The 129324-nt window shown below is 45.5% G+C and overlaps 2 protein-coding genes across 6 annotated transcripts; both read left to right on the forward strand.

Moving 5' to 3' along the window:
• Positions 1-46029: 46029 nt before the first annotated feature.
• Positions 46030-65263, forward strand: GFPT2 (glutamine-fructose-6-phosphate transaminase 2). The gene is made up of 19 exons (XM_068162743.1): positions 46030-46051; positions 50969-51076; positions 51724-51822; positions 52516-52641; positions 53335-53393; positions 54123-54257; positions 55745-55806; positions 58211-58290; positions 58566-58683; positions 59350-59513; positions 60182-60277; positions 60387-60484; positions 60792-60912; positions 61219-61376; positions 61510-61624; positions 62229-62356; positions 63052-63219; positions 63620-63781; positions 64399-65263. The coding sequence occupies exons 1-19, from the start codon at positions 46045-46047 to the stop codon at positions 64441-64443; spliced, it is 2049 nt and encodes a 682-aa protein (XP_068018844.1). The 5' UTR covers positions 46030-46044; the 3' UTR covers positions 64444-65263.
• A 1870-nt stretch (positions 65264-67133) lies between these two features.
• MAPK9 (mitogen-activated protein kinase 9) lies at positions 67134-98341 on the forward strand. 5 transcript variants are annotated; one of them, XM_068162779.1, is made up of 13 exons: positions 67134-67238; positions 70412-70488; positions 71756-71930; positions 76400-76529; positions 77717-77775; positions 78783-78921; positions 79477-79642; positions 80558-80629; positions 85309-85491; positions 86489-86613; positions 88055-88118; positions 89628-89699; positions 90444-98341. In XM_068162779.1, exons 3-13 carry the CDS (start codon positions 71809-71811, stop codon positions 90584-90586), a joined length of 1275 nt encoding a protein of 424 aa, XP_068018880.1. In that variant the 5' UTR covers positions 67134-67238; positions 70412-70488; positions 71756-71808; the 3' UTR covers positions 90587-98341. The 5 variants fall into 5 exon arrangements, with proteins under 5 accessions (XP_068018880.1, XP_068018859.1, XP_068018889.1 ...); XM_068162758.1 differs by lacking the exon at positions 80558-80629 and adding an exon at positions 80861-80932; XM_068162788.1 differs by lacking the exon at positions 80558-80629 and adding an exon at positions 80861-80932 and having other exon boundaries at positions 90516-98341.
• Positions 98342-129324: the final 30983 nt, after the last annotated feature.

Below are 129324 nucleotides of genomic sequence, written 5' to 3' on the forward strand. Positions count from 1 at the left end.
CAAACTCTGTTTGAGGTTTCATGTCTTCATTCTGACGAGCCAGAACTTTGGGGGGGTTGGTTTTTTTCTGCAGCAGCAGGCTGCCTTTCTGTTCCCAGCTTACATGTAGGAAAAAAGCAGCAGTTCTCCAAGGAAAGGGCTAGACTTCCAAGTCCTCCAGAATTTAGTTCTGTGTGGTTTTAATTAGTTCCCAGCACCCTGTAGTCATCGTGCCATCTGGTTTTTTTCGCTGCAAACCTGTCTCAGGCAGGTGTTTATTACAAGATGTGGCAACTCCACCTTTTCTCTCATGAAACCTTTTACCACTAAACCCTCATTAATTCTCATCTGGCTAATCTAGAAGGATGAATTATTACTGCAGGCCTCCTCTTTTCCAGAGTTGTAGTTGAGCCAAACCTCAAGCTTTCCAGAAAAGTGGATCTGAATGCTGTGTCCCAGTCAGCTGGGGTAAGTTACTGGCAGGAATGGATCCTCAATGAGGTTGCAGGTTTCTAAGTTATTTCTTTTAAAGTTTAGAAGGGGAAAAATATGAAAATAAAAAGAGCAGCTAGTAAACTATCCTATGCAAGACACACCTTAAGTGGAGGAGAAGGGTGGCTGCTAGTGGTGGCTTATTTGTTCTTGAGAAAGTGAATGTAGTAGTAGCAACTACTGGGCAAACTTTGCCAGACTCTGACGTGTGATTGCAACATGCTGCTTGTGAAGGGTGGTGCTTGCAGCAATGTCAGTGCTTAGAAGTAAAATTCCCTTCAGGACAGGATGATAGGAAAGCTCTGGGAACAAGTCCTAATGTAGACTGGGTGTCCTGCCAGCAACCTTCACTGCAGTGACGTGGGAGGAACCACCCGTTGTAGAAGTGCAGATGGCTCACACTACTAGAGATGTCCCCGACAGGCTGCTCAGCTCTCTCTTACTTCATTTCAGTACAACAGGGGCCATGCCATTAGTTGTAGCAGGCGTGTGGATGTGTAGGGTGGTGCCCAGCCCTGCAAACAGGACCTAAAGCCTGAATCTCCCCCCATCTTCTCATACTTGGGGCTGATGACACCGGGGGCTGGACCAGGGTCTACTAAACGAATCCCTTCTCTTGGAAGGCATCTGTATGGGTGACAGCAGAAAAACACAAGTTGAGAATAAACACTAGCATGAAGGTAGGACTGGGGCAGTCCTCCTGGTCTTGCTTAGTGGTGTAAATGATTTTGTTTCTAAGCTGTGCAGAGGCAAGTCACAGAGCCTCATCCAGGAAAGATGGCACTTCAGTCTGAAGGTCCATCTGAGCTCATATGTTTTTCCCTGGTTTGGGAAGCTCTGCCATTCAACTCCCCTTGGTGGTGGTTCACATGGGGCAATGTTTACACATATCCTTTGCTTGCCATTTGCCATTGTTTTCTAGCTAAAGTGAGGAAGAATGTGTGTCTAGAGACTAAAGGGATGCTTCACTTAACTTTGGCAGTGACCACACTGCTCAGCTCTTTACTGCTGGGTGAGCAGGTTAAAGGCTGGCTGCTTCCCTAGCTTAGCAAAGCCGTACATCAGCTCTGGCTGCTGCGGCGCCAGCTTTGTGCTGGGGGTGTCATGGGTTCAGCTCTCTGGCTCTCGGCCAAGGCAAGCCAATATCTCACACTCAATGTCCTGCTATTAGATATAGATGGAGGCTAAGGAGAACATTAGTAATGAGAGCAGCTCCACCCTATATGGTGGAGATACACTGCCCTGCTAGGAGATTCCCATGGAAAAACTCCAGTAAACCTGATAAGGATCCATCAAGTGACCTTTGATGTCTGACAGTTTCAGCCAAAGGACCTAATAGAACCTAAGGAAGCTGTAAATCTGCTGCGTTCTCAAGGGGAGCTGAACAAGGGCAAACTGAAAATCTGTTCAGAGCTTTTACTGTAGATTTGTGGGGTTGGTGTGGACCATACAGAAGGAAAAGGTTTTACTTTCTCTGAGAGGATTCTGTTGCCAGTTACCCTACAGGGGCCAGGTCCTGTAAGTCTTGTTTTGTTGGAAAAAAAGCCTCTCAGCCAGGGAATTCAGGTCATGTCTGTCATCTTCTCTTATTAAATAGCTTTCATTTGAGTGTTTGTAGTGCTTAGGTGATGCTTGTGAAGGTCAGTGTGGGTCAGGGGATTTTATTCTGTGCATTTTCCTCGTGTGCACCCCTGGAGACTTGTGCAGCCCTAAGGAGCACCCTGGCCCTGCTGCAAACTGTATCTCACCAGCACAGAACCCAATGAAGAGAAACAGAATACAGTGCAGCAGGTGAAGCAGCCTTCTGGCTCAACGGCATGAAAGAGTTGGAAGAGGAGGAGGAGGAGGAGCATCCCAGGCTGCAGAAGTCAAGGGGGAGCAGGGGGGATTAGCATGCAGGAATGTAGAGGGGAGGTCTGCTCCAGACCCCAGCAGTAATAAAGTCAAGCTGCAAAAATACCCTTCTTTTTTTGTTTTTTGGTGGGAGATTTCAGGAATTCTGTCACTTATCACTGCAAACCAGACTGCAGCCTCCCTCCTGCTTTTTCCAGGGACGAGGATGTGTGTGTAGGTTCAGATCAAAGGTTCTGGTTTAGACTCACTTTGTAGCTGCTCCTCATGGCCCTACGAAGCCTTTCGGCGCTTCTGCAGTGGAGGTGAATAATTTCATTGATCTGCTTGAAGCTGCTGCTGTATTTAAAGGTGTATTCAAAATTAGGTGTCAGAGTGCTCTGTGTGGTTATAAAAGCCTCTAGGAAAAAGAAAAAAAAAAAGACTAAAAAAAGAAAGGGTGGGGGGGGAGAAGAGTGATTTAATGGAAACCTCCAAGTGCTTCTGAAAATGAACTCCCTCCTTCTTGCTGGGCTGGCTGAATTCAAATGAGAGCTATCAGAGCACCTCTCCAGGTCAGATTTTTTTAAAAGGGAGGGTAAAAGAAGGCATTTTAAAAAGAAATTACTTCTTTAAGTGTTGCTTGCAGTCAGTTTGTTAGCGAGGCAGCACTGCTTGATGTGCCATCGGGCGTGTTGGGTACGTTACACTGTGTTACATGGTGTAAAACAGTTCTCATTTGGAAGGAAAAAAAGCAACAAAGAAGTTTGACAGCGTTTTGAAGCTTGTCCACCAGAGACAATTCAGTTGCTGTACTGCCATGCACAGGACAAGTGATGTTTTATACAACCAAGCTGTGAAAATAAGAGGCATGTCTGCACTTAGCTCTAATTGATTACCAGTATAGGCAGAGGTAAAAGACTTGCTTTTGTCTGTTGTTTGGTTTTCTTTTTTCTTCTGAAATATTAATGATTAAAGAGATTGCTCCATATTTTTAAACACACCAGAAGATAAAAAAGATTCTATAAGATATGGCCTAATCCTCAGATTCTTAATGTAAGTTCTGCCTGCTCTCTAAGTGTCTGATCTACGCTGTTGTTGCCCACAGAGGTGACTGAATTGATGCAGATGTTTTCCTTCCTACATCACAAGTTAACAGCTGAACACACAAATCCTACCCAGCCTATCCCAGTCAGAACTGATCAGTTGCCTTGTATGGAGCTTAGTAATGTATAGAAAGTAGATAAGAAAATGTTACTGGGAACTGAGCAACTGCCATCCTTGCCTGCTTTGTAATCCGAATCACAGAATTCAATCAGGAGTTCTCTGCATCGGCCCAGCTCTAGTCCAGCCACAAGATGTGGGGTACAGATATGTGAGCTTCAAGCAGGAGTAACTGCACCCAGAAAACAGAGGGAGTGCATGGTGCTCCCAGGAGTACTGGATTTTTTGGACTCCACTACTACCTGGCGTAGCAGGAGTTTGAACAAAGACCTGCACTGAATGCCAGCTCAAAGTCATCATGGGTTTTGCCTTTGTTCATTTAAACCTGTTTCTTCCCTCTAATCAATAGCTGCCCTCATAGCATCATTTCAATTGATTAAAATGATGATAACTCTGTTACAAGTGGCACTTATGCACTTAACAATATTAGCTAGGGCACTGTAAGGTGCTGTCTCTCTGGCACCATTCCCTGAGACAGCTACAGGGACTCCAAGGGACTGCTCCTCACTTCCAAGCATCTACTAGAAAGTACCTTGGACATTGATCTCTGGAAGACAGTGGAGAAACTGACTCAGAGAGGCAGCAGTTCAAAAAGAATGGTATGAAACTATTTGCACCGTTTGCCTTTTAGAAACCAGGTTGCCTGTGCACAGGATAGATGCCCAGTGTCATGTTTCATGTGGTGCCCCAACGATGCTGGAGTCTCCTTTCCCACAACCACCAGCAGCAGGAACGAGGCTGCCGTGCCCTGCGGTTTGGCTCTGCTCGCCCTGAGGCTCTGCAGAGCTTCCCCGCAGAGGACATCACGCTCCTTGAAAAGCTCAGCTCGACTGTGCCAACCACAAAGCTGAGCATTACACAGAGCCCTTGGTTTTCTGCAGTCCTTCAGTCACTTGTAAGAAATGGAAAGGCAAAGCAGCTCTGTTATCACAGCTGCCTTTGTAGGGAAACTGGGTGGATTTTATGCCCCTGATACATTACTGAATAGCAATTCCTCAACTCTTCTTTTGTTTCTCATTTGAAAGTAAGATGATTTGGGGTTAAATACCTACTTTTCAGCCAACAGTCTTTCCTTGGGCTCTTAATAAATCTTTGGAGGTGTTTTGATGCACATACATGCTTTCAGAAGCCAGCACCTCCCTCTTCTGTCACTGTCCTCTTGTACCTCCTTCCTGCCCTGCAATGTGCCTCCTCCAAAAGCTCAGGAGAGGTCCTTTCCTGTCAACGTGGCAGCTCCTTCCCCTGCCCCTCTCCTGACTTTAGGATCTTGATCCCCTGCCCTACTTCCCTCAGAAGAGCATGTCTCCTTGCCCTCAGAAGAGCATGTCTCCTTGCCCTCAGATCCTGTTCTGATTTTGGGGTTTGCTGCAGTGTCACTTCCCTGACCAGCTAGTGGTCACCTAGCAAAGAGCCGAAGAAGGAGGGTTAGTGTTGATCTGGGGAAACAAACAACCCAGAAGTGCTAGATGTTTTTAAAAGCTATTTTGTTGTACCTCTCCATCCTCCTGGCTCTCTTCATTTGTAAATCTGCAGCTCTCCAGAAAACACAACTCCTCAGCACAGTGGGATCCTGATCTGATGCTAATTGAGACTGCTGGGCTGTTTATGAGCTACCCTACACGTGGAGGCAGTGGCCAGGGTGAGGGAGCCTAAGACCAATAACTGGATTATCTGGCAGCCTTTACATCATGCAAGCCCCTGACTGACCCACAAAGGGAGGGCAGGGACCTGCAGGCACCGCACCGGCTTGTGCACAAAACTGAGAGCTGGGGAGGAGCTTTTGCAGCATGGCTTGGAGAAACTCGGGACTAAGCGAAGAGCAGCTCTGCAGGGCTCCAGCAGTGCCACTAGAGGCTGCCAGGCTGTCCCTGGCACTGCAAACCCAGTTCTGTATTAGGCAAATCCTCACCGTGGACACAAGTGGGCAAGGGGCCCTTGGTGACCCTGGAGATCATAGAATCACAGAATGCACTGGGTTGGAAAGGAACTTTAAAGGTCATCTAGTCCAACCCCCCTGCAGTAAGTAGGGAAATTGTTAACTAGGTCAGGTTGTTCAGGACCTGACCTCGAATGTCTCCAGGGATGCAGCCTCCATCACCTCTCCCTGAGCAATCTGTCCAGTGTTCCACCACTTTCATTTTTCCTAATGCCCACCCTAAATCTACCCTTCTCTAGTTTAAAACCATTGCCCCGGTCCCATTGCTACCTGCCCCTGCAAACAGTCCCTCCCCACCTTTCTCACAGGCCCCTTTCAGATACTGGAAGGCTGCTGTAAGGTCTCTCTAAAGCCTTCTCTTCTCCAAGTTGAACAGCTCCAGCTCTCTCAGGCTGTCTTTGTATTAAAGGTGCTCCATCCTTCTGATTATTTTTGTGGCCTTCCTGTGGACCCTCTCCACCAGGACCATGTCCTTCTTGCGTTGAGGGCCCCAGAGCTGGTCACAGTACTCCAGGTGAGATGTGCCACAGTGACCAGCTCATGCACCACCAGCAGCCTGGCCAGAGCCATGTGGGGCTTGGCAAGACTGAGCTGCCCCTTCATGCTGCCCCTGAGGGCTTGTCTTCTTTCTGCTACTTCTTGAGAACCTTGGAAAGCAAAGCCAAGGCATGAAAATGTTCACATATTGTTCTAAAAGCAAATGACTTGATGCTTTCCTGCAGTCTCTGCCAGGACCTTACAAGAATAAAGGCTCATCTATGTTATAAATAGCTTGAAACCTTGTGTGTAAGGGCAGTTCTGGAGGAATTCAGGTGTTTCTCTACTGTAAGAATCCTGTTGGGATTGACCTAACACTCCCTCATGCACAGATCCCTCGTTTGGCTGCAGTCATCTTTCCATGGCAGGTTACTTGGCATAGCTGCAGACAGGCTAAAGTCCACAACCTCCTTTGCTTTGTGCAAAGGCACTGAGAGGTAGGTTTCAACCCTTTAGTGACCCTCCCCTTAAGATTTTCCTAGTGGAAACACAGCCCCTTATATGAATTTTGCATACATAGATTGCAAAAGAGAATACAAACGTTTCATAGGAATGGGTAGGGGTTGGAAAGGACCTCAGGAGATCAGCTAGTCCAACCCCAACAGCTTTGTCTTCCAGGCCACTTAGTAGTTGTAGTCTAGATAACTTTAACAATTTGTGAGTTGTTGGTTGAACTCCACTAGAGGATATTGTTTTGCATGTTGGAAGGCCTCTAAAACCTTTCTGCTCACCCTCCCAGGAGAACAGAGAAGTTATCTCATGGACTTATGCAATTCTCCTTCTGCATTGCCACTGAGGGCCTTAATGAGCTCAGCTGGCAATGCCCCCAGCAGAGGCTGCCAGAGGAAGAGCTCATGCTGTGCAAACCCCACTGTGTCCAAGTGCACTTCTCCCGATGGATACTGCAGTGGGATAACTTCACTTCATATCAGCTGGAATTCCTGTAATGTGTGGTTTCATTCTGGTAACATCAGCCAGTCTCAAAGCCTTTCCAACAGTGCTTCACCCAGTGGTGTGAAGGTGTAGGAGAGTGCAATTCCCACTCACTCACCCACACATAGAGCAAGGGAGCTCAGCACACAAAGGTCAGTGCTTGCTGAGATCCTGCAGAAAGAAAACCTGAATGAGATTTCATCGAATCGTTTTGGCTGCATTTGGATTGTTTGGTGGATTGTGACAGTTTCAGGCTGTGCCTTTAAGAAAGGGAACACTCTGGAACACTCTGGCTGAATGTTTTGGTGTAGAATGAAAACAGAGAGAAGTCTAAACGAATTTCATTGGTAGGTTGGCAGAATGCAACTTTAATTTTTTAGCTTTAGTTCAGTTTGAATCTCAGTCAGTTCAGTCTGTCTGTTGCAGTCTGTCTGTTTCAGTCTCTCTGAGCAACAGCTGTGATGGACAGAGTTGGCCTTGAATTAACTGAGCTAACCAGATAAGAAACTAATTCTTGCATATGCTTTGAGCTAACAGAATTTCCTCCTTCAAAATTACCTTTTTCTCTCTCTCTAGCCCTTTGTGGGAAAAAAGGGAGGTAGGGGGAGAAGGGGGGTACAGCTGGGGGGGGGAACCCCTCTTCTTGGAGGAGGGAAAGGTGTTTTGTATTAAGTTCTTTGCTGTGTATTTCTGTATATATTGTAAATATTGTATATGGTGTATATATTAATCTGCAGTTCATCCTGCTTGTAAATATAGCTCTCATCCATTTCTGCTTCTCCAGCTGAGTTAGCTGTGGTTTTCTCTGGGGGGGGGAGAACTGAACTTTCTCTCACCACCACAGCTAGAAAAGAACTTTAAGATCACTGAGTCCAATCATCAACCCAGTGTCACCATGCCCACTAAACCCTGTCCCAAAGTGCCACCTCTACACATTTTGGAGCACCCCCAGGGATGGTGCCTCCCCTGCCTCCCTGGGCAGCCTGTTCCAGTGCCTGACCACTCTTGCAGCAAAGAATTTTTTTCCTAATATCCAACCTAAACCTCCCCTGCTGCAACTTGAAGTCCTTTTGTCTACTTGGGAGAAAAGCCCACCCCCCTGCAAGAGATTGACCCCCCTACAAGAGACTAATGTCACCACAGTGTCCTTTGAGGCAGTTGTAGAGAGTTATTTATGAAAATACATTCTTCTACTCTTCTTCCATTAGTCCTGTAGGCAAGTCCCTTGTCTATAGGGTGACCCATTTTGGTACCATGGAGTATAGCAGTGCCAGGGATTATGGAAGATGTGCTAAGTGGTGGATGCACAGAAAACTACACATCACCTCTTGCAGAGCCCCCAGTGACAGCCTCCGTTCTCTATCGAGCTGGCTGGGTTTAAGCAAGTGATGAAGTGCAGGATTTGTCTCCAGCCTCTGAGCAACCTTCCATTTGTTCTGATTGTGTTTGTATCTGTAGGTGGCATCTGATCCATAAGACAAGTTAATTGAAAGCCTACTTTAATCATAAAATGTGGGAAATAGCTGGAGGGTGAAATATCAGGCTGGGATTATGAGACTAAAGCTATGATTTGTAAAGGAAAACCTTGTGCCTGGCAATTGTCCTTGTAATGCTGCAGGACCCAGAGGCGTTGAATTAATTCCCAATACAGCTGAGTTCTAATTATCCAAATAGATCAGGAGACCCAGCAGCAAGGCATCCCCCACTAAAGCTTGCAAAACCACTTCAGAGCACTGTGTCCATGTGCTGGAATGTGTCCAGAGAAGGGCCATGAGGATGATCAGCGGGCTGGAGCTCCTCTCCTATGATGACACAGAGAGAGAGAGTTGGGGCTGTTCAGTCTGGAGAGGAGAAGGCTCTGAGGAGACCTTCTTGGGGCCTTCCAGTACCTAAAGGGGGCTTACAAGAAAGCTGGAGAAGGACTTTTTAGGGTTTCCCTGTCACTTGCTGCTGGTGTGTCAGTTTTCCTATGAGCTTCTTTCATAGAATCATGGAATCATAGAATTGTTTTGGTTGGAAAAGACCTCCAAGATCATCAAGTCCCACTGTCAACCTAAGATCACCATGGCCACAAGTTTCTTGAACACCTCCAGGGACAGTGACTCCACTGCCTTCCAGGGCAGCCCGTTCCAATGCCTGACCACTCTTGCAAGAAAGCAATTTTCCCTAATACCCAGCCTAAACCTCCTCTGGCACAATTTCAGGCCATTTCCTCTCGTTCTGTCTTGCTCTTTCACTACTTTGTGCTCCTTCTGTCCATGGGAGAAGGCAGAGCACAGCTGTCAGCCGGATTTGCAGGCTTATTGGTGTTGGATGCAGCACAGGTGTCAGAGGGACCAATACTCCTGCCAGCAGGGCAGGGGGAAAATGCAAAGAGGTGTTTCTGGTAGGTAGATGGAAAGGAAAAGGAAAGGGTAGACCACAGGATGAGCAGGTCTGTGCTCGGGCTGCCCACTGGCTGCACTTTGGGGCTAAATCCCAGGGCTTCTGGTATTTAACATGACATTATTGCTAAAATAATCAGTCAAGAGCAGACTGGAAAGATTTAATGCAGGGTAGAGCCTAGAGGCTGGCTCCTATAACCACATGTATTTTGTTCCATTAGCAGCTTTCTGCTTGGAGAGCAATCATAATGGTCTTGTCTTCTTCCTTGAAACTCATGAATTGTCTCCCAGACAGGTTGTCCAAGAAGAGTCACGGTCTGGTGGGTCTCTCTGCAAACAGCTGATATCTGAAATTCAGGCAGAGAAATGCTTTCTGCCAGGATGAGCATTGCTCCTGCAGCCAGGCTGCCCATGCAAATCCTTTCACCACTCAGAGAGAGGCTGTGGCAGCCACAGAGATCTGCAGGCAAGCTGCCCTGCCAGCGTGCTCAGGGCAGGACCCAGCCAGACTGAGCCTAAGTTTATCACAGGCATTTATTTAAATTGACAGAATAGGGTGTGGTGGTTTGGGTCCTGGGTGGATCGTGGATTTTTGGGTGTTCTCCTCATCTGTGATTGGAAATACTTTAAAAGCAACTTCTGTTTTGCAGAAGAATGGCTATGTCATCTTCCTGTGAATAACACAGGGTGTTCACATCTCCATGGCGATTGGATGTGATAAAACAAACAGATGTTGTGAGCTTTCTTCTACTGGGAAAGTCCTAGGAAGGCTTGAAGTTTAGTATTCCTACTGCAGATGCACCCCTTTGCCTTCACATTTCTCAAAACCAAGGTGCACACCATGGGGCACCTTGCAACCCATGGGAGAAGCAAACCCAGATCTGAGAGAATTATGCCTGGGAAAAATGTTGATGAAGTTTGGCTTTTTTAAATATCAGAGGAGATTTTAGGAGCAAGGAACTTGACTCAACATACCTACCCTTTATTTCCATCTGCCCTAATTCTATGTTCAGCCTTCATTTTGTGCCCTAATTCCTTTCTTCTTTCAGAAATGGGTAGAGGTATCTCTTAAATTCCTCTGTCTCCATCTCTTGCTCTCCACAGGCTGCAGTGCAGCAGCCCCTCGAGGAGGAACACTTATGCTAAATACCTTCCTGCCCAACACAAGCACTTGCATGGCTTTTGTTGGCGTGTTTTCCTGGACATGCACACACACACACACACACCTCCATACCAACCCCCTCAACTTCAGGAAGCCATAAGAGACCACAGCAGTCAAAAGAATTTGGGCCTTTATTTGAACAAATGTCAGAATGTGTTGACCTTCCCAGCACAGCTGCGGAGCCTCTGCCCGAGCCAGCCCCGGTGGGGCTCAGGGGGGACTCTTGGGCCTGGGAAGGTGCTGCAGAGGTTTTTGGGTTGTGTCTGCTATGAGGCTAATGGCAATGAAGAGGAGGGGAATGCTGCTGTCTAAGCCAATTTATTCTTGTTGGTGTTTCACTGATGCCTGAAAGCCTGACATGAGAGTGTAGCTGCTTAGTGCTGCGTACGGCCTCACACACTCCCTGCTTCCCCAATAGGCTGCATGCTCACAGCAGATGCAGCAAAGAGCAGAGGGCTTGGTTGGGGCAGTGGGGCAGTGCTTCCCCACCCCACCTGGCAGGTTTCTGGCTGTGCTGGAGCGGCACCAAAGCCTCCCAGCTCCCAGCACAGCACCTTGTCCGCAGCAGCATTTCTTATCTCTTTTCTGCCTTCTCCAATGCATTTGATGGACTGCAGTTGCTGGAACAGCCCAGACCTAGTGAGAGGCTCTCCGACGTGCAGCTGAGGATTAAAGTGTAAATAGCATATTTTCTGGAGAGCTAGCCCAGCTCCAGTGATAAGCCTGGGGGAAGAATGGTTCAGAGTCTGTTCTGCACGTCCCAGCCAAAGTGACTGCTGACATACGAGGTGTCCAGCGGTTTGGGGAGTTGTCACATTGGCTCTCACCTCATTTTCATTGTAGAGAAGAGAGAACTTTATCCTCAAGGAACAACAGAGAGAGGTATTGAAAGTACATTCACCACACTTTCCATCTTCTTGGTACCCTCTAATTTCAGATGCATTGTTCCAAGTTGGTTTTGCTGAAATAATTATAAGGTGTTGGAGTTTATCATCTCTCTGGATGACAACTGTACCTGGGGGAAAAAAAAAAGCAATGAATAAAAAGCACATTAGCAGCGAGCCCTGGGCTGGCTCCCACCGCGAGCCAAGCCCCCCCACCCCGCTCCAGAGCTGAGCTGTTTGCAGTTGGCAGCCCATTTATTTACAAGCTGTTAAAATACCCAAATAGGTTCTTCCCCAGGAATTTGATGAAGTCGAATGTAACTAATTCCTTGCATTTCTAGCAAGCAGGGGAATGACTTTTGTTGCACATTAGCTAATAAAGCTCCCCAGGCGGGGAGCTGTGTTCCCCGCCACAAGGCAGCAGTAACGTTTCCCTCTTAGAGCATCAACGTTCACCCGAGGGTCACAAAAGATAGAGCAAAGGTGGACAAGTGTAAGGAAGGGCTGGTGTGTGTACATGCAGACAGATATTTATATATAGAGAGAGAGATACTTATATATATAGACAGAGATACATATATATATATATGCCATCTGTCGTGGGCATTTCTGTCACGATCAGTTGTCTCCGACTGCAGTCACAGCTGGTTCCGGCTGGGGTGAAAGCTGACCCTCACCAAGGAAATGTGTTCACTTCCAGACCTCTGAATTCTTTGGAGGTGGGTAAAAAAGTTAGAACCCACTTCCACAGTTTGAAGGGGGAACTTGAGCCTGGATCCTGACTGCAAAGACTGAAACAAGAGGACACAGTCTCAGGCTGCGCCAGGGGAGGTTTAGGTTGGATGTTAGGAAGAAGTTCTATACAGAAAGAGAGATTGCCCATTGGAATGGGCTGCCCGGGGAGGTGGTGGAGTCGCCGTCATTGAGGGTGTTCAGGAGGAGACTTGATGGGGTGCTTGGTGCCATGGTTTAGTTGTTGAGGTGGGTTGGATTGGTTGATGGGTTGGACACAATGATCTTGAAGGTCTCTTCCAACCTGGTTTATTCTCTGTATGAAATGTTTCTATTCTATGAAAGCAATATAATAATGTAAAAGAAAAATAATGCTGAGGTCTATAGAATTCATTGGATTGCCAATGGGATGTAGGGCAGAGGCATAAAGAGATCTTTGTCCTCTCTTTTCTTCTTCTGTCACTTCTGCATGCAACTTTTCTCTCTGTCTCTTCCGTGGCTTTGCCAGGGGATCTCTGTTTTGACTACTGTGTGAGAATGGAATGGAATGGAATGGAATGGAATGGAATGGAATGGAATGGAATGGAATGGAATGGAATGGAATGGAATGGAATGGAATTAGCCAGGTTGGAGGTAATGGGAAGGAGGGAGGGAGTGGGGGGAGAAGGTGAATGGATGCATCCAGGGGGGTCTGAGGAGTTTCTGTGTTGTTGATTTATATATATATATATGTATGTATATATATGTATATATATATATATAAAATAAACATATATTTTATGTATATAAAATAAAGTATATGTACAATAGTCTATATATACACTGCAATATATAGTAGACATGTTGTATATTTTATACATATTCATTGCACTTCATGTTTCTAGATCATAGTTTGCTTGTCAATAGGCTGAGGGAGCTGGGGTTGCTTAGCCTGGAGAAGAGGAGACTCAGGGGTGATCTTATTGCTCTCTCCAACTACCTGAAGGGAGGTTGTAGACAGGCAGAGGTTGGTCTCTTCTCCCAGGCAGCCAGCACCAGAACAAGAGGAGACAGTCTCAGGCTGCACCAGGGGAGGTTCTGGCTGGAGGTGAGGAGGAAGTTTTACACAGAGAGAGTGATTGCCCATTGGAATGGGCTGCCCGGGGAGGTGGTGGAGTCACCATCATTGGAGGTGTTCAGGAGGAGACTTGACAGGGTGCTTGGTGCCACGGTTTAGTTGGTTGGGTGGTGTTGGATGATAGGTTGGACACGATGATCTTGAAGGTCTCTTCCAACCTGGTCTGGTCTATTCTATCCTCTCCTCTCCTCTTCCCCTTCCCTTCCCTTCCCTTCCCTTCCCTTCCCTTCCCTTCCCTTCCCTTCCCTTCCCTTCCCTTCCCTTCCCTTCCCTTCCCTTCCCTTCCCTTCCCTTCCCTTCCCTTCCCTTCCCTTCCCTTCCCTTCCCTTCCCTTCCCTTCCCTTCCCTTCCCTTCCCTTCCCTTCCCTTCCCTTCCCTTCCCTTCCCTTCCCTTCCCTTCCCTTCCCTTCCCTTCCCTTCCCTTCCCTTCCCTTCCCTTCCCTTCCCTTCCCTTCTCTTCTCTTCTCTTCTCTTCTCTTCCCTCCCAAACTGAGCTGGTCTCTCCATTCATTTTGAGGTTTAGTTTCTCCAAATTAGTTGGGGGTTAATTTCGACCCACCACACCCACCCCTTTAGCCTCTTGTCTGCTCTACCTCCATAACAGGAAAAAAAACCAAACCACCAAAGGGCACTGGATTTTATTTTCTTTAATATGTTTTTTGCAAAAAAAAAGAAGAGAAAGAAGCAGCTCCAACTGAGCAGACAAAATCCCTCAGCTCAAGCTGGCTGGAAGGTTTAGTAGGGTGGGGTAAAGGGGGAGCTGATTTTGTTGAACGGTTTCAATTTCACTTCTAAGCCAAAAGAAAATAAATTGTGAAGCCTCCTTTTTTAATTATTATTATGATTATTAAAAGCAATGCTGCTTCCTAGCCAGCCCTAAGTCTAAAAGACAAAAAAAAAAGAGAGGAAAAAAGACCAAACAGACAAGAACTATCGTAATCCAGTCCTGAGTGCCAAGGAAAATCCTTTCTGACCTGAGGAAGAGACCAGTGTGCTCTGGGCAGCCACAGGAGCATGGTGAAAGGTCAGGGCAGGGCTTCTGGAGGGATATTGTTTTCCTCTTCAGGAAAACCTGATGGGAGGTCCAGCAGCCTTGGATCTCTTCCCTCTATCCAACAAATAATTCAGGCTCTCAGTCCCTGGCCAGGTGCCTGTGCCTTCAGCAAGCCCTTCAGCCCCTGTCCTTGATGTCAAGGGACCAGTTCCTCCTTGGTTGTCTGGGCAGTTAATGGCCAAGTCTCCTCACACAGGCTTGGGAGATCTACCTTCTCCTACGTTTAGCCTCACACCCCTCACCGCTCTCTCCTCTCCCCCCGCCCCCACTGCCCAAGCCTGGCTTGCCCTCTCTTTTTTCAAACTTCTGAGATGCTCCTGCTGCCCCAGCACATGAGAAATGTGACCACACACATTGAGGAACCATCTGCCTCACCTCCTTCCCATGGAGACAGATTTGCTGGGGAAGGGGCAGTGAATGGCCTCTTTCAGTCCCAAGCCGGAGAGCTTCGGTCTCCTTTGCTCTATGCGGCATGATTCCGCCCCACGTCAGATGACAAAGCCTAGCACTCTGGCAGAAAATTGTTTCCAGTTGCTTTCCAGCAAGTGAAATGAATCCACCCCAAACCAGCCTGCATCACCCACAGTCACCCATCCGTCAGCAGATGAAGTTGCATAACGGAGTGCAGCCTGCCGGGGGATCTCCAGAGCGAGAAGATAAGGGAGGTAGCGTAGTTAATTACCACAGCAGCAGGGTCACTGTGGAGATTTAGACTTGGGAGTGGCTGTGAGGGTGGAAATAAACCAGACCTCTTTCAAAATGCACTTTGAGATCCTGTGCCAAACATCTATTCTTGTTCACCTTTCAGCCAACACCAGCCTTTTTAATTAAAAAGGGAGCAAATTCCATTATTATGAACTGCTGGCTGTCAGGAGGAGAAGAAACATCTGTCCTGTGCGAACTAAACTTTCAGCAGGGTTTCCTTTCCCCAGAACAACTCCTTTTTATAACCTTTAGCTTTGTTAATGCTATAAATGCAATAAAATGTATTGATTTACATACCCACCACGTTTCAGCCAAAATGAGCAGCACACCTGGCTTTTGATAGCCAGGGATGGAAGCCACAGAAGAGAAATCTCAATGGAATTTCCACGAAATGCAGAGCAGTCACTGGAAGTTTTGCCATCGACTATGCTGGCATCAACTTTTCCCTTCTGTTCATTGTCAAGTCTCATTTTTCACCTCCAAACACAGGGGGCAATATCTGTCCCCTGCTGCAACTAAACCAGCCTGGCCAGCCCATCCCTTTCTTTCCATCCACAGATGATCAGCTTCCCCAGACCTGCACCACCACCATACATTTCCCTTCCTGTTGCTTTGCTGAAGGCAAAACAGTCTCCAGGCCACCTGCCTGGGATGCAGCCAGACTAAATGCAGGCAAGTCTCAAGTCTGAGGCTACACCTGCACCTTGCAGAGATCAGCTTCACCATTTCAGTGTTTAAGCAACATAAATTAGGCTGCCTGGAGCTCAGCAGTACCACAGCCACTGATTTACTGGGGGGTGCAGGAGGATCTCGAGCTGTACCACAGTATCAGATGGTGCAGGATGTGTTTCTCCATCCTTTGGCAGAATCATGGCCCCCAACTCTCCCTCCCTCAGTTCCTTCCTCCCATCCTTCTGCCCTGCAGCCAACTGGTTCTAGGACAAGAGCTGACTCACCCTGAGCTGCTCTAAGTCTCTATAGTGGATACTGTATGGTATAAACTTGACAGATATTAACTAACCTTGGACTTACTCACAGCTTCCAGAAATGCTGGCTTTATCAGACTGCAGTAGCTAAGCAGAGCTTTTTTTCCCCTCTCCAGGAACTCAGCAGCTATCACTTTCCAGGTAATGTCCTAAAATGGAGAAAAACACCTGCACCATCACTGAGAAAACAAGCTGTAACCACTGATCAGGTTGGAAAACAAGTGGTTCATTTGTCTTTGATGCCCATTCTTCAGTGCTGGGTGCAGCAACAGAAAATGACCCAAAAGACTCAGGTCATCAATAGCTGCTCATCATCTAGAGCCTGAGAGAGGCCTCAGACCCTCTGGATGTCAACACATTGCTACATAGGCACAAAATGCCTGGCTTGACTAATTTGTTTAGCTTGGTTTGTTTTCCAGTTTCCAAGCCAGTTCCATGGAGCTGGCTTGTTTTTCACACCTGAGGCTCACAAAAGGTCTGTAGATCAGTGCTAGACGTGAAGGAAGGAGGCAGGAGATGGCTGGCAGGGAAAGCGATGCCTCCAGAGTCCAAAAGGTAATTATTTATGTACCCAGAATGTCACTGGCAGGAGCAGTGATTGGAGCAACAGACCAGAGCACTGAGAGCTGTTTCATATTGAGGGAGCTGGACTCCTCCACCAAGCTTTGCACTCACAGGTGGAATTTCTAAAGTAAATGGAGCTGCTGCTCTGCCTCTTGTCCCAGAGCCCTGACTCAGAGCCCGCCGCAGCTAGTGGGAGTCTTTCCTTCAGCTTAAGCACACTTGGGAAGGGATTTGAGGTACAGAAAGATGAGGTCTTGTGTTCAGGAAAATAATGAGAAAAATTCTGTTGGCTGCAGTTGTTACCAACTTGCATGTTTGTGGATTTGTCTGGCCGGACACAGGGTTAGAAGAAAGAATTAGGACTACAGGCAGATTCCCCTAGAGAATTAACTTCCCTTACTCCCATCTGACCTAACCACCAACCCCAACAAACATCTTGACACCAGACTCTTTTCTAAGATGTTTACTAATCTGCAGTGGAAATGAGACTGACAGAGGCAGATGCCATTGCTAAACTGGGGAGGGAGGACTGTGCTTTTATCAGGGGCAAAAATCTGAGCAACTCTAGATAAATCCATCTTGCTCACAGAAATCTTGTATCAGGAGATGCACTCAGCCAGCTGGGGCTTAGGGGGCTGAGATACTCCAGTTTGGCCACTGGGTGATCTAGACAAGTCACCTTTGTTCTGTGTGGCTCACTGGAGGCACTTGAGTTACACCAATTAGATGTTCCTGGCAGTCCAGATGCTTGACAGCTATTGAGGTTTTTTTTTCCCTTCACACTCCTGGGCACTCAGCAGAGAAATCTTGCATAACAGAGGCTCTGGAGGCACAGCCAAGTCAGAAGTGAATCCTGATGTCGGAGTGTCTCCAAGCCTTTCCTGTGAACCTGATCCTGCTGCTGACAGATCTTTCACTCATGCCCAGTTTTTCCACCCACTTAACCCTATTTGATGCATTGATTGGGAGATATGGTTTCTAGCTAAAAAAAAATAATACCAAAAAGCTTCATGTGTGATGCAATAATGACAGCAGGGGTGAAGCAGCCCTTAGTCATGGACCTGAGCTGCTCATGACTCACAGTGAGCACAGGCGACGAACTTCCTTGCTTAGGATCAAGCTACGCACCCAGAGTGTCCTCGCTGCCACCCGTGGAGGTTCACCTGTGTGTGCTGGACTTGGCTTTGTCCCAGTCTTTAAGTCCTGGTAAAGATCCAGTTGCCTTTTGGCTTGGCTTTGTGGTTTTGTTTTGACTATTGTTTTGCTCTGGCAAACGACCGTCAGGAGAAATATTGATCCGAAATGTGGGTTCTCAACCTTCGATCGCCTTGAGCCAATGGGAAGCTGTGATTAATTTCAGTCTTCTAAGTGTTCAAATGCAAAGCCAGAAATTGGGATGAATACATTTTGCTGGCATCACTAAAGGGTTGTGAAACAGGAAATTAAGAGCACACAACTTAAACAAAAGCTTATGAGGAAATAATGGCAGCGAGATGGGCAGTGAGTCAGAGTGAAGGTTGGGCTGTTCAGAGACGCCTGTGAGAGCTGAGTACCAGCTTGGTGGCACTCAGGGACCTATTGCCCCTTGAAGTTTCTGGAAAATCCCAGCCTAGAGCAGTTGCTAGCATTTTATTGCAAGTTTAAATCTTCATAGTGAAAATCCTTAATAAAATTAGCTTTCCTCTGACCTTGTGCTGGGTCCCAGCTAGAGCCTTTGCCTGTGGGTATTCCTGGAGTCTATTGTCTGCAGCAGAGGCTCTGAGCTGCGATGCAGGGGAGGAGTGGAGATGGTCTCCCTCATTATGCCAGAGACATGCTACAGTTTAATTGCTTCTTGTTACTGATACTGGCCAGTAGCCTTGCAAAATGCAAGATGTATTCTTTTGGGGGGGGGTGGGGGGTGTCTGATCCTGTAAATTTTGGTTCTGCGCTGTCAATTGGTCTTTAGTGGCATTCATCACATTAAAAAGTGGCATAAGTATTATTTATCCATGACAGTTACCCTACTAAATGACTTAATAGGTGATAGATGTTTCCATGAGGAACAGGTGTCACGAGTGAGCACAGTCATGTGAGCAATAAATAAGGAGCCACAGAAGACTAACTCTGTAACAACAGATTAATCATCATTAGCCCTCTCCGGAATATTTGCAATTGGAATCACATCATTAATTTTCTCCCTGCAACCAGCAACAGGTTAACCAGTCACTTTTATCACTGAGCTACACCTCTGGAGGCCTGATCCTGATCCCTTTTGCAATCCCATGGGGCTTGAAATGACGCTGCTCCAACCTCGGTGAACTCCTGGTGCAATGTGCTGGGCTCCTTCGCGGCTGCCTGAGCCGGGGGACGTCATCCTGCCGAGGCACTCCTCAAAACACCCCAAACATTTACTAGCCTGTGTGCTAGTCAGGTCCAGGGGGAATGAGTTTGGGAGCTTGTAATGTCTCTCCTCCTCATGCTGCCAGTCTCCACTGTCTGTAGTAGTCTGGGATTATGTCTCAGCCTGCGGAGCTGAGGAATTGTGTGAGTGCGTGTCAGCCATTGCCGGAAATTCAGCATCTGGAATCGATTGTGCCACAGTCATCCTGAGCTGAGCTGGAAGCCAGAAGACTTTCAGACTGCATGGGTGCATTTTTTTTCCCCCCTCCTCCATGCCTGTGGGATTTTTAAAGCACATAGCAAACTCAAAAAAATCCACATCCCAACATCTCTAATCCTGTCCCAAGTTGACTTGGCATTCCTCGGTTTGAAGGGTCAAATTGTAACACTTGCACAGGGGCTGGGTAAATCTCCTTCCTCCTGCCCCTTATGGCTGCAGCCACCCTTCCCAAGCACAGTGTGCCCACAAAAATCCAGCCTGGGGGGGTGACGACCCTCCCTCCACACTGCCCAGGAAGGAAGTGCAGCTGCATTTCTCCTCTTTGCACCACTCACGTTGTGGTGAAAGAACCACAAAAGAGGCTGCAAACAGCCCCTCTGCAATCCCATGTGTACCTCTGTGATGGGAATCATCCCTGTGCACTCTGCCTCCTTATCCCCCTGGGTGAATACGTGCCAGGAAGAAAGATGGAAAGCAGAGGGAGGAGGAAGGTAGAAAGGGTGGGCAGTGGGCTGCTCTTGTACAGATCCTCATGAAGCAGCCATGGGACTGCTCTGTGTTACCTTTGGGACCATGGCAGCCCTCCACTGCTTCCAGAGTGCCTGCAGCATGTGGACATTTTTATCCCTTTGGCATTCCTGAGCTCAGTTTTGCTGCTTTGGAGAGAAATTTCTCTCTGAGGTTTTTCGAGGTTGCAACACGATACCTCTTGTGCTGAGGAGGCAGGAGCCAGAGAGAGCATTCTGTGGCCATGCCCAGAGGCTGGTGCACACAACAGGCTGAGGAGATGGAGCATCACCCCTCTGTGGCTCAGCCTGTGATACCTGCAGGGCTAAAGAGGAGATGCCACCTTTGTGGAGCATGCTGCAAGGGTTTTCAGTGGCAAAACCCTGGGAATAAATGATTCACCCCATGGCATGGCCTTCTGCTGGGGCATGCCACAATACATGGTGCACTTTGTTGGGATTTTTGCCTGCTGGAGGCTGTTCCAGAACCACACTGCTCAGATGGTGAGAAAGCCCCTGATTCCCAGCCTGAACTGGTCTGTGGTCAGTTAACCTCATCTCTTCCTCTGCCAAAACAGCTCTGAAACAGCTCTTCTCTCTCACAGGCATTATCTCTCCAAGTATTTATAGAAAGCAATCAGTGTCCATTCTCACTTGTGAAGACTGGAGATGAAATATCTCAAAATCTGGTCTTGAGGAACTCCCCACGTGTGGAGGGCAGTCACTGCTTCCTTTTTTTCTGCTGCTCATTTGGAATTTCCCTTTTCACTGCAAAATCAGTGGCTTTTCATCGGCTAGGGAAGTTACTTAATCAACAGTCCCTCATTAGTACCTGCTTTATTTTCCTGGTGATACCTAACCAAAGGCCTTGCTGAACTCTTGATAGCTGAGATCTGCCACGCTCCTGTTGTTTAGGAAACCCCATATCAAGTCTGGCAGTGTTGCCTTAATAACCTGACATATGGATTTATCTTGATTTTCTACATCTCAGCATGGGATGAGGCTTCAGGCACACTTGGGTGCTCTAATGGTAATACCATGTAGGAAAGGCAGTGATTAAAGTTAAAGGAGGGATTTGAAGGAGATGGATATGGTCATCTTCCAGAAGATAGATAAAACATCCAGAAATTAGAGCTGGAGCAAAACAAAAGTGCTTAAAGAAAATCCTTCATTCTGCTGGGACTTGAGGCAAACCAACAAAACAAATCTGTGTGTCTCCCCCGAGGTTTCTTTTTGGTGTATGACAACCAAAAGACTTTTAGTTTTGGGGGTCTTGACAGGGTAAATGAGACTGTAGCTCTAGTGAAGGAGAGCCTCCTCTAAAATCCATTATTTCTGCCTTCCTCATACTTTCTGTTCGCCTTTCCTTCCCCTCTCTCAGGAGCTGCCAAGCTGGTGGGTTTGGTGCCAGCTGGTGAAGAGCAGCTTGCTCTTGAAGAGCAAGAAGACTTCTGCAATCAAATCCATGAATGCTCTTATCCCAAAACAAAACTAATAAGCAGTAGGAGGCAATGAGCCTTTTGGGGATAGAAGAAACTTAATCTGCCCATCCCTGATCAGAGCTGCTTCGTGCCAGAGAGAGGGGAGGGATTCAGAGCCAAGCTCCCAGGAACCACTCTGGGTTCAGTGTGGGCCTTCAAGAGCTTGGCACAGTTTTGCCTACGTGAATACCCAAGCTCATAGTGGATCAAGGTGTAGGAGGCACATGAATCTTCTGTCTCTCTTGTGTGTGGCTTTCTGTGCCAGGCACTTTGGACATCCTCTAAAGCAAGTCCCCTGGAGCTCAGCATGCTGGTCTCGAGGAGGGTGACTGGCACAGGAAACCAAATCAGCTTTTGACCTGCAGACATAAACCAGGGTTTGCTGACATGTCCTCTTGCATACAGCTCTTCTGTACAACCTCACATGAATAATGAAGAGCAGGGACTGTCCAGGTGTGAAGGTGAGTGTTGCTCTTTCTCAGAGAAGTAGAGGAAGGCAGACCTCATCTGAATCCAGCTGGATGTCCTGCGGCTTTGCCATATGAGTGTATCCAAACCCCTGGTTTAGGGCTAGAACTGTGCTGCAGTTTACCAGGACAGATTAGCAAACCCAAACATTCTAAGTGTCCTAAGAACCCAAATAGCAGCCTTTTTACTGTATGGCCTTAAATAAGTACAATTTGAAGGGGTAAACCACCGCCTCCGACCCCCAAAGTGACTTAACGACTCGAGTATTCCCAAGCTATCAGCTCCCTTGATCTTGCCACAGAATTTGTGCCAAATTCCATCCAGCAAGTGATCACAGAGGGATGTTTAAACTGTGAAAACAAATAAACCCTGGTGCATTCTGAAGGGATGCAGATTTCCACTGTGTGTGAGTCTTGACAACGTACATTATGCCTACATTCAGCAACAAATCTGTTATCTCCTGGCCTCCTTCTGCAAGTTACAGAAAAGCAGCTGCTACAAAAAAAAGAGGATGTGTAAGTAGTTATCATCAAAAAAAAATAATCCACAAACCTAAACAAATGTGAACTACTATAGTGTCTCACTGCTTACCACAACAGAGAGAGCAAATCTGGTTTAGAAGGGAAATGCTGCACAGCACCGGTCTCCAAATCAGGAACATCCCAGCAAGACCTCCCACAGCAACAAAGGAACTAAAAATAACAGAGGGGAAAAGGACAGGGCAGGCAGCATTTACCTGAGCTGCACAATCAGCCCTAGAGTCCCTCCTTGTTGTGATGAAAACAGTTGCTTGCTAAATCACTTCCATCTGAACCTGTCCCTGGTGGTACTGCAGTGTGGTACTTCCAGCATCACTGCTGACAGCTTGCGCTTGCCATAAGGCTGAGAACACCATCCAGAGGGTGGTCTCCTAGGTATGCTCAGCAGCACACTGCCCCAGCTACTAAACCCCAGATTTCTAATCAACCATATATTTATTGTTTAGGAGAAGGAGCTAGATCTGGAATTTAAAAGTCCATGGCTTATAATTTGGTTGCTGAGAACATTGCCTGCTGCAGATCTGGGCAGGGGCTCCTGCTGCAGCCTCAGGCAGGGGCTGTTAGGCTGCATGAACTGCCATGTGAATAGGTGACTAGAAATGAAGTGGGCACACAGAAATTGGCCATCTCTCAATTACAGGATCACTCTGTGAGAGACTTGAGTGGATGTGGTCCTTGTGAAGTTAATGGAAACCAAATGAGCTCTGTGACACAGTGCCTGGTAAATGATAGCTCTTCAGAGTGGGATAAGAACTGGACTCTACAGAAATTGATTATGGAGCCTTATCCCACAGATGATGTACTCTGAGTCTGGGGCCTTAAGACCTCCAAACATAGCCAGTTATTTGTATTCTTGGCTTTCATAGTGTCTTTAATTACTTCAGCAGTTGCCTCTCAATAGACATTTCTGCTACAGGGACTGCCCAGCTCCACTCTTGTGACAGCAGAGTCTCAGACTGTCTGTGTTTGGATATTGGAGTCTCAGGGTTGGAACTACTCACTAATGATGATTTTGGCCACTGCAGTGGCAGTATCAGGCTTTAGCATCTTGGCTTCCTCCACTTTTAAAATCAAAGGGCATCTGCCTGCCAGGCACCTAACAGTTATAGGCTGAGCAATTTTCTGCCCAAGTCTCTGAGGGCACATGAAGTTTAAAACTATGTGAAAAAGCAAGTTCCATGGTAGCATTTTCTCCTGCCTAAGTATCTAACACTGTAATTGCTGAGCTCTTTGCAATATGAAAAGAAGAGTTTATGAAAATTCAGAGGCAAAGCTCCCCAACTCCCCAAAGAACCAAAAATGGGAACAACATCTTCTGAAAGTTCAGCCTCGGCAGCCAAAATCTGATCCAACACAGATGTAGCTGAATATTGTAGATGGAGAAGATTACAGTTTTATCTGTTGCTTCTCTTGCTTTATCAGTCTCTACATTTTTATGAGCTGGCCACATCTTGCTTCATGTATGGACACAAATGCAGATGCAAATGACTGCTGTCGTGCAAAGACTCTTTCTGATAACAAGGAGGGGATGTTTTCATCCCAGGGTTAGAGGTACAGCATGCTAAACTGCACACTTTTGACTTTGGAGTATTAGATTGTTTCCTGATAATAAAAATATGCAAACTCACCTCCCCCCTTCCCCCCCAACTTTATTGCTCTCCATTTACCAAAGGAAATCAATGTTTGTTTTGTATGTCTGAAAAGTACAAACTCAATTAAAGGCCTGACCGGCGAAATACTGACTCAGGAGCTTGCACACAGACTTAATCACACATGTGGGAGAAACCCCACTGGAAGATTGATTATGCTGCCATTGAGGACAATGCCAAAATCTATTAACTTACACAGGATCAAGAACTAGACAAATTTGCAAGGGCTCAGGTGGCCTCTGCAGGCTAAAGGTTGTTAAGAACCTTCCAGTGTCTTCTGCAGAGTCTTGTCTCCAGAACTGCCCCTTCCACAGCAGCCCCTCCTGTAAAGGGCAGCCCCTTGGACCTGGGTATCCAGTGGGGCATAGCTTGGAACCCTCAAAGACTTCATCTTTTCTCTTTTGGTATTCATTTTATTGTCTTTGAGCAAGATACAAGAGCAGGCAAAGGTCACCACTGCAAGTGGCCAGCCTTGCCCTGTAGCACTGAAAGGTGATGACAGTCTGCAGAGAGCTGGTTGTGTATTTCCCATTCGGAACAACAGCAAGCTTCCAAAATCCCTGATGTTGGTCATTTGAATATAACTGACAAGTTTTAACAGCTCTCACTTCAGCAGTCTGATGTCTGATATTTCACACGTGGAAAACAGAAGCCTTTCTTGCTGGGACAAAGTGCACCTTGAACAGAGTCATTGTTACAGCTGAAATCAATGGACACAATATTTCAGTTGTGACACTTTCACTGTGATTTAGACACAGCCACTTCAAGATGAGGAGGACAGCTGATAGGACAAAAAAGCCACAGCAGGACATCATAACCCCTGAGAGTGGCCTGTTTCACTTCCCTGCTGCCCATGGCTTGTGTAATGTGATGGTCAAACCTATTGAAACTACACATCATACTCTGTTTTTCAACTTCATAGACAGTGATGTAACTCTAAAACAAGCAATGATTAATGAAATATCTGTCCCACCCAGCACAAGAAATGTCACACTGCTGCTCCAGGCTTTGCTGTTAAGGCTGCAAATGTGTCTCTAAGAGCTTCTGCAGTGCTGTTTCCATCAGAGGCATGGCAACTGGTCTACTCTGCCCCAGAAGCTTTCATGTAACACAGTGGGGATGCTCTAGGTACAGCTGGAGAATGACTCAAGTGGTTAGGATTGGGTAAATGGCTCCTTGCTCAACATCCTAGGTCATTATAGCTGCTAGGTTTTGTGTTGTCTCTAAAACCCAGCAGAATTAGGTTATCTCATGCAAGGCTGCAGCTGAAAAGGAAGTACCAGAAGAGAAAAATATGGGAATTTGAGGATGTCTTGTTTAGTGAAAAGGTGACTCTCTCATGTCTCATGCATCAAAGACTGACTGCTGTGGGAGGGCTGCCTTAACCCTGGACCAGGAATTCTCATTGAAACCTCAAAAGTTTCAGCTAAGGCTTGTTCACTGCTCGGCTTCATCACCTCTCATTAAAGCAAAAAAAAGCCCCACAACATATAAAGCAGGCTCATTAAAGCTTCCTCTGAATTAACTCCCACTGAAGGAGTGAGAGATGAAAAAGAAAAGGAGAAAGCTGAAGAGAGGCTGAAGCCAATGCACAAAAGCAAAGCTGCTGTGTGAAACGTGGCTGCTTCCAGGGTCACACAAATCAAGAGCGGATGTGTTAGATAACCTCCCGTGGCTGTAACTTGATGTGTCAAAGAGCAGCTCTGCCCTACAGCCCTTCACTTTTTCTCCCCTTAAGAGAGTAGCAGGAGACCTTTCTGTCATTCATTGACATTTCTCCTCTACCAAGATGCTAACATTACTAATTTGATATATATCTGCCTCCAAAACAGATAGATATCAAGGGGTGGTGGAGGCAGAAATCCCTCCAAGCTTTGATACTATTTTGGGAGTTTATTAGGGCATTTCCATGAGGCAAATGACAATGCTGAAATGCTCACAGCAACCCACAGCCCCAGGGGCCTCCTTTGGATGGCTGCTGTTGTGCCAAGCACAGGTGAGAACTGGGGCTGACATGAGATGGAGCTTGCTGCTGGTGTCACAGCTTTTTTGCAGGTAATACAACTACATGAATGGTTTGCTGAGGAGGCAGCTGAGTTCTAATCCCTCATGGCATGGCAAATGCAACATGAATGAAGCTGGCAGAAAAGCTTTGTGAAAGCACAGTCACTCAGCAAGTTACTGGGCTGAATGTTTTTGCCATGAAAAAGTGACAATTATTCCTTCACCCATGGGATCTCTGTCTTCTCCCTCAGAAGTCACGTTCTGATATTCCTCCAGCGTGCATGACAGTGACATGAGGGAAGCGAGAGAGGTACCCTGGGTTTGATCAGCCCTCAGGTACTGAAGCTATGAAAAAAATAAAAGCCAAGAAAAGCTGAAAGTGAAGAGGAGTTTCTTCAGTGTCTTAATCTTTCTAGAAGCAGTCGATCATTTTCTCTCAGCTGGCCCAGCATGGGGCAGCACCAAGGTGGTGAGCTGGCAAGCAGAAGCATTCCTTGCTAGGGCTGCCACTGAAGGAATGAAACTGAATAAATATGCCTGAACTGCAGGCAAAGGCTGGGCACACCAAAGAGCCAAACTGAGTCTTCAGGTCCATTCTCAATTAATCCTTATTATAGCACATTGCTGAACTATAGAGACAGGGTGAGGCTCCTCTCACCTTCCATCATCCCATCTTTTAACACAACCACACATACACGAGTCTAAAAGCACTTTCGTCCCCTGTAACAGAGGCTGATTTTCCCAGTTGTTCTGCCTGGATAATGAAAAATACTGTAGTAAGGAAGAAAATGCTGCAGCAGCTCCTGCTCCTAATGAAAACCACATTGTGGCAGAGCCCTGAGGACTGGCTGGGGGAGGTGGAGGCAAGGGGGCTCCCTGGCTCTGCTCACAAGTATGATTCAATAAGTCATTTCCAGGGTAAACATATAAATCTGTCCTTCTTGAGCTGTATCCAAACAATCAGAAGTATCCCCCCGCCCTGCTTTATTCAAAATGACTCTGCTGCTACTGAGGAAATAAAAGGAGTGGATGAAAACAAACACCCTTTGGTGGAAACAGAATAAAAGGAAAACATTCAGTGTACATGCTCAGATGGCCATGGAGTAACTTTGCTCAGAGGCTCAAGTTCTGGCTGCTGCTGATGTTCCTGATAAGCACCCGACATCACCAGTGGCGTCATGCACGCACTGATGTTGTTGCTCAGAGTGTTAGGATTAGATGCCCTGGAGTAAAGACAAAACAGATGGTAAAGAAGAAGAAGGGAAAAAAAAATTCAACAATTCTTCCCCTGCAGCAAATATGGTTAACTAATGTGCAAGGCTGGATTTGTACAGAGAGCAGAACCTACCATCGCATCCTGTTTTCATCAGGGTGCCCTGCTGGGAAAGGTTAAGACAGGCTCAGTCAAATGGTGAAGATCAAGGAGAAAAATCTCTCTCTGAGGGGCAAAACTGCTGTAGTCTGCACTGTCAGATTAAAAAAAAACAACCAACCAACTCTGGTGGATTTTGCACTGCAGATGAAGTCTGTTGAGCTGTCACGAGGCGAGCTCTCCCAGCCACAAAATCTAGCTCTGCTTTTCATGTCATTGAAGAAGTCATTATCTACTACAGCTAGTGTCTGGTATGGCTCAACCTGATGTTAACCTGGTGTCTGTACGAGAAGCTTTTCAGCCCTAGTGCTATTGTCTGCTATCTTGCTTTAGAAGTTGTTGTTCATTGCTATCTTGCAGAGCATTTTCTGCAACAGCAGGGAGGATCTTAGAGAGCTGGCTCACAGCAAAACACCAGATGTTACAGAGGTGTTTTCCTCTGGACAGCTATTTAAACTGAGCATTTAAAAATAGTGACCCTTGAAATCACCTCTCTGGCTATCTTCTAGGATCCATGGTGGCTGCAGAAGGCTAAAACTTCCCATCGTTTCCTACTGAGATGCTACAAAACAATTCTAAGTCCTCTGTTACTAGGAACGCCCAGAACAAACCACTGTGTGTAGCTTTAGCTCTTTCCCTAGTTGTGCTGCTCAATGATTTCCCTTGCAGACCCTTCCTTTAAATAGAAGGCTCAACCTGTGCTGCTAGATTAGCCCAGCTACACTTCTAGTCTGTCTGTTTAGACAGGTTTATTACCCAGTAAAAGGAGGACTCAGAACGTTAGCCAGGTTCCCCGAAGCAGACAGCGCAAAGCAAATCAAGTCACAGCCAGTGTAAGTCAGGAAGATGCCACCAGGCAGCTCACCCTCTCTGCATTCAGCTGGATTCTGCCCTGAGAATCTATAAGCAGTCCAGCAACACAACTGAAAGTAGTATTGCAGCAAATGCCCAGAGAAGGCTGCATATCTCTGTGGTTCTTTCACAAGGTCTTTGCCAGCTGCTTACTTGTGTTTCCATCTGGTTGACGCTACTCATCAGTTCAAATCCTCCATTTTTAATGCAAATTGGTTAGCTGGAAGATGGTTTTGACTTTCTGTCTTCTTTTCCCTACGTCTCACTTAGCTGACTCCACTCTTGATCTCATATTTATTGCAGAAGATGACGAGATGCAATTCCCAGCAGTGCAAGACCTGACGCTACAACTTCAGCAGGTCATTTCCACCCTGAGTCCGACCTCTTCCGGCATTAGCTCAGTTGGATGTGTCACCAAGACACACAGGATGCCATCGCTCCGCTGCGTTTCTACGCACAAGGGGAGAGGCAGACAGCAGAGTGAGTAGTTAGGAAGGAATTAAACTTTTTCTGTCAGTCCTTTCACTACAGAGAATGTTTGGAGACATTGCTGGCAGCGTTTTCCAGACTAGATTTCATCAAAAGACTGCAAAAAAAAAGAGAGTTTAAGGACAGAGATTTAATATTTAGATCATTTTGTGAGGAACAGATGAACCCAGCCTTGCCTTGGAGCTGAAGTAACTCCTAGAGCAGAGTAAAACCCAACATGTTTTGTGCAGACAGATCCTCATTACCAGAACTCGTCCGACTCATGCAGAGGGTGTCAGGGAACCAGCCACTGGTGAGCACCAGAAAGCTGAATCTCTTCTACATCTAGAAGGGATCATAGAATCACAGAATCATGGAGTCAGTTAGGTTGGAAAAGACCTCAGAGATCATCGGGTCCAACCTATCACTCAACACCTCATGACAACTAAACCATGGCTTCAAGTGTCACATCCACTCCCCTCTTGAACACCTCCAGGGATGGTGACTCCACCACCTCCCTGGGCAGCACATCCCAATGGCCAATTCCTCTTTCTGGGAAGAACATTCTCCTCACCTAGAGCCTAAACCTCCCCTGGCTCAGCTTGAGGCTGTGTCCTCTTGTTCTGGTGCTGGTTGCCTGGGAGAAGAGCCCAACCCCCACCTGGCTACAACCTCCCTTCAGGTAGCTGTAGACAGCAATAAGGTCTCCCCTGAGCCTCCTCTTCTCCAGGCTAAACAACCTCAGCTCCCTCAAGCCTCTCCTCACAGGGCTTGGGCTCGAGTATAATGCAGGATACCCACACAAGGAAGAGCTGGAGGCATACTGGGGGCACTCCAGGAGTGCATGAGCATGAGGCGGGTTTGGCTGGTAGGGGATGGATTATGGAATGTACATGCAGGCAGCTGGGAGAGGGGTCCAAGCTCTTCTGGCAGAGGAAGCTGCCTCTGCCTTATGTCAGACACACATCAGCTCAGACAGATGTATTGGGCACCTGCTTCAGCACCTGAACATTTTGCATGTCAGGTAGCTTTGCTGCTTCAGTGGGGTGGGGTTTATTTCCCAGTTCCCCACAGACATCCTTCCCTCCTCAACTGCTCTGTTCCCAAATGTGATTGGAAAGCACAGCTACCTCTAGGGCTGAAAGTGCTGCTGAATTGCTTTTAGAGGCTCAGGACCTAAATTCCCAAGCTGCCTTGGCACAAGGTGTGATGATACCAAGCCAAGTGGTACCCAGGTACTTTTAATGATCTGGATTTAAGTGACTTTCTTACATTTAGACTGAAAAATAATATCAGTGGTGGAGCACAAAGTTGAAGTAGGATCTCCTAAAGCCCATTTAACCTCTTGTCAAACCAGTGCTTTAGAGCTAAAGGAAAATGCCAGAAGCTTAGTTCTAGGGTTCACCTTGGAGTCATCTCTGAGTAGGAAGCACACTTGGTAGATATTTCATGTCCTTTGAGGGGCACATTCTGCTTTCATAGCACTTTCTGAAGGTCAGGAAATGAGCTGCTCAGAGGCTGTTCTGAAGGGCTTGTGGACTGGGAGCTTCAGCAGCTTGGCTAGTGGGATTGTGCTTCAAAGGGAGGCCAGGCAGGGGGGTGTTTATATTGTAAAATTAGGTTACTAGTCTACATCCATGGGTACTTACTGTCTGTTATTGCAAATTGCTGTTATATTTCCTACAAGAGTGACTGCTGAAGCACTGCATCCAGCTGCTAACAGCTGGGGTGCTGGGGAATACAATCCATGTGCTCAGTCATTTTCTTACATATCTAAGTACAGCCTGAAGAAGGAAATCATTTCCACTGAAGATACCTTCCTTTTGTTAGCTTCCTCTCCCAAGAGCCTTCTTCTGATGTCTCACTTTGTGGAAGGAAGCAGCAAGGCTTGTTGCAAGCAGTGAGGATACTGCTTCACCACAAAAGATCTGGCAAGATGTTCTGTGGGTTTAGTTTCATCCTGAGCCATACAGGATCAAAAGACCAGCTTCCTTTTTTCTCTCTTTTTTCCCCCCCTCCCTGAATCAAAAATATGGAAAGCAGAGGAATCTAACTATTTCCATACCCATGAGGCTAGAGTTAAAGGAACACAACAACATCTTATCAAACAGGAAAGATTAATTCCCTCAGTTGCTATTAGACCATCAATTGGCCGAGTTCTGGAAGGGCTGAACATTGATTTCTGGAGAAGCTGACGTCTCTTCAAAGGGGTACAAACAACATCTCCTCAGAGAATTCACACAGGGGGGAAAGCAGATTCTACTTCACTGTTTCTGTATTCCAGCACTCAGAAATTTATTCCCTAGAATCTGTTTGTCCCAGATATTGTGCAGCAAACAGTGGAAATGAACATTTCCCAAAGCTTATAGGCTGAGCTTTGCCTTATAAGTATGATCATGTAATAACAATGATGTCTCTACAAACCCCAGGTCAAGTGGCAAGCAATACATTGAGGGACAAGGGAAAATCCAGCTGATATTGGTGGATCATTTGGTTTGTATCTCACTGTCCCAGCAGCACCATTAAAGCCTGGTGAGCTTAAGATGGCTAATTTGTTTTTGAAAGAATCTCCATCTGTGTAACATGTTTTCTTAAATCTAAGCCAAATTGGGTCGGAAGGAATTGTGATTTTTGCATCCCAGAAAAGGAGGATTTTCCTGTTCATGCTGCAGATAATGCCTTTTCATTTTCTGCTCAGTGAATTGAGCTCAGATCTGCTCAAAAGCAGTCAGTACTGAAACCTCCTCAAAGCTGCCACAAGAAGTTATTTACTGGAGGTGGTCCTCTAGTAAATGGGGAATGAGAACTGGATGTAGCTTACTCAGGAGATACTTCTTAGTCCAAGAGGCTACCAAAGAAGGAAACTTTTTTGTTGTATTTTATGCATATCACAGGACTGCAAGAACAGGTAGAGAGTACTGGAATTGTTCCTTTATCTTTGTTGCAGCCCTGGAGATGTTTTCTCGAGTGCAAACTAGCACACCACTAAGTTAAAATTGTAAAGTAGGAAGGGTTGGAGTCTTCAGAAGCCAAATCTTTTTAAAGGGCAAGTCCTACCTGTCTGGATCATCTGGGAGACCTCATCTATGGAAAACTGAAATATTTAATCACCTTTGGTTTCCAAGAGTGAGCTGAGAGATGGGCTTGTGGTTGGGACAGAGGGACTCTATCACACACTGCTTCTGGCCTTTTTGGGGACATTTGGCAAGTCCTTTACCCCAAAAGCAGCAATAAGAATATTTAGTTACAACTTACTTTATCTTCTCTGCAGATGCTTTGTCTCATTAAAACCAAACATAGATGCTGAAGGGTGAATAATCTGCCCTACATGCATCTCTGCTCACTCAAAGCTGTGGGTACGTCTGAGATCAGAGCCTGTAAGAGGCACCCCACTGCCCAGCACACAAACTGTGCTCACTGCCCCCCAGCACTATACCTCTGTGCTTAGAAACTCCCACCAACAAAGACATGCTTTCTTAGGAATTTTCCTAGCAGCTGATTGCCTATCTAAGGAAAAGAGGCAGATAAAAGTACAAGCAGGCACATAGGTATGGATGCACATGACCAGGAGGAAGGGATCCCCCGAGGCCAGCTGTTAGGCTTGGGTAAAGTAAGTGGCCACCTAGCCCAGAGCTGATAAGAAGCAATAAAACCCAAGAAACCACCAATCTGAACAAGAAAGGAAGAAATAGGCTTCAGTTTCATTCTCACTTACTTTAATTCAAGAGATGATGCCCAGGATAACCCTTGGGAACAGGACCCTGCTGGCTGCAAGGCAAAGCCAGATAGTTGGTGCAGTGCTGTCCAGTGAATGCCACTGCTCATTCTTCAACATTTCTATGAGAACTGCTCCATTTTGAGTCAGAAAAGTGGGGTTTGGAAGAGTCTGATGGATGCAGCATTCACAAATGTAACTCATGCTTCTCAAAATTCAGATCTCATCCTAACTCATTAAACCATCTCTATGGAAAATGGAACTAAGGTTCCCATAGAAGCTGTGTCTCTGGGATTTTTCCTGGAAAAGCTGATAGTGTGCAGCTGTGAATCAACTCAGCTGCTCTCAGCTGGTGCAGATCAGGTAAATCACTCTCTTGTGTGGCCAAACTCTTACTCCTGGGTGACTCTTGGCTATACTTAAGGGCTGTAGTCGGTGCTCTCCCTGTCAGTTATGTCTGGTTATGCCTATGAAGGAAAAGTGATTTCTTTTTTGCTTTGGTACATTTAGATCCATCAGTTTAAAGGATAAGGAAGCAGCTTAAGCTAGTTCAATATTAGCAGCCAAATGTGGAGGTACCAAATTCAAGGTAATGAGTAAGTTGTGGTTTCCACCATCAGAAGAGTAGGGAGAGGAAGACTAGGGCTGGGGTTTGCATTTTGTTAGGCTGTGAAATAACTGAACTAGTATTTATTCCTGTCCATGGAAATTTATAGGAGCTCTGTCCCTAGGAGGAGAGGTGAATTCTATTCTCAATTGCACTTTCCCCCTCCCCAGCCTATCTGGAAAGAGACTAGATAGGCTGTAAAGATTGAACAATTGAAGCACAAGTTATTTATGCATTGCTGGGTATTTCTGACTTGAAACATTTCACAGCCTCCAGGGTAACTATGGAGGGTTTAGTTTCTAAAGGTCTGTCTCAAAGCCTCCCTTTCCCCTGTGCCTTACTAAAAGAAAGGGTTTAAGAAAAGGAGGAAACTTTAACGTTAAAAGCACTCCAGGGGTTTACCCAGGAAACAGGAGAGCATGTGGGAAGTCTACCAGCTGATACCAGAGATCAGCTCTCTTTGCCCTCTTATTAGTGCGTTGGAATTGTTGTGTTAATTCTATTGCTTTATTAGTTTTGCTTTGATTTTTAAACAACCCCCCTGTAAACACATCCAGGACGTTTTAAAGAAGAAGTTGCACACAAAGCTCTCAAAAATACCAGAATTAGACTGAGCTTAAACTTTTGTCTCACAGCATTCACCTCTGCAGCTGATGGGGCTGTGTTTGTCAGGCTGAAGGTAAGAAGCAGCCACCTCAAACTGTTTGTGTCTGAAGAAAGTTTACTTAGAAACCACTTCCCAGACGCAAAAGGTAAGCCCCCACTGCCCTGTTCAAGAAGAACATCAGGCTGCCTTGTGTGAGTTGAAGCCAACTGTTACTGGCAGAGAATAGCTCAGGCTGGTGCCTTTGCTCGAGTCTCAGTGACGATGTCCTTGCCTTGAAACAACACCCAAGGTGTGACTAGGAAAGCTGTGCTGCTGGAGCTGGTGCCTGCAGGTAAGGCATGGAAAGGTGGTCCTGAGCCTCTTGGAGTCACTCAAGATCCTACAGGATTTTTCAGAGGGGGAGAGGGCTTAGTGCTAATGCTTTAATTAGGCTCTTCCCATCAAATGGGTGCGGTGGATGGTGATGGTTGCTATTCTTGTAGGGGATGCTTCATGGGATCAGCAGCATATTCAGGTAGCAGACCATGCTATTACCCTTACACTGCACACAATCATTAGCAGACTTGTAGATGGATGTCACTGATAGCCTCGGAGCTGGACAAAAGGGTTTGTTTGGTTGTTTGTAATGTTAATGAGATTATTTGCTTTGAGTGTCACCATAGCCTAATGGACCCCCCTTGTTTACGTGCATCCTGGCTCCCTGAGAGCTGCTGAGCTGCTCAGGTGTAACAGGAGAAACTCTGAGCCGTTGAACATCCTCATAAAGTACAGCATGCCAACTCCTGCCTTCCAGGTTCGATGCTAAAAGCCTTGGGCTTGTGCTTTGCCATCCCCCGGCTCTTTTTTACCCCAAATCTTATCTAATGAAGACGGGCCACCTATGCAACCTGTCTCCCCAGGGTGATGCTACTGGCCTGTGCAAAGGTAAAGGGTGCAATAAAGCCTTGCATCAGACGTGGTGTGGGTTTCTCTACTGGACTTCATGAAGCCTGCAGATTTGGGGGTGTAGAAACACAAGTAACTGTATAATATTTTGTTGCCTCTCATGCAGCTGCGCTCAGTTGTTGACAACATGAGCTGGGAGAAAGCAGATGGTTTTGCAGTCCAGAAATCTGGAATTCATTAGTGGAAATTTTCAGACGTGGGTTGGTTGTGGTTTTGTTGTGTGTGTTTTTGGGGTTTTTTTTCCTCTCTCTCTCTCTCTCTCTCTTTTTATGCCTTGGCTTAGCTACAAGAAGTCAAAGCAAACAGAGCTGAAAATTCATAGTGAGGAGTGTAAAGAGTTTCTTTGCTCTCTTTCACTGAAAAGGTGACTGGACAGAAAAATCAAACACCTGGGAATTTCTTTTTCCTGGTTTGTGGCAGCAAACCTTTACTGAGAAGAGCTCTTAAGAGCTTCTCTGGAATTCAGGTTTATTTGGAGAGCAGCAACTCGGATACTTGCTACCAAAGACTGCAGTTGTACTAACCTTGTAAAGGAAAGGGGAGGAGACAGAAGGGGTGATGTTAATTTATTCACTGAAGAGTTCAAACTCTGTAGTTCTTCTTACAAGGCTCTTTTTCTCCTGCACAGGAGCCCTGCACAGAAGTAAAATCTGCCCAGCAAATGTTAACCTGTGACATCCTGACCTGAGGCAGGAGCAAAGAACTTTGACAATGAGGTGCTGTGTCTTGGGAAGGTGGAGTTTTGTGCTCACGCTTTTTATTGGGTGAGTTTGTTTTCTAGGCACTCAGTGACAGCAGAATTCAGCATTTCAATAGCACAACTGCCTGGAAAAAGCTGGAGGTGGAATTATTTTGGAAGGAGTCAACATTTTTTCACGAGTAGAATTCCTGCAGTACTGCAGCCCAATGTGCCAGGGCAGCAGTGGGGCTGGTGCCTGATTCAAGATCTTTTTAGCCAGGTTCTGCTTTAAGCTCTCCCTTCTCAGAGTCTCATTTCTGTTTCTTCACCTAGTCAATTTTTCTTCCATTCCCACCACTTAGTTCTGTTACTCCAGACTTTTCCTATTTAGGGGGCAGTGGGAGGTAATAGTTTTGTCCCAGCTCCTGGCAATTCATTTCTAGAGCTTTTTCCTTCCTTCAGGTCCTGTACCAAAAGCCTGCCCCAGGAGACATCCCTGCCATGTTATTTCCCAGTACCCTTTAGACAACAAATATTTCTTATCTTACACTCCTCTGATGCTAAGCCCTGGGGAGGGGGGAGGCTGGGCTCTGCTCCAGGGCCAACAGCTTTCTGACAAGCACAAGCCACACAATAACAAATAATAAGGTTTTGGAAAGCTGCCCTTTCATTAAGTAAAAGGGAGGTGAAGAGAGACAGTAAGGCATGTGGAACCTCTCCTGCTAAAATCCTTCAGCACACGTTGTGGATCTGCTACAAAGGATATTTTGACGTGAGCTTCTGGAAGCTGCGCTGCTTGTGAGTGCCACTGTGGTTTGCACACACCTACAGCCTGGGAAATCCTTTAAGCCTTAGGTAAACACAAGCTAACAAAACCACTTTGCCTGGGGGACTGTTAAAAGTGTTAGGTAGACTTCTTTGGAATTGGGAAAGTCGATTGTTTAATAAAAAAAAATTAAATAGAAATCCCAGTTTCTGCTTCTTGTTCTTGGTCAGATTTCCAAGCTGAGTTCGCTGTTATCCTCCTGTGCAGACATAGGGCAGCAGATTCAACGTGCCACAGCAGCCTGGAAGCAGAAAGCGTGACATCAGAAAGCTTTGCTGGAACAAGTCCAGAGAAGAGCAACGAAGTTGGTGAGGGGTTTGGAACACAAGCCCTATGAGGAGAGGCTGAGGGAGCTGGGGCTGCTTAGCCTGGAGAAGAGGAGGCTCAGGGGTGACCTTATTGCTGTCTACAACTACCTTAAGGGAGGTTGTAGACAGGCAGAGGTTGGTCTCTTCTCCCAGGCAACCAGTACCAGAACAAGAGGACACAGACTCAGGCTGCACCAGGGGAGGTTTAGGTTGGATGTTAGGAAGAAGTTCTATACAGAGAGAGAGATTGCCCATTGGAATGGGCTGCCTGGGATGGTGGTGGAGTCACCATCATTGGAGGTGTTCAGGAGGAGACTTGATGGGGTGCTTGGTGCCATGGGTTAGTTGTTTAGGTGGCTGGATTGGTTGATGGGTTGGACACGACGATCTTGAAGGTCTCTTCGGTTCTACTCTGTTCTACTCTGTTCTACTCTGTTCTTTGCCCATATCCAGACAGGATGATGGCTCTTGCCAGTTGGAGCTATGGCCTAGGGAAGCCCACAGCAGCTCTCCTCTCTAACCTACAGCACAGAGAACGCTCGGAGGCTTGTTACTTCACTTAACATCTGTGCTCCTCGCCGTGAGGCAGCCAGTGAACATTGTGACTAAGAGGAAATGAAATGGGATTTTATTTTATATATATATATATTTTTTTTTTTCTGTAAACTGGAATGTGTAATTATGGTGGATGATAATCCTGTGCTTCTTGGAAAAGGTAAAGACTCTTAGCTGGGATTTCCTTAGCGTGACCCAGCTCAGAAAGCAAATGACACTTCACAGCAATCACTGAAGTGGTGAGTTTCTGCCCTTTGTTGCCAAGGGTGCTGGTGCTTGCTTGAGAGCTGAGGCTCTTCCCTTTGGTTCCCAGCATGGGAATTTGTGTTCCAGCTCCAGTGGCAGATGCAAGACAGACTGTGAAGCTGTTCCTTCTGCCTTCTTTTAGTGCTGCTTCCTGTAAATGAACTCAGAAGATAAGTGATGCAAAATAAATTCTTCCTCCTTAGATGATTTATCAGGAATTTGCTTTTGGCTGCTTCATTTTTTTTCTTCCTTTCTTCCCCCTCCCTTCTTATGTTTCAGTTAAAATTGCATTTATTTAGGTTGCTCAGAAGTCATTTCAATTTTTCATGCCAGGTGGCTTTAGAAATGCACATATTCCTGTTAAAGGTTGGTTACTTCATACCTTTAATCCGACACCTATCTGTGTTTTAGTTAATTGGAACTCAGACTGTATTACAGCAGCAGATCTGAGGCCAGGCTCTGAACCTGAACTGGCTGTACTGCATGCAGTTGCTCTTAGGCTCCGGCAGTGCCACGTGTAGCTGTACAAACACCAGTTGGAATGCTGCAATGCTTGGTAGACTTTAGCACTGCTGCTTTCAAAACATGGACAAAACCTTAATGAAGCCAGAGAAGACTTGTGGCCATCCCATCTGCTTGCTGCAGGACCTGGTGGGGGCTGCCTTGATGTAGAGTTGATGTCCTTGCAGCACAGTCTTTTATGGGGGGTGGAGGAGCCTCTGGTGCACGCAGCTGTACAAATAAAGGATTTAGCTGTTTTGGTTTCAAATTTGCCAGCCAGATTTGGTCAATTGAATTGAAAGCTGCCTGCCTCTGCTGTCAAAATGCAGAGCATATAAAAAAATAATATTAATACTAATAATAATAATAAAAAGATTTCTGATCCAACTTGAAATGAAATGTTCTGACTGGGGGAGAATAGTTAAGAGTAAAACCAGTTTAAGGTGTACCTATAAACTAAAGAAATATTTACTCCTCTTTGGTTCTCTGGTAGACTTTATCTTCCTCTTACCTCCCCCCCTAAAAAAAAAATTCGCCTCTGAATTTTACCTGGGTTGTAGTGACTTAGTCTTTTTTTCCCTTTTCTTTGAGTTGCAGAAGCAGGAGGAAGCACTTAAGAACTGTATGCTCAGTTTCAGCACACAAGTCAAAGAAGCATAGTTGAAATACTACTTTTACAGTCAAAAAGCAGTGCCTGGGAAGGGAAACAAAAAAACCCAAGTGTTTCAGGAAAAATCAAACCCCCTCACCTTGTCTCCCACTTGCCTGGATACAATGATGGGGTAAGTTGAGGACAACGTTTTGCTTAAACTGAATTTCTTACTTTCAGTCAACCTACAGCTTACCTCAGCTGGTAAGTTCACACCAAAGTAACCCTAGCCCACCGACACTACCACAGGCAATTTGGGTTGCCAAAGGCAACTTTGCGGGGCAGCAGTGTAAACATCCCCGCTGGGATGTTAGCCTTGCCTTTCCTGCATCTCATAGGACACCCTGAGCATGAGGCTCTAAACCCATTTAGTAAGTGGAACTGTTAGGAGCAGACAGTCCATCTGAGTGAATGGACCCCAAAGGGGATTTTTTAATTTCACTGTAACACACACATCCTACAGGGAAAATGATCTTTCAATAAGTAAATAAAGGCAAAGAGGAAGGAATTTTTGCTGGCAATAAAACTGCAACTCGTAGCTTGGTCACAAGAGCGTTTCAACCCTGTGTTTTGTAGCAGGGCTTGGATTTACAGCTGGATGTGAGCCTGGCTGAGGGCAGGGTTGGTGTGGGGCATCCACTCTTAGGTGACACAGTGCTGCACAACTTTTTGTCCATTCCATGCTAACTCAAGTTTAGCATCCTGCCCACTCTTCAGGGGTTGTAGAGCAATTTGACCTCATTGCCCTCTACAACTACCTGAAAGGTGGTTGTAGCCGGGAAGGGGTTGGTCTCTTCTCCCAGGCAACCAGCACCAGAACAAGGGGACACAGTCTCAAGCTGCACCAGGGGAGGTTTAGACTCGAGGTGAGGAGGAAGTTCTTCACCAAGCGAGTCATTCGGCATTGGAACGGGTTGCCCAGGGAGGTGGTGGAGTCACTGTCCCTGGAGGTGTTCCAGAGGGGATTGGATGTGGCACTTGGTGCCATGGTCTAGTCATGGGATCTGTGTTGATAGGTTGGACTCGATGATCCTTGAGGTCCTTTCCAACCTAAGTGATACTGTGATACTGTGATAATTCTGTTCATGTGCCAGCATTTAAGTTCTACTCAGCAGTCTCCCTCACTCTGTTCTATAGCAATCCTGTGTTTGTGGTAAACAAATCAATGCCCCTAGGTGCTTCCTAATCCCTACTACAGAGGAACTGCACAAGAACTGGGCTGGTTTTGCATATGGCTGGTGACAGAAAAGTTATCTTGAAATCTCCTCTGTGCAGTATCATTATCTCTACCAATGCAAATGTGCCCAAACCTGATTTTGACACCTGGTAGATTATGGTAAATCTAAAGACTCCAAGACTCTAGAAATGGAGATATAGAAGGGTCTTTAACTGGCAGGGCAAGAAAATGAATGCTTCTATTTAAGCATAGTTTATGCTGCTTTTCCTTGAATAAGCTGCCAAAGGAACAGCATCATAAGCTGTTAGAAAAACAACTTGAAACTGTAGCTGTGATTTGTGTCAAGCCTTCAAAAAGGGAAAATAAAGAGACTGGAGGCAAGAGCCAGACAGCAGCGCAATAGCTGTGATTCCAGGACTGGAGATAACCTGCCTGTGAGCTGGGTTTCCTTCAATCACTTATCAGTTGCTGAACAATAGCATCACACATCTATTGTAGGTGTTCATGTAGTTGGTAAAGCTGGGGAAATTGTGGTATATCTGTGGGTGTTTAGTGGTCTTGGGGCACGAGGTACTTGACTCTCAGTGTCTTTTAAAATAAACAGCAACACTGCAGCGGCAATGTGAAACACACCAGTCCTACAAACTACTGCTCTCTCTCGAACCTGGCTTCCCCCATCTATTTATTTTAATCACAAATGGGAGTACAATGGGAAGAGGGGGTAGTGTTAAAGGTCTTTTGGTGCCTGACTTGATTGCAGAAGGAAGTGATAGGGCCAGCAGACCTGAATGTGTGAGGCAAAGCCAGATGGATCTTGTTATATGGGCTGCTTTTAGAAATGTGGATTTGTTTTCCTCTAGTTTAGAACTCCTGATAACTGGAGCTGTATGGGAGCAGCTTGTACTCCCAGCAGCACCTTGCTGTAGCAGCTTCTTGCTGGGCAGTGGGTGGGATGATGGGAAAACTGGACTGTTATTTAGCATCCCCTTGCCTTGCTCTGCAGAGAGCACAGGTATCTGCTCTGCAAAACAGCAGGTTTTGATTTGCAAAGTCAGAAGCTTCTTGCCAGACAACTGTCTAAAGGGCAAACCCGAGGGCAGCCAGCAGTGAAGCTATTTTCTAGCTTCAAAGGTGTTCCTTTCAAAGGCCAGTTTAAATCCTTGAAGTATTAAAGCTGTGAAAACAAATCACGAGAAGGATGGAATGAAATTGTTCTTACCAAAATAGCAAGCTGGGTTCATATAATTAGAAATAAAATTAGCCAGAGCAGTGCAGAAGGCACAGCTCACCCTGCTCTGGGGTGCTGAGTGAGCCCGTGCAGCTTGGCAGTGCCTACCCCTTGCACTGGGAGGGTGGCTGCTGCCAGGGCAGCTCTGCAGGAACTGGGGAAGGAGTGTGAGGCTTTCTTTTAGTGGGGAAGAAAGAGGTGAAGCTGTGGCTCTTCCTGTGGTGTGATGTAGCTGTATGAGCCATATGGAGTAGCTGTGAAACCTTTCTGATTCCACAGTCAGCCCCTTGTTCAAACACTTGGAGTGAAGCTGCAATTCGATGTACACTGGAAAGATCTCTTTCAGTGTTTGTGGGTTGGGGTTTTATTTGTTTGGGTTTTTTGTTTGTTGTGGTGATGGTTTTGGTTTTGGGGTTTTTTTTGTGTTTGTTTTCCCTCTGGAATGTAAGCTTTTTGACTTCCTACATGGGCATGTTTCCCCCAGCTACTGTAAGGAGCTAGCTTTGCTCCCTACAACCTCACATAGACTGTGAGAATCCTATACTTACAAGAAATACTGAGTGGATGGTCCTGATCCTGAGAAATGGGGCAGGGGAGGGCAAGCATGCAGATTTCCTTATTGCTCTGCCAGCATTGCTCACCCTTGACCTGAGCGACCACGCAGCAGGCTGAGAAAATTAATCCAGCACCAAAAGCCTGGAGAATGCACAGACATTCCCAAACATTTCTTTCTCTCCCTGACACTTCCCGTGAACTTATTTGCAGCCACTGTTACGAGGAATTCACATCAAAAAGTCAGGAACCCTCTTAATGCTGTTCTAAACCCCAGTGTTCTGGATGAATTATTCCTAAATGTGCCTTTGTGGTGGTTGGGGTTGGGTTTTTTAAGTATTTCAATTCCAGGTAGCCAGCCAGGTGGGTTTTACATCACACATGCTCCTCGCCACGATTCAGGTGAAAAGCTGTCATTGAATTAAATCATGGTTACTTAATCTGCAGTCATAGGTATGATGTTGATTCACATTTACTTGTAACCCCTCCTAACACACATCATTTTTTTGTTAGCATTTCAAAGCCCGCTGTCTGACAGTGAGGAATGATGATTGCCTCTCCCCTGCTCTCAAATGAAAACCTGTTAATTACTATTATGTGCCTTCCAACTGAAAATACCAGCTCCAGAGTCCTAGACAGATCCTAGGTGAACAACCAGCTGACACCTCCACTGACAAAGCCATCACTATAACAGACTTGTTTTCCTCTCCTTCGAACTTTGCAGCAGAAGATAAGTGTTGCTCTCTTCACTTTAAAGGCACTTGCCAATTATCCTCAAAACTCTCCGTGGAGCTGAGATGGATACAGGGCTGCCCTATGGAGCTGTGTCCTCTCCTGAAGCAAGCAGGTACTCTGCCATGCATAGCCCAACCTCCCCCAAATGCCAGCAAGGTCAGCCGCTTCTGTTTGCTTTATTCTGTTGGTGAAATACCAGCAGTCACCGTTCTCAGACAGGCAAGAAATCAGAATGAAATCTGGATCAAGCTGGCAGCCCAAATATTCTTGAGAGCCTTGGTAGGAAGCCACTTTGTCCCATTTTGTTAAAGTGAGGGTGATGGGAGTGCTCAGCTGTCCTCAAAATAGTTTCAAATATTTTTATTGGGAGCAGTAACTGAAAACTCACACCAGTGCAGGACTTGAGTTGGGGAGGATGGTGCTCTCTAATCTACAATGGCTGCTTTTGGTCTCCCAGCTTTCACTTTGAGAAGCAAGAAAAAAGCTCTTCAAGGGAGTCCTTCCCAGTTCCTTTCCTCCAGTTTGTTCATTCTCATATATAACATATATATAAAGCTAAAATAATGAGTTGTCATTGTTACTGTAAGAGCTTGTGCTGTGTGTTCTAGTATGAATCTAGCACCAGGCTATTAGCCTCAGAAAACCTGGTAGCCACCAAACCAGCAGCCCAGAAAGGGTAACTTCAAAGGAGTTTTAGAGTCTCAGGAATACTGTGTCCAGTTCTGGGCCACTCAGTTTAGGAAAGATGTTGAGTTGCTGGAAGGTGTCCAGAGAAGGGCAGCAAAGCTGGGGAGGGGTTTGGAGCACAGCCCTATGAGGAGAGGCTGAGGGAGCTGGGGTTGCTTAGCCTGGAGAAGAGGAGGCTCAGGGATGACCTTATTGCTGTCTAAAACTACCTGAAGGGAGGTTGTAGCCAGGTGGGGGTTGGTCTCTTCTCCCAGGCAACCACCAACAGAACAAGAGGACACAGTCTCAAGCTGCACCAGGGGAGGTTTAGGCTGGATGTTAGGAAGAAATTCTTCCCAGAAAGAGAGATTGGCCATTGGAATGTGCTGCCCAGGGAGGTGGTGGAATCACCATCACTGAAGGTGTTTAAGAAGAGACTGGATGGGGCACTTGGTGCCATGGTTTAGTTGATTAGATGGTGTTGTGTGATAGGTTGGACTTGATGATCTCAAAGGTCTTTTCCAACCTGGTTTATTCTGTAACCCCAGTGCTGGGGTTGGAAGGGACTTCCACTTGGTGATCCATGATCCTTGCACCATACACACATCACTCCTAATTCTTTCCTTTAACTGCTTTAAAGCTGTTCTTCCTTTTTTGCAGTTCACATCCACTGCTGCTTTCTTCCTGCCCTCTTTACTAATAAAAGTATTTTGGTCCCTTTACTCCTTAAGACAACTGAATTTACTGGAAATCCTCAGTAGGAAATTTGATTCCCTTTGGTGCCTAGGATGGAGCAGAACAAGGCAGAATCATAGAATGCTTCAGCTTGGCAGGCATTTTGAAAGGTCATCTAGTCCAATTACAGTTCATCTAGTCCATAAGGTATTTAGATATGTATCTGAATCTCTTCAATATGCAAATGAAGCATGAAATATCTGTCCTTAAAGTGCTGCTGGCTGCTTTCCAGGGCAGATCATAAACGCTGCAAGAATCACCACTTGCATTAGGCTCAGAGAGGGCCTAAGCATAAATTCCTCTTTTTTTTTTTCCCAACCACATCCTGAAGGATTTTCATTGCTCCTTGCCTTCGCCTAATGGTGCCCCAGGCAACTTCCTTGTTACCTGACACTAAAGCAGTGATACAGTAGTTTCCATACTGCACCCTACTATTTCCTACTTCTGGTTTTGATCACTTCTGCAAAGACAGAAAAAAGGACAGACATAGCTGGCCAAAACTTCCTGTTCCTTAAGAGTGTCACCTCAGATTTGTGTTTAGAATTTGGTAGGAAGCTGCATCTGTTGACCTCCTTTGTTACAGCATGAACATGGCAACCTTCAATATACAGATTCTGGCTCAACCCTGATGTTTTGTTGGGTTTTTAATGATCTCCTGAGAAGAGCACTTTTCTAGAGTGCAGCTGAATATCCTGACTGTGTTGAGTGTGCTAGATGATACTTTTAGTGTTTTGGCTTTTAGACTTGAACAAGTTTTAAGGCAAGATGGGATCAATTTGATCATCTCCTCTGAGTGCTGTAAAATCTGTCTCTTCAAGATGAAATCCTTACCCGTAAGTACAAGTCATACTCCCAAAAAAGTCATGGAAAAGCCAGATGGCATCAGGCAGATGAGTCTGGGAATTGTTGACTGCTAAGTGACTGAAGTGACACGTTAACCACCAATTCCTGCAGTTCATACTTGATGTTGAGCCTCATTTTTTGTCCAGTTCTCTCCCTGGGAATGTCACATGGAAATATGTAATGTCTTGCACGAGTGAAATTTTGGGCTCTGACTCGTGGTCTCTGGCAATGACTGTTGCAGTGATGTTAACAAGTGCTTTTCCCCCACCATCTCTACTCCTCCTTAGTTAAAATGTGTGTTGCACAGGGACTGGAAAGAATCTCTCTGCATATAATTTAACATAAATATCAATGCTGCTTAACAGGCGTAGCTGGGAATAGGAACCTCCTCCTTTGCTGGGGCTGAACTAGGGGAAACGAGATCAGAGATTGCTTCAGAGCAGGAGCACAGTAACTAAAACAGACAAGACAGACTGGAATGATGTGTCAAAATGACTTGCCTGATGTCACATCGCAGCTCAGTGACAGAGCTGGGACCGCAGCTGTGACAAGCCATGGGCCTATTTGGCCTTATCTGGGGAATAAGGGGAAGGAAAACAAACCTGGTTTTTATGGAGCATGGTGTGCAAGGGGAAAGGAAACAAAACTGGTTTTTATGGAGCTGTTTCATACAGTCAGTGAAAAACACAATTTATTCCTTCTAATAAACTCAAGCAGTATTCCTAACACTGTTTTAATTTTACAACTTGAAAATATTTTAAATCTAGATTTTTTTTGCCTTAAAACTGAGCCAGTTTCCCTTTCTTAGAGTGGCACCAAAATTTAGGGGATTTTGTTGTTGTTGAAATGTTGATGTTTTAATCTTTATCTTGTATTCAACTTCTCCATGGAAAAAAAAACCAACAACAGTTCCAAAAATGCAGAGGAAAACAAGCCCTTAAGTTCTAGCTGTAAGACCTCTTGCACTCGAGTTTCAGTAACTGTGAGATGAGTAGAATCATCTCTACCAGATATATTGGTGCTTTTTAATAAGGAAGAAGAAACTGCAAGTGGGCTGAATCCTCATGAAACTTGCAGGCACCTTTAAAGAATCACGTTTATTTGAATGAAGGAGCTTGAGCTACTGCTGAGCTTAGACTGCAGGTGTTCACACTGCGAGGCACTTGCTCGAACGTTCATCCTTACCTCTGCTGGGAGGAAGCAGAGATAAGAGCTAAGTTTCTTTAGAGGAGGATGACGCTTGAGCCCGCTGTGCGAGGGTCACAGCCGCAGCCCTGGACTTGTGCGGAGCTGCGTGCCCTGTGGACTGTACCAATGGGCTAGAGCCTGTGGACGTCCTCGCTCTCATGTCCTACTCCAGAGGAGAGCCCAGCTGGGGAAGAAGAGGCTGGAGGAGGGTCCTGAGGCACACCTGCAGATTTTTCTCTTGCTAAGAAAATTGAACAGACCATGCAGACTGGCCAGGCAAGGCTGTCCATCAGATGAGGCTGACGGCCCTCGTCTGGCTGAGCACACAGGCGGCTGCTTGCTATCCCGCTTGTGCCCACGAAGTTGGCTGCCGAGCCTGTGTTTCTAAAGACTTGCGGCCGTACATCCTGGAAGAGCGGAGGCCACCTATTCCCAGCCAAGCTCGGAGAGGGGCTTCCTTCTGCCTCAGCCCCGGACACGTTGCCTCGACAGGACGAACCGCTTCGCCTCCAGTCCGGGCTCGCCGTCTGCGGAGCGCGGTAAGCCTGCCCTCGGCGGCCCCTAGCAGGGTCGGGCAGCCAGGAGGGCAGGGCCTGGCCTGGGGCAGGGCGCGAACCGCTGTGGCCACCCCCCGCCCCTGCGCCGGCTCCGTGCCGCGGGCCCCGGGCGGAGCGGCCCCTGCTCCTGCTCCGCGGCCAATGAGCAGGGAGGCAGGGGCCGAGCCGGCCTAGCTATAAGAGCCGTGGAGGCGGCAGTTCCCCAGCCGGGCCGTCGGGCGGGAGCTGCGTTTCCTCCTCGCGGGAAGGACTGTGTGGCGCGACCATGTGCGGTGAGTGAGGGAGCCGCGGCTGCCACCGAGCCCGCCGCAGACCTTCGCCTTCCGGGCAGGTCGGAGCGGGGGGGAAGCTCCCCCGGCCGCGGCGGTGGTCGCTGGTAGGAGCGAAGCGCTGGCGGAGAAACCCGGCTCCCTCCGCCCCTTCCGTCGGGGTGCGGGAGAAGGGCTGCTTTGTCCCTGGGGCTGTCCTGCTGTGACAGCCGGTCCTGGGCTTGCGCTGCCCCCTGCAGCGGGTTCCTTCGGGACTGGCCCTTCTGCATCCATTTTGTGGGATGGGGAGAGAGAACGGCAGGCTCTTGCCGGGGGTGGCAGGTAAAGATAGAGCTCCGTCTGCCTTCTCCTCCTCCCAGGAAGAGGAGAGTGCCTTTCTGTGCCCCACAGCCGTGTCCGACGGCTGGTACCTCAGTCTTGTGGTCGGAAAACGTCCCGTTCCCAGCTCCCGGCTGCTCTGGGGGCATCTTGACTGCTCTGTTAACCTTGCTACTCCTGGTCCAGGCGCCTCCGTGCATCGCACTGGGTGATGCACCGGCTTCTGGATGCGCTTGGCTCTTTCCTAATCCGGGACTAGCGATTAGCTGTGACTCACTTCCTAGCTGTGATAGGAAGAGTGTGTGGTTTTCAAACAAAGGCTGTGAAGGAGCCTAATTCTTATTTGATGTGAGTTTAATCACCTTTCTTTAATAAAGGTGATGCGGTGAAGATAATGCCTCCATCGGGTGTACAATTGCTTAGATTAGTTTTGGATCAGATTAAAATCAAAGTGTGCGTTCAGAAGCGGCTAATAAAATGTGGTTTATTTATGGAGGAAATTTTAGTGACACTTTAGCTATCCCTTTGCTGAAACCTCCTCTCAGGTCTGGAAGGATATTTTCGTTGAAACTAGGAAAATTCACACTTGTACTTCTTAGCCATCGTGAACAAAACCTCTTTTGTAAGATGCAGACTGGAAGTGAGTTGAGCTGCAGCTCCCGAAAGCGTGCTTTCTGAGCTAGGTTATCTTTTTCCCTGCCTCCACATCGTCTTTAATTGTCACCTTGGGAAGAGCACAGAGTCCGGTAAGCGTCTGTCATTTGAATGGAAACATGAGGCAATACAGTTTGGAGCTACTACGTGACACAGGTCACTATCAATGAGGCAACCCCGGTGTCTTCTTAACACAGCCCCTTCAGGTGACAGACTTGACTCAGTGCCTAAGCAAACCAAAGGTACTGGTGGCAAGCACTGAACAGTGAGACGTGTAATGTTAATAGAGAGCCTTAGCATATCTGGGCTGTATATTGATTGGGAAATGAGGGTGTTAACAGTGTTACATGAGTTTGGTAGAACAGCTAGCTTGGGGTGGAGTAACTGACTCAGTATGGAATGGCACAGAGCAGCAATTCATGAAGTGCAGCGAGAGTAGTGCTGGTTTCCTTCCTATCAACACTTTGGAGGCCTTTTATAGAATAAAATAGAAGACATTCATTACCGTGAAAAGGCATCACATATCTTCCTCACTGTACTGATCTGCTCTAGGAAGTGCAGGAGCTCTTCAGGTTGCAACCAATGGTTTCCAAATTATTTTCTATATATTTTTTTAATATTATTTTTTGCATATTTTTCCAGCTCTAAGTGTTGAACACATGTCCTGTTATGTTTTCTCTGAGTTCAGGTAGCACATGAAGGTTTAAACCCATTGTTGTCTGGTTTTGCAAATACAGAGGTCATTAAATACTGCTTGAAACATGCTCTTTGGGAGTTGAGATGTTACCACTTACATATAAGGAGATAGCATAGCAAAAGTGTGCAGGTTTAAAAACCAGGCAAGGAGGCAGTAGAGCAAAAGTATGCTGGCTTAAAAACCGGGCAAGATGCTCTTAAACGGCTCACCTACTTAATTTAAATCAAAATTAGTCTCACAGGATGTGAAGTTAAGACTGACTTTTGTGAAGCTTCGTTTCTGGCATCAGCAATGCACTTACCCCAGCAGAGGCATCCTTGTAGTGACAATAAGAAATGCTTAATTTTGTGCAAAGTTCAAGCATAGGCTGCCCCCTTCTTGATTTTGGTGAAGTCTTGCAATTACAAGAGTCCTTGTGGATTTTTTTTTTTTCCCCCCCAAACCCAAAAATGCTCAAAGAGCTTTCCCTGGGTTTGGTCTGCTTGCAATCCTGAAAATGCAAGGGGAAAGTCTGACTTCATCTGCATGTGAAGGGAGAGCCTTGCTTCCAGTCTCTGCACCTGACTGAAATTGCTTTAGTAATTAACCACTTTCTGTTTGAGCACCTGACTCTAAAAATAAGCCATGTAGATTGACCTGCCTTATGCTTTTTTATGCTAACTCTGTAATTATGGAAAATTATCAACTAGATTCAGCATTTGGCTCAAGAGAGCAATGCCCTGCTATAACACTTTAAATACTTTCACTGGATTCTATGTTCGTATGACTTAGGGAGGTATGTCACTGGTTATGTTGTATTGGTAAATAAAGTTTGCCATCCCCAGCACAACACATACCACATCAGTATTACATTAGCTTAGAGAGCACTTGGAGTCTTCATTGGGCAGGAGAGATGCAAGCTCTGGAATCAGGATCTGATGGCTTGGGGAGGCCATTGTAACGTAACATGTGAACGCCACACAACCCTCTTATCACGAGTGTGATTCAACTAAGATTCAGTCATACTGGGTTGCTTCCAGAAGGAGTGAAGCCACAAGTAGTCATTATCAAAAGTTGTTTCTGCAGGAGTTGAGCAATGTGCTTTAAGTCCAGCCAGGATAATGACTGAGTAGGAAAGAAAATATGTAAGTAGGTAAAACATGAAACAGAAGAGTACTAAGAGAAAGGGTTTAGAATATATTCCTTGACAAATCAGCTGCAGCTATTGCTTTCTAAATGGCCTCTGGTGACTTCTCTGCCTTCTAATCCACGCGTGGAGGCACAGCTACAGTTCCCTAGAAACAAGAAGCTTTTGAACAATTGCAGCACACTAGCAGCATTGTAAGGATGGTCCCGAAGGAGTCTGCATAGTCAAAGATGGAACATAAAGGCTGATGTGTCCTAAATACATTGTGAAATCTGGCCCAGAAAGTAGAGCTGGATCTCAAATGAGGTGTGTAGCAATGTTTTGGAATGATGTTGAGAAATTTGTATTGAAGAAATTGAAGAATGCTGCTTTGGAGGTTCGTGGTTAGTGCCAGGGAACGGTAAGTATCTGTCTGGAAAAATGATCAGCGAGCACCCAGTCTAAAGTGACTGACTGTATACAACCAGAGGCATTATTTTTCAAAGCTCCCATGAAAAACAGCATTTAGCTGTTCAAATTCCCAAATACCTCTTCAAATGCAACCATTGTCTTAATATCTCCGTTAATGTTGGACACTCTAGATATAATTAGGCTGGGCTCCTCGTAAATCTCCCTTCTGTAGCTGAAAAGCATTTTCCACCCTTTAATCCTTCCAAGACAAATTCAGAGAGCAGTGCAATAGCCTGCAGTAGTCTCTTGTCTCACTGACGAATCAACAGTATTAATGGCTTAAAACCCGCGGAGTGACTGAATTCACAGCAATATTTATAGAGGAGATTTATTAGTGTGTCATTATAACAGCCTCTTCACTACAGCCATTTACAGTTCACAAGCCTTAATTGAAGGGGAAGAGGGTGTTAAATTTCAAACAAAGGCTTTCTCTGACTTACTTGTCTGAACTGCTTATCTCTTGAGTTCTTAAAGTGTGGTGGTTTTGTTGGGTTTTTGGGTTTGGGTTTTTTTTTGCTAACTGTTGTCTCCAGTCCTGACTTTCTGCTTGGGTTGCAACAGTGAAATGAGATATTTCCATTTTATTGGGGTACAGATTTGCCAAGATTTAATGTTTTGGTTGAAGGCAAGGGCTAAACTCTCCTCATAAATACAGAAGTCCCAGGAAGAGCAAGATCAGAGAAAAGAAATGGTTGTGGCTTTCTTCTGTAAGTGGCCTTTTTATTCTACCTTTTCTAAAGATAAAACACCTCCTCCCAAACTCCTAATGAAAAAAATGCTTGTGTGCCTTCAAAAAATGGTGTGAGGTTGGCTGGGGGGGAAACCAACCCCCAAACTGAAAAAGCCAGTTCTTGGTTAATGACTGGCCTATTCAAGAGAAGAGGTATCAGACTTGCAGACTCTTCCAGGCTCTGTTTGCTGAGTGGGCAAGGAATGAGTTCATGTCTTTCCTTGTGATGCCTCTGTAAGAGTTGACCCGAGTAACCCAGGGCAAGCAAACGGATCTTATGTCCCTGTTGAGTTGGATTTGGCAGGCAGCATTGTGTTGAGGCAGTGCAAAGGGATGATTGCTTGGTTTTTGGGTGACCCTGCTTTTGTATCTTCTGTTTCTTTCCTTTGTTGTCCCATCCTTTTGACTTCTGCCCTTTCTTTATGTGTTCTTCTCTGTTCCCTTCCTGCTGAAGTGACTGTTGTATACAGGATTAAGCTGGAGCCTTTCAGAAATAGATGTTGTGCCTAGTACCTACCCATGGGTATTTAAGGCCGTGACTTTGATTACAAAAGTCTCCTTGTGTTAGTACTGGTGAATATATTCCTTCTTTGAATGTCTGGATGTGAAATAGATCACAGTGTTCCAGTTTTCAGCTGTGGTTTTCATGAAAAGTAGAAATTTTTTAACCTCTCTCAACTGTTTAACTGTTGGTGGGTAACATGAGGAGAGGAAAACTGGCCAGGAAGGTGGCTGTGTTACACGGTGAAAATGAAGGTCCTGATTCCTTTATTATTGGAACTCTTTCCATTTCAAAAACTTATTAGAAATTAATGGGAGGTTGGATTCTCCTGGGACCTCTCTGTCATCCTTGTTTTAAAGGGTTTTAAATTAAGCCTAAAGGGATCCAAACTCTGAAAACAAACTTTGTTTCTTTTTTTTTCCCCCCCTTCTCTCTTTAAACAGGAATTTTTGCTTATCTAAACTACAGAGTGCCTCGGACTCGGAAGGAAATATTTGAGACCCTGATAAAAGGATTGCAGAGACTGGAATACAGAGGATATGACTCTGCAGGTATGTAAACTAACCCAGCAAATTCATTTTAGCAACCAATGGCTACTTATGTGACTCTCTTTTTTTTGGGGTGCTTTCAAGTTCTTTGTGTTGGATTTACTTTTTTAATCCTGCATATTAAAAGATCAGGACTAATTACCTTGCTTCTTGGAGTTTCTTCTTCAGCTTTCCTCAGGACTCTGAATTGGGTGTTTACCTCTGTAATCAGATGGTGGTTGAGGTTCAGCACACATAAGCAAAGCAAACTGGGTGTGAGGAAGAAGACCTCCCCACAGGGTTGTGTAGTTTGTGCCTCAGCCTTTTTTAAGTATGGGAGTCCCAGGGAAAGTTTGGGGAGGCTTAAACCTGCCTTTCAATTTGAGTTGGCTTATTTCATTGGGAAAAAAATATATCAGTCTGTCATGACAGCTGAATTTGAGACAGCTTGTGTGTATTTTCATCTGTGCAGTGTGTACAGACTTCATCCAGTCTGATTTGAACACAGGTTTAGCAACAGACTTTAAGTATATCCTTTTGAAGGATAATGTACAAATAATAGTTTCCCTGGTGTGTGCTTGTCTGGTGTTTTTTTTTTCTTAGCCTTTTTTTTCCCCCCTCCAGTGTATTTCATGTTTTAAATAACATTGTGACTGTGTCCTGCCCTGTAGGAGTGGCAATCGACGGAAATAATAATGAGGATAAAGAAAGGTTCATCAAACTAGTTAAGAAAAGAGGAAAAGTAAAGGCCCTGGAAGAAGAGTTGTACAGTAAGTGTCTTAAAAATTACCATTTTACTTTGGTCTCCCAGTCAGACATCATTTGCATCTCAGCAGGAAGTGAAATCATGAAGTTACAGTTATGGTTTTGTACCAGAAATGCCTGCATTGTGTATTCCAAAGGCAGTCAAATTGTTTGTGGCCCCTCCAAAACTGCACTTGAGAAGCAAGCTGGCCTTTAGTTATAGTGTTGCGAGGCTATCACTCTACTCTCTCCTCTTCTGACTGCTGCTTTGTTCAGGACCTGGCCTGCCTTGGTGTTTCAGGCAGATGATTTCTGTTTGGTAGCTGAAACATTGAAGCATGGACTCTGCCAGAATTTACGACCATTTCAGCAGCTGGCTGTCATCACAGTCTGCTTTATGCAGTGCTTCCATCTGTGAAGAATTGAAGCTATGGTTTAATACTTTTACATTATAATCTGTAGTAACATGGGCTGTTATCCTTGCTGTTAGTATTGGCTGAAAATGGTCAGCTCTTGGCAAACAAAGTTTTAATCACAGCGGCTTGAACTATCTGAAGTGTAATGTCAAGAAAGCAAATGGTTTAAAAGCAAGCCAGAGGAGAACTTAGGGTTTTTTTTTCCCCTTTAGGAATTCTCTTAGTGTTTTACTAGTTGTGTGTGTGTGAGAGAGAGAGGAACTCAGCTTTAAATATTCAGTAAACTGAATTTCTTATGTGTAGAACAAGATGACCTGGATTCAAAAGCAGATTTTGAAACGCACTTTGGAATTGCTCATACACGCTGGGCGACCCATGGAGTTCCAAGTGCCATCAACAGTCACCCTCAGAGGTCTGATAAAAGTAATGGTATGTAATGGGCTGCCCAGGGAGGTGTTGGAGTCACCATCACTGGAAGTGTTTAAAAAGAGGCTGGATGGGGCACTTAGTACCGTGGTGTAGTTGATTAGATGGTGTCGGGTGATAGGTTGGGCTCGGTGATCTCCAAGGTCTTTTCCAACCTGGTTAATTCTGTATATATTCTGTATCATATGTATTCTGTAATCTCTGGAGCTGCAGGTGTTTGAAATGGTTCAATCCACACAGCACATGTGTTCTCTGCCCTTTCTGGTGTTTCAGTGTCTGTTGTATGTATCAGGGCTGAGCTGTTGCCTTTCTACTAAGGTTAGGCACTGCTGCAATTAAATAGCCTCTTCTGAGGCTAAAGTGACACCGCAAAAGGTTAATGAGTTCTGTGCATCAATATTGTCTGGGCTGGAAAAGAGACTTCATATTGCTTTTCACTTGAGATAGCTTGGTGCAATTCTACTGGGTGTAGTTTAAAACTGGCTTAATGATTTGGAATAACCTTTGTATGCCTTCAGAATTTGTAAGCTTCTGCTTTCAGCTGACCCCCTGTTGTGATAAGCCACTGTTCTGAAAGCTATAGCAGGTAGTTTCTAGTGTACTTTAAGCCTTTTCCCCCTCTACTTATGTGTTTTGAGTTAAATATCTTAATTTTTCATTGCTGACAGATATATTTGGGTTTTGTTTTCTTTTCAGAATTCGTTGTTATCCATAATGGAATCATCACAAATTATAAGGACCTGAGGAAATTTCTGGTGAGTCTTTGGCAACTTGATTCTCCAGCTAGAAAGTAAATGCTCCACTAGCTACCACCAGATCTTTCATGACTTTGTTGGAATCAGAATTTGAGTTTCTTGATGTCATCTGTAATGTAGTGGTGTGAAGGACTCTGGAGCTGGTGAAATGCAATTTGTGCTTGTAACCCTACATGCACAGTACTTACAAGTACAGTAGCAATTTGCACTCAGACTCTTTGAGAGGCTCTGTGGAATGGGCTCCATCCTGCCTCTCTTTGCTTGACATGCTTAGCAAGACTTACTACCTGACTTACTACAGCATTTCATAGTATCAGTCAGGGTTGGAAGGGACCACAAGGATCATCTAGGTCCAAACCCCTGCCATGGGCAGGGACACCCCACACTAGATCAGGCTGGACAGATCCTCGTCCAGCCTGGTCTTAAACACCTCCAGGGACGGGGCCTCAACCACCTCCCTGGACAACCCATTCCAGGGCTCTCATGGTGAAGAACCTCCTCCTCACATCCAGCCTGAATCTCCCCACCTCCAACTTCATTTCCCAAGGAGTAGCTATGCCAGCATAAGTCTTTATACATTGTCCATCGAGGTCTATAGCCACTAGCCCACTGCAGTGCTTTCAAGCAGCCTCTTACTGTGCAGTTTCTGGTGGGAGGCAGCTGAGAGGCTCTTCAGTGTTTCTTGCCTGAGGATGAAAACACTTTTTTCTCTTTGATATGACATTTCAGGAGAGCAAAGGCTATGAGTTTGAATCTGAAACAGATACAGAAACCATCCCCAAGCTGATCAAATACATGTATGACAACAGAGAGAGTGAGGACACCAGTTTTTCAGCCCTGGTAGAAAGAGTTATCCAACAGTTGGTAAGTGGGAAGTTCTTTTTTATGTTCCACAGAATAAGCTGTTTGTGGAATTCCTGAGTATTTTGCATTTATGCTTTTAGATCCTCTGCAGGAGTCCTTAGAAGGTGCTGCAAGTAATGCTTTTTGGCTTCTAAACAATGCTTAGTAGACCAAGAAATGAGATTAAAATTTTGAGAGCTTCAAAGGCTTTTCAATGGTAAATCTTCAAATTGCATTAGCAGAGGGGTTGGTTTGGTTTTCCTGCCGGTTTGGGGTTTGGTTTTCATGTTGGTTTGGTTTTTAGCAAGAGGTTATCACAAATTTTAAATGAAGCAGCTTAATCCAAAAATAAATAACAATAGGAGCCTCTTGCAGCTGAAATCTCTCATAAAGGCCAGAGTGTTCTTAAGGGCTATTCTGATCATGTTAAAACACTGCTGTGATTCAAGTGTGTCTCCTAATATGCCTCCAGTCCCCAGTTTGGAGATAGCTCTTACAAGCTGTACTGCTTCATGGCGTAGCTGGCTTCCAAACTGGGAAGTGGGAATCTGCTGTTACTTAGTATGTGAATGCTTAAAAATGTTGATAGATGCCTTGCAAACTTGGAGAAAGCTTGCTTTGTTTCCTCCCCCAGTCTCCAGGCAGATGTTTTCCCTCCCCTTCCTGCTGTTTCTTACACTCTTTTCACCTCCCCTTTCTCCTCTCTAAAGCAGCTTTATAGGATTCCCCTAGAGCAGGGCTGACAGTAAAGGCCTGTGTGGGTCAAGAGGGAATAGTGGTGTGGCCACCTAGAGATCAAGGGTGACTTCACCTGGCTTCAGAACCAGGGCAGAGTAGTCTGACTAGTGTCCCTGCCAGGGGAGTCAATGCTACCATCTCTCTTCTGTTTCCAAGGTGGGGGAGCTTTTGTTTCTGCTCTTGGAGTATTCAGCTTTTTACAAGCTGTGTTACTACTACAGAGCGGTTGGTTGTGTCTGCCTGGTTTTGTTCTTGCATTGTGGATTTGTGGGGAGTTTTTTTTTGGTGGAGAGTTTTGGTTTTGTTTGGTTGCTTGCTTGTCTTTTTTTTTTCCTAAATACATCAGAAAGACTTTGCTGCTCAAACTAGAATTAGTAACACCAAAACTTTAGCTGAAAATGCAACTCTGTGCGCAACTTTTATTAAAAGCCTTACTAAAAGTGAAGGTCTTCATCTTTATGTTGAGTAAGCTCTCAGAGAGAGATCTTTTTTAACCCTTGCATTGTTGCTTTTATAAATAAAGAGAGGCTGAGTGCTGACTTCCTGAGCTTTCAGCTGTTGCACTGTTACATGCATGTTAGCTAGTTCTGCCTCATGGCCAATTCCTTTAAAGGTGCAGTCTGCCCTCCAGGAAGAGATTCCTGATAGTAGTAAAGTGCTTTCCTTCACAGCCTCCTCAGGAAGAGGGGCCCCAGTTTAATGAGATGCAACTCATTGAGATAAGTCCTTTAGGATTTCTTTCTTTTCTCTTCTGTTTGCATGGTTCCCAGGAAGGTGCTTTTGCATTGGTTTTCAAGAGCATCCATTACCCAGGTGAAGCTGTTGCTACCAGGTTAGTAAAAGTCTGTTTTATATATAATTCATTCTTTTCTAAGTTGGGGGGAAAAAAAAAGGCAGCTAAAATCTGTAGTAGCAACTCTTCCCCTACAAATATCTCTTAAAAAGATAGTAGAATACTGATGTTCAAAGTGCTTAATTAACCACAGCTCAGAAGGTAGATAGCTGCACTAGTGGAGTCCTTTGTGAAGTGCAGTAAAGCTCCACAAATGTAGTTTGAGCTGTACTGACTGCAGGTCCTGTAATTTCCAGAGGCTTGTGTTGTTTCTCCATGATCCTTAGCTTGAATCAATTTCCTGTGACTTACTCACTTTTTGAGGATGCAAAAGCAGCAGTGAAAAGTAATCAGATGATGTTTGCTTGCTTCATGCAAATACACTTCTGGTTGGAGATCATCCGTATACCTTGAGAAGAAGGTACCACTGACAAACTCATAACTTGTCCTTGTAGAATAGAGTTGCTAGGGTTGGAAGGGACCTCAAGGATCATCCAGTTCCAACCCCCCTGCCATGGGCAGGGACAGTTCACACTAGATCAGGTTGCTCAGAGCCACATCCAGCTTGGCCTTAAAATCCCCCAGGGATGAAGCTTCCACCACCTCCCTGGGCAGCCTGTGCCAGTGTCTCACCAACCTCACATCCAATCTGAATCTACCCACTTCGAGTTTTGCTCCATTCCCCTCAGCCCTATCACTCCCTGAAACCCTAAAATGTCTGTCACAGGGTGTCAACAAAAAAGCTCAGTGTATCTCCTGCTTCTAAAATTGTATTAAGTGTGTGCTAACACTGCTCCTGTATCAAAAAGGGGAGGGGAAAAATGGTTCAGTTTTACTTCACATCAAATAAAGACTGAGCTGAGTGTGTTCAGGCTGGCTAAAATGGCATCACATCAGTAGGTTCTACAAATAGTGTTCTATAGCTGTCATGGCATTTATGAGTTTCTCCTGTAAAGTTCTGCTTTTATTTATGACTTGGAAAACAACTTTCAGGAAATGCAAAGATATTAAAGCAGCAAGTGAAGTCACAGTGGGAATAAAGAATGTTTTATACTGCAACCAAAGAGCCCATTGCTTCTGAGGTCTAAGATGGGACTATATTAAAACTGTGAACAAGCCAGCTGTACTGTCACTAACTAGAGAACATCATCTGAAATGTGCTGTTCTATATGTGGTTCAGGTTTGGGTTTTTAGGAGTGAGAGGATTAAGAGAAGCTAAATTTGTAATCTGAGATGTTTGGGGGCTGTGAATGAGTCTTTTTTTTTTCCCCCCCCCCTTCTCTCATTTTTTCACCTGTGATATATATATTTAATAAGCTCTTCAGTGTTGCATGTAATACATCTAATTAAAAATGCTTGAAATACTGGACAATTTCAGAGGTGCAGTAGTGCTGGTTGACATTTCTGAATTCAAAAATGCTAAAGGTGGAACAGCATTTCAGTAGTAAAGAGCACTTGTAGTTTTCTAGCAGGGCAGCCCAGAACTGGCCACAGCACTCCAGATGTGGCCACTCCAGGGGTGCAGAGTAGAGGAGGGAGCAGGACCAGTTCTGAGCCCCTAAGTTTAAGAAGGACATTGAGACACTTGAACGTGTCCAGAGAAGGGCAACAAAACTGGGGAGGGGTCTGGAGCACAGCCCTGTGAGGAGAGGCTGAGGGAGCTGGGGTTGCTTAGCCTGGAGGAGAGGAGGCTCAGGGGAGGCCTTATTGCTGTCTAAAACTACCTGAAGGGAGGTTGTAGCCAGGTGGGGGTTGGTCTCTTCTTCCAGGCAACCAGCACCAGAACAAGAGGACACAGTCTAAAGCTGTGCCAGGGGAAGTTTAGGCTGGAGGTGAGGAGAAAGTTCTTCCCAGAGAGAGTTGTTAGCCATTGGAATGTGCTGCCCAGGGAGGTGGTGGAGTCCCCATCCCTGGAGGGGTTCAAGAGGGGATTGGATGTGGCAGTTGGTGCCATGGTTTAGTCAGGAGGTCTGTGGTGACAGGTTGGACTCGATGATCCTTGAGGTCTCTTCCAGCCTTGGTGATACTGTGATACTGCTGGCCCAGTTCAGAGGCAGACAAAGCTTTATTTAGAAACAATATTCACATTAATGCTTGTGCTAAGCTCTCTTGTGATTACTGGAAGGAAAACAACTAGTCCATGTATGTTTTCTTCTACCAGGGGTGTAGTTCAGGAGGAAAGAATCCCCAAGGCCTGTATTATCATATAATAATCTTTGTGAATCTTACAGAAACAAACCAGGCTTACATAACTCTTCCCATGTAATGGCTTTAGGATCAGGGCTGAGAAGGATCTTTCAGTTTGGGAAGCTAGACGGGGTATTGTCTCTTAATTTCACAGATGATTTCTGACTTCTTTGACTGTACCTTTTTCTTTATGCACTTGGATGTTTTCCCTTTGTAGGAGAGGGAGCCCTTTGCTCATTGGGGTTAGAAGCAAGTACAAGCTCTCCACTGACCAGATTCCTGTTTTATACAGAACATGTAAGTTGATAAATCCAGTTACATTCTTTTTAAGGACTAAAATGATTTGTTACTTCATGATTAGGTTAATTGCTCTTTTGTGCTATGAATCTACCAACTGGTGCCTCAAACAGCTACTTAGCTGGGGATATTTCTACTGTTGAATGCACACATCATGTAAAAGTCCCATCCCTCAAAATACTGCTGTGACTGGGATATCTTGAACCTGTAGAGGTCATAATATCTAACTTAAACAGATTTAGTTCTGCATTTTAAGTGTCTTATTGTTTTCATAGGCAACATTGAGAGTGTGAAGAACATGTGCAATTCACGAATGAAAAGGCTGGACAGCTCTACCTGCCTTCATGCTGTTGGGGATAAGGCAGTAGAATTCTTCTTTGCTTCAGATGCAAGGTGGTAAAAGTACTGAAATACTTCTCAAAACACTGGTTTTGTTTAGAAGGGAGGTAGTTCTGAAAATCTTATGCTGTCTTGCTGCTGTACAACTGGTTTGTTATAGAACAGCTTTGAATCCAGTTGGCTTCATAAAGCCCCCAGGCCAAGGTACTTGAAAAATCTGAAGGCTTGATATCAGTAGTTGAGCTGCACACAAGTGCAGTATCTGCCAGTTGCTAACCTCTGTGTAAAATACTTCCAGTGCAGATGGGTACAGACACACACTATCAGCCAAGGCTGATAGCCTATCGGTTAGTCTGGATTTTTATCTTCCAATTCATTTATTGGAGGAGAAATATTGGGGTTGGTCCAAACTTAGGAGGAATCTGGACATCAGAGATGCATTTACCTCAAAGATAATAGTTACCTTAGGAGTCCTGCCACTGGCAGGCAGGATTGGACCAGCAGGAGCTCGCTGATGAGAGGTGCTGTGGTTCCTGAGCCTTCTGCTTCAGGTTGCTGTGAGAATGCAAGAGGAGCAGCAGATGGAGCCATTTCCTTTAAGATGGCTCTGCCTGTCTTTATGTCCAAAAGGAAGATAGAAGTGGGGCTAGAAGTGTTTTTATGAATGCTGCTACCAATTCTTCCTGGCTCATGTTTGTGTTGTTTCTCCTTTTTCTGCAGTGCTATCATTGAGCACACCAACAGAGTGATTTTCTTAGAAGATGATGACATTGCAGCAGTAACTGATGGGAAGCTTTCGATTCACCGCCTCGAGCGTTCAGCCAGTGATGATCCTTCCCGGGCCATCCAAACCTTGCAGATGGAGTTGCAGCAAATCATGAAGGGTGGGTTGAAACGTCTGTAAACAAGTATCAACAAAGATGGATAGTTACTGACTGACTGACTGTGTAGCAGATAAGGCAGAAAACTGAATTTGTTGTAAAAATGACTTAATATTTTTAGGCTGTTTGTACTGGGAGCTTACAATTCCAAGCCTTAAGACCAAGGGAGGATGGGCAGTATGGGACCTTACCCAATTTTAGCCTTGGAAAAGTCCTAGATGCTTCTATTCATCTCAATGTTTAGTGGAAATACAACCAATGTTAACATGTTATTGTAGCTGTTGGCAAACTGACTAGAAACTAAGAAAGCTCAGGCTTGATGGAGCTCTAAGCAACTTGATGGAGCTGGAGATGTCCCTGGTTACTGCAGGACGAGATAACCTCGATATGTTCCTTCAAACCAGTGCATTCTATGAGTCTGTGGACTGAGATGGAATAGAGAAGTTTCCTTAAAAAGAATTCAGTTACCTTGTCAGTGTTGGGAAGTGAAACCAAACAAGTAGGGAGAGCTCCCAGTCCCTCCTTCCTTCTCACCAATTGCTAAGCTTTTGTTTAAGCTAACGCTAACACTAGCTTGCTAGCATGGGTCATCTTAGAAATCATCTCTCTGTAACTGTAATGGGCTTCAAGTAACAAACCTCAGCCTTACCATGTGGTGTTTTTCTAAACAGGTAACTTCAGTGCATTCATGCAAAAGGAAATTTTTGAACAACCAGAATCTGTTGTCAATACGATGAGGGGCAGGGTGAACTTTGAGAGCAGCACAGGTAACTCAGAAGAGGCATTCAAGCTGCACTAAGCCTGCAGAGGTTGAACATATTATTAGAAAATAAAATGCACCCCTGATACATGCTTCTGTTGCTTGCTTGTTTACAGTTTTGCTGGGGGGGCTGAAGGATCACCTGAAGGAAATCCGAAGATGCCGAAGACTGATCATTATTGGCTGCGGGACCAGTTACCACGCTGCAGTTGCTGTAGGTTCAGGCTTGGCTGAAATGCAAATACAGCTCTTAGTTGCTGAGGTTTTTAGTCAACAGCTCTCCATCTGCTTTTTCTTCCATATCTCAACCTTTTATTTAGTTCTGGTTCATGTCAGGTTCTTTATTAATGCTCCAATGCTAAATATTAACTTTATTCACCTTGGATTTTAAAACTGTTCAGCTGTAATTATCCATTTCTCTCTTTTTTGGTAATAAGGATCCATTTAGATTGATTTCTTAAAATGTCAAGGCTTTTTATGGGTGATGATGTTAACAGCTATTGTGTGCTGCTTGAATACAGACTCGACAAGTACTGGAAGAATTAACTGAGCTCCCAGTGATGGTGGAACTCGCTAGTGACTTCCTGGACAGAAACACACCTGTGTTCAGAGACGATGTGTGCTTCTTCATAAGTCAGTCAGGTGAGCTGCATTTGCTGTTTGTCTTCAGCTGAGTGAACACTGTAGGGAAATTTTTAAGAAGCCAATGTTTTATTACTTGGCAACATGCACAAAGGAGGATGATGGCTGCTGGACCAGATTTATCCTCAACTGAAATTTCTTTCAGACTTGATTCAGATGTATAAGACAACAAATGAGTGCTGAGAGCTTGTTTTCAGTTGCATTTTGCCCTGAGTGGTGATGCGGTTCTCGTGTGGAATGTTAACGCTTTTCAGCAATCATTACTCTCCTCTGTCATCCTCAAATCAAGGTGGAAATGTTTTCCAGGTGAAACTGCAGATACACTCATGGCCTTGAGGTACTGTAAAGAGCGTCGTGCTCTGACGGTTGGCATCACAAACACGGTGGGAAGCTCAATATCCAGGGAGACTGACTGCGGGGTACATATCAATGCAGGACCCGAGATAGGTGTGGCAAGCACAAAGGTAATTTGCCCTTCAGTGTTTGACTTTTGTACTTCAGCCTTGTGGAATCCAATTACAATTTTAATTGTAGCACTTCAAACTGAGATCATCCTCGGTGCAGACTTAACTGCTAAATGTTTTGGTTTGTCTGCAGGCTTATACCAGCCAATTTGTGTCTCTTGTGATGTTTGGCCTAATGATGTCTGAAGACCGAATTTCCTTGCAGAAGAGGAGACAGGAAATCATTAGTGGACTAAAATCATTGCCAGGTAGATTGATATTTTGGGTGTGAGGAGGGACAGGGGATGTTAGTTAATGGGCAATATAAAATACTACTGGGGGATGTCTCTTTCTCATTTAAATCTCACTCTTTTCCTCCTCCTGAAAGGTACACAATCAAATAAAAAGGGACTATTAGTTTCTGCACTAATTGCCAATTTTACAAACACCCTTCCAAGAAACTTGGCAGGAAGACCAGAATTTTCCTGGGTTGGGTTTTCTAATTACAATAAGGTGTTTTTTATGAGAAATATTACTTGCTCTCCTAAGCTGATGGGTTGCAATTTTTAAAGCTTGAAATTTTAGGTAGAAGGAAACTAATTCAAGGTGACTTCAAAACAGATGTTCACATCTTCCTTTAGAAGTATAAATGGGATTTATGAGCACTTCTTAAGCCAATAGTTGCTTTAAGTTTGTTGCTGTAAATAAGGCTGGAGAGAAAATAACCTAAAACTGCAAAGATGCAAAGTCATAGTTGAATTATACTAAGTGTATTTGTTTAAATAGATCATTAGAACATCCTACTACAATTAAACAGTTCTTTCCAACTAAATTTTCTTTTCTAATCTGTGCTTTTTTTATGTGCCTCAATAGAGATGATTAAAGAAGTCTTGTCCTTGGATGAGAAGATACATGATTTGGCTCTTGAGCTGTACAAGCAAAGATCACTGCTGGTTATGGGACGTGGGTATAATTATGCCACTTGTCTGGAAGGAGCTCTGGTAGGAACCTTTCAAGATTGCTGGCTGTTATTTAAGATGAGCTGCTGGGGCTTTTCAAACATAGCTTGTTTCTAACATTTCATTACAGCTTAATTCTGCTGCAGCAAAACTGCTATCTATAACCAAGTGTTTAGTCGAGTTGGATTGAATGCATACATGAAGTGAGCATGGATATGATGTGGGCTTCCTGTTTCTTTCACATAATAAATGGATCACTTAATGGCTGTTTTTAAAAAAGATAATAAAATCCTGATCCATTTGAAAATGTCAGAAAAACACAGTGGTGCTGATGTTCAGATGAGATGCTTACATGGGAAAGCCACAAATCAGTGTTAGAAACGTTCTGCTGGAATGGAGACATCCTTTCCTCACAGAAGTTTGCACTATTAAGGGTACACTCCATTAGCCAAGGTGGTGTTGAGTGTTCAGTTCTTAAAGTTCCTGTTGATTACTCCACTTCTTGATCTGCAAATGTATGTGCAGAGGTAGCTCTGCTTCTGTCAGAAGCCTGTTAGAAATCCCAGCAGGCAAGCCTGTCTGTTTTCACTATTAACTGATCTTTGAAAATACCAACTTGATGCCATATGTCTGTTTTTAAGTGGCAGATGTACAGCCTTGGTGTTTTTCTTCTTGTGGCTTTTATTTCTCATCTGATTTACTAGTAACTTGATGATACTTGCTTTTTTTCCCCCCAGAAAATAAAAGAAATCACTTATATGCACTCTGAAGGTATCCTGGCTGGTGAGCTGAAACACGGGCCATTAGCCTTAATAGATAAACAAATGCCTGTTATCATGGTGATAATGAAGGATCCTTGCTTCACCAAGTGCCAGAATGCTCTGCAACAGGTCACTGCTCGACAGGTAAACTCTTTAAGCCATGCAGTGTCACAGGAGAAGAGATTGGGCATACTGTATTGCTGCTGCTTGTGCACCAGAAAAAGGATGTGTTGATGGTTGTTGATGGTTATACATAAGATGCTCTATCTGCATTGTAGGTTGTCAGTGCAGGTTAACACCAGTATTGAAAACTGGTTGCATGTGGGTCATTTGTTTGTGGTTTAGTTTGTTGTAAAGGAAATGAATTATGTTAAACTGGAAGGTGAAAATCTTAGTCTTATGAAGTGAATGATAAAAGTCATTACACAAGACTGGTACTGCCTTTGTTAGCTACCTGGGTGTCTTCAAACATGCCATGAAGCCATATTTCAGAGCAGTTCTAAACCAGCTCTTCATGTAACACTGCAACATCTTTATTTTTCAGGGTCGTCCAATCATTCTGTGTTCTAAAGAAGACACAGAAAGCTCAAAATTTGCCTACAAAACCATTGAGCTGCCTCATACAGTTGACTGCCTTCAAGGAGTCTTGAGTGTTATTCCTCTCCAGTTGCTCTCGTTCCACCTGGCTGTTCTCAGAGGATATGATGTAAGTGCTTGCTTTATTTAGCACTCCCAATTAGTGCAATTTTGAACTTCCCCCTGCCAGTATGGAGCATGGTACCCAGTTGTGGCATACCTAACAATGAACTGTTGATAATAGTGGAGTTTACAGTGACTGTGGAAGTAAAGGTGGCACTTCAGTGCCAATTCTTCATCTGCTTTTTTGTGTTTGTTTGGGGTATTTTATTAGCCTTCTAAAAAGTTACGACAATCATTTGCTTAGTTCAGTTGCTGAGGAGTGCAGCTAGGACTTTGAAAAAGAGAACTAAACATAATAATGTGATATTGCTCTTTAACCTAAACTAGCTGAGTGCTTTGCACAGCTCACTTTGCTTACGCTGGCTCGGTGTGTTCACTTTGATAATGATGACTGCTTTGGGAAGGGATCTTGTGCAAAACAAATAGGTATTTGTCAGGAGTGTTTTGGAAGCAAGGCTGAATTCAATGGTGAGTCATTATCTGCAGTCTCTCGTGTGCATTTATGTGTCTAGAATAAAGCAGAACTCATTGGGATGCCTTAAAAAAGCACAGTAAATGAACTGTCAAATGCAGCATGTCACTATTACTCTGTCAGACACTGAAAGCCTGTCTTCTTCATTCTAGGTGGACTTTCCAAGAAACTTGGCCAAATCTGTTACTGTAGAATAACAGCCCAGAACAGCTGCTGCTTTTTGTCACCAGACCTCTTGAGTTATACTTGCAGCAATGAGTTGTTCTGAATCGATAGGTACACGTTTTTTCTAAAGAGAATGACAGCGCTACCTGGAAAGTGTCAGAAGGATTTCTCTTGCAGCTTTAAAAGCTTTTGATGTGCCTTGTACCCAAGTGCTTTTGCTCACAGCAAATATTCCTCCAAGTCCTGAAATTGCCAAAGAAGATAAAAATTGTTTACACATGGTATACTGAATGAACTTTTCTACTGTGCAATATATATATATATACAGCTCTCTTCAGAGTAACTGTGAACATTTGGTTGTTTTTTTAGCCTACACTACTTAACTAGTTTTTAAAGATATAGTATTTATAACTACAACTGTATAGCTTTTTTTTTTAAGTTATTTTTTTTAGTACATGGCTTATCTGTAGCATTGGTAATGCTCAGAATGTAAATGCTGAGCACGTTGACACTTGTGTACAGATAGATGTTAGGGTTTTTTCCCTACTTCAGCCTCAAACTGGAAATTTGTTCTCCCTCCTCTTCCCCAGATTCCCTTTCCCCTCTTTGCATTTCTGTTTCATATTTAACCAATCATTTTCATAGCTCTTCTGTGGCTGTAAATTCCAAGCTATGTTTTAAATTTCTGCTTCCTTCAAGTGATTCTTGGAAAAGCCAGAGCAACATTTTGTTTTGTATGCCACCACAGCTCTTATTTGCATAACATGTACAGTGCAACAAAATAAGGGAACTGGATGTCTTTCAAGTGGTATTTCTGTATGAAGAGTGTACAATGAAATGACAATGCAATTAAAAGACTATATAATTCTTCTTGTTTTGTGGTTTGGGCTTTTTTTTGTTGTCACTGTTGTTCATCAGACCTCATCTTGGATCTGAACACAAGTACAACACTGCAGTACTCTGATACAATTACAAGAGGCAATGTTCTCCCTGGTTCTTGCCTAAATCCTGACATCAGAGTTCTTTCCTCTCTTTCTTGGCTTATTTCTTTCAGTGTCACACAGATCTCCCAGGTAGGCACACCTTACTTTGCCTTATCCAGCAGCTGTGTTTCAAAGCAATATGCCAGGTTTGGGGGGCTTGGTACCTGTCACCATTTTTCTGAAGCACTTGAGTACAGGAGAATTGAATTTGGTAATTGTTGGTCAGTGTTTCACCAGACAGGTACTGATAGAGCAGCATAACCTCTGATGGTAGCTCTTACTGTAGTTTACACCAGCTCTTGATTAAATCTTTATATTTTACTTTCTGCAGAGGTAGGTGAAGTTTCCTGCAGGTGCTAATAAAAGCTGTGTCTATTTTTACATACACTGTTTATGGTTGTAAAGTTGCCTCCTTGGACAAGGGAAAAAAACTGGAATCCATATAAACAAATCCTAGTGCTCTCTAGGGGCAAATAAGGCAATACAATTAACAGCTTTGGCCTAGGACTAAAGCCTTATTTTCTTTATGTATTTGCAAAAGCACACTTTGCTAGTTGTGACCTAACTAGCAGTAGGAAGCATCTATAAACCTCGAAGAAAGTAAGTAAATACACAGATGAAGCTCTCTGCTCATTTGTTTTTTTGGAACAGTCAAACCATAATATTTAATGTCTGCATTTTATTAAGTAAACCCTGGATTAGTAAAACTTTTTTTTAATGATATTCTGCTGCAGACTTGCTTCTAAATGGAGCTGTGTGGATGCAATATGTAGGTTAATAGCTTGAAAGTGTTACACTAGTTTGTTGTAATAGAAGCTTCTTACTGGAAACCGCTCTCATCCTTTTTATAACCACATAAAAAGAGCCCAAATCATAACGAAAAGTGTAGTGATAACATATTCTTGGCATCTAGGTCAGATTAACTCAGTATGCAACTGGGCTGCTAAGTTATGCAAGTTTTACTGTGTCTAGAATTAGTATCCTCTTCATATGAAAGAGTAGAGCTATTAAAGGGAATTGATGTCATCTAGTCTATAGGATACATTAAACTGGTTTAGTAAAAAAAAAAAAATCACAGGTGTGTTTTTCTAAAGTTCTCTATGAGAACAAATTGCAGGAGGAAAGCTGCCGTTAGTCCTAGGAGCAGTGGAAGCATTGACTTTGAGTTTATTTTTAATCAGCACCTGTTTGAAAACGCAAGCAGCCTTAACGTCAAGGCAGATGGCATGGTAATGTGTAGATGCTTGGGGCCATCACAGACCCCCAACGGGCCAGGGCCCCTGCACTGTGGGACAGAGTATGCTGTTGCCATCCTAGAGCAGTGCTCTGAGGTGACCGCAGAGTGTTGCGGTGCTGTGACAGGCTGCCAAAGTCATTTTGCCGTGGTGCTTTGCAGGCTTCCTCACAGAGCTCTTCTCCCCACTTGCTGGAGTAGGGTGGCTGTGAGGATTGGCGCCACAGTATCTCATGACGAAGCACTGCTGCGAGGTGACATCACAAACGTGGTGACACGTTGATGTGTGGGGAGTGACATCACCGGGAGAGGGGCGGCTGCGCCCGGGTTGGCCTAAACTTCCCCATCTCCACTGCAGACCTTCGCCGCCCTCCCTTATATAGCGGCCAGGAGGTCCCGCCTCCCATGCACGATTGGTTGAGCTTCGCAGACGGAGGGCTATGATTGGGCGAGCCGTTGTCTGTCAGCGGCGCAGGCCTGGCGCGGCCTATGTGGAGCACCGGGAGGCCATTGTGGCTGGGGCAGCTCTGCGCGCCGGAGCGGGAGGAGGCGACCGTGGCCCGCGAGCGCCGCGCCCGGTCCCGCCGAAGTCCGACCGAGGGAGGAGACGGTGAGGGAGGCTGCTATGAGGGGGGTCCTGCGGGCGGCGGGGCCGCAGTTGGAGCCAGACGAGCCCTCGGCTGTGGGGCCGGCCCTATGGTCACTGGAGTCTCCAGCTTTTCCCGCGGGCCCCGCCCGCGGAGGCGCGGGCAGAGCCGGGGCTCCGTAAGTGCCGCTGTCCCGGGCCCGGCGGAACGGGAGCGAGACACGGGGAGTGGCGTGGAGAGGCTTAAAGGACCCTTCTTTCTCCGTGCTTCTCCTGCGGGGCTGCCCTGGCCGAGTCCTCCGCCCTTCGCCGTGCCGCAGTGCCGCCACTGGCCCCAGCCCGCTGCCGGCGGGAGCCGCAGCGGGCGCTGCCCCTTCTCTGCCTTCCCCTCTCACGCTTCATGCCCGGCCCGCGGCGGGCTCGCTCCCTGCTGCCCTGCGCCCGTGGCGGGCCGGGGTGCCTCCTCACCGTGCCCCGCTGGTGCCGCGACGTGCGGCCGGGCCGGCGGTCGGCATCCCCTGGAAGCTTCCCCGGTACTGCGAGGCTCGCAGGGAGCGTGGCGGAGCCGAGGGGAAGGCCCGTGCTGCCCGCCCCTCTCCCTGCAATGAGATCGGACCTGAGCTTTCTCCTGAGCCGAAGCAGTTTCTCAGCAGAAGTTTTGGGAGAGGAGCGAAAGGCGCTCTTGCTCAGTTAGAAGGCTCTTACATAATTTTACGACGGTGTAATTGGTTGCAGCCGATGCACGTTTGAACTTTTTGCCCACTTTTCACCAATTCGCCCTAGCAGGGGAGCTGAGAGATCCCCAGCGTTTGGCTGCAGTGTCTGTGCAACAGCTGACTGATACTGTACCAGGTGGTTGGTAGGGTCTTTGTAATCCATTGGGTTGCTTACAGAAAAAAAAAAGTCAACTTTTCAAAGAGCTTAAACAGAGTCCATCTGAGCGCTGCCCTAACCGATTGACGTTACTTAGCCAGTGTTTTTCTACACTTAACCTTTTGTAAGAGACGGCTCAAGGGCTGTGAGCAGCCTGCTCGCTGATTTTGCGGTCGGGCTCTTACCTGTTGATTATATATTGCTGTAAAGATTGAAAAACAACCTCAGCACTACTGAATAATAGCCCTTAAAAGGGCACACCTGAATCTGAAGTGCCTTTGCAAGGGTGAATATAAGAATGGAGGAGATTTTCTGCACAGGCTTTCCGTGCCTTTTCATAAGCAAATGATGTATACACCTGTTCATTGTCCCTTCTGTCAGCAGTAAAATTTTAGCTTGAGGCTTAAAAACCAAACTAAGTTTCTTGATGTTCTTATGCTTCATTGTCAGTAGTAACATTTCTGTAACCAAAACAGCTCTGGGAATGTGTTCCAAACTGCTACAACCTGTTTGTTTCAGAAGCTTTTAACTCGAAGATATCCAGAGGACAAACCTGGTTAATAACAAGCTGCTCTTTTAATAAATGCCCTTTAGGGAAGTGACTGTTTAGTACAGGATGCATGCTATAGTGTAGCTGGTTTCAACTTCTTAACACTTCTTAGTGCAGTTCCACCTAACAACTCATAAGCCTACTGATGGTAGGTCTGGTGTGTTGGTTATATTTCTAGTTATCTTTCATGAATTACAGACTGAAAACCACTGCAGTAAGTCTTCTGCGTGTGGGGTGCTCAGTCTGATTCGTGATTCTTACACTTCCCCAGTTGTACAAGCAAATCACTGAAAAAACCTCCCCAGACGTTCAATTTTATCTCATCTTGTGCATGCTCTAAAACAGAAAAGCAACTTGAAGTGGGATTCAGTAACATGCTATTATCAAGAGGCAAAAGCACATTTGCTGAGCATCCTGTGACCTTTACACTTGCTGCTGGTCCTGTTTGGTGCAAGATGCAGCTAGGAAGCCATAAAGGAAAGCTTCTATTTCAGAAATGGAAATACTGCCTCCTTCCCCCAAAAAATCCTGTATAGGAGAAATATGAAGTATGTTTTCTGAAGTAATGAACCAGTTCGTTTCAGATAGGAGAGTAACAGCTTAAGGTTAAGCAACTTGTTTGCCAGATAGACCTTTCCCTGAGCACTGGGAAATCTGTTTTTATTTGAGGGATCTTGCCCCTGAAAATAGTCCTGTAAAAGCTACACTCTACAATCCCTGGGCACCTAATTTTACATCAGTGTGTGTGTCTGAAATAATGGCTGTCCTGATGTGTCCAAGCAGCTTGCAGCCCAAGTAAAATTCAGGGCTCAGCTTTTGGAGAGGCAGGGTGCTTAGCATAGTGAGTTTTAAAGGCTGTCAGAATACATAACAATTGTGTGTTGTGATGCCTAATTCCTCCTTGGATCTTGTCGAAAGAGCTTATCCTGATCTCTTTTTAAATGACAGCTTTGTGCAGACAAAGCTCCTTAAAGAGAAGGTTTGTCTGGTTCAGAATAGCTTCCTTTCCCCCTACTTCTCTCTCTCAGTCACAGAAGAGTGTTGCATTAAACCATGAAGAGGCACAGCATAGTTCCTGCCTGACTGGCAGGTCTTTACCTTGATACCCAAACTCTTCAAAATCTATGTGTTTTTTGGTTTGTTCTGCAAGTCCTTTTCAGAGATAGGATCCTGAACTTCAGGCCACACCATTTTTCCAGTGGATGAAGATTCACTGAAGAGACCATGGCTGCACCATGGTGCATCTACAGGGACTCTTAGTCAAAAAATGTGGTACCTTAGAGTTTGTAGCTTTGGAGTGATAAAAAGGGTCAGAAAAAAGAGTGGGATTTTCCTGGGATGTAGCAGGAAAGGTTGAGAGTGCCTCTTAGGGTGGTGTTTTGGTGTCATGTTGGTGTGAGCTGATTGTGGAACCATATCTGACTGCCCCTGAGGTGTTGTACAGGAGATTTAATCCTCTTCATCCCCCTACTACTGCTGTGGCAGAGGCAGAAAGTTGGCAGCTCACGTTTTCCCTTTGCTGATCCTTTCTCCTCTGCTTTATTCTTAAGCCTGTGTGAGGAAATTACAAGTAAACTTGTTGTCTAAATTGCTGCCAGAGATGACCCAAGTTGAATATCTACTCCTTAAAATGGTGCTTAGATTTTGAGGTATATTTAGAAGATAAAAGGAGTCTAGACATTTCTTGAGTATCCCTCAAGACTAACCATTATCAGTTCAGTTTCAACTCAGTCTTTAGTAAGAGTTGTAAGTCTTCTGCCTGTTTTACTTGCAGATTTCTTGGAGTTCACCTGCTGGCTTAAGCCATGGAGAAGATGCTGCTTCTTCCTACGTGCACCTAGGAAGAGAGAGGTCTGAATTCTAATTTTTGAAGCAACCAAAAGCTATTTGTGTGGTTGTGTGCCCACCTAGGATGGGCTTCTAGGTTGCTCTTGAGGCTTTTCTGTTTTGCATTGGCTCACAAATATTCTGTAGGCCAGCAAAGAGAGAGAGGCTTTCTTGAGCTAGAATAGACATGGTAGAGGCTGCTGGTGAGGACAGCTTCTCCAGGGGAAGGTGATCTTTCATTTCCTGTTTCCAGGAACACTTGGCTGTGTAATTTACTCTGGGCTGTAATGACACTATCTGTCATAGTGAATGTGAAATTAAAACCAGGAGAATTTTAGAGACCTCTTCAGTAATTACTGAGGCAGTTTTCATGTAAGATTTGGAAGAGGCCCTGGAAAACCAGAGTTCTGTACTCTCATTACTGTAGCACTTCAGAGCTAAAGAGGTTTAGTCCATTACCTTGCTCTCCAATGCAATTGCCTGTCTCTAATTCATTCTTGATAGATGGCTGTAACTAATTCTCTGCTGCAGACTAAAACTCGAGTACTTTGAGGACTGTAAGTACACTAACTGATAGCAAAGGGATGGTACAGTGTGTTTAAAATGGGAGGGAGACTGGGTTGTGATAGATATGGATCAGGGAAGGGATGTCTAGCAGAGGTGAGGAGGTAGAGCCCTGCTTGAAATTTCCTTCTGAACCAGGTTGAAAGGGATGTTGGAGAAACTGCAGCAGCTGTGGAAACATTGGGGGCAGTTGTTTTATGACAAACCTGTGTTGCAGTTGTGATCAAGTCTTTCATTAAAACCTTGTTTGCCTTTATGTCTGTGGACTCCATGGGCTTCTGCTGTCAGTTTTGTCTGCATTAGCAGCATTTGAAAAACGCCTTTAATGACTTTTTTTCCCCCTGTGATACAGAAATTAACACAGTCCTAGCACATAGCAACGACTCTAAGTTAGGGAGTAGCCTTCAAGGAGTAGAGGGTTGTTGGACTGGGGTGGTTTTGTTTGCTTGTTAAGGTTGTTTACTTAGCTGCTTTTTGATTTAGGGAGTGGAACAGAAACATGCATTTACCTAAAGCTGTGAAGGCTGCAATTATTTGCTGTCTGTCTGCAAGACCTTTTTTATTAGCAGTGGCAATAAAGTTGAAAGAATGCTTTAATGGTGTGCTGTTGAAAAATTCATCTGTATTAAAATATGTATAATGCATTTTCAATCTTGTCTGCCTGAAATTAGTGAGAGATTGAACATTTGTTTTCTTTTTCTTTTTTTTTCCCCCCCATTTCTTTAAGATCTTGAAGGCTGTACCAGGTCCTTGGGAGAGAAAACTACATGACTCTACACCATGAGTGACAGTAAATGTGATAGTCAGTTTTACAGTGTTCAGGTTGCAGATTCAACATTCACTGTTCTAAAACGTTACCAGCAATTGAAGCCCATTGGATCAGGGGCACAGGGCATTGTTTGGTGAGTAATAAATACTTCAACTATAAAAAACTGTAAATGTGAACCTGATAGAGCTGCTGGAGTGTGAAATGCAGATGATGATTGGTTGTCTCTTCTACAGGGTTATGTACTAAATAAATCCTAAACCACCTGCTCGCTCCACAAACCAATTTGTTTTGCTTGTTTTGTTTTTAGGGGAAAATGAATATTTGATAACTGCATAAATTAAAATGGCAAACACATTTCCTTCTCATTAACCACTTGATTTCTGTCTCTAGTTCTCACATTCCCCAGGTGGTTGTGGTGTTGCGGTGTGAGGTATGACAATGTGATGGTCAGTGATTCTGGGGTTTACTCATTTCCTCATCATGGCCCCCTTTCTTCCCCCCCCTTTTATTCCCCAATCACTCCTGTCCATTTCTAGGAGCCATCAAGGCAGTGCCTTGCCATTAACTGGCAAATCAGTGTCATTGTCCTTCCATGGATTAACCAGAAAGGGATGCTGTGTGAGGGGTTGGGCTGGCCAGCTCCTCCTTGGTGTGTCACCTCAGCTATGTGTCCAGCCTCCACTGGCCCAGGACGTGAGAGTCGTTAGTCTGATCCTGAACCTTAGTCTCTTGTGTGGCCCTACACCTCTGGGCCAGCTAAGGGTAAATGCTTTCAAATGTTTTTCAGACTGCAGCAATCCATTCTGCACAGCATCGTGCCAGCCCATCTTGGGTTGGGCAAAACTGGCTTGGTAACAGCAGAAATGATGAGGTGTTTTTCTTTTAATTCCATACACAGGGGAGCAAACAGATACTCTCAGGCACTCTCTAATATTAGACTTAATCACAACACATGGTGGGCTGTTCAGGCTTTAAATCCAGTCTGCAGTTTCTCTTCAGCTATAAATTCTGCAGAATAATTGTGGTGACTCATGTGTCGTGAGCAGCATCTTCTCCTGCACCTGCCCATGTTGTTTTGGCCTCTTCATAGCTGTAATAAGTTGGAAAAGAAGTGCATTTTGTTGAGAATATGCCTTCATTTTTACTTTAGATGCCCCCTATTGCCCTGCTAATTAGGTGACAAGCAAAAGGAGAACACCATGTTTCATTAGTAGATGGAGTGCTGAGTGGATTGATATGCTACATCTTGGTTATTAGTCTTTGGGTAAGATTTAGTATAGTGCTAATATTTTCCAGGTATGGAGACTCTTCAATTTATGCTTGTTCTAGATGGATGCAGGGATTTAGGGTGGTTGTAAATGTTCCTCTTTTCATTAGAAGTAATGCACTTCTGAACTAGATGATTTAAACCAGTTGTCAGCTTCAAAATGGAGCTAGACTGGTGTTAAGGTCAGCGTTTTGGGAGGAAGAGGAATCAGCTGATTTATTGGCTTGTGTTGAGAATGCTCAAGTTATGGAACAACAGAGTGAAACATTGTGTAAATTTTCCATCTTCATGTGAGAAACATCTGAAAACACTGACAAAGTGAAGAAGGTGCAAAATCTCCATTGGCCCTAAAATTCCTTATGGTACACAATGGTTTAAAACATTGGGATGTCAAATGCAGAAGACTCAGTACAAGATGAGTGCTATCCTGTCATGTGTGGCTGGAAAAGTCATCAAGTCCTTAGTGTGATACAGAGATGTGGTGGTATGTTGTTCTCTCACCCACTGTTTAACACAAATGAGGGAAGGTGTTTCAGGAGTTTTGTGTGTGGATTTTTTCTTTTAGTAAGAAATTTTAAATCCTTGTCACGTCAGCTAGGAGAGGTCTGAATTTGGCCTTCCCTTTCCCCCCCCAGATTATTAATGGCAAACTCCTCTGGTATTGTTTCTTCTTAGGTTTTAATTTGATGATAAAATGTAGGAAAGAAGTAGTTTTAAGCATACATGCATAGGAAAAGCAGTAAATTAAAGCTCTGGGAAGATGAAAAAGTACCTCAGTTGTTACCTAGAGAGTATTTCTAGCTCATACTGCAGTTAACCTGGGAGAGAAATTCAATATACCTTTTGTATCTTCTATACAAAGTACACTTCCTACATGACTGTCTGCATTTTGATGGTATTGATACATCTGAAGCCTTTTAATCCATTTAGGAGTGAAGAATCACTTGCACAGAATCATTCATTTGAAATAATTTTTCTCTTCATCTTCCTGATGTCCTTTTTTCCTTTTTCTTTTCTGCTGGATCTCCTAAATTTTCTATTCACTTGGATTTTATTGTCCCAGCAAATTTCCCCTGTCCTGCAATGCAGCAAACCCATGGTCTTATAAATAGCAGAGTTTTGATTGCAGTGAGAACTTCACTTACAGCTGCAGTTGAAGAAGCAGTTGGGCTGAGTTTGTTACTATTTGCAAAACCATCACAAGCTCAGTGAAGTCCTCATTACAATTCGTTATGATCAAACTGGAGTTGCTGTTACATGGTGGGGTAGACATTGACATTATTCCATGATATCAAATGCTGAAATAATTTGTGGAAGCTCTGTTAGTAGCCAAGGTGATAATTGGGTAGAGTCTGGCAAATCTGCTGCTTCAGAATCTGTGCCTGAAACATTGCTGTGATGAAAATACCTGTTTTGCATTCTAAAGAGCAGGGATGGGGAAAGAAATTTAGCCCCATTACAGTATGGGTTTGGTTTTTTGGTTGTTCTATTTTGTCCATTTATGAGAAAAATCTGTGGTCTTGGTGGCAGTAGAGATGATCTGCCTTTTTTCCCCCCTTGGTAAATAAATTCATAAATTCATGTTCATAGAATCATTTTACCAATATTCTTTTCTTCTACCTGTTTTTCATTCTCCCCCTTGGATTGTGTAGGTAGCAGACAGCTGCTTGCTTGTTTGTTTGTTTGCTGTGAGCTCAAGTGTGAGTCCCTGCCATGTACAGGAGCAAAGCAAGCAGTTCATGTGTGCGCAGGCTGACACTTGACACACACCTGGTGTGCCAGATCACAAAGGAACACTTTCCCTAAAGTTGCTTCTCTGTCCACTGCTGAACCACAGATTGACTTGAGCAGCTGATTCACCCAGACCCTGTTAATGGATGATTCTATACTGTTAATGGATGATTCTATACTGTTAATGGATGATTCTATACTGTTTCCCAGGTATAATTGAAGTCATTAACATAAAACTTGTATTTCCCTGTAACAACTTCTAGCTGAAGTCAATACTGAAGCATTGCTACTTTCATGTTTGGGAGAAAAGTAACTTCTCTGTGTTGTGCTTTGCACAGATACAGAGGCTTTAAATGTGAGAGTCCTTGAATAATGACTTAGATATTTCACAGAACTAACCTGAAATAACTGCCAGCAGGCTTTCAGTGGCACATTGATTCAAATTTGGGATGTGTCATTTGGGACATGCCTCCAAGAAAACACTGTCTCATGGGTGAGCCCTGCTCTGTGGTGGTATTGCTGTTTCTAGCAGGGAATGTAGTGACTTGGTGCAGCTCAACTTCCTATAATTTGAGTTTTGTTGTCATGACAGAAGAGTCAGAGAAGTCTGGTATCGGACACATTGCAATAGAGAAAGAGCTCATGAAGAGCTTGGAAAATGTAGGTGAATAAGAATTCTTTCCTATGCTATGAAAGTAACATCAAATGGAAATGGAGTAATGTGGGAACCCTTATTTAAAGCTGCAGCTATTTAAAGATTGGCACTCTTGAGCACTCTGTGGTATGAATTCACATACATGTTGTTGAATCGTCTGTGTGTAATAGTGAATATCCCCACTTGAGGCTTGTTCTCTATATACAGATATTAAATCAAGTTGTTATATCAAGTGTACACTTCAGCCTCCAACTGCAGAGGGAAGAACAAGCACAGCAGAAAAGCAAGATAAAATTAATGGTCATGTTCCCTTTTAAACTCATGTATTATTCCCTGCAATCTAACTTTTCCTTATTTCTCAGTTCTATGGATTTACTTTTTTTCCCCTTACCAGATGGTAAATGCAATTTTCTACTGAGCACTGCAGTTTTTCATAGTTGTTAATAGGCATAAGCAAGGGAGTATAGATGCCTGCAGAACATGGAGACATGGTTGTGAGTCTCCTTTAGTGAAGAGAAACTTCTGTTGCCAATCTGAAACGATTTTGAGTCAGCAGCAGTGTCCAAAAAATACTCCAAATAGCCAGATGAGGCGACTGAAATTCTGCTTGATTCCTCATTGGCTTCAAGTATTTTTGGTTCTTGCAATTTTGAATGCGAGTCTTGAGTCAGCAGATTCTGTCTTAAGACAGAAAGGAGAGCAGGAAGACTTCTGATGAGTGTCAGTGGCTTCTGTTTAACCTATTTGTATTACTTACAGGCTGTGTAGATTTTGCAGATGTTTGTTTTCCACGTGAAAATCAGATGAAGTTACAATGGGCAGTTGAGTGGATATGCTTTGTCTCAAGTCTTGATTGATTTCCCCCATCCCCTGACTCCTGTCTCCCTTTGCCCCCTCCTCTCCCTCAAACAGCCTTCAACTAAAGTTGTTTGTCTTTGAAAACTTGCAGCGCTGCGTTCGACACAGTCCTCGGAATAAACGTGGCTGTGAAGAAGCTGAGTCGTCCCTTTCAGAATCAAACCCACGCAAAAAGGGCTTACAGAGAGCTTGTTCTTTTGAAATGTGTCAATCACAAAAATGTAAGTTTGGCTTTATAGTTCTCTCCCTCCTTACTGGAAGCTGTTCGAAAAGCTCTGGGTTTTCTCTCTTGCTTGCTGTTAGTAACCAAAGCAATGGCAAAATAATGAGAGGAGGACTGGAAAGGTTTGCTGTGGGTAATGCAGTTCTCTACAAGCTGTGGGTAAGTTCTTGGATGAGCCATTTTGGAATATGAGGTGCCAAGAGTAGGAGACTTCTGCTGTGGTGTTGGAATAGGTTTGCCTTCAGTGTCAGCTCTATAGAGCTGGCCTCACTGTGTGCATTTCCCCTTTGTAAGTCATACTGCAGCAAAGCCAATTTGGCAGTGGGTTTGTGGCTTTGGCTCTGGTAACTGCACCATAGCTAAAGCTTCTGAGCTCAGGCATGATTTTGCCTAGCACAGGATTTAACTGGTGGAGTTTTCAGGCTGCACCACTCCTAACAATTTGTTGGTAAACAGAACTGAGGTATTAGGGACTATATATTAAAACCTTTGAGCCTTTTAAATTAGCAAGCCTCACTGTCAAGACTTCAGGTACAAGAATGTGTGGTTTATGTGGCTGTTCTGGTCTGATACTAACATGAAGTAGAAACATAGTTGAGCAGTGAAGTTTTGTACTCAGGTGTCAAACTTCCTGCAGCAATTAGCTTTTTGGGATTGATTTTCCTGACTTAGACATTGGTGATTTTTTTCCTAAGTTAGATACTGATGGAGTCCACAAGTAGCAGAATAAGAGCAGGCTGGTAGTTAAGGGTGGCAGTGCAGTCATCTTATCAATTCTTCTGGAAATAGTACATCATAACCTAAGTTTAAGGTGATGGCAGGAGGCAGCTCTGTGCATGTGTTGTTGACCAGCCTTGGTTTAAATTCCTTGCACAACATGGGATTTAAAAGAAGAGATTATTATTCATGGGGAAAAAATGGGATATATTTCAGGCACCGGGGAGGGAGATGGAAGGTGTCACATAACTTTAAAAAGTGGTTTTGTCCCCTCTCAGTTCCTTTGGCATACATGCTGCAGTTTTGGACTATTTCTGAATTGGCAGTTTTTCAGCACATATGAATTAAGTGAAGTCAAGTCCACTTGAATTGCATGTAGTAACAATGTGCCTTTCAGCTCTGAATAGTAACTTATGCAGTGGTGGATTTTGATGTGCCTTAAACTGGATGTTTGTTTTTGTTTTCTAGATAATTAGTTTATTAAATGTATTCACACCACAGAAGTCACTAGAAGAATTTCAGGATGTGTAAGTACTAGATTGTTGTTGTCCTTTTCCTGACAAGTCCTGGCCTAAGCCCTGGGTCTGTATTTTCAGTATCCCACAGACTTCACACTTGGAAAACAGTGGGTAGCCAAAAGCTGAATTTAGCCTTTCTTTCTGGATTTCTTTAAGAAAGGTCAAGACAGTCACTTGACTACATGCATAAGATGGAAGTGGGAAATGAAAAAGGTTATGTACCTGTATTCCTCTCTCTGCCATACTTGGCTGATTGTGTGTGCCTCTGGTTGGTGTGCGTCGTCCTTCAGCTGCACGGGTCACCTCGGGACAATAACTTGGTCTGGATAACCTGATAACTTCTTTTTTTTTGCCATAGCAGTCACATCAGCAGAACAGTATTTTTGGCCTCAATTAAGAGCTAAATATATTTCTTTTTTAAGCAGGCTGTGTCAATTGACCTAGATAGGATTGGTGGTGATTTAATTGGCGGGCATATTCATAGGTTCCAGTGAATATGCTGTTGTGGTTTGTGAATGGGCTTCTTGGGGAAATGAAGGAGTGTGTTGTGTGTGTCTGAAGTGGGTGAGCAGATGATATCTTAACTTGAAAATGGATTATTCTTTCTTAGTTCTTACTGTGCTTTCCTTAATTTGTTACAAAATCAAAACACAGTGAAAGGAAGCATCACTCTCTGATACATTGCAATAGCTGCAATTTCTACCTCAACTTCAGCCAGCCTCAGTTTTTCATGCTGCATAAACTCATTGTGTTGTGTAAATGTTTATGAAACTAGTGGGATTCTAATACCTTGTGATGGACTATTGAACACTTAATTTATAATACTAAGGCTATTTAAATAGAGCATTTCATTTTGAAACTGCAGCCATACTTTTTCATTGTGGTTTGGTTTGAATCATAGACTTTTTGGCACCTTAGCAAAGTAGTTGACTTTTATTAAGCATCTCTCATGCTAGATTTAAGCCTGGTATGAAAAGTGAGACTTGAGTTTTAATGCTTGCTTTCTTGTGCTTTAGATATTTGGTTATGGAGCTGATGGATGCAAATTTGTGCCAGGTTATTCACATGGAATTGGATCACGAAAGAATGTCTTACCTTCTTTACCAGATGCTTTGTGGTATCAAACATCTTCACTCAGCTGGTATCATCCACAGAGTAGGTAGTATTAGATAATGAACAATACTCTTATGAGCACAGGTGTTCTTATGAAGCAGAGGGGAGGGCAAGGAGTTGCTAATTCCTAAGTTTATATTTCTTACATTCATGCACTCATTAATGTTAGGATAATCCTTTACCTATAGGTACTTAAAAATTCCTGACATAGCCTTTAGAATCTGTACCTGAGTAATGAGAGTATTTGAAACTCAGTTTCCTTTACCTTGCAACTATTTGTACCCCAAATAAGTGACTCATTGTGGTGAAGGAAGCAGATACATGAACACACTGTGCATCTATGCAGGCCATTATGTAACTGACAATACTGTCAGTACACAAATGGTAAAATAAGGCTCTGCAGACAACTTTGGTTGTGTTTTTCTCTGAATTTTTTAAGGACTTAGGCATTTGACTTGCCTCTGGTCTGTGTACAAAGACAGCAGAGCAGGAACATGCAGTTGATAATTTGGGGCATATATTGAGCGGGGGGAGAGTGTGTGTGTGGTTTTTGTTCTGTATGTTGACCCTTCCTTAACAGAAGTAATTTCTTGCTAGGATTTGAAACCCAGCAACATAGTAGTCAAATCAGATTGTACACTCAAAATCCTTGATTTTGGCCTGGCAAGAACAGCCTGCACTAACTTTATGATGACTCCATACGTAGTAACACGCTATTACCGGGCACCAGAGGTTATCCTTGGAATGGGATATAAAGAGAATGGTAAGTGCTGGAGTAATGCTTGAAGCCTTTTGTCTAAAGTGTTTCTGTCTCAGAACATAACAGCTTTAAAGGAGGGAGGGAGGGAGGGAGGGAGGGCTGCTTTTCCCCTGTTGTGTCGTTGAACTATGTTAATAACAAACATTCCACTGTAATAATTTTGGAGAGTGCAATGGTTATCTGCTCTGTGGGCCTATCTCCATTTAACATGCATTGCTCCCTCTCCCCTGCTAGGATTATATCTTTTCACATGTTGGCCTGTTGTTGGCCTTTTTTAATTCTGCAAAAATCTGTTGAGACACTTAAAAAAAATAACAGTTGCAAATAGAGGAGCAATAAACCCTTTTATCAGTGTGATTGTATTCTGAAGCTGCCTCTTTCAGCAGCCTTGTCCCACTTTGCATCTCTGGTTATTAAAATCAGATCCCTATCATAAACACTCTTAAATATGCACAGCAATCAAAGAGGCTGACTGTTACATGATTAAAAACACCACAGCTAGAATCTATTGAACAGTCAGCCAACAAAATTGCTGGTGAGGAAATTATTGTAGAATTGCATTTTTGGGGGGGTTTACCTGATGAATTTTACTAGCTATGCCTCCTCTGCTCTTCTGTGCCACTGCATCTTTTTATCACAGGGGCTTGAGGGTGACTACACAAATAACTTTGGCTGTGTAAAATAAGGGACTCATGGGACGTTTCCAGGCCACTGGTAATAAAAAAACTCCATTCAAGTGCAAGGCAGCTTGTTGCACAGCAGGTGCTGATGTGGATCAAAACTTTGGTGGTGATTGTTCTGGATGGGACAAAAAGTAATTTATCTGCAGGAGTACAATGTGAGCTTACAACTCAGTAACTGTGGTGTTTAAAAAACCCTCTTTAATCTTTTGTCCTTGTTGCACCTACCACATGATAGTGGATATCTGGTCTGTTGGGTGCATTATGGCAGAAATGGTCCTCCATAAAGTCCTGTTCCCAGGAAGAGATTGTATCCTTCTTCATGGTTGTTTCAGAAATGTAACCATTGATTATACTTTGCCAGAGGCTCATGAGAAAGCCTCGCAGCAGTCAGTCAGTGTTGGTATGGTAGAAAATTCATGTTAGCAGTTTGGTTTTCCACCTTGTTGTGTTTTATTGTAGATGCTAGATGGTTTTGTTTGTTTTTCCTCACTTTTGTTCATGATACTTCATAATTTGATCATTTCATTTTTACTTTCAGTTGATATCTGGTCAGTTGGGTGCATCATGGGAGAATTGGTGAAAGGTTGTGTGATATTCCAAGGCACTGATCGTATCCTTCCCTAATCAACCTTGAATCCCATTCCACTGCCAACAGAAAGACAATTCTTTTGAACTATAGAAGTATAAACCCCATAAACAATAACTTCCAATGCCATGTTTTAACAGATCTGCTGTACTCTTTGAAATTAGTGTCATTAACCAAATTGTGGAGCTTTCCTCTTGCCATTCCATTTCCTTAGTGGACTATATTTAATGCAATTGGTGTGCTGGTTGAATCCATCCAATTTCTATTAAGAGCTTCATCTTTTGTAGCTTAAACAGAAAGAATACTGTTAGGTGTAAAAAAAAAACAAACAACTCAAGAGCAGTAAGTATATTTTCTTACTCTTGTTCCTTGTAGATAACAGTTATGAGCAAAAGCCTGAGAAGTTACTTTTTCCTGTGCATGGATTTTGCTTTAAATAGTACATGCTTTTTTTATTCTTCTACAATTCTTTTTAAGTTTCAGTCAGATTTTTTTCCTTGCTTATTATTTCCTTGCTTGTTGTCCTTGCTGGACAACAGTGTTCTAATTGCAAACACTCTGCATGAGAAATCTTTTTTTAATTACTGTCATTTACTGTAAAAAGAAAATCATTTTCTGCTTGGAGGTTTTTTTATTTCCCCCCTCCCCCCCATTTTATCAAAGTTTTTTTTTTCCAGCTTAATTTTTCTATAAGGTTGTTTGCTTCTCCCATTTCTTCTTCCAGTATTTTTGAGAAAGATTTTGGTCTCAGAATATAGGAACAAGTTCTGCACCATGAGGGTAGTGGAACACTGGAACAGATTGCCCAGGGAGGTGGTTTGGGCCCCATCCCTGGAGATATTCAAGGTGAGGCTCAACAGGGCTCTGGGCAACCTGACATAGTCCTGCTGACTGCAGAGGGGCTTGGCCTAAATGACCTTTGGAGGTCCCTTCCAACCCAGACCATTCTATGATTCTAAAATTCTTCTTTCTTGAACAACAGTAATTGTAGGAAATGTTACTGTATCCAAACCAAACCCTCCCCTCTTATTTGTTTTCATGCCTTAGAGACTGGAAATGTCCATAACACATCACTGGATCACAAACAAGTCTTCACGCTGTGTAAAGTGAACAGCAATGATGTTTATTAAAGGAAATGTTCTTTGAAGAGGTTTTTTCATGTGTTTCAAAATGTTTCCCTAGAAACAAAGTTTAAAGCCTTTGACTCATTATCAAGTTCCACTTGTAAAAATTGGAGGAAAACCAATGTCATCCTTTTTAAGATGATCCCTCCTAAAGTAGTGGTAGTGTGGGACAAGGCATGCAAAACTGGTCAGGAAATAAGTGCAGTCTAAGTGATGGCATGAAAACATCATTGCCAGTTATGGCTGTAGGTCATAAGAACCTAGGGTTGCTTGTGGTCCAGGATTTTGAAGAAGTATATTTTTGCTCATCCCCAAGGAAAAATTGCATCCACCATAAAAAGTCTACAGTAATGCTCATGGATCTGATAGAGGAGGGCTTCTGTTTTAATGCTAAATTTCATGACACTAATCTTCAGCAGTTGATCATGCATTATTTAGTAGCACAAATGATGAATTGTTAAATAAGCCATTTTTTTCCCCCACATTTCTTCCTTTCTATACTTTTGAGGCCTTCAGACCAACCTAACACAATTCTTCGTGTGTGTTGTGTGTCTCTCCACCTGCATGTTAGCATGGCCTGTTTTGATTTGGTCATCAGTAAGTGAAGGAAATTTTGTCCATGCTTGTTCAATATGCAGCTTCCCATTTGTGGGTCTCTGGAGGTCAGTGAAGCTCCACCAGTCTGTTTCAAGGAATCTCCTCCCCCCCTTCAGTATCTCCCTGAAGCACATAGCTGTGCTTGGAGGGTTTTTTACTTCTCCTAAGACGCTGAGTTTTCTGTACTGTGAAATGTTAACAACTGGTGGTGGTGGTGAAACTTGCCCTGCTGCAGTCAGCTTGGTGCTTTTTTTACCTTCTCTCACCAGATTGTTTTGGCAGTTGGTCTCTGGGTGATGCTGGTGTGCTTGGTCTTTTCTTGTTTAGCTTAAATTTAAACCTGTCTTGGTATTTGGAGATTTAGAGCAGGAAACTGAGTTCACACGTTGCCTAATGATCTGCGCTTGACCATCTCAGGAAAAACCTGCTCTGAGATTCAGTGGTTTGCATTTTCCCATATGGTAAATGGGGATTGCCAGGAGGTTTGCAGCAGCGCTCTGGGTGAGGTGAGACCATCTATGTTGCCAGGGCAATGGATGCACTGAACCTGCTCCTGTCTGGTGCTGTGGAGTTGCCTAGCAGCATCAGAGTGGTTTTAATGCACTTTCTGCCCAGCTGGTGAAGGAAACTAATTGCCTGACTGACGTAAAAAGCACAAGGGGCTATTTTTACTTTCCTGGAGAAAAAATCATGCCTTATTGTGGTTGTGAGAAGGACTCTGTTTTCAATTTCCCTTATTCTAGAGTCCCAAAAAGTGGACACATGTGCTTGGCATGGGCTAAACTTTATGGTTACTTTTGACCCTGAGTTCAGTAGAGCAGGAGGGCGGTTTAGTTTGCAGCTTGCAAGGCTGTTATGTTTGATGTGCTTTACATTGAAATTGAGGTGGATTTTTTTTCCCTCCCATTTGTGTTTCTGATTAAATCTATTCCTATGCTGGGAAATTTCTTAACTGTTCAGTCTCTGTAAAGCACTTTGAAGCAACCCAACTGAGATACTGTTCTTTGTGGGTGTTTTTCCAGTTTGGTTTTTGTTGGTCTCTTTAGGTTTTGTTTGGTTGGTGTTTTACTACAGTGGGGATAGATGATTGCATTTTCCTGCCTTGCACTCAGTGCTCTGAGTCTGCAGGAGACTGGACTCTAATTTGATTATCTGACTAATCAGACTGCTGTTACTTACTCAGATGAAGAAGCATCATCTTGAATCTAGACTGGTGGAGATCTCACAGAAAACATTCTTACAGCTAGGAACAAAATTTCCTGATCTGTGTTTCAAATTTTCTTTGCATGTGCTTTGTTTTAGCATGAGGCTTAATGATCTTGGCTTTGTAGTTGTGATGTTCATGTAGGTTTGTGGTTTGTTTTTTGTTTTCTCCATTGGAGTGTATTCAGCAAGCAGTAATAATTTGCAATCTTTGTATCAGAAGTCTAAAGCCTTAGTGTGAAGCAGTGACTACACATCTACTTCTAGATGTATTCTTGCCCCACTAACTGGAATAAAAGCAGCTCAGTGCTCTTTAAATGCATCTTAATTCAAACTGCAGCAAATTCTATTCAAACTGCAGTAAGTTCCTTGCTTTGTTCCAGAATAGGTCCATGAGAAATGAGAGGCTGGAGTGCTAGACTATGAATTCAGCTGTGAATGTTTGCAAGGTCAATAGTTAAACTCTGATAGAATTGCACAATTTTTTTTATCAGGCTGAATCTGAGTGAACTTAAGTTTCAGGAATACTAATGCAGTGTCTTCTCAGTGTGATAAATGAGCTTTGTTATCCCAACCAGGCTGGTTCAGAGCAGCCTCTGGTATCTCTTTAACAAGTGTCACCCTGTCTAGGGGAAATGCCTTCACTTGAAAGAGGGCCAGGGGACAGTCCAGACAAAACATGAGGCACAACTTCAAATTTCAGCTTGTAAAAGCAGTCCCTACAAACTAGCTACATTCTGCATTTAAGAACAGAGTAGACTTGGGGTATTACCCACAGTTGATACTCTTAAACAAAAGAACCTGCTAAAACCCCACAGGAATCTGGATTCACTGTTCAGAATGCCTTTGAGGCTGTTCTGAAATTGGAAATGAGAAAGAACAGAACAAGAAGAAAACACCCAACCATCCAACTAACCTCCCCTCACAGTGCTACAGCCCAAAGCCTAATTGCTGTAGGATGCAGGCATAAATTTCCTTACTTTGGATGGGATGTATTTGTCCTGTAGATTCCCCCCCCCCATGTATTTTTTCCAATTCTTCAAGAATCTTCACTCTTGATGGTATTAGGTTGTATGTCAGAAGATTCCACAGCAGCCTTTCCTTTCTGTCCTTTGAGTTGTTTTGCTATGGATACAATTGGCAAATAAAGCCTCTTTTGGACTCTATGGATACAGTTGCCAAAGAAAGCTTCCTTTGGACTCAGCAAAAGCATTGCTTTCAATGCTAGCCAGTAGATAATAATTAGCATGATGTGTTCTGCAGCACTTCTAGTCTGGCCTTAAGACTACAGAATGTGAGTCCTATTTTCATGGCAGTGTGGCTTCTTGCATGGCAGCTCAGAATACCGTTGATGCTAGAATGAAGTTCATCTCTGTGTCCTTTGTGCAAGTGCTCATTTCAGATTTCTCTCAGTGGTATTGCTGTGTAGTGCAGACTTCAAACCCTTCAGCTGGTTTTCCTAAAGCTATGGTGCAGATATTGATCAGTGGAATAAAGTTATTGAACAACTAGGAACACCATCAGCAGACTTCATGAAGAAACTGCAGCCTACAGTGAGGAATTATGTGGAAAACAGGCCAAAATACCCTGGTATTAAATTTGAAGAGCTCTTCCCAGACTGGATATTTCCATCAGAATCTGATCGTGACAAGTTAAAAAGTAAGGCAAGGAGGTTTTCTTTCTTGTTTTGGTTTGTTTGCTTTAAAGATGTTCATTGAAAATGCCTGCAGTAGGCTTAATTAAATAAAAAGCTAACATAAGATGTTTGCATTGGGTGTCACCATTAGCAGCTGCCTACCTGTTTCATTATGACACATCCTGACACCTTAGTAGTAGTTGTTAAATGCAGAACTATTTCCCTGTCCCCACTCCCCTCGTTAGTTCTCTTAGTTCTCATCCATTGAATAGTGTCTGTCACTTCAGTGTTCTCTGAAAGTGATGTTTGCTATGGAGGTGTTTTGTCATTGCCTTTTTCTAGTTGATGTTTTGTCCTGGGTAATGTTGTAGTTGATGGTATCTAGTAAGTAACTCATTTTGGCTGTACTTTGACTTCAGGTTGTTACTGATAAAAGGGGAGGGGGGAAACATCCCACTTTATTGCCTAGATGTTCAAATTATTTTTGTACATAAACCAGCTTGCTACAGCCTACTTGATTATTAAAATGATCATTCAGGTAAAAAAAGAAAGGTCAGTGAAGTTCCACTGCACCAGTGGGTAGCCAGGTATGGAACAGTAACACCTTCTAAAGAAAACCAAAGTTAATATTACAGAAATTAGATCTTTTTTATACCAAGATGTATTTTCAAAAGCTCATTAAAAACACTTAGTGTGGTTTATGTTCAGTGGTTAGTGCCAAATAAGTTGTGACCCATGGAAACAGCAGAACTGTTCAAAATGGAGGTCAGTGGGTGTCAGCTGCAGGGCTTCTTTTGAATGATAGCAAAATAACTTTGACAGCAAAAGGCTGGGACCTCACTTCAAATAATCTCTGTAGCTGTGCAGGAAAGGTTGGGTGTGGGGTGGGTGTGGGGGCCTGTTCTCACAGTGAAATCTGTTATAGTCCATGTCCTGTCTTCCAGATGATTTGTTTTCTGTGTGAAATGCTAAACTCTACAGCTCTTTCACACACATGTTCTGTTCATTCTTACTTTCCAGCCAGCCAAGCTAGAGATCTATTATCAAAAATGCTTGTAGTAGATCCAGACAAGAGAATTTCTGTAGATGAAGCCTTACGTCATCCTTATATTACTGTCTGGTATGACCCAGCTGAAGCAGAAGCTGTAAGTTTGCATTTAAAACTAATGTTAAGATATCAGTTTAATAACTTGTAAAGAATGCATTTAGTTTTAGTCAAGAGCATGCTTTGAACTCTTTCCTTGGCTAGCAGAAGTCGTACCTAAAGCCTTCAGATCAACATTAGGCACAGAATCATCTGCAGAGCAGCTGCTGAAGTGGAGTCAGTGTAGTTTTGAAAGTGGTCGTTGGTAGCTCCACTTCATGAAAGGGCTGCCTGGGTGGCGGTCTTCTGGGCCTTTTGGAAAAGGGGACAAAGAGCCTTGTAAAACCTTACAATGAGTTCAATCTTAGTTGATGCTTATAAACAGCCTGCTAGTTGGAGACAGGAGTGGAGTTGTAAAATGAATGTGTCTTTGAGGTATAGGGAACACACAGCCAAAGGTGAGGGTTATAAGCTGCATTCACAGAACAGGAATTTGAACATGTCTTGGGAATGTATCAAGGATACCTGACTCCATCATTAACGTCAGCAAGTTTGCTGATGGCACCAAGCTGTGTAGTGCAGCAGACACGTTAGAGGGAAGGGAGGCCATCCAGAGGGACCTTGACAGGCTGGAGAGGTGGGCACAAGCCAACCTCAGGAGGTTCAACAAGAGCAAGTGCAGGGTCCTGCATCTGGGTCGAGGCAATCCCAGGCACAAATACAGGCTGGGCAGTAACTGGCTGGAAAGCAGCCCTGAGGAGAGAGACTTGGGGGTGCTGGTGGACAAAAAGCTCAACAGGAGCTCTCAGTGTGCACTTGCAGCCCGCAAAGCCAATCAGATCCTGGGCTGCATCAGGAGAAGTGTGGCCAGCAGGTCGAGGGAGGTGATCCTCCCCCTCTACTCAGCCCTGGTGAGACCCCACCTGGAGTACTGCCTCCAGTTCTGGAGCCCCTATTACAGGAGGGATGTGGAGGTGCTGGAAGGTGTCCAGAGAAGGGCCACAAGGATTATCAGAGGGCTGGAGCACCTCTCCTATGAGGACAGACTGAAGGAGTTGGGGCTGTTCAGTCTGCAGAAGAGAAGGCTCTGAGGTGACCTAATTGTGGCCTTCCAGTATCTGAAGGGGGCCTACAGGAAGGCTGGGGAAGGACTTCTCAGGATCTCAGGTAGTGATAGGACTAGGGGGAATGGAATGAAGCTGGAGGTGGGGAGATTCAGGCTAGATGTGAGGAGGTTCTTCCCCATGAGAGTGATGAAGCCCTGGAATGGGTTGTCCAGGGAGGTGGTTGAGGCCCCGTCCCTGGGGGTGTTTAAGCCCAGGCTGGATGAGGCTCTGGCCAGGCTGATCTAGTGTGGGGTGTCCCTGCCCATGGCAGGGGGGTTGGAACTAGATGATCCTTGTGGTCCCTTCCAACCCTGACTGATACTATGATACTATGAAAAAAAATGTCAGTTTTAGGTTTGGTTGTAGCAGACACTACAGCTCTTCTTTTCTTTGCAGCCTCCACCTCAAATCTATGATGCACAATTGGAAGAAAGAGAACATGCAATTGAAGAATGGAAAGGTAAATACATACAATAAACATCTATCAGTCTCTCTCTAGATATACACAGATGCATATATGAACCTACACATACAGGTGACATTCTGAAGTCTAGTCAGCAAAGTGCTGCAGTTTTCACTGGTGGTGTTTTCCCCCTGTTTTGTTGTAGTTGTGTTTGTAATCTCAGTGGTTTTATCCTTGATAGCAGATTCTCTGAAAGACAAACATGTGCCTCTTCTCAGTGTGCATTATTTAAACCATCTCTCTTGACAATATTTACTAATTAGTTTGTTCTAAAGGCTGTAAACAACAGAAAAGGTTTTGGTGGGTTTGGATCTTCTCTGCTTGTTGCTTATTTATTGACCAAATAGGTTAATCTGTTGACTTAAAAGAATAAAGAGCATTGTGGTAGAGAAATCAATTCACTCTCATACTTCTAATCAAAAACATGAAGTGTTGTGGCAGTTCAGATTTCTTCCCATCAGGGGTCCAAGGGTGATAGACTTTTTTGCTCAGTGCTTTGGAAGTGGCATGGGTTTATAAAATAGCTCTATAAATCTCAGGTATTGATTCTGGTTTCTGTATGTGTTTCTTCTTTAGGGCATGTCTGCACAGGTACACTTGACATGATTTTAGATTAACACAAGGTGGGAAATGAAAATAGGTCCACTGAATCCATTTGTAGATGTTGTTACTCAGCATTAAGGAGGTCTTAATCTAGTAAATGTTGTTACTCCTAGTTGGCCACAGGTACATACAGACACTACTGTGACTTGACCAAAAGCATAACTTAAAGTGTACCTGGTGCTCTGCAGCAGTAATAATCCTTTGCTCTGGAAGGGGCTAAGCTGAGCCATCCTGAGTGAACCATACTACAGACATCTCAGAGTAATGGCTGCTCCTTTAAAGTGACAGTGCTGATGTTGTTGTTGTTCAGGCACCTGTATCCTAAATTGTCCTTTGACCAGTCAGTGAGTGTGTGCATGCAGTATGGGAGCTATTTCTTTAGCCTGCCTCAAAACTTGCAGACTTTTCTCAAAGGATCCAGAATGAAGGCAGTCCTGTATGGTTTTGCTATCACAGTAAAACTTCCACAGTGGTTATCCATAGGGTTTTTTTTAAACCCCAGTCTGTGTGGTGGTTTTCTTGGGATTGTTTATTGGTTTGCTTTTTAAGGATGAGTTCATTGTAGGTGTGCATAAAGTTTAGGGATGGGATGGTTGTTATTTTTGAATGGACAGCTGTTCTGTATTTAAAATAGGCTCATTCTGGCACATCCTGGGTATCCTTGTCATGCACACAGGAAATCTGTGGAGTTCTCTGATTATTGCTGCAGACCTTTTTGAATAGGACAAAACAACAAAAACACACAAAAAAGCCAAGGCAGAGAAGTCTCTCTCCAGTTGCACTGTAATGATATGGTTCAGGCTCACTCATACCTTCACACATGGAAATTGTATACAAGTTCTCTCTCATCTTACTTTTTTCTCTCTTGTCTGTCTCTTCTCATTCCTCTTACCCTTCTCTAAGAGTTAATATACAAAGAAGTAATGGATTGGGAAGAAAGGAGCAAGAATGGTGTGGTAAAAGATCAGCCCTCAGGTTAGTGATTGTTTCAGTAGTTCTCTGTAACCATGGTACATAGTGCTGACATCTTGCAGCAGTGAATGAAGAATCCTGCTTAATAATCCAGGTAGGCAAAAGTTTTGTTGTTCAAGCCTCTGGAGATCCATGTCCAGTAGTTTTTCACTGTTGTGAAGTAAGCTGTGGGAAACCTTGAGTTTTGTGTGACCAGGACCCTGAGCTGCCTTCTCCCCAAGGAATTCAGTCATCAAATGGTCTGACACCTGTTGCATGGATGGCTCTTGGGCTGCATGCTTGTTCTGTGGCTTTGCATGAATGTGTCCCTTCATACAGCCCTAAACATTGTTAGGGATCATATAAAGTAGTTAATGGTGCAAAATATTTATGCCTGTGATTGAGTCCTTGCTGCTTGCAGCTGTTCTTATGGTGCAGTGACTGGAATATTGTACTGTCTGTTATTAACTATATCTGTTGGGTTTCTTTATACTTAGGGCAGGATTCACATTATGTTTTGCTGCAGCTTTTCATTCATTTTCTTCCCCCCCTTCCTATCCAGGGAAGGAGGAGAAGGAAAAAATCTCTTAATGTTCACCACAGGTTATGAGTGCTAGGGAACTTCGTGCTTTCCTACTGCTTGTTAACATCTTTATGTTCTAAGGATTTCTGTGGGGAAAGTGATGCTCAGAGCCTAGAAGTGTGTGTGTTTGTACCAGCAGTATTGTCTTGCCTCAGATTTTATTATGTTTGGTTTACTTAGCACAGATGCAGCAGTGAATAGCAACACCAGTCCTTCCCAGTCATCATCTATCAATGACATTTCATCCATGTCAACAGAGCAAACATTGGCCTCAGATACAGACAGCAGCCTCGATGCCTTGACAGGACCCCTCGAAGGATGTCGATGATCAGCCAGGATTGCAGACTTGACTTTGGAAAAAAGAACTCTTGCTTCCATTGGGCCTGAATTGCTTGTAAGTTAATGGAACCAAGTAGAAAAACTCCATGTTCTGCATGTTCTGCTAAAGTAATGCCTGTTTTTTTTACTCAGTTGTTATGAAATTGCCTGCTTAATGTTGTAGAATGAAAGCAAATCAATGTCTAAAGAACAAACAAATTTGAATCTAGACACTATTTGAGGCTTTGCTTTGTTTCAGCCTATTTCAGGTGAGCAGTTACAATAGACTTCTAGCCAATAACTCCTCTTAAGTGGGTTTGTGAATCTTCAGTCCCAACTGGCAGGCTTTCTGTGACACAATGGTTGTTTACATTTTAGTACAGTATTGCTCCTTAGTGGGTTTTTTGAATGTATAGTCTCGATGAAGTTTGTTTTAACATGTGCCTGTGGCAGTTTGCTTGGTTTAACGACTGGAGTGGTGTGTGTAATTGTGAGCTCATGTAGTGAATGCTCTCAGTACTGTGTTTAAAGGGCAGTTACTCTTCCACAGAGCACTTTTTTCTTCTTTTTAATTGAGCTCTTGAGCCTTTCCTATCTTCACTTTCCAAGGAGTCTATCTTCTTGTAGAAAGAGCTGAACATGAAGTTGAAAGAACATAGCCATTACTTTGGGTTTCACCTCCAAGTCCATCTCTCTCATTATTTTTATTCCAGTTTTAAAATGTGGCTGGAGGATGCAGTGGCTTAATTAAATCTTGAGGAAGGATGAGTGGCTTATCTGTGAAGCAGTGCTTGTTTGGAGGGGGAGAGGATGCTAAAATGTTCTCTGTTTTCTAGCTTGTGATAATGGTCCTTTGACAAAAACAAACAGAAAAGGAAATGTGTGCTGTGATGCTCTTCATTCACTGCAAGCTGATAAGAGGACAGATGAACTGGAGAGGCTTGCAGTCTCAGAGAGCTGCATACAAGTTTTCCTTTTTTAATGGGTCCACTCTATCCGGGGAGTAATCAAAAAAAGCATACAGTATCTTTTAGTCACTCTTAAATAAAGGATTTAGTTAACAGAGCTTAGCTCTATTCCCACCCTAGGAAAACCTCCCTGTTTGATCTAGGGGAGGAAATCATATTTAATCCAGGGTCAAAGAAGAGGAGATTTGCTGTTGCAATGCAGGCTTATCAGTACACTTTTCAGAATCAGAAGAGCCAAACATTGCACAGTGTGTTGAATTAGAAAATACATTGGTAGGAGAGTTGGGCTTAAATTGCTTTCACCTACACACTTGTGGGTTTGTGCACATTGCCTTTGGAGTGCGCAGCTGTGAGAGCTGGCTGTAGGATCTTGTGTGTGCGTGCATGTGAGGTTGAACTGTGGAACTGTTGAGAGTTTGTATACAAGATTGAGGTAAAACACCACTTTCTTAAAGGCACTATATTTAGCTCTTGATCCATATACTCTTGACTTGAATATATAAATAGAACTTCTACAATACACTGGCCCAGCCAGCCACTGCATTACTGACATATTTCTCCTGTGAAGGAAAAGTGGTCGTTGTTCCTGATGCTCAGCTTTGAAAAGCAGAAATTGCTCTTCATGCAAATATTACTAACACATGAAAACTGTACCCCTTTTGAAAGAGCTTCATTGGCTGCAGCAAAAAAAAGAAAAATTCAGCTTATACTGCCCCACAAAGCTCAAAAAAAATGAATCAGCAAATGACTCAATGTGAGGTTAACTGTCAAATTGTCATCTGGAATCTTGGGGGTTTAAAACTGTGTTTAAATGAACTGCAGGGTGTTGGGGATTGGTTTTAAACCCAGTCTTCTGGATACCTTTATCTTTGGATGCTGCTGGTATCTGAAATGTTTTTAGTGCATCCTTGTTCTTTGTGGAAGTTCAAATTCCTCGAGGCACCTGTTCCAAATGAACTTTCCTGTGGAAGTTATCTACTGGATCCCAATTTTCAAGGTTTTTAATCCTTTTTTTCAGCTGAAGTTGCACTGTGCTGTGTTCATTTGAGCAGTTACTGCTTTAGAAGACTTCCCACCACAAAGTTGTTGGGGTTTTGTTTTTGTTTGCTTTGTTTTGGGTTGGTTGGTTTGGTTGGGTTTTTTTCTTTTCCTTTATTTGGGTTGGGGTTTATTTTTGGTAGTTTGTTGTAGTGCTGTTTTGACTGTCTTGAATATTTACCAAGTTACATGTTTTTATTCTACTGGACTTGGGCTGTTCAGAGAACCATGGGGTTGGACTATACAACCTCCAGGTCTCTTCCAGATGAAACTATCTCCTGATTCAAATGGTCTTTTAATGGTTTTTACCAAAACTGCTATGTCCCCATGATTTTAACTAGTATCTGATCTTCTCCCAGTACACAGTGTTAGCTTGATTATGTATTCTTGGAACAAAAATAACCCTCCTGAAATTAACTGAGCTTAGTTGTAAGTCTTACTGTAAGAAAAGCTGTCTCATACTGTATTTATTGCAATGACTTCTTGCTATGGCATTTATTGAAGCTTCAAAGTTCTACAGAACTGTTGCTGCCTTGGGAACATGCATGGAATGTCTGTGAATATTGTGGGGTTTGGTTCCAGTATGATTTAAACCCAAATTACTAATAACCTGAATGAACATCCATCTCAAGAAGTCACACATGGAGGTGACATTCAGGAAGAGGCATGCAGGGGGATTCATGCTCGAGTTCCCATATGCTGCTTCAGCGTGCACATACAGACTATAAATGCACTGCATGCAGACCATGTGCTTAGAGTTGGAGTCCTGACTGCAGATTAAGTTCAGTGCCACCCTTGTGAAATGGTTGTCAGTGCTGTAAGGACCTGGGTTGCATCAAGGGGAGTGTGGCCAGCAGGTCGAGAGAGGTGGTTCTCCCCCTCTGCACCTCTCTGGTGAGACCCCACCTGGAGTACTGTGTCCAGTTCTGGAGCCTCAAGAAAGATCTGGACATGCTGGACCATGTCCAGGGAAGGGCTGTGAGGATGAGCAGAGAGCTGGAGCTCCTCTCCTATGAGGACAGGCTGAGAGAGTAGGGTTTGTTCAGTCTGGAGAGGAGAAGGCTCTGGGCAGACCTTATTGTGGCCTTCCAGTATTGTAAGGGAGCCTACAAGAAAGTTGGGGAGGGACTTCTTAGTGTGTCAGGTAGTGATAAGATGGGGGGGAATGGACCCAAGCTAGAGGAGGGGAGATTTAGATTAGATGTTAAGAAGAAGTTCTTCCCCATGAGGGTGGTGAGGCACTGGAACAGGCTGCCCAGGGAGGTGGTAGAAGTCTCATCCCTGGAAGTTTTTAAGGTGAGGCTGGATGTGGCTCTGAGCAACCTGCTGTAGTGTGAGGTGTCCCTGCCCATGGCAGTGTGGGGTTGGAGCTGGATGACCCTTGAGGCCCCATCCAACCTTAACAACTCTGTGTAACCTCATCACTGATGGAGAACAAAATGCACATGCAACTTGACAGGGCTTGGAGAGTTTGGAGAGTTTGGTGTGCAATATAATCACTTAATGCTAAAAACATGTCTGTAAAGCGATGCAACTGACCTTTGGGCTTGGGGGGTGGGGTGGGGTGTTTTGGTTGGGTTTGGTTTTTTGTCTGTTTGGGGTTTGGTTTTGCACTTTGTCATTTATGACTATTTATATGTATTTAAAGATGAAGACTGTGTGAGTGTGTGTATGCATCTCTATAGTAAGAGACCTCCTCAGTTGTTTGTAAACACGAATGTTAACTTTTCCTTTGAGAAACTTTGTATCGCGGTAACACTACTGCAGCATGCAGAAACAGTTGATGAACTAGGACTAAAAAGAAGTGGTGGTCAACATAGATACACTCTGTATTAACTGCTCACCTGAAAAAAAACAAAACAACCACCAAAAAGAGGGATCTGTGGTTATCAATCAGATTAATGTTAACTATATGAACGCTGAGTAGCTGAATGGCATTGCAGAAATGGAGTCTGTTTTAAACGGTTAATTTCATCTGTGCTTGTAGCATTCTTTTTTCCCCTCAAAAAAGAGAAACCCCACAAACCTAAAAGCAAACCTTAGAAGGAGAAGCTTGGCATTTTGAGATCTGGATGAACAGCCTGCAGTGTGCTTTGAGGGAATAACTGTGCTGTGGCAAGTCTAGCTTCTGTTGAAAACGATGAGAAATTAATGTCAGAATGAAGGTTTGTCTGCATGGATTGTACGACTCAGCCTAGCGGCTGGAAGCTGCTGTTTGCAAACAGCCTGTGAAGCTTGGTAAAGTTTCCAGTAAGGTTTTGCATCTCCTCATCAAAACAATGAAAAATGAAGTCAACCTGAACTAGAAATGAACCAACTGGTTGGTAATGTCAAAAGCTGTCGGGAACCAGAGGGCTCCTGAAGGTTTCTTGGTCTTTTTTAACTCCTAGCAGAGCATACTTGTTTACTCAAAATCAATTACAAAATAAAAAGGAGGAAAAAAAATAAAGTGATGCCATATCTTTGAATTTTCTTTCCTAAAGGAAGGACCTGAAATGCTAAATTGGTTTGCTTTTTACACCTGATGGTATTTGGCTTAGAATGACCATTTTATGACTGAAGTAGGCTTTAGACGTTCAAAATGCAGCTGACACCCGCCAAGTCTCCAGGAGCTGAGTGGATGACCCTTCTTTTGGCAGCAGCACAGCCCTGCAGGTGGGTGTGTGCTGGGAGCTGAAGTGCAGACAAACCTTTACTGAGCACAAGGCCTCTTTGGAGCACGGGTTCAGGCCAGCAGCAGTGCAGTTTGTGTGGGGGCTGTCATTTGGGTTGTGACACTTGACATGGAAGTGTTTAAAGTGTGTATGGGTGTGGGGTGTAAATGCTGAATAGCCTTTGTCTGTATATTCTACATGTGTCATATGGATTCTATCAGGGCTTGATGCTAAACTTAGTGCTACCATATACTGGGAACCAAATTCTTCCCTGGGATGTGTATTGTGTAACTCGTGCTCAATGCTGGGGGTGATCCAGGGACGCCTGCAGCCGGATGCAGGATTTGGCCTTGATTTCCTCTAGGTGAATCCAGTGGCTTCTTGGCTTTTCCAGAGGCTCTTTAATTTTGTACTTTTTAAAATGTTGAACTCTGACAGAAATGTATTCTGGCTCCTTATTTTACATACAGTTTAGGTTGTCTGTTCCATGAGTGCTAGTGGATGTCTGAAAGCTGCTTACACAACTTATCAAATCCAGGTGTTTGGTTTTCTTTCAGTCTGCTCTGCATGCTAAAAATGTCTGGAGCTAAACTGATGTTTCAAGCCAACCCATCTTTTCTCCTGTCAGTGTTGGAGGAAAGTGGAGAGCTCACCATCCTTTCTGTTGGTCTTCCATCAGATCACTGGGGTTTTTTGGTAGCTAAAACTTCAGTTGCTGGATTTCAATCCCCCAGTGTTGCTTCGTGGGTAGACATTTACCTGGGTCCGCTATTTCAAGCAGTTAGCTGCCTGACAAGTCCAGTATAAAATTCAGCCAATAAAATGCACTCTCCTGCAGTTTGTTCTTGGGGAATAAAAAAAAAGGCAAATTTTATTTTGGTCCAAGAATTCAAAACAAAATAGAGAAAAATATATTTAACTCTCTTGAAAGTTTTTATTCCTTGCTGCTGCTGCTGCTTATCTTGTGAGAAGGTGCTTGCAGTTTTGCACAAAAGAAATCAACTTTATTAATTGCTGGGTTTGAGGCACTTTAGGATTCTCCTAAATACACCCAGTATATGGTGTAAAAAAGGAATGACAGTAAAATGTTCCATGGGGTGAAATTTTTGGTTGCAATCCTTGCTGTTATGATAGATTCTTTACCAGCATCTCCCCTTAAGTATCAGCTTGTTTTCAGATGGTTGAAACTACACATTGGGGTTTGATTTTTTTAATGGGCTGAAATTTAACAGGTAGTGAGAGATCATTTGAGAAACATCTTGTGCTCAAATGCCTGTAGGGTGACTTGTGTAGCAATGTGACCACCAGCCAGCTCTGATGCAAAGATACAACAAGCTTTGTTCCTGTGGCAAGGCCAGCTAGCTACGAGCACTAGGATTCCTTTTCTGAAACAAACCCCCTTTTTATTAGCTTCTGGCTACAGATCATGAGGTAGTTGTATGTGCTGTGGTGAGGCCAGAACATCTGCTGGTTGGAACTCTCCTGCAGGAGATGCTCTTTGAATGCCACAGGAGGATGCTGTCCTGCTCTAACATCCTAGCCTGAGCCCTGTACTCAGGCGAGTACATGGGGATTTGTTTCCCAGGCTGGCTCTGTACTTCAGTGTTTCTTAGGCTAACAAAAGCAGAGGAGAAAGTAATCAGGTAAGAACATCACTTAATGTTCACTGCCTGAAACAGCAGTCAGATTTGTTAGTGATAGGGCTCATTTAATTCCCTTGAGCCAGTGCTCTTGCCTTGTCTTCTGACAGGGAGGAGCTTTTTTGAGACCCCAGGCGTGTGGCGAGCTTTTCTATCAATTCAGATGCTTCCATTGGTGCTAATTTTTTACAAGCAAATGTAACAGATGGTTGGCAGTGTATTTGTCTGCTTTTGATACCTATATTTTCTTAACTGGTGGCAAGCCAAACTTTATAAACCGACTAATGTGCATTTTTCTGCTTCATCAGATCCCCAGATTTTCCTGAAGTCGGCTGTTGAAACTTGCATAGTAGGTACTGCTGCTTTGGAGCTATTGCTTTGGGTCTTTTATACACTGACAGAATGACCACAGTTAGAGAAGACAGCAATACAGCACTACCCCTTCCTTTAAATTCTGGGAGATGTGTTGGGTTCCCTGAGAGGTTTTAGCAGTTTAGTGTAGCCAAGATACCTAATTAAGAGCGACTCAGATGCCTGTGTGCAGTGAACTCGGTACAGTGAAGCCTTACCTGCTCAGAAGATAATTTATAAAGATTATGCAGATTTTTCTTCTATTTTAAAGAGGGAATAACAAATAGAATGAATTAAATTTTTTTTTTTTCATATAAATGGAAATGTTAATTCCAGAGAATATATTCTGTAGTGTACTCCAGAACATGTGCTATTAAAAACTATCATAGGCTCCTTGAGTGCTTTATGAAACCCAGTTTTGTCTGACTCAGAATAAAACCCCCTCCAAGAATTAGTTCTTGGAGAGTTTCTGTTGAGATGCCTTTCAGTTTCAACTCCCTTCAGAGTGCTTGGCACCTCTTACTTTGTCCCTCTTTCCCACCTTCTGTTTCCCTACCTAACGTCACAAAAAGTAGCATCAAGCCCTCCCCCTTGTGACAGTGTTCTGATTTTATGGCCTTAATATTCGTTGCGGTCTGGTATATGATTTCAGAAGACAGATGTGCTTTGAAGTCTAACTATATGGATACATGTGGCCTCTTCTGCCTATGGAATTAGGCTTTGATTGTCATATCTCATTCTCAATGCTTGTGCAATAGGAACATGTTCCTTTCAGAGCAGTGGCTATTTTGTCTGATGCTGGACATTGTTTTCAGGATGACTAGAAGGTTTCTTTTGGTTTTGCCTCTTCCTTTGTTTTGTTTTTTATGGACAGCAGTCATGCTTTCTTGTGGTTTGGGTTTTGGGGTTGTTGGGGTTTGGTTTGGTTGGGGTTTTTTTGTTTTTGACTGATTTTCTTTAAGGAAACTAGAATTTCACAAGGAAAACTGTCAATACCTGGTTCTGAAGTTCTAGTTCAAGCTTCATGCTGAAGCTGTTTGTGTTTGGTTTTTTTCCTTCCAAAAAATCCTTCTCGTAAAACAGTACTAAAGCCACTGTAAAACTACAAATAAATATGTATACTTCAAAGCTTTGAGTGGTCTGTCTCATTTACTGTCACAGTGTTTCCCCTCTGCTGAACTGGAGTGTTTTTATGTGACGCTTCAGTCACAACTTTCTCTTCCGGTGAACCATCAAGTAAGTATTGGTATGACAAATTAGCAAGGAGCAGCTTTAAGTTGGAGCTGCTTTCTCCTGCTCAGCTGGAGCAGCACATGGCTTCACTGCCAAGTGTGGACTGACATTTGTACTTTGTAAGCTTGCCTGGTAACACTGCCAGATCTGCATCCCATCCCTGTGCTTCAACAGTGTCATGAGCAGGCTGTCAGACTTCCTTCAACGTTTCAGATAAGCTACTGGCTATACATGGGTGGGGGGAGAGGGGGGAATGACACTCCTCCACGGGGTAGGGGTGTGTCCATCTCCATATATAAAAGGACTTTGGGAGAGTTGTGCTCAATGCTGTTTCATTTTCTGAAAGGAGGTTGTAGCCAGGTGGGGGTTGGCCTCTTCTCCCAGGCAACCAGCACCAGAACAAGAGGACACAGTCTCAAGCTGCACCAGGGGAAGTTTGGGCTCAAGGTGAGGAGAAAGTTCTTCCCAGAAAGAGTAATTGACCATTAGGATGTGCTGCCCAGGGAGGTGGTGGAGTCACCATCCCTGGAGGTGTTCAAGAGGGGATTGGATGTGGCACTTGAAGCCATGGTTTAGTTAGTCATGAGGTGTTGGGTGGTGGGTTGGACTTGATGATCTCTGAGGTCTTTTCCAACCTTACTGATGCTATGATTTTCATCTCCCTGAACAAGACAGAGGTACAGCTCACCTGAAAATACAATTCCACTGTAGTCATTTTGAGGGAGAGGGAAGTGGTGGTTGTGAAAGCAGTGATGAGATTTCCAGGAGTTTGCAAGGCTGCCTGCTCTAGCTCTGGGGAAGGTGAAGTAAAACTGAACTGCTACTTTGCTCTGGCTTCTTCTCATGGAGTTTTCTGTATTAAAGGCAGGGTCAACATAGCTGCCTTTCTGGAGCCAGAGCCAGGGCTCTCAGCCAGACTTGGCCTTTTAAAAGCCTCACCTATGACAGTCTGAAATCATTTTTACAGCAACACTTTTTTTCCTTGAATTTTTAACTCTTCTTTACAGGGCATTGCAACAGAAGATCTGGACACAGCTGGAATGTCCAGCAGATCCCCAAGCTCCCTTGTGTTTGAGAGGATCACTAAATGGGATGAGGGGAAGAGAGAGAAATGAAGCAGGATGAGGGCCTGAGTGCAGGGAAGTTCTTTACAAAGCATTACCTGGGTACTTCCCTTGCCTTACACCATACCTTTTTCTCTGCATATCCTCCACATTCTGGAAGTTGCCAGAGCAGTTCTAGAAAGGAAAGGAGGGAGGGAACTGATTGAACAGGATCCAAACAGTTTTTGAGCACAGAAGTTGGTGTGTTTCACAGCAATGGTGTCTCAGAAGGTGAAGAAGGGAAAAACAGTAAGTGGAAAAACGAAACCAAAAGAATGTAAGTGGAATTCAAATGGAAAAACCTGCTTGGTGTGAAGGTAAGGCAGCAAAGAAACAAGTTATGGTTCACTGATGCACTCCTGGAGATCAGGGAATATGTGGAAGGGGTTGGCCTGCCTGCACTTGGGACTGAAGGGCCTGCAGCATTGCTCTGGGCGTGGAGCAGGGCAGGGCTGCTTCACCCCATGAACCTTGGGGGATAAGGCTCTGGTTTTTTGATTCACTGACATCTGATCTGAAAACAAGCTGCTTGTTCTTCTCTGGGGAAGAAGAAAAAACATCTGTGCAGTTTCTGCTTACTCCCCATGAGCTGTTTTAGTGAGACTGAGCTAGACAGTCTCTCAACATTTAATCTTGCTGAACAGTAAGCCACGAGCCAGGTGATTTGCTCACGTAAAGTATAATTCCAAATTCAGCACAGGGCTAAGCACACAAAGGCCATGGAGCATGTTAAAGTTCTGCAGTGGCTTAAATAACAGTGGTTATTCTCTTGATATTTTAACTGTATGCGCATCATCAATGCTGGTGTCAAAACAGTTACCTCTGCACAGGAGGGATGTGTTAGCTCTGAGGAGGTGTGAGTGAATGAAGCCTGCTAGTGACAGTCTTATGACTACTGCTTTCTTGAAGATTCCTGTATGGAGGCTAATTATAATCCACAGGAGCCTTTGTAGGAGTCCTCTCCCTCCTCCTCCTCCATGAATGAATGTCCCTTCAGTGAGAGGAGAGGAACTGCACAACAGCTCTGGATCCCACCTACAGGAGTGCTGGTGAGAACTATCGGGAGCTGCAAGTGTGTTGTCTCACTCTCTGGGTTGGTTTCTAACAGCTGACTTTGGGATGCAGGTATGAGCTCAGCACTCTTTCAAACCCATGCAACAGCTGTGAGTTGACTGGTAAACCACACTCCAGCAAGCATGGCATCCCTTGAGTGATACCACTCAGCTGTTTGAGACACTTAACTGCATCAACACAGGGCTTGAGTCCAGCTAAAAAATACCGGAGTGCATCCTCAGCGGGCTGCATAGCCTGGCTTTGGAGCTGGTAGTGCAGAGTGCCTGAAACATTTTTATCCAGTGGTAAGAGAAGGCATCCCTGGCATGAGCAGACTGGTGCAGAGCTCCTGGAGTTTGGGGATCCTAATGAGTCTGTGTCAACGACTCACTTTCTGTGACAGTCTGGGTTTCACTGCTGGGTTTCTTATTTCACCTCTGCAAGTGGAGCGTGTGCTGAACCCGGGACGTGGCCTTTCTGTCTCCTGCAGTTCAGCCCCGCTGCCAGCTGAACACACTCCACTTTATTTCCATCTCTTAATTTCCCCAAAGGTTTCAAAAAACTCTTCCATTTCTTTCTGAAGCATTTCATTTCTTCTCTCTGCATCTTCCTTTGCTCTCTCTGCGTTTCGCATTTTCATCTCCACCAGACTGTGCTGCTTACGCTGCTGCCCCAGTTTTGACTGCATCCCCTTAAGCTCCAACTGCAGCTCTCTGTTCCTCTGCTCCAGGCTGTTGCAAAGACAGATATTGTAAATTACAAGGGATTTCCCCCCCTCCCCTTCTTAATAAGGCTATTTCTTTTCTCATCCTTTTATTTCGAGCTAGCCTTTCTTAGCACGTGTTCCCACAGCTCCAAACGTTGGCACCCCCCAATCCTTTTCCAGTTTCTGGTGTTATACATTAAAGTAAAAGTTGCAGTTTTCAGTTATCCTGATTCACAAGAAATAGAAATAACCCTAAGGCCCCAAAGGAGTCCATTTGGGGGTTGGGATGCTTTGTGGCTAGTGGAACCACTGTAGCAGTCTAACATCAATGGCAAAGCAACACATTGTAGGAAACACTGAGGATTCTGCTTAGCCTGCAGTTCCCTTGAGCTCATCAGCAAAGAGATTAAAAGGGGGGGGGGGGGGGGGGAAGCTAACCTCCTAGGAGCAGTTCCTGTGCTAAGAAGAAATTGCTGAATACTTCTTCAAGAAATTAAAGATTAAATTGATTTTTTTCTTTTCTTGACACAATGTTGAATGCAAAGCATAAGTGAACTCTACCCCCTTGCCATCTCTTGGAATGATGCATGTTGAGGCATTTCCTGGCCAGTCACAGGATCTACCTGCTACTTACAGCTAATTAGCAATATACATACATACACACACATATATATATGTTTTAAATGTTCATTCCTTCCAACTACACAAGAGCAAATGTGCACTGTTTGGAAAAGTGGAAGCCTGGAAAGCCTTTTGTGCTTTGAGAAGAGGCTCTGGCTCCCTCTCTATTGAATTTCTAATCTTAGCAATTGGGGGGCAATACTTCTGAGCACTTTCCTCAGAGCTGTTAAAATTCATGGCTGGCAATTTGTAAAGAGTAAGGACTCGCTCCTCCCGCTGCCGAGGAGCCTGCACGGTGTTCCCTAGAGGGATGCTCGCTATTGGATTAAGGCAAAAGGGGAAAAAACACACAGTAGAGCAGAGCTCTGCACAGCCCTGCAGAAAAAGAAACTTAATCTGATAGATGTTCTGGAGTTTCTCAAGCACCTCACATGAAAATGAGTAACTCTGAGTAATTGCAAAGCTACTCCTGTAGTGCTGAGTGGCACTCACAGCGCTGTGTGGAGACAGCGGCTGCAGCAGACCCTACTCCCAGACAAGTCACGCAGAGTTGGAGGAGCTGACCTCCCTGAAGCCCTATTGTTTATAAACCCCTTTACCTGGCAATTTTTGCTTCATACTCAGCCTTCTCTCTGGACATGAGCATCCTCAGGTTTGCTAGGTGGTGCTGTGGGCAGGTTGGGTTTGCCAAGTCTCCAGAGGAAGCAGAGCTGTTGCTGTTGTCCGCTGGGACGTGTCCGGTATCGTCCTGCTCCTGCAAAACGTGACCTACAGCCGTGCTGGCTTGCTGGGAGTCTTCTGGGTGGGCAAGCCTTGTCAAGTATCTTGCAGGAGGATTTTCCTCAAACATGGTTAAGCAGTGGGAGCCTGCTGAGTGTGCCTAGCTGCCACCACCCCTGCCCTCTGGGCCTTCCCAAAGTCTCAATGCCCTTTCTGTTTCACAGACCTTGTTTTCGTGTCTGTCTCGCTCTGCCTTGTCACAGGCTTGTGAGAGCTTTCTTCCTCCCCACAGCTGTTGGAAGCTTTTCAAATACTTGGAAATATTCCATTTTGCTGGAGCATGGATCTTATTTCAGGCTCCAGCTTTGCTTTTTGTACTCAGTGGGTTGAGGTCTTGAGCTTCTGCACTTGTCTGCTGCCTGCATGCCTTTACCATCTTGGCTGTTGATTCTCATCTCCGGGAACTGCTGCTGCTTTCCTACTCTCACTCTGTTCTGTGTGGTTTGCCTGACATCTGTAGGTGGCCTGTTTCATAGCCATCCACCCTTGACTAGTTCTGTTTTTAGGCCGAGGGAAGGAATTCTGCAGCACCAGCTGAGTCCTGGGGCTGTACAGGGGGAGCAGGGTGCCCGTGGAGCTCCTCATGTCCCTTTCCCACGCTTGAGAAACGAGAAGTGCCACCTCTGCTTTGGCTGCACTACATCAGACGTGACAAATGCTGCATGAACATCACACAGCCCCTTGTGCTGCCTCAGCTCTGGGGCATCTGCTGTGTCTGCCTTGGACAGAACAAGTCGTGGTGCAGGCGAGGGAGCTGCTCCTCCACTCACTGTGTTTCAAGGACAAGAAGCAGGAGGTTAAGGAAAAACAGGGCCACTTGTCAGTTGTGTTTCAGTTCCTCTTGCAAAAGCTGTTTGATGTGAGCAAATAGAGAGTGTTTATTTTAGCTGCCTGTTCTCACAGCAGAATCAAGCACAGCACGGAAATAACTTAGTTACCAACAAGGAGGAAGAGCAGAAGATGCAGCAGCTTAAATGCAGGGCCTGAAAAGAACAGAGGTGGTTTAAAATAATCAGGCAAGTTGTTTCCTCTGCTTGGCCCTCATCTGTTCAGGCTCTTGGTACAAGAAGTGGGAATGAGCTGGGTGAGATGCTGTTGGGTTTCTGTAAGTGTTTTCCTGGTCTATGTGAAAGCCACTCCTGGTTTTCACTCTGCACACCAGACAGGGCTGTGATGTGTTCCTGATGGAAGTCAGACTGGGAGGTTATTGAGACCTTTTCCCAGTTCAACCTGAGCTCAGTGGGAAGAGTCCTTAGAAATGAGCAGGCAGGTGGGTGAAGGCCTTAAGAATCTGAAGGGCTGGGGTGAGGATTATGGGGAAAAAAACTGTAAACCAGGTTTTAGCCTTTTGAGGGTGAGGTGCTGTAGTGGAGGGAAGTGGGGAGAGATCCATGAACTTTGCAGAAGTGAAATCATTAACTGATCTAAAGAGCAGCATTAGCAACCCCCCCCTCTCTCTCCACCAGCACTGCAGTTGCTGCTAAGCTAAACTTTTCCTCTAGAAAAAGATATCCCTGGGGTATCAGTGCCAGCGCTTCCCCCGAGTTCTGTGGCTATTAATAATCTAGCAGATGGCTGCAGTTTCTGATGAATCAGATTTGGTTTCATTGATTAATCTTTTCTTCTCCCCACCCCTAAGGAGGGAGGCAGCAGCTGTGCCCACCAGCAGCTGCTCTGGCACAACCTGGAGCGTCTCTGGCCCCAGTTCTCACAGACACCTCCTCTCGACGTGATCCCAGCATTGCTGCTGGGGCTGGGAGGTTGGTAAGGAGCAGGTCTGTCACCTCTGCTGAGTCAGGATGGAGAAAGAGGACAGCTGAGGGTTCCCTATTTGAGAGTGCAGGCTCTGGGAGAAGTCTGACCTGCATGGTGCCCTTTGCAGTTACAGTGCCACCATGACACGATGTGGGTGACATTAGAGGTCAGTGGGATAGGGGACACTGGGAGAGTTCTGCTTAAAGGATGTCATAGTCAGTAAGTGACTACTGCTGGAACTGGTTCAAGTTGCTCATGTGGGAGATATTTTGGAGGCAGCAGGTTTTTTGGAACATGGGGTCAGGTGCTGGGAACAAGCAGCCCTTAGTCCTGTGCCTGCAATGCCAGAGCCATGTGTTGGCAGTGAGGCAATAACCAGTTCCTCTCTTGCCACCTGGCTGTTCAAAGAAACTGCAAAGCCACCACTCAGCTATGGGGCCAACCACACAGTAAGGTGACTGGGAAGATCACATGAAGGTGCAGCATGCAAAGCTCCTCTGCTTCCCCTCCCTTACACTGATCAGCACTGGCCTGGGCACTCGTGTTAGCTCTTACTCCTCTGGGAGAGCTCTCTTTATTTTTGGACTGTGCTAATTACTCACCTTGACGTTGCCTTGGAGCTGCTGTGCAAAGAAAGACAACAGCAGATGAAGGAGTGCCCTTCCCAGCTGCCCCTCACACTCACTTCTAGTGCTGGTGTGACTTCAGAGCAGCTTGTTGGTGCTGGTGATGTAGGGAACAGGGGCTGACAAGGATGTGGCTGCTCCACTTTCTCCTGGAGGTCAGTGCTGGCAGTGGGGCTTCCTAGCAGCAGCTGCTGACAGCTCCTCTGTGACAAGTTGTTAATGTGTGAGCTGGGCTGGCAGTGTCAGAGGGGACAGAGGAAGAGGAGTGAATAAAAAATGGCATTGAAGGTTGCTGCACAGGAGTCAGCTTTAAGGCTGGGATGAAGGTGAGGGAGGGATGCAGAGGGTCCTGCCACATAAAACGTTCAATTCAAGTAGGAGTCTCTTCTGTATGTCCTGCAGCTGGGTTACAAACAGGGTGTGGAAGGGTTTGTGCATCTCAGATGGCTTTCTGAGGCAGGTACCAGAGCTGACAGCAACTGATTTCCCAGAAGTCACTTCCCTGTGAGTCCTACACAGTCCCATAACATCTTCCATAGGGAAGCTGCTCAGCTCCAGGTTAGGACCTCTGTGTGCATCAAAGCAACATCAATGGGGCATGACAGCTGGCACCTCATCTACTCTGTGCTTCCTCTCCTGATTACAACCTTGCCCAGGCACAGCACCCTATAATGTTGACTCCCTGCCCTCTCATCTTTCTGACTTTACATTTCCTCATGTGCCAGGCTCTCCTCTCACCTTCCCCACGGCTTCTCTGGGAAGATTGCCTGTAATAGTTTCCTGACAACGTAAAGGTCAGCGATGAAGAGAGCTGTGTGGGTTTGTGCCCCCAGGCAGAGGAAGAGCACTGCTCCAGCCTCTCAGCTCTCAGGGAGCTGGGATGCTTTGAAAAATGAGCTCTTATTTTGGACTGACTTGGGATGGAGCTTGTGATTCTCTGTGATGACCTCTCCCTGGAGCGCAGAGATGCTGCCATGTGTGGTTAAAACTTAACATGCTTGAAATAGTTCCTCCAGGCAAACTGTGGGATTCAGCCTCCCTTGGTTCTGGTGCTGTGCCAGCTGCCTCGTCCCCTGCATCCCTTCTGAGCTCTGGTAGAGAGAGCAGAGTGCCCTTGCTTTGCCTTTTGCAGGGTGTCTTTGGCACTGGGGACAGATGAGGTGCAACCATTCCCACAAGGATGTCCAGCTGCCTGGGGCTATGTGTGTTGGAGCTTACTGCCTAGATTCTGCTCCTTTTCTTTACACAAAAGCCGATTTTGTAAGCCAGGTTCATCAGCACTTTCTCCTCTTTAATGTCATTAATGACTTCAAAGCTTTTGCCTTGATGGGTATTTTTTTTCCCCCCCAGCCTGGACCTCTGTGGTGCTGGAGTCACCATCCCTGGAGGTGTTCAAGAGGGGATTGGATGTGGCACTTGGTGCCATGGTCTAGTCATGGGTCTGTGGTGACAGGTTGGACTCAAAGATCCTTGAGGTCTCTTCCAACCTTGGTGATACTGTGACACTGTAATGGTGACTGTGGTGCTGGACTGGTGACTGTGGTGCTGGAATGATGACTGTGGTGCTGGAGCGGTCACTGTGGTGCTGGAGGGGTCACTGTAGTGCTGGAATGATGACTGTGGTGCTGGAGTGGTCATTATGGTGCTGGAGGGGTCACTGTGGTGCTGGAGGGGTCACTGTAGTGCTGGAATGATGACTGTGGTGCTGGAGTGGTCATTATGGTGCTGGAGTGGTCACTGTGGTGCTGGAGGGGTCACTGTAGTGCTGGAATGATGACTGTGGTGCTGGAGTGGTCACTGTGGTGCTGGAGGGGTCACTGTAGTGCTGGAATGGTGACCCCTGTACAGCCTGCTCTCGGGGACCCTGCTCTGGCAGGAGGGTTGGACTGGATGATCTCCAGAGGTCCCTTCCACCCCCTACCATTCTGTGAGTCTCTCTAATCCCACAATCTCACTTCTGATTTTATTTTCAGTTCAGCTGCAAGAGGAAAACAACTTCCCTGTGCTTTTTATTCAAGTCTCATTTGGTGGTGGTGTTGGTTGGTTGGTTGTGTGGGTTTTTTTACGGCTTGGGTTTCTCTGGGGTTTTGTTTTGTTTTGAAACTGTGAATGGACTCTTTGCAGAATATGCTGGAGAAACAGAAACAAAGAAAAGGTTCTCTCTGCACCTGCAGAAAAAGGCTCAGGACAAATCACTCTTGGCTGGCACAGCCTCTGGTTCCAGGTGCTCGCTGGCTTCTGGAGTTTGAGTGCTTTAAAACTTTTTGGCAGCAGTCCTGGCTTGCTGCACAGCAAACTTCTCACTGAGAGGAAGAGAAACAAGACAATCCAAAGCAAACACCCAGAACCTGATTTGGAAAGCTAATTAATTCTTTTACCTTTATTTACCATGTCATTGTGCTTGTTCTTAACACAAAAGTGCTGCCACGTCCCACACACAGCTCGGAGCTGCAAGGACCTGAGCTTTGCAAGCTGTGGGGCTTGGCAGCAACGTTGTTTATTGTCCCAGCTGCATAGCCTGATGCTCTTATGCATACATGCAGCAGCATCACACAAAACAAGGCCAAGTGTCTTTGGGCAGCTGGAAGCTGCTTGAAAAAATGGAGCTGGAGTCTCCTTGCTGTGACCCCAGCAAAGAGCTGGGAGCAGTTTTCAGCTCTTTCTGCCCGTGGCAGGGCTGCAGCTGACTGCAGTATGAGCTGGGTTGTGTCCCCACCAACAGCCACTGCCCAGCTGCATCGCTGCAGGGCCACAGCTGGCTGGGGGCTTTGGAGCCCTTCCCCTGGGAGATGCTGTCAGATGTAAGGGGCTATTGTTGCCAGAGTGCAGGAATGAGTGGCAAGGGGAAAATGACCTTTTTTTTCCATCCTTTTCTCCTCCTCCCTCCTCTCCCCCCTTTCTCTCCAGAGGAAGAGAAGAGCAGCATTCAGCTGCTTACCCACTAGATGTCACGGTTGGGTCTGGGTTTGTGCTGCTGTGGCTGCTGATGCCTGAGCCCAAAGGCTTGGGGAGAGGAAGGATCCCACCATTTTTTTCAAGCTCAGTGGCAGTTTGTGACCAACATCTCAGAAAAGCAAGTAGTATATTAATTTTCATCACTGAAGGGCAAAAAGGCCATCGAGGATGGTGTGCTCGAGAGAGAGGCTCCTGGCAGGAGAGGGCACTGTGTGCTTTGCTATTTCCAAGGGATGTGCATTTAGGATGAGCTTATGGGAGGCTGTGCAGCCACAGAGCAGCCACCCCAGATCCCTGTGGAAAATGGGTGGTACAGGTCTGATTGAGAAGCACAGAATGCATTGGGTTGGAAGGGACCCTAGAGGGATCCCAGAAGGTCATCTTGTCCAACCCCCTGGCTGTGAGCAGGGATATCTTTAACTAGATCAGGTTGCTCAGGACCCCATCAAGTCTGACCTTGAATGTCTCCAGGCATGGGGCCTCCACCACCTCTCTGGGCAGCCTGTTCCAGTATTTCACTCCCCTCCTTGTGAAGAACTTCCTCCTGGTGTCCAAGGATGGGGAAAAGCTCCTATGGAAAGAGCTGCTCCATGCTCCTCTGCCCATGCCAGTTTGGAATGAAATCCTGCTGTGCACTTCATGCTGGGTCCCAGTGGATAGAGAGGTTGTTGATGGAAAGGGTTGGGGTGAGAGCAGAGTGTGCATGGGGAAGGGTGAACTGGGGCCACTACATGGGCAGCATCTGCATGGCTCTTCAGCAAAGACATCCTCACTAGATATATGCAGGTGGCTTTAATCTAAGCTGATTTCCTCCCTCCCCAGCTGTATTTTGTGTCTTAAACTCCATTTACCTGTTTGAGGGTTTCCAGCAGGGGGGGAATGGTGTTTCACTCGAAATGTGCTCAACCTGACTCCCTCATCCTTTGCTGTCTCCTGTACAACAAACTCCTGATGCTTTATAATGGGGAGAAAACTGCTTGGAAGGAGCCTTCCCGAGCTGCCTTTCTCCTGGACTTCATCTGAAATGGGAGGCAGCTTTGCTGCCATGCACTGCTTGGTTATAAGCTCTGCAGATGTGCTAGGAAGGGTTTCAGGTATTTGGGCTGTGCTGAAGGTGAGAAGGCTTTTCCCTGCTTTCAAAATGACCCTCGACCCCTCCCGGGGAGCAGCCTGGTTAGCTCAGCAGTGGTGTTTCTGGTTAGCCTTAATGGGAGCTGCTGGTTTTTAGGCTGTCATTCAGTTTTAAGGATTTAGTTATTTGGGGGGGTGGGGGTGGTGCTGTTGGGGTGGTTTTGTTGCCCCTTTCAGGATCTTCCCAAGGCATGTTTCCATGTGGGACTTCAGTCTCTGTGTAAGGACAAGGATTTGACTTTAAAACAGAAAATAAAAAGACAAGAAAAGCAAACACAAACCAAACCCTGCTCAAAAGCTCCTCCAATCCCTCTGCAAATGATCAGCTCAACAAATGCCTGCTGCATTCGGGATGGTGTCTGTAAACACAGCAGCTGTCTGCATGCAGAAGGGACTTCCCAGCAGTGCATAATATGAAAAGAATTTTATTACTAGTTAAAAAAAATAAAAAATAAGAAAAAAGAAGAAAAAACAGAGAGGGAAAAAAAACCAGCAGAGCAAGAGCAGCTCAAAGAGCTCGAATGATGCCAGCTTCCTATCAGCTCCAACAACAGTCTAGACATCTCAGGGAGTCATCAGATTAATGTGATGCATGCTCGGCATTTACAGCTCAATGTTTCTTAAAGAGAGCTGGGAAAAGTCAGCTTTCCTCCAGGGACTGGAACGGCACTGCTGGGCTCCTTCTCTCTGTCCTGCTTCTGACTTATTTCTTTCCCTCCTCTCATATCTGGGTTTGAGTGTCCTGGGTCTTCTATGAATTATAAAGCATGGGAGGATGACTGTCACTTAATGATGACCGTCACTTAATGATGACCTTCACTTAGTGATGACCTTCACTTAATGATGGCCATTTAATGCCATTAACCTCACTCTGGCACCTTTGCTCAGACCCCCCCCCCAGCTTTTGGTAATCTGCCCTGGGGCAGGGCTGTGGTGGCTTGGGTTTGGCTGGGCATGCAGCCCCATTGCTGGGCAGCAGTGCCGCTGGCTGTGAGATGGGGTGAGGTTGTCAGAGCTTGGATCAGCCTTTCTTCAGGGCAGTGGAGACAAGATGGAGCCAGGGGCTGAACCCCACCGCTAAACCTGATCAAATGTTTCCCCCAGCCAATTCCATCTGCACCAGGGCACCCTGTGGGAGAGCAGGTCCTCTGCCAGGGACCATTCCTCTCTGGGTTGAATGCAGACATCACCTCTGAAACCAGACTGCTCTTCAGGGTAAGAGTAAACCTTCTCCCAGTTGCAAGAGTCAGTCTGTAACACTGTACAAAATTGGGCAGAGCCCCTTCAGTCCCTTGCTATGGAGCAAGTGCTGTTAGTTGCTTGAGTGCAAAGCCAGGGCTGGAAGTGGATCTGCTGCCATCCCTCCCGGCCGGCCGAGCCGTGGGCGAAGCCACAGGGGAGCCTTGGCTCTGCCTGCACTGAGGAGGGTCCCAGAAAAGAAACACCAAAGCAGCAGTGGACAGGCTGCTCTCATGATATCTTCTGGCCCATCCAGAAGAGGGAAATGTCAGGAATTTCCCAAGACTTTCCAGATGAACTGCTCAGAGCTGGCTGGGATGGAGGAGCAGCAGTGCTCACAGGTGTCCTGCCTCCCCCCACCAGCGCTGAGGCTGCTCACTTCTTGCTTTCGTTTTAGTAATATTTCAACTTTATTCTTACCCTGAGAGGTTGGACTAGATGAGCCTCGAGCTCCCTTCCCAACCTGCTGTCCTATGATTTCTGTGAATGAATCCTAAGAAAATTCCAACAAAATGGACTTAATGCTTCTGGCTTTTTCCTTCTTCTGGTGTGCATTGATGTGATCATGTTGGGCCGTGCCAGGGCTCTCTTGTTTGCATCTTACAGAGGAGAAAAGCAACAAGGAAACTCCAAGGCTTGCAGAAAAGCAGCACAAAATTCACCAAGCAAAGATGCTGAAGAAAGAGGGGAGAAAGGAGCTGCATCACTCAGCAAGTTATCCAGGCAAAGCAAGCTGGTGCCAGGAAACTCTGTGGAAGGGAAAAAAATAAATCCATGTTCTTGTTCAAGCTGATTAGGGAATAAAAAGCAGCAAGGGATATCTTTGGGCAGGGGGTGTAAAATTGTGGCCATTAAAAACAGTAACAAACCATCACAGAGGTTTTCAATTACCCTCAGCTCAGAGTCTTGGATGCAGGGGTGCCAGGTATGGGGCTGAGGGACAGTGTCCTTTCCTCCCCTTGTCCCCCCCGCTATCCATGGGGGCTTCTCCTGGCCAGAGACAAAGGCAAGGGACAAACCCCCTGAAGGGCCCAGTTCAGCCCATACCTGGGCACAGTTTTAGGAAGAATAAAAGGAAATCATAGAATCAATAAGGTTGGAAAAGACCTCAGAGATCATCAAGTCCAACCTATTACCTAATACCTAACACCTCCTGACAACTAAACCATGGCTTCAAGTGCCACATCCAAGCCTTTTTTGAACACCTCCAGGGATGGTGACTCCACCACCTCCCTGGGCAGCACATTCCAATGGCCAATTACTTTTCCTGGGAAGAACTTTCTCCTCAGCTCCAGCCTAAACTTCCCCTGGCACAGCTTGAGACTGTGTCTCAAATGGAGCATGAGCCCTGTCCTGCTCAGATGCTCCCAGGGAGGAGGACAGTCAGGCAAGGCCAGCCCGTGGGATCATCCCAGCCACGCAGCAGGGAGTTGAGAGGGAAAGCAGCCCTGCTAAGCCCTCTGACGAAATCACTGTTTCCTACATGTCACTTGAAGAGAGTGGTCGTAATGGTGAGTCATTACCAGCCATTTGCATGTACAATAACAGCAGGGAAAGAGATAAAAGATCGATACAGGGATCAATAGCGAAGAGCTCCCTGCTCTAGGTCTTTTGCCCGGAGCTTATCAGAGTGCTATTAATTAGAGGAAGCATTTGGCGAGTCAGGGCAAATGATTGGCAGCTGCAAAATCCTTGCTTTTCCTTTTTTCAACAAAATTTTTGGGGGTGGATCTGATTTTCCCTTCTCTGCTGGGCTCCTCTGTGTCCCCAGTGAAGCATCATCTCCCCCCCTGTGTTTTTTAAGGAAAGAGAATTTCCTCACTTTGGGAAATGATGAACTCCAAAACCATGTGAGCAAACGCCAGAGGTAGCCCTGCTCAAGTTTAACCTCTCTGTCTTAAATCTTGGGGCAGCAGAGCTCTGATCCCTCCTCTCTCATACCAGCCCAACCCCAGCAGTGCTCACAGCCTGGAATGGCACAGAAATAGGAAACATGTTTTGTTGGGTTTGCAAACAGCAACTTTCCAGGAGAGGGATTTCAGCCAGCAGAGCATCCCCGGAACTCAGCCCTGCGCAGAGCAGCACCAGGGCAGGGTTGGGTGGGTTGAGCTTTGCCCTTCACTCCTTTTAACCAGGTTGAGTGACTTGCATCAAACCTCCAGGAAAAAGTCCTTTCTGCCCACACAGCTGCTCCTGGTGGCATCATGTCAGGGAGTGCATGCTGGGTCTGAAAGGAGGTTGGAGTGAGGTGGGGATTGGTCTCTTCTCCCAATTAACAAGTGATGGAACCAGAGGTAATGGCCCCAAACTGCACCTGGGGAGGTTTAGTTTGGATAGGGGACAGTCTCAAGCTGTGCCAGGGGAGGTTTAGGCTGGAGGTGAGGAGAAACTTCTTCACAGAGAGAGTTGTTAACCCTTGGAATGTGCTGCCCAGGGAGGTGCTGGAGTCCCCATCCCTGGAGGGGTTCAGGAGGGGATTGGACGTGGCACTTGGTGCCATGGTTTAGTAGTCATGAGGTCTTGGGTGACAGGTTGGACTTGATGATCTCTGAGGCCTTTTCCAACCTTATTGATTATGTGGTTCTATGATATTAGGAAGAATTGCTTTTACTGCAAGAGTGGTCAGGCATTGGAACAGGCTGCCCAGGAGACAGGGTTTAGTGGGCATGGTGGTGTTGGGTTGATGGTTTGAATTGATGATCTTAGAGGTCTTTCCCAACCTTTATGAGTCTGTGACCTCAGGCATGGGTTCAGGGCCTGCAGTAACAATTTTTTATGAGCTCTATGGGGGAGTTAAATTTGCAAGTGGGAAAGTGTGCACAATCTTGCCTGGACTAGCTGGGCTGTGAATCTAGCTCTTGGCCCCGGGTTTGCTTTGCTGTCTGTGGTTGTGGATTTAATTACTAAACATATGCTGAAACCACACTTGAGATACTCTTTCTCCTCTGCATCATGGTTTAGCTGATCCCAGGCAGCCACTATTAGGTGGCTTTGTATTTTCTTGTGCTTTTTTGTTTGGGTTTTTTTTCTTACTTGCTATTACTGCTGTGAAATCATTTGCAGGCCCCAGGGAGAACGGTGGTGGGAGGGAAAAATCTCTTTAAAAACAGCAATTATTCTTAGTAAAATATTCTAAATAATTCATTGCTTATTGGCTGCACTGTGCTATTAAATGCCTGTTAGCTACTACTTGTATAAACTCTTCAAGCCCTGGTTCAAAGCCAAGCTCAGGTTAATGATGCAGCGAGTCCTATAGGAAGCTCAGTGCCATGAAAGAAGCAGCTCCTGCAGACAGCCTCTCGGGGTGGGCACAGCCCTGGAGGGATGAGGGATGGATGTTGTGGGGTGCCCACACCAGGACCTGGGCTCCCAGCACCCATCCAGCACTCCTCCTGGTGCTGGAGTATGGGTATGCAGTAAGGCTGAGCCTCTCCCCACACCTTGGGGCAGGTGGATCCCACCATGGGTCTTAGCCCCAGGGCCTTGGGCAGTGGCTTTAGCCCTGCTTGTTTTGGCACCAATGTTCTCTTTGTGGGGTTGGATCTTCAATGCACCATGCTTCACTGGGGCCAGGGGTTTTCAATGTGTGCTGTTGCTGCTTCAGCTTCACAGGACACCTCACAGAGAGGCATGTGTGTGCATGTGCCAGTGTCCCTGTACTTGGCTTTAGCCCTTTTCTCATGGTTTCTGCACTCAGAAAGTCTTTTCGTTCTTGCCCATGCTCTGGAGGAGCTGAGTGGAAAATATACTGCATTGGTGTAATGCTCTCCCAACAGCAACCCTCAAGATTTAAGCACAGTGACAACTGCCTTTAGTGCATGGAAGAAAGGGCAATAAATGAGAATCCAGAGTGGCTCTATTAACTTGCTTCTCCAGCAGCCTGTTTCCTATGCATGCACGCTGGAGACAGAGGAGTGCTCAGCAGGCTGGACTCGGTGCTGTGCCAACCTTTCCTCATCTTTGCCCACAAAAGTGGTTTTTCTTTATCATATGTCTCCTCACCTCTGTTGTCTATCTGTTTCTATTTGGTTTAATCCCAGACACAGAGTCACAGAATGACAGGGCTGGAAGAGATTTCTGGAGGTCATCCAGTCCAACACCACCAGCAGAGCAGGTTCACCTAGAGCAGGTTGCACAGGATGGCATCCAGGTGGGTTTTGTACCACTCCAGAGATGGAAGTTCCACCACCTCTCTGGGCAGCCTATTCCATATGACATAAAGAAGCTCCTCCTCATGGTTAGATGGTGCTTCATGTTTGTGGCCATTACCTCTTGTCCTGCCACTGAGCACCACTCAAAAGAGTGGCTGCATCCACCCCTGAAGTTTCTGTGAGCCTTGACAACTCCCTCAGTCTCCCAAGTCCTTCAGTCTTCTTCTTCCTAGGAGAGTCATTCCCTTTTGCCTCGTGCTCTTCAGCCCCTAAATCTGATCTGGATGAGTCCCTGTCTGGCTGCTTGGCACTGGTGGAGGGCTGGGCGAGAGGGCTGAACTGGGCACAGCATTAGACCCAAGGCATCTGCCTCAGGCCTGTCTCTTTGAGCATCACTTTCTGGTGCAGCTGTAATGAAGTGACTGTAGGATCCTGAAGCACAAAACCTTACATTTTCCATACCAAGGGGGATTTAGTCACTTCTGCCTGCTGGCAGATACCAGCACCTCTTTGCAGAGAAGATCCCAGACGTGCAAGAGCCACCACACGGTTCAGTAGCTGTCAGGTACATCAGAGCCCAAAACCTTTTTCATCAGTGACTCAAACAGCTCCTGCACTCTGTAGGACAGGCTGTGCTTCCAGAGGAAACGGCTGATGGAACCAATTAAAGGTTTTCCAGTTTAATTTGCATTTAAAAGATGAACATTGTGGAGCTTTGCAGTCACTGGGCTATTTATTTTGTTATTTCAAGTGTAAAATAGGTCAAGTCATAGCTTAAGCCCCAGCACTCTCTGCAGAGGTGATGCAGCTTACTTTCCAAGAAACAGTATTTTGGTGCTGGACCTGCAAAGTATCATCTTAGCTTCTGGCCCTCGTCCAGAAGTAGCTCACTCCACGGCACTGGGGTCTCTTCCTTCAGGCTTGGTTAAAGACATGGGATTTGCGGGACCCGGCTCTGGGGTGCGGGCACGACCTAAGGTCTGTTGCTCCTGAAGATCTCCAAGCATTTCACAAATGGTGACCTTGGCTGTGTCTCTCGGAGGTAGGTAAATAGCAATATACTAATTTTACAGACGACTTAGCAGCGCAGAGTGTTTAAAAGCCTTGGCCAAGGTCAGAGCAGGCAGCGCCGGGGCTGGGAGCAGAGCCCTGTCCTGCTCAACCCCATCGCTTCCGCTAATAGCTCCGAGCGGCTCCTGCCTTCAGCGGAGCTCAGCGGCGTGGTGCTGAATTTAAATGCATCTCAATTTCATACACAGCAAACGCCAGGATATAAACTGGGGGTTTTCAGAGCAAATCTTTTATCTGGGCAGCTTTGGCTGGTCGTGGTGGGGTGGTTTTTTTTTTTAAAGGGCTGTTTCATTTAAAATTGCACTCGGCAGAAATGGAGCTCTTGGAAATGGAACCCAAGCTGCCTCCTGAATGACAGCTACCAGGGACCAGGCGAGTTAGGGGATTAATTTGTTTGATTAAATCTTTAAAGAGTTGACTCTGAGAGTGCAGGCAGGCCTGCAGATGAAAGCATGGGCTCAGTGGTGGGCAAAGGAGTTATTCAGTGAGCGCCCAGCGCTGCCTTTGCATTCCTCCCTGCCCTTAATTACTAATAAATAAAATAAAAGCAAGCCCACAACCGAGGCTGCAGAATTAATTACCACGCTGGTTTTGCTCCTCCAGCACAATGGAATGGTGTGACTGGCTGGTGGCAAACAAAGAGCCCCCTGCAGCCAGCAGCACCCCTGACATGGGGAGCTCCAGGAGGAAATCTGTTGGACACAGAGCGCTCAGGTCGGCAGCCTGTGCTCCGAGGAGTAACTAAGCTTGATCTGGAAGGAACTCCAGCGTTTGGGCAACATAAACTGTGCCTGGATCAGGCTCTTACCAGGCTGCTCAAAGATGCACTGCTCACATTTCTATAAGTGCTGAAATAAGGACCCAAAGCAGCCACAAATCAGACTTGTTGGCCCAAAGGTCAAGCCTGACCCTAAGCAGGAAACGCAGGTGTAGGCTGTGGCCGTGGGACTTCCCAGCACTTTCTGAAGCTGCTGTAGATCACAGGATCATAGAATGGTTTAGGTTGGAAGGAGGTCTTTTTAAAGGTCACAGAATCACAGAACATGAGGAGTTGGGAAGGACCTCTAGTCCAACCCCCCTGCCAGAGCAGGGTCACCTAGAGCAAGTCACACAGGAACACATCCAGACAAGTCTTGAATGGCTCCAGGGAAGGAGACTCCACAGCCCCTCTGGGCAGCCTGCTCCGGTGTTTTGTCACCCTCATGATCAAGAAGTTTTTCTTTATGTGGAGCCTCCTCTGCCCCAGCTTGCACCCATTGTCCAATCATTGGACATGACTGAGCAGAGCCTGGTTCTGTCCTCCTGACACTCTCCCTTCACATCTGTTTTGGGAAAACCTGCACCAGACTTGGGGACCTGTAGCCAACCTGACCCGAGCACAACTGGCTTGGCTGAGGGTTGTAGTCTGAAGGTGGCACATCTTTCAAATGAGGACATTGATTGCACCTGTGGCCACAAGGTTATGGCCCAATTCATCATGCTGGGTAGTATCTTCAGTTTCTGTGGATCATCAGTGGAGCAAAGCTGCTCTCAGAGCCTTCACCTTGGGCCCCTCCATCATTTGATTCAGCCCTTTTGTTAGCTGGTGGCAAGAATACATGGTAGATCTGTCCTGCCACTCCACCAGGAGATGATAAATTGCCACCCACCACCCCTGCAGGCATCCCAGGAGCCTCATCCCCCTAAAAGGCTTCCTTTAATGTCAGGACTTCAAAACACAACAGCAACAGCAAATCCCAAATGGCAAGGAACCAAATTGGCTCCAGACAAATTGTCCACGTTTGGCAATGAGGGATTTAGGTTTGTGGCCCTTGAGCACCTCCCTGGCTCTTGGGGACGAGGTGGGTGTGTGGATGCTTCCCTGGAGCAGCAAGATTTCTGCACAGCACATGGCTTGAGACCGGCAAGGAGGTGGTGAAGAGGCTCTGGTCAGGGCCACAGCCCAGGAGGCCTTTTGGTGAAATACTTTTTACCTTGTCAACCATTAAAGCAATTGCTGAAAGCAGAGATTCAGGGTAGAAACAGGTTGGAGGCAATGAGGGTTTTTTTTTGATCAGGCTAACAAGCTCTGTTTTCATTAGGGCTAAGAGACCAAATCCTCCCCATTTGTCTGCACGTTTCTGCTGCGCCTCCAGCACAGCCCCGCGGCTCACAGGCAGCTGCCCACGCAGCTCCCGAGCAGCGGCTGCCTGTCGCTGGCCATTTGTTGCTGCCATCTGATAGCAGGAGCACATTTATTTAAATCAATAGTAATTAATGTGGGGGTGTCTCGCTCTTTGCCACGACATGGAGTGCAGCAGCACAGGCTTGCTCTTTACTTAAGCACTCCGAAGGCAACAGCTCCCGGCCAGCCCGCGGGCTGCCCTGCACGGCCTGGTGCACAGGAGCAGCTCAAGGAGCTCTTGACTAACTGAGGATCCTCCCCAGCAACTTAAGGCTGGGTTCTCCTAAAGCCAATGCTAACAGTGGTGTGAGGTGTTGCTAGTCAGGGACATGGCCCCTAGACCAACCTTCCCTGGGAACGCCACACTGCCAGGGTCAGATCCTCCCTGACCCAGGTGGTGCCTTCAGCTGCATTCATCACTCCAGAGCCAATCATTCCCCAGAACCTCCCCACACTTTGCCACGAGCTTCCGGGAAGGAGGGACGAGCTCGTTACAGAGTTTGGTCCTTCACCCACCTGGGGTGGGTATAAATGAGGGACAGCTGCCCACAGCCAGAGGTATTCACTGTGGGTGAGGCTGGAGGCAGGGTGAGTGCTGTCTGACTGCATGCATTGCAAGCTTGGAAGAGCAGAAGTGGCTGTGGAGCTGCACCCTTAAGCTGACAAAAAGAGACACCAGGTGGGAAATACTTTCAAAATGAAGTTCTTTAATGTAGGAAAGTGTAGGAGAGGTTGGTGTGCTCAAACATCTCACTGAGTGCCTGGAAGTCTGGTGCCAGGCTTGTAAATGAATGTGGGGTGGGTGAGCATCTGTCTTGTGTGAAAGATGGCCCAGGTGGGAGGCAGGATGTCCCCCTGCTTCAGAGGGGAGCATTTGGAGTGGGGCTGTGTGGGTCTGGCTGTGTGTAACCTCAGGATATGTCTCTTAGTACAGCTGTCAGGAGTAGCAGCCTCAGCTGCTCCTTGTCCCTGCCCCAGTGTCCCCATACAGTAACAGTTGTCCCTGGTGGGCACCTCGTTGTCCTGTGCCTTCAAGGAGAGCTGGTGAGGAGGTCAGCTGTGGTTTGCTTGGTTAAAAAAAAGCCATGAGTGACTGCTCTGAGGGGACTGGTGCAGAGGATGGGAAAGGTGCTGGCTGCTGGTGCCACCATCAACATCTCCTGCAAGCTGGGGAACCATCCCTGAAACTGAGTGTTTTTAAAACACCAGGGAGGTGAGGGGCTGGCTTTTTTGGAAGCATTTGGCAATGGAAAGGATGAAACATGCCAAATGACTCAGAGCCTTCCCTCTTGGCCAGAGATTCATCAGTCCCTGCAGCTCCATTCCCTTGTGTCTGGTTTATGAGATGGGATTTGGGTGGTGTCCTCCCAAGAGCCCTGACCACACAGCTGTGGTGTGTGCCAGCCTGATGGGCTGGACTTGCTTGGTTTGAGGGTGCTGTCGTGGTGGGGATGATGTTTCCCAGTGATGCTGAAGCATCACAGCACTTTGGGCAGGGCAGCTACTGCCTGTGAGCATCAGTCTTGGGTTTTGTTTTCAATTAGTGCTGGTTTTGCTGCTTGAACTCCTGTTTTGTGCAATGCACACGGTCCTGTTCTGAATCATTAACCTGACAGCCAGTGAATAGTAGCCTTGATCTTGTTGTCTCCCAGACAATAAAAAGTCCTTTCATGGAAAATTATTGGAATAAAACTCCTACAGGTGTACTGTGGTGAGGCACTTGGAAAGCCCAGGTCTGTGTCTTGAGAGCACTGCGCTAATGCTATCCACACAGGCACCAGGGCAAAACAAGATCTCAAGTCATTGAAGCTATAGTTCAAGGGCAACTGAATAATGCACAGCCATAATGCATTGGGTGAGGGATGGTGTGAACCACAGAGGAGCAGGGCTGCAAATGAAAGGGAAACAAGGACATGGTAATGGTGGCTGCCTTGGCTCAGAGGTGCCCTTTCCATCTGGCACCATCTCATTCTCCTCCAGCATATCCAGCTCGTGGTGGGGAGAGCTCTGCTCCTCCCTGCTGCTGCTAAAAATGTCCAAGTGCAGGGGTGGCTGGTGAGCTGCCCTGAAACGATCCGTGTCTCTCCCAGGCTGGGTTTGCACCTAAACTTTGCTCTCCAAAGGCATTGTGTGATAGCCTGAAGCTGTTAGAACACACCCTGCTGGCTTTGCCCCTCTGCAGCTCCACACCGCCAGATCCACTCTGTTTTGTTGCGCTTTGCTGACTGAAGAGAGCAGAGCTTTGCTGCCTTGTGCCAAGGCAAGGGTCTGATTGCTCTAGGGTAGGATGTAGCTCATTGGTGCTTATGAGCAATTATGCAAAGGAAACCTGGGTGGTTATCTGGGAATATCTCAGTTTGGGTGACAAATGGTGTGCTCCCTGGACAATGGCAGGTGCTCAACTCCAGCACTGGCCTACAGCACCTGGTGACACACAAGTCTTCAAGTTTGGTCAGTGTGGACAACAGGAACCTTGCAAGCTGCAAACAAGTGTGCTTCCCACTGTCCTTATCAAAATGATGGTGCTGGGGGAAAGCCAGAGGAGCTCTCCTGAGGCTGTGGCAGAAGCTTCAGGTTCTCATGGTGGAGCTGAGAACAGGATGATCCTGCTGAATTTCTGTGGCAAGTCTTTACAGGGCAAGGAGTTCCTGTAAAGCAAATGGCCCTGAGCTGTAACTTAATTGTGTTTCTGCTTTTCTTTTATTAGTAGTATTTTTATTGCAGAGGCAGTTTGGGTTCCTGGGATGTTCAGCTGTTATATGCACATGTAGGAAACAGCCTGGCAAGAGCCAGCTTGTGATGGAGAAAGAAACATCCTGAGGGAATCAATGCCTTGGGGATGAGGTTTTAAATGTGTTTCCCCACACAAGACCTCCCCAGCTGAAGAGAAGGTTGAGGCAGTGGAGCAGCAGGTACCATCCCTGTTCCCACTGAGGGTACCACCACAATCCTACAGCTTGAGCTTTGTGTTGCAGGCGGAATTTTGGGGATTTCTGGGGGCCACAACCTATAAACATGCAAGATGCAGCATGGGGATGGAAAGCAGTCTTCTAAACCCTCCTGGATACCACAGAGCCACCAGCACCACCCTGAGGTGTCCCCAGCAGGGATGTGGGGAAGGGGATTGCCCTGGATGGCTGCAGGTTCATTTGCTGTGTTCAGGATACCACCTCTTCTGTCATCCTGCCTTGCAAAGAAAGCCATCCTGATGTCCTAGAAATCCCTTGCTAATGAACTCTTGCATCCACCCATAACAGACCTTAAACAGCCTAAGTGCTATTGACCCTGGCAAAGCGCAGCCACAGAAGCATCCCCACTAATGAAAACAAATTTCAGGCAATTCAGATATCTTCCCAAGCACAGTGTGGGGAGGTGGCAAGCTGGAGCTGAGGAGGGAAGAGGTGTCTGCAGCTCTGCAGGTCAGTGTGTTATGAACATGTGTGGGAAAGCTCTTGGTTTGCAGGGAGCACCTTTGCATTTTGTTTCGAAGGCATTTGGAAGAGGAGGTGGAAGTCCTTGCCTCCATTTCCTGCTTTTGGCAGGGGGGGTGGACTCACTCTCTGGAGGTCCCTTCCAACCTCTAACATTCTGTGATTTTAGAGCTGGAAATCCTGAGGCACTGAGAAGAGATGTCTCCCAGCTGGCTTGGCAGCAGAGGCAGGGAGAGCCATGGTGTCCCCTAGAAGTCAGGGCAGAGTGCAGCTAGTACTGCACTGCATTCCTACCTAAAATATAAATCTCTTCAGTCTGAGGACCTTATTGCACAGGTTGATTCTTTTTTTTTCAGGGGGGGTGGCAGGGAAGCCAATTTACAATGAAACAGCAAAGCTATGAGCTTTCAGTTCTGTTGGGAAGCCACAACCACTTGAGCAGCAAAAGCAACTTAGGATATTTTGTCCTCCTTTCCCATTTTAAGGAAAGCTCCCTCTCTGCTCCTCTCATTAGGGCAGCAGAAGTACTTAGCAAGGCATTAATCCTGCTTGTCAGTAATAACATGCAAATTAAACACCTGCTGTAGGAATCTGTAGTGCTTTGTTCCATTAGGTGGTGTTGACCTGTCAGATATTTGGCCCTTAATGCAGAAAAAATGCTGTCGTTTTCATTTATCTCCCCTAATGAAGAATGAAGGTGTGCAGGGACACGGGGCTGCCCCCAGCCAGGCAGCCCAAAGTGAAAAACAATACTTAATGCAGCCACTAAATTACATGTGACATCTCATTTAAAGATAAACAGCCTGAAGGCATATGTCCAAGTGGCATTGATGAAATTTTTAGCTGTTCCTTTGAATTCTCATTTAACCAGCAATTTGGGAGTGAAGGCACCGCGCTGGCTGGGAGGTGTGAAGTGATGCTGCTTGGAATGGGAACCAAAAGCAGAAAGCTACAGGTTCTGAGGGAAACAGATAGGGATTGACCCAGAATTTACCCTCCAGTCCTGTGGGAGAGCAGGACCTGCACCTAGTAGGTAGTGGCCATGGGATGGGTGGGTAGGGGTTTTGTGTTGGGGGATGGCAAAACTTACTTGTCCCTGTTGGCAGAGCTGGACCCTTGAGAGCAACACCGGTAGCAGAAGGTGAGCCTGGCATGAATGTGTGCTCCAGTCTTGCAGGGTTGTATGCACAGTGGATAATGTCTCAGGGTCTTCTGAGCTGCAGGTTGGACACTGCTGAGCCCCCACTGTGCCACATCTGACCCCAATCCTGCTCTTCAGCTTCCCATTGTTTTCTGCTTTCTGGAAGAGTTCAAATCCACATGGACTAATGCTCCTCAGCAAGTTAAGCTCCACAGACAACCTTGTCTCTGGAGATGGTTCCTCTCATGTGTAGGAGCACAAGGGATGGTCAGTGGGAACTCACTCCTTGCCCTAAGTTAAGCCTGTGCCTCCTGACACTCACCCATTCAATCTGTGCTTAAGGACCTCCTGGCTGGACAACCCACAGCCTTCTAACCCAACCCTTTGCTTTGCCCTTCTTAGCCACAGGAAGACCTCCCCTGACATCTACTCTATCTTCTTTGCCCTGATTCAAGCTCGTTCTTCCCAGCTGCTCCATCACAAGCATGGAAATCAGGTCCCATCTTCCACAGGGAAGCCATTTATGCTCTGCATTCACCACAATCTCCGCTTGTTCTTTTCCAGCTAAACAGTCTCAGTTCATTTAGGTTTTTTGCCACTGATGTCTCAGGCTGGTTTTGTTTTCCTCTGGACCTGTTGTGGTTGGCTTTATTGTGTGATGCCCAGCTAGACATGGCAATCAAACTGAGTTTGTTTCAGTGTGAAACAGAAGGAAGATCCTTTGGTTCTCCTGGTTTGTTTGGTTTGTTTTTGTGAGCAGAACACTGGTTTTCAGCAGGGCTTCCTCCTGTGGTGCTGTTTGTGTGGGCAACCTGGGCTACAAGAAGCAACTAATCCATGTTTGGAGGAGCACTGGGGCTTTTGGGCATCTTGCACAGCCTGTTCCTAGAGGCAGGCCCTGGGGCAAAGCATCTTGTGATAGACACAAAGACCTCAGATGCAAAGCACAAAGTGCCATATTCTGCTATCCCTTGCCCACCTCTTGAAATGACTTCATGCTCCTGTGTCTCTGTGATGTTTTTCCATTGCTGATTCTGGATGCTGCCCTTTGATTTGCATTCAACTCATTTCCTTTGAAGAGTGCTCCAGAGATGAGCTCTGAATTATTTCTGTCCAGCTCTCCTAGCTTTGCACCATAGATTGATTTATTTGTTTGCTTGCTCGCTTTTGCTCAGAAAAGAGCTGGCAGCAGCAGGAAGCAGCTCAAGGCAGGGGGTGCTTTTGTGGCCAGGCACCAAACACACAAACCACCAGGCTGCTGAGCTTCAAACCCACTCAGCAGCACGGCAAAAGCCACGCTGCAGAGGCGAGCAGCAGGTGCTGTTAGACCATTCCCCTCCAAATCTTTGATTAGTCACATTCAATGGGATTTCTTCTCACCTCGTCGAGCTGCACAGCTAGGGCTTAGCATTTGACCAATCTTCTTCCTGGTCACCCATTAGCAGCTCCAGCCAGGCCCCATGCATTCACTGCATGTTTCTTTGCTTCTCCTCGGTAAATGACAGGCTCCATGTGCAATGCAGCTCTCAGCAACCCCTGGTATGGGGTCACTGGGCATTCAGCACTTGGAAAGATCACATGCTGCTGCTTGTTGGGTCTTGATTCTGATCAAGGGAAGAGCTGATGTCATTTCAGCAGTCCTGAAGCTCCCCCTCCCTTTGGGTTTTGTTAGGTTTTGTCCTTTATATATATATATTTTTTTTTTCTTAGAGCACAAAGCAATTCAGCACAACAGGCTGGGCTCTGAGTCTTACTTCTTATTTTGCACCTTGCAATGTGACAACATCCATAACAAACACAGGCTGGGATTGCTGGTGTGGAGCATCCTCCTCTTACTTTGAATCAGATCCCTTTCCCCTCTCTCTCTAGCTCCTTCTCCACAGATATTTAAAACCTGCCTTGTTAAAAAATAAATAAAGAAATGAAATCCCAGCAATCAGCCCATTTCCCTTTCCCATAAAATATTCAAAGGCTTTTTGATGGGTTTTATTGTTTAATAAATAGTTTGCACTCCCAAGGCTCCTTCCAGCAGGGAACAGGAGCGCTTCACAATCCCTTCCGCTGCCTGGCCGGGCGAGTTGCCTCCAGCAAAGGGAGTTCTTGACTCGTGCAGTACCTCCAGACGCTGTGCAGTTGTCAACCCAACCCCCAGTGCCTCCTAATTGTGCTTGGCACGAGCTTCCCCCTGCTGTCTCCCAAGCCTCAGGGCAGCCAGGCTTCCTCATGCCCGCCAAAGCTCTGGCTAGGCTGTGATGGAGACAGCAGCCTGTGAAGAGCTGGACCTACTCCATCAGCCGAGCAGGAATTGGGTGTTTCTGAGACCAGCCTTAATTATTTGTGCCAATGAAGTACCCTGGATTATGTTATGGCCTTACATTGCCTTGCCTCCCCCCAGAGCAGGAGCAAGGGGGCTTTTCTGTTCTGTCTAGCTGGGAGGAGTTCTCACAGGTGATTAGTGATAGAGCAAGAGCCTCAAGCTGAGACTGGGTAGGTTTAGAGTGGACACTAGGGAAAGAAAAAGTTCCAGCAAGAGTGGTGTCAGGTATTGGAATGCCCTGCCCAGGGAGGGGGTTGAGTCACCAACCCTGCATGTGTTGAAAGGTCATTTGGATGTGGTGCTTGGGGATATGGTGTAGGGGTGAACTTTGTAGAGTAGGATTGTGAGTTGGATTTGGGGATCCTGAGGTTCTTTTCCAAGCTGAGTGTTTCTGATTCTGTGAACTGAAGCTCGGAGAGGGGAGGAGGCTGCCCACAGAGAGCCTGAGGCAGAGCCATGAAGCCATGGAGGTCTGCTAGCATCACAGCCTGATCCCTGCTCTGGTTTCTCCTTCACATTTCCCTCAGCTGGGCAGCCCTGTGACAAGTGACATTTAGCAAATCATGTCAAGTTGAGGATTTGTTGATGTGACTCTTTTGGCCTGATGGGGGGTGGAAAAGCTTCTTGGTTTATCTTGCTGGTTCTTCTTGTTAACCACCTCTGAGCTCTCTTCAGCACCAATACTCCCAAAAGCTGTGGAGCCATGCAGGAATGTTGAGGCTCAGCTGAGTTTCCTCTACCCCTATGCTCCTACAGCTGCCCAGAAGGTGTTGCTTTGGGTCACAGGCAATGACTTGCAGTATTTGAGTGGCTTCACCTTCTTTCCCCCAAAGCAGCACAGGTTATTTGGAAATGCTGAGGAGCAGCAGGCCACAGAACATACTGAGGCAGCCACAGCCAGCCCCAGTCTGTAGATGGAGCTCTGTGAAGCCCTACCTCTCATATCCACACCTCTTAAGAGAGCTTAGATTTTTCTGTAATAAGATGCTTAGAAGTCCCTATGGTCCCCATGATCACAGTCTATAGATTCATAGAATGGTTTGGGTTCAGAGGGACCTCTAAAGGTCATCCAGTCCAACCCCCCTGCAGTCAGTAGGGACATCATCAACTAGATCAGATTGCTCAGAGCCCCATGGGGCATCTACCACCTCTCTGGGCAGCCTGGGCCAGGGTTTCATCACTCTTACTATAAAATAAAAGGTTAATCTTCCTTCTCTCTAGTCTGTCTCCCCTCTCCTAGTGTAAAACCATCACCCCTTCTTCTGTTGCTACCAACCCTGTTACAAACATTGTCCCCATTATTCTTATCAGCATCTTTAAGTACTGAAAGGCCACAAGGTCTCCCTGGAGATGTCTCTTCTCCAGGCTGAGCAACTCCAACTCTCTCAGCCTGTGCTCATAGCAGAGGTGTTCCAGCCCTCAGATGCTTTTGTGGCCTCCTTTGTGTATGACTTCTGATTTGCATAACTCCCCTGGACGGCACGTCAGAGCCCACAAATTGTGGCATCCTTTAGCTGGGTCTTTGTGAGTGATAGCTGCTGGGAAAGACAAGGGCAAGTTGTGGTCTCAGCTCATGGTGCTAGGGGAAGGAGGTGTCTGAGAGGCTCTGCTATAATGAGATGTGAGTGAAAATGGCAGCAGGGAATAGATTCTTAATTTAAATAACGAGCGGCCCTTGTTGCCTGACAGATGGTCATTCTCTGAGAAATGCAAAGTCTCTTTGGAGGGGTCAGATTGCTTGTATTTACGTGGAATAATGAGGGAGAGGCACTGGTCCCAACACATGCTGTGTTTTTCACATTTTTCCAGGGATATTCCCAGCTGTCTCTGAAAAGAGCAGAGCTGATCCTTTGCAAACCTCCTGTCTGAGCATGCGTCGCCGCCCCAAGGAGCCCGACAGCAAGGGGGTGTCTCTGATAGTCAGGCACTGATTACAATGCCCTTTAAGCATCTTTAGTTGCTAGAAAGGAAGCTTGATACTGATGCCAGAAAACATCTTGGGCCTGAATGTGCCTTTACTTGTGCAGGGCTGGCTGGGGTTCAACACACAGCTATCTGCACGCTGGTGCTGTCTCCAGGGTTTGACACGTGGGAAGGCAGATGGAGGGCAAAGAATCTGCTGTGGGGCAGGGCACCTTTCTGTGCACTTCCCCACTTGCTGAACCCACCTTTCATGTGAGAATTGGACATCAGACACCCAGAGTTTAACTCTTATTTATTACACCAGAGCTGCTGATGGACAGGAGGAATTGTACAGCAGGAGGGGTTTTGGGTAGGGCAGGAGCCCCTCACTGTTTCATGGTGTTTTAACTGGGATAACGGTAGTCCTGTTTGGCATCATGTCTACTCTGACAGCGGGGTCAGTTGTCCACTTGCTGCTCTGAAGTGTTCTAATGCTTTCTATACTCATCATCCAGAGCAGAGTCAATGGCCAGGAAACAAAGATTTGGTTGCCTGTGTCTCATGCTCCCAAAATGCCTGGGACCTCTACAGATTCTTGTCCAAGGTCTCTTAGGTGCAGCCCTGGGGTGCTTTGCCTGAATGAAAGCATTCCAAACAATACAACTTGAATGAACTGTGGAAGGAGTGGTTCAACCATGCTTGAACCCCCTTGGGTTGGTGTCCTTAGCATGGTTTCTCTCACTGTATGTAAATCATGACTTGTGGTAATGTTTTAGCACGAGTAAGACCCTTCCAGTCACACTGAGCTTTTCTTGAAAGCTTAGTCATGAACCAAAGCACTCTTATCATGGCCCAGACTGCAATTACATGCTGTCTTTCTGCCTTCTCCTGCATGTGGAGCCCTCATTCTGCCCATTTCTCCCAGTGCCAAGGAATCATGAAGACTTTCTGCTCGGGAACATGCGGTGAAGAAGTCCCTGACAGAGGGCAACTGGGCTTGCAGATATCAAAACAATCTCCTTCTGAGCTCCCTTCAGAGGTGCAGGGAGAGAATTAGCTATAACATTTGGGAAAATGCTTAAAAAGCCTCCCAACCTCCTAACTCTGAAGGCCTAGAAAGGGGCAACCAAGTTTGAAAACACCAGAGGCAGTCACTTTCTTTGTTGCTTGGCAGCTGAGAGATGTTCCCTTAAGATTCAGCAGTTTCATACACCCTCGCCATGTGGTCTTCAATCTCTGGGTAGCAATGTGTTTGGGGGAAGCCAAGTCAATCAACACCCATTTCTCTCAGTGAATCAACTACTAGTGTCAAATTCTGGTCTGCATCTTGTGCCAGAACAAGGCTTGCTGTCACCTGAATGGGGAATGTGCCATGTCAGGCTGCAAAATCATTTGTTTCCTGGACGTGCCCTTAAATTCTGTGTTGCCTGTCAAGCCTGGGAGATTGAAACCAAAGTTCTACTGTGGTAGGCTTTTCTCCTCTTTTGGTTAATTCCACTCCAAAGGTGGCCACCTGCTCTTTTTCCCCATACCCTGTGCTCAGACTGACAGACACAGGCACTCTGGGCAACACATTGTCCCTGTCAAGGCTTTTGCACATCCACTTCTGTTGGCCAATGCTACTTGCTAAGAGCTCTGAGCATCTGGGAGGGAGTTCCCAGGGACCTCTAGTTACTGGACAGCTTGCAGAATGTTGGCCTGACCTTCTGCATGGTTTCCTGGCAGGGTGTGAAGGTGTTGGCTTTACTCTGGAGTGCATAAGCTGTTACACCTCATAAAACCTTCAGGGCTGCTCTCAAGCCAGTTGCTGCCCAGCCAACATGGAGTGTTCCATCAGCCTAAAACTGCCACAATATTTTACTGTGCCCCATCATCCACACAGGTTGTATTTGGGCTTGGGGACAACCTGTGTATGTCTGCCTGGTGGTGGCAATCAGGAGTGATCCACTGGGGTGTGATGAGATGCTCCCAAGGAAGGTGCCCAGCCGCGTTGTGCTGTGTGTGTGACCGCAGCTGATGAGATGCGGCGTTGTGCTTTCGTTGCACTTCCAAATAGAAAGGAAACCTTCATTTGTCTGTGCCTGGAGAACCAGAGAGAAAACCAGCATCAAAGAGAACCTCCTACTGACAGCATTTGATGTTCTGAAGGATGAAATGTATCAGGCAGGGGCCTTAAAGGGGGAAAATCTGACAGGCATTCAAGTGCTACTAGCAGTCCAGCCTTGTAGCCTCCAGTTCCAAGGCTCCAAGAGCATGATGATAATGCACTGGGGCATTCAGAGCATAAATTGATGTTTTGTCTTTAGCTTTTCTGTCTTGTCTTTTTTTTTTCCCCCTCTCCTGGTTGCACTAAGAATCTGCCCTGCAGCTCCTGGATTAATTAAATGCTGACAGTCTACTGGAAGAGGGAGCAGAGGATTTCTCCTGCCCTTTATGTGTGGTGCAGAGTCTGGAGCACGCAGTGCCCCCAGGAAACCAGCTTGTTCCATTAGGCAAAATCAATAAGGCAGAGATCTCTGTGAAATTCTTCTATTACATTACAAATAGACTAAAACTCCTCTACCTGGTGACAGTGATCATTGCTTTTGTGTCCTGGGCAGATGCCTGGGGGAGCACTTTGGGCAAACAGGCACACACACTCCCTCTGCAAGCGCTGCCTTCCCTTTGCTGCTGTTTTCTGTAGTGGCTGATTTTTTTCCTCCCTTGGGCTCTAAGAAC

Source organism: Melanerpes formicivorus, unplaced genomic scaffold, assembly GCF_026170545.1.
Source record: "Melanerpes formicivorus ecotype bairdi unplaced genomic scaffold, bMelFor1.0.p_v2 SCAF_2, whole genome shotgun sequence".
NCBI lineage: Eukaryota > Metazoa > Chordata > Aves > Piciformes > Picidae > Melanerpes > Melanerpes formicivorus.

Excerpts from the sequence above, each read along its gene's own strand:
- GFPT2 (XM_068162743.1), top strand. Across the intron at positions 55,807-58,210 it reads GGTGAAGCTGTTGCTACCAG|GAGAGGGAGCCCTTTGCTCA; the intron begins GTTAGTAAAAGT and ends TTCCCTTTGTAG. Across the intron at positions 63,782-64,398 it reads CTGTTCTCAGAGGATATGAT|GTGGACTTTCCAAGAAACTT; the intron begins GTAAGTGCTTGC and ends TCTTCATTCTAG.
- MAPK9 (XM_068162779.1), top strand. The coding sequence starts at position 71,809 with ATGAGTGACAGTAAATGTGATAGTCAGTTTTACAGTGTTCAGGTTGCA. Across the intron at positions 78,922-79,476 it reads CAGCTGGTATCATCCACAGA|GATTTGAAACCCAGCAACAT; the intron begins GTAGGTAGTATT and ends ATTTCTTGCTAG. Across the intron at positions 85,492-86,488 it reads TGATCGTGACAAGTTAAAAA|CCAGCCAAGCTAGAGATCTA; the intron begins GTAAGGCAAGGA and ends CTTACTTTCCAG.